This window comes from Vidua chalybeata, chromosome 6, assembly GCF_026979565.1.
Source record: "Vidua chalybeata isolate OUT-0048 chromosome 6, bVidCha1 merged haplotype, whole genome shotgun sequence".
Lineage (NCBI taxonomy): Eukaryota > Metazoa > Chordata > Aves > Passeriformes > Viduidae > Vidua > Vidua chalybeata.
In genome coordinates, this window is record NC_071535.1 from 26,776,589 (window position 1) to 26,912,867 (window position 136,279).

Below are 136,279 nucleotides of genomic sequence, written 5' to 3' on the forward strand. Positions count from 1 at the left end.
GTGTTTAATTTCTAGAGGTGAATTGGGTTCAACATCTTAACCATCCTGTTGCCTAGTGATTCCTGGTCCTAAGCCCACTGCTGCATGTTTCATAGAGAGAAATAGGAGCTAAAGAAAAGGGTTCACAGACATCAGCTGACAGTCCAAGCAAGAACCTCAGCTTTCCAACAAGAAACACTGCAAAGGCTGGAGCTTGAGAGCTTGAGTGCTCATGAGCTTTCTAAGCTGCCATAAAGACTCACATTTAGATCCTCTTCTAGATATCAGCATCCATGTCACATCACTCTGACCTGCAAAACACATCATAAAACTGGTCAGGCCTTCTGATATTTCACAGCATGGCTGAGCTCAGGTGAGCAGTCACCAATCCAGAAGAAGCCACCAAGGCAAGGGCCCTTGTTTTTCATTCTTCCCTCCACTACACACTATTCATATCAAGTTCTACCCAAACAGTAGACTGAGAAGGGAACAAAAAGCAGATGGAAAAAAAAAAAAAAGTAGGAGTAGCTTCCACCTACTTTTTGCTAGCACCGACACTAACTACCTTCTTCCTTCTCAAAGCCTTCTCTGGCTGTTTAGCAAAACTGTTTCCTGCTGCTAGAGGAGATTGAATGAAATAGTCTGAATAAAGCACTTAAATGTTCAGTGGGACAAAGAGCTTAAAAAACCAGTCTAATAGCCTTAGTAAAGACACATCCTGGGAAAAAATACGCTTCAGTTTCTCTTCCACTAGGGATATTTGTATGTACAAAAGCAATGTTCAAATGAAAGTTCAATAGGTCTGTCTTGGACTATAGATGTACAAACATGTTACATTCACTCCATGCCTCTTCACAAGCCAAAAGAAACCACAAAAATTAATGAACAGATTAAGCAACATCTTCAAGTTTTCCACATGGTGAAAGATTGCACTGAAACACTGTCAGAGATGTACAATATCCATTACAATCCCTTTGGAGCTTTTCCCTGCAGTGAGAACAGCTCATCCCGACCGCACTCGCAGGCTGTCATGTCGTGGCAGAGGTTCTTTTCCAAGGACATCCTTGCTGCCCCACAGTCCTTGCTCTATGCAGCACAGTGCCTTGCTCAAACAGCCAGAAGGGGACTGTCATACCTTGAGTGCTGGTGAGCAGCATCCTGCAGGAGAGCTCAGTGAGAGCCCACAGTGCTCATCAGATGAGCAGCCACTACTTTGGGGGAGGGGGAGTGGGGTGAAAATGACAAAAAAGGCTTCTTTGTTCCTCTTTCTTTATGACTGGGTTGAAATTATCCAGTAAAATACCTATAAAGGTGAATCTTGATCCACTAGAGAGGCGAAGATTTATTCACAGTATTAGATTTTGTTCCATGCTTCTCCCTTCGTTGTAGGGCAAAGAACCATTAGCACTCTTGCTAAATGATGGAATTTCCTGTTCTGGTTAGTACTACAGTTAAAGCTTTAAATTAACCCTCAGCTGAATGTTTTCCTGGTTTAATTGCCAGGCTTTGGAAAGAGGCCTAGCACCCAGGCCCTGACAGGAGTGCAGCTATGCAATATCCAGCTGGCTGCAGTCCCAAAGCAGTTAGAGCAGCCTCTGAGGAGACAGATTTACACCCCTGTGGGATGCAATACTTGTAACTTCTCTCGCAGAGCTCTACCATCCCCTGCTACTGTAACCCGCCCTTTCCAAGTGACCGGCTTTTTTTGTAAGTCTTGCCAAGCCTTGGGAGAGCTGGATAGGCAGCTGGCTGCTGTGTCAGTCTGCAAATGCTGCTGGGGGGATGCACAATGCTGGGTCTGCCCTACATGCAGCCTTGCCTCATGCTAGCTGAAAAAATCTTTGCAGCTGAGTTTCTTCATGAGGAAGGGTGCTATCCCTTCCTCAACAGAAACAACAGTTTCTGATTTTCTGTGGTTTAGTCACAGTATTTCCACTACTACTACTAATGCATAGAGTTCACTTCTTAATCTATATCCAAAAAAAAAAGAATTCACTTCTTATTAGCATCAATGTGATGGCTAATGTGCATTCATTCAACTTGATTATGATGATGGTACAAAGCCCCTGTTACCCTTTTCAACTGTTGCTTTTTAGGCATAGTGCTTAATTCTGTCCCCAGCTCATTTGATTACTGTTATTTTACTCATAAGCTGAGACTGAGGTAATTATTAGCCACTATCTTTTATTTTTGAAAAATGCTCAGTAATATTAGTATCCTTTGGCTTTTTCTGCTTCTCCTGGGTTAGAAGGGGTGACAGAGAGAATCAATTATTCACATGGAAAGGCTGTAGCAGACTCAGTTATTCCTCTGTAGTGCATCCAGGGGTGTTGTGCCAACATTACCCATGTCCTCCTGGCCATCATTGTACAACCCCACTTCCTGAGCACTCTCCTGAGGAGTTTTCAGGGAGCTACTGGCAAAAATCTGCTGTGAAAACTGTGCTGAGTACAGATCCCAGGTATACACCCAGTTCCTAGTGATGTACACCCATTCCCAACCACCCCATTGGTTTATGAGCAGACCTCTAGAAGGTTATGGCAGCAATCCATCAGGTACAGCAACAGCCACAGTTGTTCTGGGGCCAGTTCCATCATTTTCCTGGTGCTTGCACAGACTGTGACCATTTCCCAGAGCTGGTTTTACTAAAGAATCTGCTTGAATTTTATCATAGTGATAGGGCAAGAAGAGTCGATTTCAAGCGACTTAAGCCAGAAGCAACTCTGGTCTGCACATCAGTATTTAACACCTGGGATTGCGACCAGATCCTCAAAACACTACACCTGTTGTTCAGCCACGCAGCTAAGCCAGGATGCCTTTTCTCCAACAGACAACAAGGAAGTCTCTCATCCCTCAGAGGGCTAGAGGCCCTTATTAAGACAATCTGACCTTCTCTTCAAAGGCAATATGAATGGAAAAGTACAGGGGCGTCAGTGCCAAGCTCCTCAGTTTTCTTAGGAAACAGCTGTAGCAGTTCAAGAAGAAAATATGTCACAGCTGCTCCAGACTGTAAATTCCTAGTGTTTCAAAGTGATGAGAAGCAGAAGATGAATGCAAGGAAAACACTTTAATACATTTCACTACAAAGTTTAACCATTACCAAAATGACTTAACCTAATCTGTCTGACTTGGCATTGGAGGAGGCCAGGAGGACCAATCCAGTCAATCTGAAATGCTCTTCAGCTAAAGGCCAGGAACCAGTAGCTGAGTTCAAGGACACGGCTACGAGGTAACTGCAGTCCATACAATATGCCCAGAAGATTTTGAAATAGAAGCATGGCCCTGCCTTGGATTGTTTTTTAACCATATGTTGCTCAGACAGTGTGTTTCAAAGGATGATGGGAATGGATGCAGGGTGTTCAAAAGCTCACTTTGCCACAGCCCTAATCCCAGACCTATGGACATAATAATGTCTTTAGGTGTTGCAGATTTATGTCTTTTAAAGGCTCTTATCCAAGTGATTAATTAGCCTACAAGGTTAAAATATATTACAACTGAAGGTTAGGCTTTTAAAAGAAACATTTTGGGCTTAGGCATTTAAATTGCATTGAAGTTAACATCTTGGGCTTTATTAAACCAATTATCTGACATCCAGGCAAAATATGGACATGACTGAACTAGGCTTATGGCTATCTGCTGTTTGCTGCATTTGTCTTTTCTTATGAAAGGAGACAACCAGAGATTTCTTCAAAGAACATGGAGTGTGAATAAAATAGAGGAGATCTTGTTCACCTCAAGGTGTCTTAATCGTTGAAGACATTCTGGTGAATGTTGCCAAAGAAAATGGCACATAAGATTACATTGAGACACAAGATGTCCCAGAGAAAATACTGACAGATGGGAACTCAAAGTTTTAGATGCAGAGCAGAAGCAAGGCAGAGGAGCGTGACTTGCTATTTGTGCATTACTGATTTTGAAAAGCAACTTATTGACTTTTTTTTGCAGGCCACATTGTTGCAGGCTGTTACCCTGACCCTTGGAAACCCGGGTAACTCAATGAAATGCCACTGCAAATTATATTTTTGTCAGATCTCAAGAACACTGCATTCTTAAAACAGGAACTGGCAGAGTTCATGATGCAGTTAGTGTGGGGGAGGGCAGAAGCAGTGTCCAGAAGGGAAGCGTCTTGAGGCACTGGTTCCTGGGAAGAATCTGAAAGCAAAACAAAGTACACCAGAAGAGTAAAGCTCTAGGCAGTGCCTGCCCAGAGACAGATCTCTATTGCTGAAATACAGGCTCTTTGCACCACTGGAGGAAGATGCTCTTCATTTCATCCCCTGGCTGCTCTCTCAGAGAAATAGCAATAGATAGAACAACATACACGCATAGGAAGGAAAAACTTGGATTCCACCTTGGAATATTTCTCTTTCAGCTTTGATGCAAAGTCTTGTATTTGGCAGCAACACAACTGTGGTGCAGTATTTAAATCCATTGAGAAAAGGAAAACCTCTGGACAAAGTAACAATTTCAGAGAAATTTTACCCCTGTTGGCTGAGTTTACTGTTCCTCATCCACACATTAGAGGAACAAACAGTGTTCTACATTTTGCTTAGGTGGATTTAAAATGTGCATAGAGTAAATATATCCTGTATGTTCATTCCTGCTTCAGTACTGAAGCTGTGGGTCAAGTAACTGTTAGCTGAATTACTTAGGCTGCATCAGGAAAACAAGGGAAGGATAGAAGGTGAAGCTTAGAAAGAGAGAGGTCTGTGCCTGACGAAGTGGTGACCAAAATCCAACTGCATACAGAAAACACACTGAGGAAAATTTAAAGATCTACAGCTTTGGGAAAGGATGGGACAGGAGAAATGGGATAATATCATTGAAGATGTGGAGTGGGGATCCTTTTCTGATTGTGTTTGGCTTTCATGGAGAACAGTGACCAAAGATGTATGGTCAGGGAATCCTGTATTTCTTCCAGCTAAACAAGGTGATTAAGTATAATTAATACACCCATTAAGAACAAATACAGCTGACTATTCTGAGAAGTTATGAAAAGTAGGAGTGAATCAGGCAGCAACTAGAAGGCCGTTAATCTCATCCTTGCACAAGCCAAAATACATGACAAATGAGCCTCCATGAAAGGGAAGCAGCTGAGCAATATGTAGTGCAATATAGACTCTAATGTTCAGTGATAAGAAAGCACAAGCATGCAGGATATACACAACTCGTGGGGAATGTCTGTGATATGATAATATGTTTGGCAGCTCTGCACATCACTGAAAAAAAGAAGTTTCTCTTGTTTCTGTTACAGCTTGTGCAGTTAACACATTCCAGCACTGACAGTGTGCAATTCATTAGGGAAATGGATATTATTTGCACGCAGCCTTTGTGCCTCATCACTTCTGTTATTTATTTAACTCTGATCACTTCTGAAGTAGATGGCCAAAATTCCCCAGAAAGGCAGTTCCCAGGGACCCTACTGATTTGTGTGCTCACATACTCCTTCCCTTATACTGAAAAATGTTTCTTACTGTGACCTTTTGCTCTCCCTGTTACATCTAATGCAAATGAGGTCCAGAAGCTTGTACTATTAATGCAGCTCATCAAATCAGTTCAATCAAGTTAACATAACCTTGTTGTCATGTGTGGAGTCAATGCTTTGGCACCAAGGCCATTGCATCCCTCTTATAACTGAAATATGACGGGACACAGACCACGTGCACACATTTACCAGTCACAGGCTGTAATATTTCACATTGTTCTTTCCCTCACCTGCTGTAAGCAGTACAAGCATGCAAAAAGAAAAAGGGGCATGTAAAGCATTGTTCCAGAGGCAATCTGGATTAGAGGTTTGGCTTTAGCTTCTGCTCTTAACTTAAAGACAAGGTTTCATCTAGGAGATGGTTCTGAAGAAGATTAAGGAAAGTCTCTGTTAGCTCTGTGACTACTTCATTAGTGTATACCATTCTTTCATTGCATATTATTACAAAACAAAGTTTAAACCGGAATGTAAATATTTATATAAACAGAATTATATCTACAAAGAAAAATCATTTGAGTCTTTTCTATTCAGTGGCATCTACAATCACGGTCTGTAGGAAAACAATCTTGTGTTCATTTCACATTTATACAAGTTACACCTGCTTCAAGTTAGAAAAACAATTATGGGAATATATATTGGGCAAATGTACTGACCTTTAAAAAAGTATTTATATTACGTATTTCTAATCTTTAGTCAAAGTATTTCTGTGTGAGTTTCTCCTGAATTAAAAGGTTTTAATATTTTTTTATTCAAAGTCTATGAAAAAATATTTTTTGTTGATTACTTTTCATTATGTATAACAGTGGAGAACATTCTCTGCTCAGCTTTCTCAGATATCAAATGGTTGACAATTATGTTCTTGCAATGAACATAAAGTCTGCCAGTTTTGAGGCTGCCGTCACTGTGGGCAGGACAACATGTCTGAGCCTGTTTCCATGAGACAGTAGAGAAAACTTCCCTGAATTTTCATGGCAAAGAATGAAGACTTTTGAGGATGATCCACATTGCGTGGGTGTTAGATCTTTATTCAGAAGCCTCCAAGAGTTAGAAATGGACTGATTTGGCTTGAATCAATTCATTAGCACATTTTCCAGTCAGAAGTACATACCCATAGGTTTTTTAGGATAGGGTATCCACTAGGATGAGACATCTTGAAGGATGCCACCTTTTTCCAGTGACCAACTACTAGTTAACACTGCAAATATAATGCTTTAAAAAGCACATGATGCAAACATCTCATTAAGAGCACAGTGTGTGTAGCAGCTTTCTCATTTAGATCTTCTAATGGCAGCACATTATGGGGTTGTTTCCTTTGGGTTTTGTGTTTGTTTTCTAATTGCTGATGCAGGTACTAAGTCCTACTATTGGGCCAGTGTTTGAAGAACTGGTATGTCCAAGGGGAGAGAAATTGCTAATGAAAGAATAACAGATGAAGGGCACTTGGATTTGTGCCGTATTATTGTAGTGAATTCCAGTCTTAAAACACAGGTGACATCGCTTAATGATTGAAAGTGGAAAGAAGATAAGGAGTTTAAGTGCAAATACTACAGGAAACATTTGAAAAAGTACAAATATTAACATCTCTTGTGGAATTTAACACATGCTCTATCTGTTATCAGAACTTATTCCTGTTGATATGAGAAAGGAAAAACTCTTATTAAAATAATGAAAGTAAAAGTGAAAGCTTGGCATTGCCCACATCCAGTAATACCATCTGTGGCTCAGAAGGGAATTTTTCTGCTTATCTGGCAAAGAAACAATCAAAAGGATTTTTATTGATTAAAGCAAAGATGGTAGTAAAGTGGAAGTAGTGCAACTGTAAGGGAGAAACAATTCCTGTCACATACTAGCTCCTGCATGATGCAAAAACCAAGAATAAGTGAAATCTACTTACAGGCACCTTAAAATGTCTGCTTATAGACAGCTAATTAAAAGCAGATAGTTTAAGTAATCACAGCAACCAACCTAAAGAAATACAAGGTATGAAGGAAGCTGTAAGAACATACAAGAGCTGTGAGCCTTGGCAAATTTGGTAAAATCAGCTATTGACAGTAATTCATAATAAGGTAAAGAAAGCATCAATTCCAATGAGGAAGAAAATCTCTGTATTCCCTACTGGCTCTCAGCTTGCTGGTTATGGGTTGGCAGATCCTCACAGACAGGCCAGGACAAGCAAGTACAGATGACAACTTTCAAGTGCAGTAGTTGTTTTGGTTATTGTGTGTCTCTTTAAATGGAATCCAGTGGGTTTTTTTCATCAAGTGAACTTCTCGCTATCATCTCAACAGATTTGTAACTTGTCTAGTATATAAAAAGCGCTGCCATAAATAATCACAGAAAAGCAATTTTAATCCATATTCATTCCTAGAATCTCAGCTTGTGCAAATTTTCACTGAATTTACTAGGACTTTCCCCTAGGTAAAGGTGAAGGCACAAAAAGATCATCTATCTGCTTAATACCAAGTCATTTTTCTTCTGGCTTTAATGGAATGTCCATACCCCTGCAGGAGCTGGATACAAAAACGTGCCTGACACACCACAGACACAAAATTCCTGAACTGTTCCGTGGGGTTCAGGTGCCTGCAGCTGAAAGCCTGCCAACACACACCTCACAACACCTCAGGGCACAGCTGGGCCCAGGGGCAGAGGCTGCAGGACTACTGTGAAACTGGGCAATTGTCTTCTGCTGTATTGTGGTACCTTCTGAAGTTCTCTGGCTGCAGCTGCACAAACAGATCCCCTGCAGTGACCTGAAGGACCATGCCCTCACTCCAGTGAAAAACCTTCTTCTCTTTGCAACCATTTTTGTCTGCCCTCTCTATAGAGAGGAAACCAAGGAGACTTTCTGCACAGAACTGCCATCTTCCTCAGGTGTTGAGTAGGAACATGGTATTCAAATGTAACTGCTAGCCAGGCTGGTAGCACTCCTATTCTACCAGGAGGAAAAAACAAGAAAGTTTTTTTTCTGGCTCCTGCCAGAAGTCATGTTTGAAATAGTAATCATATCAGCATTGTATTTTTCTGTATTGCTCCTCATTGACTTCCAAGGTGGTTCTTTTTCCCCCAATCCTGGCACTACTGAAATTTTGTAGTATTCAAATAGAGTTCACAAAGGGCTTTTTTTTTTCCTCTGTGCACTTAATAATTTCCTGTTTGGGAACCTTGCTTACTTTTTCAGAAGTCCTAGAGGTTCTCCTGAATTTCCACATCTCTGATGTCAACTCTTAGCCCCGTGTCCTGGCTGTTTTTAGCAGAACAAAATATGTTGATGGTTCCTTAAGAGACTCAGAACTGAGCATCAGTCACTGCAAACAGCCACTCCTGAGCAGAGAAGGGCTCCATAGAAGAGCAACATAGAGTTTTCAAGGTTGTTGCAAACCTCCCAGGTTGGTGATGCTGCATAATATCATGCACTACATTTCCATTTACTGATGGCCAGGTGCAGCTTTGGGTGAACCAAGGGGGATTGCACCATTCCTTCTGCATTGGGAATGGCTGGAAATAGTTTCTTGCCCTTGTCCTGGATCCTTTATGTTTTCACCTTACAAGAACATGAGAATGAAGTCTCCAGACATGACAGTGGAAACAGAAACTGGGAAAAACAATAGTAGTGAAGAGAAACCTATTCAGACAGGGGGGTTGCACATATTAGCTTTAATGCAGAAGCCTAGAGCCGAGAGAACATATTGCATTGCCTCCTTCCCCTCTCAGTTTGTTCTTGGTTTGTTATTTTTCCTTACTGTTGCTGCATCAAAGCACTCACAGTGAAAAGGGCCTGGCATGACATGTCAGGAACAAGATTATGCTTAGGCATGAGGCTTTGATCTTGAAGATTCCTCAGCTGTGTACACTGCACAAAGGTGCAGCCTTGGTACACACTAGCAGAGGGAAAAAAATCCAGTGGGGAGTTTTGTCTGATGAGTGAAGAGTTAGTGCAGGTCAGTAGTAAAGGCTGTGTGTGCAGGTTTTTTGTTGCTGATGCAGTTTTAAAACACTGAGCATATGCAGAGGAAGTCCTCGCATGGTGGTAAGTTGCTGCATGCAGACTTTTTTTCTTATCTTTCTATGTATTTTTAGATATGTACAAGAAATTAAATCTTCAACCAGTAGGATGTGTGAAAAGAACTTTCAATGCAATATGTGTTTGTAAACCAAATATGTAGAGAAAAATAAATAGATAGGAGGTAAAGAAAAACGTTCATATTTTTTGCAGACTCTTACATGTGTATTAATATCCAGCTCACACTGAGGAAATTTTCTCTACTCACTGATTCAGTATGCTGTGCTTTCAATACTTCTTTGATCTCTTGATTTAGAGCCATGGGGATGAAAACCAAACAAATACTTTTCCTTTGTTTTCTAGAACTCCTTGTTTTGTTCCATTATAAAAACTAACCTAAGAGACTTTAATATCACAGAGATAAAAAAAGAGATACAGAATGTACTGTGTGAACTGTGAACTTCTATAAGGATAGGTGATACCTCTGTGAAGTAAACAAGCACATGTCCCCCAGGGAGGTGCAGTATACTTAGGAAAGGCTGGAATCTCACAGAGAATTTTTCAGTAGCATGAATGTGATGCTGTCTGTGAGCGAAATCTGGTATATATAATCCTTTTTTCTTCTGCTTTTTATCTTGTGGTCAAGACTGGACAGAACCTCAACAGGTTTTAGGCCATCATCAAGAAACCAAAGTAAAACAATAGCCACAAATGTTATTTGGCACATCACATCAGTATTTTTGACAAAAGAAGATGTGTACAGAGAACAATATAAGTTAAGCTTACAGTATGAGAAATTTGGTCCTGTGCACTTAATTCCATAAAGGCCACTACATGTATCTTAAGACTCAGAATAAGATTTTAAAAGGTAAGGCATCACTCTACTTTTGCATTGGACAACTTCCACCTCTACAGTTACAGTTATACGGTGACATTTTTTCTAGATTAGAAAACATTTTACAAGTTTGAAAAAAAGAAAGTATAGCTGCTAGAAGTGACAGTGTGTTAATGTCGACATCTGATGAATACAAAATGCAGGGGGAATAGTTTGTTGCTGAAATACATTAGATCACAGCAGCAGCAAAAAGTAGCAGTGAGACGCCACCATCATCATTTCAACGTCTGTTCCATATAATTGCAGAGTGACTGCGAGCTAGCAGGGAAAGCTATCTGTCTTTGGAGTCTTGTAAATGACATGCTATTTAAAACAAAACATCAAGACTCTGAAAAAAACATTCAAAGGCTCTTCAACATCTATTGAATTGTGCACAGTCTTCATGGAGCATCATAAATGCAGTTCTCAGAGGAAGTAAATGGTTGTCTGAAGACACATCACTACCAATGCCATTAGCACAACTCATCAGCTAACAAGAGCATACACATCTGTCTAGACACAAATGATATTAGAAGAGTAATCACTATAGATCATATTCATGTCCCAGTCCTGAAGGAGCTTTGTGTGGTTTCATTCTGTCCCTGCCCCAGCCCACAGTCCGAACGCAGCATCCTCACTCACAGGTAGTGTCAGCTACACAAGCTCTGCATGAGCAGCAGAGCTCCTGCTGTCCAGGCCTGATGAAGTATCTGTCTGGTGCAGATAGAGAGCTCTTTGCCAAACCAAAGCTTTAAAATGCTAAGGAAATAGCTCCTTGTCTCTCCTTCTCCCATGGCACTACACACAATGTTTAAAAGATTAGCTTAGATTAAATACACAGTTTTTTGAGAGGTAAAGAAAAAGGACACGATTTTCATTCAAGCTGTTAAAACTGTGGTCAAATACAGGAGCACAAATATTTGGTTTTATATATAAGGCTCTGTTACCATAATGCTCCATCAGTCAACATCATCAAGCAATGCATTCTGCTTGAAATTCATGTATATGTTTAATCCCCTTCTTAAAACTGTTTTGCCTAATTCTGCACTTTTTGTTAAGAGTCCCAAAATCACATGGCACCTTAGTGAAAAAGTATTTGATTTCATCTGTTATTTTGCCACTTTTTTTCCTTTCATCTCTGCTCTATTGTGAATGTGATCTCTATTTAGTGATCGTGAATATCATTTTGGCCAGTTTTCTTAATTTTGTTATGCAAGGGATATCATCCATACAGAGTACATTTGTCCTGCCTTGCCATTTAATGTAGCAGATTCAGAAGTGGAAATAATCCAAGTCTCTTATTGAAATTGAACCTCTAATATGGGCAGTGGGCACTACCTTTTTTTCCTGTCAAACGCATGTTACAGAAACAGCAAAGACTGAGAAAAATTCAAATTTATTGAGGAGCAGATTCATTGCCATTTTTTTTTATGACTGTGAGCTTAGCCTAAGGACAGGACCCCTGGAAGATTTAAAAGCAAAAACCTAGAGATAGAAATTATGGTACTTAAGCAGCTTTGTGTAACCATCAAGTTGAATGAAGACATATATTTCTTTTGCTCAGAAAAGAGAAATAATTGTCTCAGTATCTGAGACACTGTAATGGTTTTGGGATACTCAGTCTGTGAAATGTCTGTGACAAAGGCTGGTAAGACACATGTTCATCCCACTATAGCTTAGAAAAATACATTATATCATGTCTGTACACCTTCAAACACTGTGCCAAATATGTTAAAATGTAATAATGGTTCTAGTGATTATTTGAGCTTTGTACAACAGCAGGCTGAGGTAATGCCATGTGAATATAAAACATAAATCGTGCACATGTAGGGCCTTTTCCATTGCCAAGTCTTACGCTGTCCATGAATAGCTATGGTCAGAGTACATTTCATAATAGTCTTCTGTCAGTTTTGGTTTGAAAAGCATAAATACCATCTTATATATATATGGAATTCATTTAGCCTTTCTTTTTTAATTAGAACTCACCTTCCCCCCCCCCCCAGAAGTTTTTTCAATAGTATTTTGAGAGGTAAAATATTTACAGTTGAAAGACTTATTTTCATTTAAATCCTGCAGCTTTGTAAATAAATATGACATCATTTAGTAACATTTTCATAACAGGGCTGGAGCACAAGCAGATCATTTTGATACCTACCTTTTTAACATCCACAGGGTGAATATTTCAAGTAAGTTACAATAGAGAACAGTAGAGGGTAATAGAAGTTTCTAAACAAATTATGCTTGTTTATTCCAACTGTGGAAAGATACCCGTACAGTTCAAACACACCACAGTGCTTGAGGTGATTTTGTGTCTACTGAGTCACCGCAACAGAAGAAAAAATAAGAAAATGTTTGGAAAACAGACTGGTTCCTCAGAAAATTTCTTCATGCACAGCTGCTGACAGGTAACTGTATTTTGCTCTCAACTGAGACTAACAAAGATGGGTGGAAAAAATGTGCTCTTAAAATCTACATTATATAAAAGAGAGCAGTAAAAGGTTACTACAGACGACTAAACAAATCCAACTGAAATTAAAACATGTTAAATAACTTTTTCTTTGGGACAATTCAAGAACAATTTTCAAAATGCACCATTGCTGCATTATCCAGATCACAGCACCCCATTCAGAGGGAGATAAGCCAAGGTATCCAGTCCCATATGGAAGTCTGAGACCCGGGAGCAGAACTGATAAAAGCAGGAAGTACAGAGTCTACCCTCAGTGTATCTGCCATCACAGGGACCACTCTGTGGTGTCACTGGCCAAAGGACTCTGCCTTTAGGCAGGGAAGGAGGACCAAGACCCAGGACAGCCCTTCAGCTCAGCACTAGTGCAGGATGTTGCACAGCTCTAGTTAAGACCTCAGTAAAATACCAGTGCTATGACTCAGTCAGGATGCTCTCTCCAGCTCCATTCAGAACAGGTAAAAGCAACAGAGCTCTTGTGAGGACAGGAAGTTTAAAGAAATCAAACTTTGATACATTTCATATGCTTCTGAAAAGTGAACTCCACCTGTTCAAACGGTCAGCTACTAAACTTCTGTCATTTTAGGATATTATTCTTTTAATATCCTCATTACTACTTCAGAAAGAGACTGCACCTGTTCCCAGCTCTGAACTTAATGTATCCTACAGATTTTCCCTCTCCTGCATTTAAGAGTAGACAACTATGTATATATTCACCACCCAGAAGAGTATCTTCTTAAATCACTAGGATTTTTCCATAACAGGAGAGAAATTAACAATAAAAAAAAAAATAAAAAGGTTCCAGGCAGACAGACTTTGAGTACTGCAGTAATCTTTTATTGGCAGACAGCACAAAACATCATGCACTAAACTTGAGAGTGAGCACTATGTCTGCCCCCAATGGCATTGATCTCATTATCAAACACACAAAGCTGCTTCTGGTTCAGAGCCAGCACAAGCTGCACAACATGTTCCCAAAGTTATTTAGTACATCACAGACCAGAGAGTAGACAAAGATGGACAATGCTGTACTCGCCTTCACATCAAATACCAGATTTTCAGGCACCCCAGGTGAAAACAGCTTCATTATAGATCATTTATTTCCAACTAGCATAAGTATATCCACAGGTAAAGAAACTGATTCTTTTTGCAGTGCTGGTAAAGAGCTCACATGTTTGCCACCTTCAGAGATTTCAAGTAAACAGAAGCAACTGAGCTGCCAAAGCTCCTCTCCTCATTTGTGTCCTTAAAATTTAGTATAAGCATACAAGATTCTGGTGCTACATGATAGTCCTGCTGTGCTCCTGATAGCACACAAAATGCCAAGGAGGACTTCACAGCAGACCTCATCACTAGTGCAGCTTCCAGCCCTCTGGTAATTAGAATCCCAGCTCCAGTGCCACCTCAAAGGCAGTGGCTCACTCTCAGCCTACTAACAGACACCACAGCTGAGAACACCTGCTCTCAGTGACATCCTGACACTTTCTACCTTTGCCTGGACATGCTGGGCTTTCCCTGTTTCCACATGGATTTTCACAGTTTTCTGACATCTCAAGATAGACAAGAAAAGTGAAATGTGAGAAGAATGACAGAGAAAAATGAAGGCCGATACAAACATTCTGGAAGATAAAAGGTGCCTCCAAGTTTATCCTGCAGCTTTCCTGCACAGTGAGAGAGTCTTCTGTTCCATAGTGCTGCTGCCTGATCTCAGTTCCTAGAAATCTCCTTTGAAATGATAAATCACATCATCAGTCCCAAGTAACAACATGGAGCAAAACTGGACCTTAACCACTGCACAAAAAACACTGCTCCACTGCAGAGATCACATGTAGCTCAGTAACTCTGAGTTCTGGTTCAGAACTGTAACTCTGGTTCTGCCAAACCCGTGTCCACTTGTGCATTTGAATTCCTGTGTAGTCGTATATTTACACATCTCACATACCTGTGATCTCATGTATCTATTCAGAATACTTAAGTAAAAAGTGGTGCTTATCTCCTCATCTCTCTGTATCATAAGCTCTTCACTGTTCTCAAGACAAGAAGGAAACACACTCAAAAGTGTAAAGTTAGGGCACAGAAGAATGGATCTGAAATAAAGGTGGAGCAAAATCAGAAAAGGGCTGGATGAGATACAATTAGGAAGAAACATCCCAGGCAAGACGAGTGTATTTATATAAATAGGTTATTAGTAAAAAGAAGACCAAGACAAGAGTTGGTTTGCTGGTCACAGGGGACAAAGCTGCCAGTAGATATATAAGTGGCCAAAGAATTGAATTCATGTAATCAGTTTGCTAACACTAGTAGTACCAACAACAGATGGGTTAATAGAGCTGCCTGGAAGAGCAAAGAAGATAGCAGAGAGTAACTGGATGTTTTCAGTTCAGCTGGTCAAGCTAATTTTATCATGGGATACTCAAAGGAATAGGTGAAACAATGTCATGTGCATTAGCAGTTCTCTCTCAGAGCTCATGAATATCAAATTATGAGGTCTAGGAGAAGGGAAAAAGAGTGATATCATGCTCTTATTTAAAACAGGTGAATGGAGGGGCTAGGGAATTTAAGACCAGTCTGTGTAAGTACTGTAGCAGCAGCAGGGTTTTGTATCTTAGACACTGTAGAGATACTCACCAGAAAGGGTTGATAGGGAGATACAATGAATTTTATAAAGATAAAGGACGGAATATATAAAAAAATCTCAGAGATGGCTTCAGGAGGAAAATCTTTTTAAAGCAGTCAGGAAAAGCAGCAAATAAACAAACTACTTCAAAAATCTTAGAAGAAGAGGGAGCAGGAGAGAGAGAGAGATGAGTAAAAGCCAATAATGGATTTGTGAAGAACAAGTCATGTCAAGGTATTGTAATTTCCTTCTTTGTCAAAGAAGCAAGCATGGCAATAGAAAAGAATAAGAGCACATCATCTTGACTTATTAAGGCTTTTGACACTGTCTCTCATGATATTCCCTAGCACAAATAGGCTAGGGAAATACAGCCTAGATTATACTATTGGAAGATGGGTACAGAACTAGTTGAGAAAAAACCTATACATTCAAACCCAGCAGAATGTCAGAGTGAAGGACACAAAGACTGGGTAGTGAGATCTGCAACAATCTCGGGTCCTCTCCTGCTGAATAATTTTCTGGGCAGCCTGAACATGGGAATGTGAATTTATTGCACACACAAGTGACAGAACTCTAACAGGGCACAAACTGTTTGGGCAACAGAATTAATCAGGTCCAAACCACAGCCAGCCCACCTTGCTTGCATGTCTTCACCATCACTTCAAACACCAGGTCCTCCTTAAAGGGCTTAGCAAGGCCCTCTGAGCAAAAGGTGGGGAGGAATGGGGGGAACAAGAGAGTTGATTTATGTGTTTGAGGTTACTCTAGGTTCAAGGAAAACTGTAAAACATATGGAATGCATTTCAGAAAAGTAGATGTTGAGAAAAGAGATAGGAAAAGAAAATGAAAACGGAAAAATCAACCAAACTACTGAAATGACCACTGTTTATAGTGGTCATTTTTCCTGTTCTATCCCAGCCTAGAGGTATGATGGAGCTCTTCATTAGAAACTGAATAGCAGAGAATAGACTGCAGAGAAACACAGTTTATTTGCTCTTATCTATGCAAAATCATAGAGATATTATTTAAAAAATATTTTTATTTGTCTGGTAAAAGACAAAACCTAGCTTCTGTTTATTAAGCAAGCGAGCTTTGCTCATCAGTAGTTCAGCTAAATTTTAAAAGTGAAACAACACAGAAGGAATTTACTTCCACTTAAACTTGGGCAGGGATGCTTATCTTTACAGTACACATTCTTTTATTATGATTATTGAACTGGTGCTTTACCTGCAGCATTGACGATCCAGAAGCCATTGCCTCCCACAAATGGACAGTAAACATCAGTAACACCAACATGTGCATTTTGCACTGGATTTGGTGAAGCAAATGAAGGAAGCTAATCAAGTCTCCTGCCTCAAGACTGCTTTTAATGTTCACATCCAGCTGAGTTTACAGCACAGCAGCAAGCAAAGGACAAAAGACTTTCACATAGGCAATTTGAGTATGTAATTGGTTGAAGTCATTGTCAGTGCCAACAGGGGCACAAGTTTATGGGACAATTGGTAACAGAACACAAATACTACTTGTGTGAAAACTACTGTGTGTTTAACTACATGGAAATTAGCGTGTAGTGGCAGGCTGACAACACAGTGAGCACCATATCATTACAAGATTATAGCCTTCTGAACCACAAGGCAAGAATACAGGTTATATGCTAATTAGTTTTGGATCCTCTAAAGGTAATTACATGGTAATCTCCATGTAGTTACATGGTGTTTAATAGGAAACCCTATTAACTAATCATATAATTAAAGAGTAATTGCAAGATACTCCTTCCTTGTGACATCCATGGTGGCCAGATAAATTAAAAGTGATAGAACTTCGCAGCATAACCTGTTCCTGTTACCAGCCTCCAGGGCAACATCATGCCTCTCAAGACACTGAAGTAGATGGGAAAATGCACCAAAAGTCAGGGTGCTTATCATTTGCTCAATACACAGAAAATAGCACCTCACACCCAGAACCACTGTTTGTTTCCACAAAATTACTAGGAAGGGAACCTCACCATGTTCTTGTTTTTTTCCTTATGTGATTTTCTTCTTTCCTTTTTCTCCCCATTTTTGTCAATAATTTCAGTTTCTGTAGCTTCTCAGTCACACCCATCCCGTCTTTTCTCTCAGCATGTTTAAGAAACATGGAGTCAATTCTTTGCTCCATTACCTTCACTTTTTTCTCCTTTTCTTCCTCTTCAGTACTTTTGCTACTGCTTTTTTTAATGTGAAAACTCCATCAACTTTTAAATTCTTTTTTCTTTTCCCTCTTCTGCTTTCTTTTCCTAGGACTCTCATTGTTTCCTCTCCTTTTTGCAGAGGATACTGCCATGCAAATGATAAATAAAGTTACTGGAACTCTCCCCTCAGATTTTCTGAAGCCAGGACTGCAGCCAGAGAGGCTCCTCCATCTTTGTTCCATTATCCAGGCATCTTTTCTGCCTGCCTTCAGCAGAAGTTGCTCACTGCTGCCACAGTCTTTTCTTCAGACTGATACTTAGACAACCTTTCTAGTGCTTCCTGACAGGTCACGCCACTGACCACAGCAAAAGCTGCACAGCACAGCCAGCTGGAAAGAGGTGGACAAGCAGTGCAGACCAGCTCACGGTGCTGGCCAATTTCAAAATGCCTCTCACGTGAAATACTTAAGTTGCAAAAATGGCTTCATTCCAGAGTGGACTGAAAAATTGGAATTTCCCGCAAAAGAGCATTAAAAATCCAGTAAATCAAGACATTTCATTCTTGTTTCCACCTTTTTTTTTTTTTTTTGTTATTCTGCCTTTTATCTTGTACCAACTAAAATTCAAGCTATATAATAGCATAATCTACAGCAATGGATGCTGTTCCATCCTCAGTGGAGAACAAAATAAAGATGGGTATGAATTCCAAAGGGAAGGGAAGCTCCTGCAAGCTTCACAATGGTAGAACCCATTGTGTAGGTAGAAAACACATTGTAAGGTAAGAAAACTATGGATGAGTATAATGTTATAGGAATACTAAGAGACTAAAATTCTGTCCACAAAATCAGAGCAGGCAAAAGAGAGCAAAAGTGATGATTGGGTGTGATTCAATACAACAAATGCTCTACTCTCACCTTTCATTTTTTTGTGTCATATTTGTTCACTGCTTTTTATACAGGTCCAGAGCTGGATTTATGCAATAATAACCAAGGACCCTGGGGAATCTGCTGTTATCCTAGAACTGCCTGCTGCAGCCATAAGAGTGAGCTGTGCTGAGGGGGAAGAGAGACCAGGTAAGTGCACAGAAAATCCATCAATTTGGTCTTTTTACTATGCTGAGTTTCTCTGACACCTTGGTGGGAAGGTACATCTGCTTCTGTCCTCCAGCCTGAGGGGGTTTGAAGAAACATGACAGACTGGATCAAGTCCATTGTGTCAGTGATGCTAGGAAGTGCCATTCCTTTCACTAAACTTGTCCCACGACCTCTAACTGTAGCTCCTAGCAGGGAAAATGCAGGAGTGCCTGAAAAGTTTGAAGGTAGCGGTAACATCTCTTGATAGACCAACTGGTAGAGCTGGAAAGGCTGGACAAGCTTTTGGGTTTCCTCAGTTCTACAGCAACATCAGAATGGTGAGTTTGTACTTGAGCTTCTGTTTCTTGAATGGCTGTTCCTTGATCAGCTTTTACCAGCTGACACCCTGAGATACTCCCTCCACCTGCAAACCTCACATTGCTCATGCTGTTGGTCTACCACAAGTGCAACAATCTCAAGCAGAGGCAGCCTCACCTTGCACTGCCATCACCTACAGGCTGAGACAGCTGCATGTGCAGGTCAGTGAAACCCCTTGGGCACACCCCACTGTGAATTAGTCACAGGGCAAGGGCTGGATTTTATGTGAGGGTATCACACTCATGGCATTGCACTGTTAGCATGCCTAATTATATCACCTGCCCTAACTAAAGAATCTGGGGGGCTTGCATTTCTTTTTCAGCTAAATTTATCTATATTTCAGTCCTACATCTCCTAGTACAAATCCTTCAAAATACAGGTTCAGAGAGCATTGTGAAGCTAAAGGAAAGGGGAGGAAAGTGGGAAACTAACTGCTTTCATGGCCACTGCTACCTTGGCATTGGAAGGGAAGGGAGGCAGTGGGCAAACCATACAGAGCCCTCCCAAGTCTCACAGCAGATTTTACTTCCCAATCCCTGAGCACCTCGTGGTTGTTCAGAAAGAAGAAAACAAAAGCCTGTGTCAGGAGAGTTCCCTGAAAGGGACTGTGACACTGAAAAATTATGTCTGATTGTGAGGCATTTTGGCAGTGAAACAAGTCTGCTGGGCCAGCATATTCACACCACGGCCGTTCCCACGTGCTCAGCATTACATGGGCAGCTTGCTAACTAAGGGTCCCCTCAGAGCAGGGGATCCTATTAGCATATGGACTTGGCTTCAGGTTAGTCAGTGCTGACTCAAATGTCTGCACAATTAAGTAAAGCTAAGCAGGAAGCACAAGTAGCTCACAGTATTGCTTCAATTTGGAGATAACAAAGACTTATTAATAAAGAACAGCAATTACTCGAGTAAAAGAGGTTATGAACTCCTTTTTTCACTATAAAAGTCTGTGTACAAGTCTGCATGCTGTGCTGACATTGACACTTTCCAGAAAGGCAATTCCATTTTATTAGCATACAGAAATAAGCTTCCAAAGCAGATTGTGGCTTAGTAAAAGACACTGGAGTGCAGAGATTATTCTCTCCATCACTGCTTCTCTTTCCATGAGCATTGGGAGCATTATGACCCAGTCTCACAATACCCACTTCAGCCCCAAAGTTGTGACACTGGTACCTTCTATCTCATCACCCTGTGTAGCTCCGGGTCACTGCTTTAGAAGCTGTGGAGCTGTTGGAAAGCACCTCAGGCTATTATTCCAGATGCAACTTGGGAGGGAGCAGAAGAGAAGCATCACTGCTCCTCACAGGCAAAGAGCATGTCATTCTCTGAGCTCCCAAAACAACTTTTACTCACTGATCTGAATAATTTCAAATATCCATTATCTCATAATTTATTAAATAAATAAAATCTCCCGAAACCCTGGGGATACTGTGACTAAGGAGCAGCCAGCAGCTGGTGAAATGTAACAAGTAAGGTCAGAACCAGCATGAATGTCAAATGGAAAGCTGCTGGAGATTTGGAAAACTGGTGCTTTTCTAGTCTGTGTGAACAGTCAGTCACCCTGGGATCTCAGGCTGGAAGGGACATACATATGAAGGGTACAAGAACCTGAGGATGAACTTTAAGAACTGTACTGAACTTAAGATAACTCTGAGTCAATATTAGCTCTTGATTTTTTACTTTCACCTTCATTTGCCTAGAGAGGTAGACACACTAAGAAATACGCGTTTTAAAATATTCACCTTTTTGAGACACATATCTTGCTGCATTTTAGCCACTCTGACCTCTTTTTCCCCCCTAGAAATAAAGCCAGAAAAGGGCAGTGATTACTGAATTCTCTCTCTATAGCATGAGCTGGTGCCAGCTGAAGTCTGTGAAAGCTGTTTGAAAGGTGTCACAGGAGAGGAACCTTATGGTGTCTGAAGTCATCTGTTTTCAAGCTGTATAAAAGTGTTTTGCTCTTCACAGTCATTTCTCAATTCTTGCTTAGTTTTAATTACCCCAAACTGTGCAAATACACCAAGAACTCACGTGGTCAGTTCCTTTGTCACCCACTCAGATCCCTATTTTGATAATGCTCCCTCTGCAATGCTGTGTAAATTAGCAGGTTAGAGAAGAGACTTCAGGATTTAAAACTTTCCATTAATTCACACTGTGCAGAAGAACCAATACTCAGCAAATGTCCAGGTGCCCTGACAGGCCATATGCAGACTGTGACAACTTGATAATTATAACTTCTTTAGTAGATATGCCATGCATATAAGGAGGTATATCATGCATGAAAGCATATTGGAAACAAAGAGGCTGTAACTTCCCCATCAAAGCTCCAAGTCACAAGGAAGTAACCAAGAAACACAAATCCAGGAAGTGAAAATGTAAACTCTATGAAATGTAAGAAACCACATCTCAGCATGTAAAAGCAAAAAGTATTGCTAACAGACATCAGAAAAATCTGGATGACAGGACTGCAGGCTAAGGCCATCATTGTAATGCAAAATCATAAAGCAAATCTAGGTACTGATTTTGACTCTTTCAATTATTCACAGTCAATGGTGACCTTCCAGGACTGGGCTCCCTGTTCAGCATTTCATTGTCTCATTGTATTGAAGAGATATTTTCTGTGATCTTTGCAAAGTTTTGTCCACTACCTGGTATCTCGACAGAAAATATAGGTATCTACACAGCAGACACAAAGGGGAAAAAAATTCAAACTCAAAGGCATTGTCTCACTTCTCTGAAAAGAAATAAAAATATATCTCAAACAAATTCTTTTTTTTTAAATTATGTATTAAACAGTATGTTCTTATCAATAAGTTACAAGGCAAACAGATGTAGAAGTCACTTTCAATGTATTGTTGAAGTTATTAATGAGACAAGCAGAATTTGTGATTGTTTGCATGAGCTAAATACTAAAATAAGGGCATACTAAGCAACTTTGAAATAGAAGTGATGGATTGTTCCCTATTATTCTCAAAGAACATCTGGCAGTATTTGTTCATACACACTTAAGGTGACCTTTCCTCACTAGAAGTGATTTCCACTCCCAGTTTCCAAACTAATTGCTTGACAGCCCCCCTCTTCTATGAAAATTACATGAGTCATGCCTAGATAGCTGAATTGATACAAACAACATTTTAATAGAAGGAGTATCCTAATTGTTCTATGAAAACAATATTAAATCACAAACTTATTTCTTCTTTTACTATCTCTTGCATATCAGAAAGAGTGACTGAGCATTCAGCCCACAGGAGTCTACTGTCATAATGGTGGTGAGAAGAAAAGAACCCAAAGGAATAGAAAAAATAGAACTCTTCAAAAGTGGTGAGTTTGGGCCTTGATTTACTTATTTCAGCTGAAGAAGGTATCTCTGATCTTACAGCTCTTTTGGAAATACATTTTGTTCCCCAAGACAAACTCAGGGTTGTCAAGGGGGAGTGTGAGGGACAGCAGAAACTTGTGCCACATGTGGGGCAGGCAGTGACACCAGCGATGCCCAAGTGCTGGCAGTTAGCAGGGATGCACAGTCAGGCCTGTATGCAAAGTAAATATGACAGCACAGAGGCTTCAGGTGGAGCATTCCTAGGCACATACATAAATGAATGTACCAAGCATTGTGCCCTTATACAAAAGTGGCTCCATAAATGCTGTGTGTATGCTGGAATTACAGGCACAGAGCGATCCAGGCTGAAAAATCTTCCCGTTTTGGTAACAGGGTGTGCATTCCTTCTTACAGACAGCTTCACAACCCTTCACAGGCATTCAGTTAGTTCAGACCTGTTCGTTCCCTGGAGCAGAGATTCTTTTGTATGCCAAATTTGAGTACGTGGGTATTTTCGGCAGAAACATTATACCTGCAAGATATGCAAGCATCAAGTATTCAGGATTCAAATGAAGATTACATCTTTGTACAAACTGTATTCAAGGCAATCATACTGGAGACCAAGATAATTCCAGCCCTTTTGTGTATTTTTTTTAACATTATAAAATTGGGCTAAAGCCCAATTCTCCTCATCTGAATGCCAATTACCTGAGCCAAGTCGTGATCTGTGCCATCTCCTTGTATTTCATTTTAGCAACATAACAGAGAGGATTTCTCAGCCAGAAGTTTCCTTGCCTCTGCTGCAAACGTTTGTGACAAACCTCTTTGTTTTGTAGATCTCAGAGGAAGACCCCAGGGGCATCTGATCAAGCCACCTCCAAACTGGACAAGAACAGAGGTTGCAAGGCAGATCTCTTATTCAGTGCCTCACTGAGCCACACAAGGGAGTGTGCTTTACAAAGGGGGAGGAGGATTACTCTCCTCTCTTTTCCTTTGCAAAATCATATTATTAATATAAGCTGGGTCAAAATCATGTTATAAATGTACATTGTAGTGTTTCATGAAATGTAAAGTGCAAGCTTGTAGAAGAGAATGGTACATAAATATAGTCACAAACTGTTGGATTTAGAAACAACTATATATGTTATATATCCTGTTACTATACACTTAAAAAAAGATCTGAGGTAATTGCACATCTATTTACTTTTGTCACAGGATTTTAAATTGATGCACATAATTTTAACAATGGCCTGATATACAATATATCAAAATTTAGAATAAAAATCCTTGAGAAATAAGATACAATTCATTCCAGTTTGAAAATCAAAGCCTTCGTATTACCAATCCTGTTTTGAAAATGTAAAGAAAATGTATATATATTCTAAAAGAACACATAAATGTCTTGAAAAAAGCTTATTTAACATATTGTATGGGTAGGTATATAAATACGAAATTACCAAGGAACATAAGTTTCTTGACATCTGTCATGCAGATAAAGCCAAGAAAAATAAGGCTATTTTCTGGTAAAGAACTAAATTAATGGAATCTACCTCAAACGACTATACTGCTTGGGTTGGTACATTCTGAAAGTCTTCACTCAAATGCTGCCAGTTCCAAAACCTCCTGCTATTTAGAACTTAAGACCTAGCTCAATGTTCTCTGTTGAATAACTGAGGAATTTAAAGAAAACAGAAAAAGTAATAAACAGGGAGGTTTGGTTGGTGGTTTTTGTTTTGGGTTTTTTTTTATTAATGAAATTCAGAAGAAAAGTCAATGAGAAGGAAGCAATTGACCTTTCATGGGGAATATTTTTTATGAACAAAAGCATTCACGTCTCATGTACCTGCCTCTCTGTGAATGCAGTTTACATGTTTTGTGTGGTTAGCTACAAAAAAGCACTCCAGCAAATTTCTAATAAATATAATCTGATTTTTTAAATCTTATGCCTATCAAAGATTATCAAGAGATAAACTGCTATGTGTTACTTCATTCTGTTACAGCCACTTAAAGAAACAATCTCCTTGATGGAGCAGAAGAACCAGGCTATGGTACTCACACCCCCACAAAACTGTTTGGGCTGAAGAGTTTAGCACTGTGACTTTACTCTGATGTTAAAAAGGTGACTCTACATGACACAACACCTCAAAAGCATAACTCTGATTTCTAAGGGGCTTGCAATGCAGAATGAACCTTAGAGGTAAAATCCCTGCCCCCAAGTCACTTACTGCCTTTTTTATTAATAAAGGCTGTTCTTTCATCCCCTAATAGAATAGTGAGATTAAAGTTATGAAAGGGAACATCTAGTTTTGGGAAGTTATGTCAAGAAGGGATTCTCACAGTCATTGTGAGGAAAAAAAGTCACATTTCTCTTTGAAAGGGAATAACTAGGTCACATCCCTAACTCAGAGAATTACTGCATTAGTTACATGTGTGAGAGCTTCCCTGTACAACCACAACCTTGCACTTTTGCCCTCCCTCTTCCTTGCCTCCTAACGAAAAACATGCAGCTATTGGGACATTTTTCTTAAAAAAGCCCCAGCAGTTAGTTTGCAAACACATTCACAAACTTCTGGGTATCTCTGTCTTTCTGCATACTCCCAGTACCCAGCTTTGCATGCAGAACTTCATCCCCTGTTTAAATTGTCACCACATTCCACTTGGCTCCAGTGTGGCACCCGAACAGACCATACCTGACACATACACCTTGCACCACTCCAAGGAAGTGCTGGGCAGGACACAAAAGGAATCTGTGACACCTGGACTTGATTTACAACCTCCAGGGCACTAAATAGTGAAACCCATATGGAAGCAGCAGGGCTGGGCCATGCCCTCACCATAGGCTCTGGGAGATGAGCCTTGCACAGCCTCTCACTGAGCCCCAGCGCTGTGGCCCATTCCCACAATCTAATGTCTCCCAGGGGGGTCACTTGGTAAGGAAAATTTCTCACATCAAAGAAACACGAGGAAAAGCGCCTCCATTTTATTGCTCTTTCTCAGTGAATTAAGGAGGCTGTTTTTTCCCTTTCAAGAGGAGGTTTTGTGTTTTGAGCCCCTGTGACACAAGGAAAAGGACTGGTCAAAGCGTACACAGCAAACACCAAAAATGCAGACAATGTTTTGCAGCCCATATGAGCAACCCTTTAGTAGGACCACCCCAACCCCTGCCCCAAGCTGTGAGGAGCCAGCAGGGCCCAGGGCAGAGCAGCGCTGCCCACACATGCTTCGTGTGGAGCTAGAAATACATTTTAACTGCACACTTCTACATTTTAACTTCTGACTCTCTGAAGGCAGCGTGATCTTCTGTTGTCAGATCACTTGACATTGCTTACACCAAAACAACAGCAGAAGACAACAAAATGACAAATGCTGGTAATGAGCAGTTAATGCAAGCTCCTGGATGAAGGCTTTGACAGTATTTCTGCTCTCGTGGAACCTCTGCTTCACAAGACTATCTTCCAATGTAGCTCAATTAAAGAGCAAAAATGCTCAAAACTCCCTTCAAGGGAGCAAGGCTTCAAGTAGCCAGGCAGAGGTTTCCTGGGTGAGATGATGAATCAGTACAACTTGTGCAATGCATGCCTCCCCCATGTACACACAGAGCTGTGCACCTCAGGCTGGAGGTCAGTCAATGATCTTTGGACCATGTGCCAAAATAAACTCGCAAATGTCTTGTGGGAAAAAATCCCTGGAGGTTAAAATTCAGCAGTTTCAAGGGCTGAATCAAATAGTTTGTGTACAGTTATAACAAAAAATTTATCTTAATCAAAATGAAATAATCCTCTTGAAGAGTTTGGCATGTATTGCTAAGAAACTTCAATGCTACTGTCTTGTCGAGATGCTAACTGGCCCTGTGCAAAAATAGAGTGATCCAGTTCTCCCTAACACATCACAGGAGTGAAATGAAGACTTTTTTACAACTAGGGATTAGTAACAACTGTATTTCTAATTTGCAGAGATGCCATTACTAAGAGCTTGGCTCTGAGATACAGGCAATTTACCTTCTCTATGCAAACAACAAATTTACCTCTCTGCAATCTATTTGACCCCTTCTTCTCCGTGGATGCCAGGTTCTATTATTTTGTATTTTACTGGCACTAAGATAGACAGCAGAGGTTACAGAAAATATGCATTTCATATGGCCCATCAGAAAGTATGAAACTGTATCATAAACAATTTTCTGAGTTTTCCTTCTTAAGAAATTAAACACTGCTACTTTTTAAAAGAAAACAGTTCTTTTAAAGATTATGAATTCACTTTCAAAATAATTTGAAGATAACAGAAGCAATTGAAACATCTTCACATTTTGCTCCAAGCCAGGCTTGACAAGTGCACATTAGAATAGTAAAGGTTTATTCAAAACCTAAGAGTTACTTAAATAGAAACCAATCAAGTGTGTACTCCTTCTATTTTTGCAGTTGAACCCCAGTGGAAATCAGGAGAGGTGTCACAGAACATGTCACAGTTGAGACAGCCACGATACACAGAGTAACACTACACAATTTCAGAAGAAATGCTCAGAGTAGCCATAGGCATCTGCCCATACAGAGTAACATCACCTCACTTCAGAATGCTGTGAGTGTCTGCCCTTCTTGTTCTTTAGCCCAACCTTTTATACCCCTCATGTTCATGCATTGCACCTGTGTGCCCTCTGTTCCCTTCATCATCCCTAAAGATGTCCAATGTGCATGCCACTGTCTAAAACCCTTCAGTCTGCAGTGTTTGCTTCCTAGGGTGCAACATCAGTCCATTAAACTTTAGCCTGTAAGTAAAAGTTTTGATTATTGATTTCAAAAGAAACCATAGGAAATAACACTCTCTTAGCCACCACTCAGCTTTGAAAGAAAGAAGACTTTGATTCTTCCGATTAATGTGTCACAGTTGAGACAGCCACGATACACAGAGCATCATCATACAATTTCAGAACACTTCAACCCATACAGAGCAACATCACCTCACTTCAGAAGGCTGCAAGCATCCGCCCTTCTTGTTCTTCAGTCCAATCTTTTATGCCCCTCATGTTCATGCACTGCCCCTGTGTGCCCTCTGTTCCCTTTGGTGGTTGGTCAGTGCCTGGGCACTCCATGGCTCATTGCTCTCAATGCTGCTCACCTGCTTCTCACAGCTGAATCCATTGGGGAGAAGGCTCAACTCCAGCCCCACTCCCAATTACCACAAACTGTGTACCTACAGAGAGGTACTGATTCCAAGATTAACCTGCTTCTGGCCATTGCCAAGCTATCAGCAACAGTGCTAGCACCTCTGGGATGACGTATTTAAGAAGGGGGAAAAAAAGAATTATTGGGCAGAAGCCAATTGAAGCCAGAGAACAGAGAATATGTGAGACAAACAACCCTGCAGACACCAAGGCCAGTGAAGAAGGAGGGGCAGGAGATGCTCCAGACACCAATGCGAAGATTCCTCTGCAGCCCATGAGGAAGACCATGGTGAGGCATCTGTGACCCTGCAGCCCATGGGCATTGAGGGTGGAGCAGAGATCCACCTGCAACCTGTAGAGGCCCCCATGCAGGAGCAGGTGACCCTGTGGGAAGCCCATGCTGTAGGAGGCTCCTGGCAGGACCTGTGGTGCCATGGAGAACCCACACTGGAACAGTCTGCTCCTGTTGGACTACACCACATGGAAGGGACACTGCAGCAGTTCATGCAAAGTTGCAGTCTGAGGGAAGGACTCACTTTAGAGAAGTTTGTGGATGACTGACTGTCTCCTGCTGGAGCAGGTGAAGTGTGTGTGGAGTCCTCTCCCTTATGAGGAAAGAGCAACAGAGACAACGTGAGGAACTGACTGGAGCTCCCCACTCCCAGTCATCCTATGTGGCTGCTGGGGAGAAGGTAGAGAATTCAGGAGTGAAGTTGAAGAGGGGAAGGATGGATAAAAAGTGCTTTAAGATTTGGGTCTATTTCTCATCATCTTATGCTGATTTGATTGGTAATAAATTAAACTAATTTTGACAAGTTGAGTCTGTTCTGCCCACAACTGTAACCACCAAGTGATCTCTCCCTGTCCTTTTCTTGAGTCACAAGCCTTCCATTTTATTTTCTCTCCCATTTCATGTTCAAATATAGCATGGCAGGCAATTTCCTCATACTATTTTGTTGACCCTTAGCTGTCTCTGTGTCCCAAGAGGTCCAAGTAAGTCCTTAATGAGAGTGGACAGCTCTGCCACAGTCTCCCAGTGCCCATGCAGAGCTCCTTCTAAAGCAGTAGAGTCACAAGGGTAAGGTGTCATTTCCAGAGGTCATTCTCAGCGCAGGGTTTTATCTTGGGAACAGTAACACTTGAGAACTAGAGGGTCAGGCGTTGCCTACAAATAACACAGCATTACTCAAATGCAAAGCAAATCAAAGCAGAGATCAGAGCCTGTAACAACTGCAAGGTCTGCATCAGGTGCAGAACATGAACACAGTTCCTGAGTATTACACACAACTGTCCTCCTACAAACAGAACAGCAGCAACTAACAAACAGTGACCAGCACCAGCCCTGGCAGGGACATTGTACAGTCTGATAAGCAGCACCAACACACCATGGAGCAAACAGATCCCTGTTTTCCCAGGAAGAGTAGATAACAACATGAAGAACAAACATTTCAGTGAGTCACTTCCTGTGTTAGCAAACTTACAGTCTAAAGGTTCAATGCTGACACAGTTCAGGGTGTGACTTTTCTGAACTGCAAATCACAGAACGAGTTTTGAGTTCATTCAAGAGGCAAAAACTGCTATTTGCATGCTGCTGGCTCCTCCAGGGCCAAGAACAGCAAGAACATACTGCATCTAGAACCTGGGTTCAGCAAGTATATTTTCATGATCCTTAACCATGACCATTTACCCATGTGGTTTTCAATTCTAAGAATTGCATTTTATCTGCCATGGTTCTTTATTTTTTCCATGCCAATGACAGTAAAATTAAATAAAGAAATTCATATCCTCAAAGAAAAAGAGCTTCACGTTGCTTGTGGGTTTGATCAAGGTATGATTTGCAACTGGTTACAAGAGCTCCAATCTGACTATCCAAAATTATGTCCAATCGGTATCTTTCCTTTTGGTGACTGTAGTTCTTAAAAACTAAACAGAAAATAAAGATCAACCCTATCATTGACCATTTTGTTTTAAAGAAGATGATATAATCTCATGTCAAAACATGAAATTCCCTCTAAGAGCCCCTGTACATAAATCTTTTTATCTTTATCTGAGGAACCAACAACAGTGAAGTGCTGGCAATGGAAATGTGAAACCTTTCTTACAGAAAAAAAATCACTGGAATAGAACGAAACTCAAGTTACTGTCTCTTAAGCTTAGGTACAATAATTCAGCAAGGTACTCAAAATTTTCCTGACACTTGGTATCACCTAAGTGTAAGGCGAAGTGCTTTGCAGAGATTATGTATCTTGTTATTGCATTCAACTTCAGCTCCTGTGGTAAAGACAGCTAAAATGCTAACTTTAATAAACCATCTCCCTGGGATGGCACGTTATCTGATGTGAAACAGACTGACCAAGAACTGAGACATCCCATTTCTCAAGGAACATTCCGGATCAACTGTTTTCAACTATTCACTTTTGAATAAATTTTTCAGTTACCTCCCTAAATTACAGAAATAGTGTCCTGATGCTCTGCTGAGTCCTGTCACCTCTCTGAAGCACCAGGACCAACACAACCCCAGGGTGCCAGGCATCCCAGGTGAGAGGGTTGTATTTTTCTGGCAGAAGTCGGAAAGATACATTTCCTATTTTATTTCTGACCATATAATGTTTTATTTCCTTTCATATGCCACTCACATTTACCAGCTAGTAAGACATCCCCTGCTTTGCCCTGACCCATCTGCCTTTCCTAAAAATGCAACCCTGCTTATAATTTTTGCTGTGCCAAACAAATTCCTATTGCTTCCTGGCACGAGGTCATTCCAGGCAAATACTGGTACGTCATCTCTTTTCCCTCCTGTCACCTGCTACAGTAGATTCATACTTAGGATTCTGCAGACAGGCACTGATGGGGAATAATACATATCTCCTCTGAGTCATATTCTTTGTGAAAATGGCAGACCTTTCCAGGCAGTGGAAAGCAATCCATTTCAACAGTAAAGACCTTGTCCCAACATCTTAAATACCATTACTTTCTTAGAAAAATATATTTTTAAAAATCCATAAATTGAAGTATTTTAAATAAATTTTCCACTAGAGTGTGATGTTTTCAATGTTCATGAGCTGCAAGCTCTAAACAATTAACAGGCATTTTATCAGCAGTTTCATTTTGTTTTAAGGAAGATTTATATCCCATCAGGGTAACAAAATCAACAGTTCACTAAGAGAGCGACTATAATTTCCTATATTAACCCTACAGGGAAGAAAGTAATCAGAATCAAACAGCTCTGTCATTTCTTTCTCTAGAGGAGTAACTTTTTGGATGCATTACCAAGGAAAGGTAAACTCTTTATAAAAAGGATTTTATAAAACTCTTTATAAAAAGGATTTACACTGTCAAAAAATAGGACAAAAGTGAAGTAGCGCTGTCTGTGTTAATAAGAAATGCATTTTTTAAAAAGTGCTAACAAGCTACAACTCACAGGTTTTCTAAAAGCTTAGGATATTAATGAATTACAGAAGAGATGCCAGTAGTGCTGGCACTCCCGAACAAATGTGGGGCTGGTTTTCAAAGCCGAGGTGTGTTTTCCCAGCCTTTTAACACTTGTTTTAGAAACTAACTCTCCAAAATAGCCACTGGGCCCCATTACCCTGCAGAGGGAAGTGTGGAGTGCAAACCCAAAACCTCCTGACTCCATCTGTAATGTAATTAATTAGAGGCCTCAAGGTACCACAGACAAAAGCCCATTTATATGGAAATTCCTCCTCTAAAAACAGGCATGTAGAAACTTCCCAATTTAGCAAATAAGTCAGTGTGGAAACTCATCCTTGCCTGTTTGACCAGCTACAGACTCATCTCAAATCACCCTCAAATGCCTAGTGCTGGGCAAGAGAGTGTTCAGGCTCCTGAACTTCACTTATACAAATATATTTGCAACATTTACACACTGGACAAACATCCCAAAATTACATCTACCAAATGTGGGCTTCACTAAAAAAGATGGTTTCTCACCCTGTTTATTCTTCCTAAATTTGCAGCAAAACTGGGCTTGAAAAATACATTATAGCATGTCTTCCATAATTATTTGGGGGAAAAAGTTGTCCCTAAAAGTAAAAAGTGATAAGAATCATTAGAAAGTCATAAGCTAACTTTTCAGAAAAAGTAACCAGAAGTTTGTATTTTGAAAACAAACCTTGTTTAGTAACAGGATGCATACATAGGGTAGGCAAGTGTGGGGAGTCTCCTGCCTTTCTCTCAAAGAAAAGAGAAAACCTCTGGATCACAGGAAATAACACAAACTTTAGAAAATCCCAGTGGTATGAGGGAAAACACTTTAAATAAATCTGTAAGCCCTCAAAACAATGTTAAAGGACAGCAGATGTTCTTCCTCCCCACTTGCTTGTTCAGACTCACACTCCTTAGAAGTCCTTTATTTACATTGATTAAAGTGGGTATTCAGATCCAGACTCATACAAATGGACAAACTGAGACAAATAGGTGCATAAGGAAGGACAGGCTGTGCCCCTCCTCTTCTTGCTGAAAAACACCCACCCTCTCTGAATACACAAAGATAATGGAAAAATACAGACCTTTAAATACACTTTTTCTTCAGACTTTAATATCTTTATAATGTAAAACAGAGCCAAAAAAAAAAAATCTTAAATTTAGGCTGAAAACTACTTTGGGAATTCATTTTTTCTTTTGCTGCTTTGTGGTATGTGGCTGACAAACCAATGCCTTGGCTGAAATGCTGCCAAAATAAAATGCAATCATCACTGTAACTCCTGCCATTGTAAGTCAACTCTGAAATTAAATCAGGAATTCAGATTCATCTTATGGTCAGCTGTTCTTAAGTGGTCAACTGTTCTTAAGTGGGAGGCCTTCCCCCAGCCATCTCCACCAGGAAGCATTTCAGTTAAATAAAAGTGACAACCATATACATCCAGATGTGGCCATGAGAAAATAAAATGACGTGTGGGTATCAAAATCCAAATGCAAAACACCAGAGCTTTATCTCAAATTTGTAAGCATCTAAAATGCCAGGCATTAACCTAAAAATTGATAATTTCATTCATAGCCTCATTAGGTAAAAGCAATCAATAAGGCTGGGAACAAAGATCAAAGAAAGCCCAGCCAAAGCCATTAAGCAAAAAGAAAAAAAAAGGGAAAAAAAAAATCAGCTGTGTTTAGCACTATGTTCTTTACTTCCTCCACAAGCAATACAGATTTATCAGGAGTGATGAACATATGAACATTCCATGATGGTCCTGAGCAAAGACTAAGCCAGGTGGCTGAAGATCTCTCCTAAGTTTAGGAGCTATGGATTTGAATCTTCTTAACCAAAGCTGGGTGTAGAACAAATTTCTTGGACAACTACTGCAAACGATGTAGGAAAATAAGCATGGAGATCCTATCCCCACCAGTACCTGGAAGCACAAGAAGAGCTTCTGTGACTTGGGCAGTTGGGTACTGAGCTCACGTGTCAGTGTCAGGACTGGAGGAAGCTTTGCACGCAAGTACCAAAATCCCAAAATGTAAATGGTCACACAGCAGTTGGTCCAAGTAAAACCCACACTTATTATGGGAAAGATGTTAAAGGGAGTTTCACTTGCTGAACTGGATCTAAGTGAGTCCAACTGTTTGAAATAAATTCAGAATTACACGAGGTGTTCTGTTAATACACCTAAATTACCTGCTTCTGCCACTTCTCCTCTGCATTAATATTAGTTCATAACCACGATCAGAGCAACTAAAACAGGTGGTAGTTTGAACTCTAATTGAATTAGTAGGCAAAAACTAACCTGCAAACTACTTTTTTTCTCATAACTTCAAATAACAGGTTTTATTTGTTGTGAGGATCTAGCACCTAACTATTGCACAAACCATAGTCTCAAAGGCTGAATAATTCATTGGCTGAAAAAAGCAGTAAAAAATTTATAGCAAAATACTTCACTAGCACAAACAATTCTATACTTTCTTTCAGTTTCATTTTCATTAAAACGAAAAACTTCCAAAAGCCAAGAAATGCACCATGTCAAGACACAGCCCGTAAGCTCCTCACCCAAGAAACTGCAGGAATTATCTGCAAACACAAGAACTGAGGTCCCTATACAAAGGGTCATGTTGTGAACACAAAACTAAGTCTGACAGCAATGCAGAAGGATATTGGGAGCCTCGGGAATCTTGCTGCTAACCTACACAGGAGGTAAACTGGGACTGACAATTGCCTCTGTCCCCATACCTGCCTGTTTGGTCCTGTGCCTCCCTAGCTTTCCTATTTCTTTCTCTTTCCTCCTCTGTGGGATTTTCCAGTATGCAACTTAACTCACAGTGCTACAGACTTTAGTAATTCTGTGCTGGTAACCAGGAGCACAGTAACTCTCCCCTGCTGGTGAGCAAAGAGCATCTACCCATACAGCTTGGAAAAGCCAGGGCCTCCTGCTAGGATTAGTATTTTTAGAACAAAAACATATTAGTACACCATGGAATATCAATTAGAATAAAGTGAAATATTAGAGCTGAAAAGAGCATACAGCATTATGTGTCAAGTCTATAATTTATATTTATAAACTACAGTTAAATACCACCTTCTCCTGCTAAAACTCCAACTGATCCAACTCCCCTATTCAATAACTTACAACAATGATTTCATGAATACAACTTCAAATGTAGTATGTTGACTGGTATTCATTATTATGTATTTAATAAGTGTACTATATAATAAAAAGTACAAATATGTGTTTCTATAACATTAAGAAGCAATAACACTTTGCCAGTGCCCTTTATTTACTTTGCAGCAGAAGGCCTGGGAAACAGTTTTTCACTCATGAGAATGAGGGAAATCAAGCAATTATGTTCTCAATTTAAATTTGGGTTGACTGTTGGTATCCTTAAACACAGACATGTCCTACCAATTCTGTACTATTATATATATATATGTATATATTTAAAATTACTGACAATTTGCAATCAATAAATCAACTACATGGTGTAATCCTTCCACAAAACTGTTGACTAAATATGAATTCTCAGCCTGGCATAGAAACTATGCTTAATCATTATAACATAGTTTCTTGACAAAGGCATTCAAAATAATTCTGCAGCTGAAAGATTCAACAGAGGAAAACAACAGTATTTAATTAAAAGGGGAAAAAAAAGGTAAAAAGGAGTAAAAATAAAAGAAAACTTGAAAGCAAATTTCATCCTTCAACTAACCCAAGAAATAATGAGAAATAAACAAAAGGGGAGCTGAACAACCACTTATCTATATACTGATTGTTCACCCATTGCTAAAAATAGTCCGAAATCCCAGTTGTTCCACCACAGGATTATTTACAGACACATATATCAACAATTTTGTTATGTAAAGCTAATATAAATATGTAGAGACAAAACTTAATTTAAAAAAAATGTTATCAATAAAGTATCAAAAGGCAGAACATTAAGCCAGCTTTAATTTTTGTAAAATATATCAGACAACTGATAGGAACTGAGTATTTTGTCAATTCTACAGACCACAATAATATGCTACTGAAAAAGTTGACCACTGATATGAGATTTCATGGGGGAGGGTACAGGGAAGGAGGTTCAGAGATTGACTTGATGCAAAAAATCAACCATTTTGGACTATATAATTTACATATTTAGAAAATCACTTTATCTTGAAATTCAACTCATCAATAATGTCTAGATTTTTCATCTAAACTCTGGGTAAGCATATTACTTAAATATTCTTAATGTAAATGTACACCAATTTTTTATGTTGTATCACTTCAGTAAGAAAAAACTACATCCAAAATTCTGACTAAGTACTTGGAATACAGGGAAAAACTTGCTCCCTCAGAGGTGAATAGCAGGACTCCCTAGTATGGTTAAATTCACTCTATGGTAGGTAGGGTTATGATGTACATTCAAGATACCGATACCTGACTGTGTAGACGGAAAAGCCTAAATGTCAACTCAAAGATCTAATTGTAAATGAAAACTCATTCCCTGAAGGCATAATCATTCACTTCCACACACCAACACAAAGATCACAGGCAACAAAAAATAAACCAGAAGGCCACGCAGTTTGAAGACCAAATATTTCTTTACTTCAAAAATATATCTTTATATTCGAATTCCAAGTTGCTGCACTGTAGTAGTAATATGCAATCATAAATTTAATTTATCTTGATCATTTGCATTCCATGGCAAACTGAGCTCAGGAAAAACATCTGGTTTTCAGTGAAGACCTCTGTTACCTTGTCTTCTGTCTGGGTTCATTATTCTGTAAAACAGTGGAGAAATAAGCCTCAGGGTCACGTAATCCATTCTCCACTAAACTGTGAATTGCCTCACGATCGAACTTTATCCGATAATGAATGAATTTGCTCATCATCCATCACAAGAACTCTTCAGAGTATATGTGGATTTTTTAAATCTTCTTTTAAGATGAATACAGAAAAGTACAGCAGTTAAAGAACTGATTTTGCTTCTTAAAACCTTGCAGAACTTAAGGACAGTTTGACAGCTAACCATGTAAAAATCTGAACAAAACCTGAAGGAAATTAGAGTATTGAAAATCCTGCTTAAAAAATTAAATTTATGTCTTGGGATACCATCGTTATCCTTGCATGGAGAGGCTGTTTTCATTCTTGACTTTAAAATAGGGCACATGGAAAAAACGTACTTCATCCCTTCTTGCTTGATGATGTTACAATTCAGCAGTAAAATACTGTATCATCATTTGCATACTTGAATCCTTTTGGACATAGCCAAACAATGACGTGAAAAACCGTAAATATCACAATCATAATTTAACCTCTGGTTAATTAATTCCTAAAGAAGTTCTTAGAACTGACATATGGCCTCCATGTAATTAGGTAGCAGGACTCTTCTGCACTGGCTGCATCAAAGATCACTTTTTTGCTAAACTTCAGTGGTAAATGCTTCAAGCAGGAGGGACTGGTAGTCTTCTTAATATTTCCATAGCTATCTTTAGATAGGCTTTAGCCTGCAAAAACAGAAACATACATTGAGTTCTCCATTTTCTACAGAAAGGAATATTTTGTAACTAATTAGGTATTTGTTCTTTTACACACACAAGTGAAAATCAAAGATGTTTAAATAAATGGGTTAAATTTAGCCTGTGTTCAGTCAATGCATTAATACAAAGAATAAGCATATGCATTATAAAAAAATACTGGTGAGGAATTTAAATTTAACTGAACAATTTGTCTTTAACAACAACCGAAGTCAATAGTCTTCTGGAAGAGAAGTGATGAGGAAGACACAGACTCTTTAGTCCCACATGTACTATTAATTATAAACTTCCCTCATCCTGACAGCCAGAATGCACAGGATAGAGAATCAGAGTAAACAACAGCATTCAAAAAAAAAATTTTGAGACAATTAATTCATTACAGACTAGACTATCACCACGGAATTTCTGATTCAGATATTTAAAGTATTTTAAAAAAAGACACCTTTCCAAAAGACTGAAGTAGGTATTGGAAAGAACCAATTCCACATCACTAAAATCCACACAGTTAAAAGCTCTCTTTCACACCAGCCTGTGACATCTGGTCAGACACCTTGAGCTGGAGGGCACAATAGCACAGAACTGCAGGACTATGGAGAGCAACCCAAGTAAGCATACTTATGTTAATATTTCTAAAACCATGACACAGCTAGGACCATGATCAGTCTACCATCAATTATTAACAAATCTAATGTCAAGGGACTTTTATAAAAAAACTGTATAAAGTTCAACACAGAACAAACCCAGAAACTAAACCAAATTATTCCTGTACCAAGCTCAACAACTTGTAGTTGAAAGAGAAGATCTTTTAAAAATCTCAAAGACTGATATAAGAATGTGTAATTAAAATAGTATTTTTGTGTATATGTATATACATATTGCACATTGTTCTAGAGATTGATTACTTTCATTGTTAAAATGTACACCTTCTCTGTAATTTGAATTAATCATACTTCAGCTTCCAGCTGATGCATCAGATTCTGTGTCTGTTGAGTACACAGCCAAGTCCCCTAACTGAGCTTGTTCTTCTGCTCCTACTCTGTTCGATAGTGACCAACCTACTCCATCCTCTCCAGTAAGTCTGCAGAGACAACATCAAGAACCTTTGCTGCTTTCCTCAAACAAATCTCCACAGTAATCCCTACCACACTGATTTCTCCTGTCTCCTGCAGGATGGCTCTAATCATGAATTAGCCCTTGTATCCCTGACCAGCCTTTAAAGCAGCAAGCAAACTGACACATGCCAGAGGCCAGAGCTTGGGGGGCAGGAAGAGGAGGTCTGTCCGTCACACCAGGGCCACCAGTACTCACTGTCACTGCCCTGAAAAAGGTGCTAGCCTTTTGCAGGGCCATGCACTGCTCACATCTGTCTCCCCTTTTTTAGGGATTGCTCTTGGCTTGTAGGGTTTTGTTTTCCGGCACTCTCACCCTCTAGCCTCATAGTCTCAGTGCTCACATCCCCTTAAAACTAAAGCCACAAAATCTTCTGAGTTTGTAAGGAATGTAGACAGCAAGACAGAATTGTTTTCTCTCATGTACATGACTTTGTGGCAAGAATGACAGAATTAATTTAGAACTTAATTCACAATCAGGAATTTCAAACTTCTATGGCTACAGTCACAGTGCAGTTGGGTAACAGTCTGTGTGCAACACTCAGCTCGCTCAGCTATTAATGCCCTGGGTGGTCCAGCTACCCCCCACCTAACCACTCACCTAGACAAGACAATGGACTCACCTGAAGTAAGGTGACTGACTGAAGGCAAGCTGCCTTTCCAGTTAAGTACTTGACTAATTGGTGTAGGAGCACTCCAGGTGGAACAGTCCCGCAGGCAGTTCCCACTTTGCACAGATCAATTAATATATTTTAATGAGTCAATTAACAACCTGTACACAATACCTGGCCCCTTCTAAAGACTGCCCAAGCTGTTTGCCTGCTCCAGAGTTGACCAAATTGTACAAAGAACTATAAATTCTATAAGCATATTCTAAACTATATTCTAAAACTACGAGTAAGCAAACTCAACTGCTTGTACAAATGTAACCTTATGTCAAGAGCCCAATACATTTTAGATACTTTTCCCACAAAATGCTGTTAGTAAGTGTCTGAGCAACATTTCCCCAATGTACACTGATCTTCATTTGCCAAGCTGATCACCACTTTGCAACAGGAGGTTCCTGGTGCAGCTCTTTGTAGCCAGCATTCCAGCATTACCTAGACTGTGTTCTCACCAACAGGTCTTGCCTGCTGACCTTTGGGTTTTTGTTTTCCTGAACCACTACTTTGTCTGTTGAACAGACCAGTATCTCATACATGTCCTACAGAACTCTACCAGTCATCTGGCTTTGGCAAAAATCCACTGTCTTGAGCCTTGGTTTCCTGTCTTTGAACAAATCATTTAGCCATGAGTGAGGACTTGTCTATCAATCAATATACCTGAAAGATCTAAGCAGAATCTGGGTGACTGTGAATATGCACTACCTAAAAACAACCCTATGTATATTGAATAGCTTTTCCTACTCGTGATCTTTTCGATGTGGCATCCGTAGACAGAGAGCACAGCTCAGTTCAGCTGTTTAATCCATCATTACTAAGCAAAATAAGTTGGGTTGCAAATGAAAACAGACAGGGTTTACTATTTCCTCTCCAGGTGGAAAACCAGCAGAGAAAGAATAAAGGACAAGAAAGAATAAAGGATGAGTTCCACCCATAACCTTTTTTATTTTAATAGGATAAAAGCAAACTTCTCAGGTCAGTTATTCCCTTAATGTTTGAAAGCTCTACATGAATGGTTTATAGATTTTCTGAAAACCTTTTTTTTTTTTGCTGACAGACAACTTTATATTTAACAACAACATATCAGTTATCATTCCTCCCCCTTCATGAGGATGAAGAAGCACACAGAAGATAGAATGCCCTAAAACCAGACCAGACATGTTTATTATGAACACTGCCTAGATGGGGTTTGAGAGCAGCACTAGGACATACAGAGGTAGAGGTGGAATGCAATGTTCACAGAGTCAAAAAAAAAAAAAAAAACAAAAAACTGAAAAACAGCCACGTGAGAGACTGCTCACTTCACAAACAGTGGTACAGTGCCAGAAGGGCACAGTTCTTAAGACCTCAAGGGCACAGCTGATAATGAAGTGACTGATGACAGCATAGATGGTGGAGTAGGAAACAGAGACCTGTAAAGTTCACCAGGAAATGGAGTGAAAAGTCCTACTTAACATAAATAATCAGAACATCCTAATTCATCACTCTGTAATGGACCTCTAGTATCATGGCCTAATAGATGTTGGGTAGATTTAAACTGGACGACTTCTTACTAGCTCATCTAATTAAGCCCTACAATAATTCTAGGGAAATATGAGCCCTTCAGTAATGACATCTCATTCTCCCTAAAAATCTTACCCATGAGGGAAGTATGCATCATTGCTAAGATTACTGCAGACTGTATAGGTCACAGCTGACTCTGCCCTGTTGTCATGGATTGGATTGGTGTGGCCTGACCTGCTGGTTTGCTTTTCACTGGAGTGCAGATCTTAGCCTGCTAACAGTTCACTACAGTGCCTGCCAGTATCTGGTGCAACTGCCACATAAACCCAAAACCCAACTTATAATCAACAAAGTAAAAACAGGTAGGAGCTGATATCACATTTTCCTTCACCCAAATCACTGCATACAAACAACTTCAGACCAGAAACTCAGAAACACACACTGATCCCATCACTTGGTTATAGGCCTCATACACCATAGGATACAAATCCCAGTACTGACATGGTTTCTAATGTCTATTTCTGATTACAAGACTCCAAGACTATTAAGCTGCTTTATCCAGCCCAGCAATCCAAAGGAGAATCTGTGCAAGTCCTGACTGTCTGGAACATCAAATGCTGTGGATGCTAGTACACCTGTAAAGAAGGAAAAGAAGTTTAAATTTGTAAACCCTAACAGGTCAGTTGAGCAGTCTATTAATTGCTGAAGGAAACTAGCCACCATGAGCAATTAATCAAACAGTGACTATGACAAGGACAAATAGTAGTCTTAACTACCATCTACATGAAAATATGCATAGCCAGCAAGTCATTGACAACTTTCATTCTTAGCACTCTCTGCACAACTATGTTCCATCTGCCAGTTCAATCAGATTTTTAAATAGCTTTAATTTCCATGGAAATTGCTTGTTACTTTGACACAACTCCAGCCTTCAGTGCATGACTGGAGATGCCTTCAAATGTCTGTATTTTACCGTGGTTAACTCAGACGGCACTAAAAACATGATGACAAGCACAGCTTTAAATGAGTCTACTTCAGCTATAAGCTTCATGCCACCCAGAGAAATTCTTGGTTGCTACAAGAGGTCCAGAGACTATCCCACTCTGTTCCTCCTCTGGGCAGCTCCACCATAAGATTCTTCTTTGCATGCACTGGCAACTCTTGCCAAATTACAATGAAGCGTCAAGTCAGAAAGGCAAACTTACTGAGACAGTAAAAGTCAATCCACACATTATAACATGAAATAGAGGAGACAGGTAACTAAGCTGGATTTACAAAACTAAAATCTCAAAGAAAAATCCTCAGTGCTCATGGGAGACTTCCTATTAATCCTAACTATCAGCAGCTGTAACAACCAAACCATTCTTAGGGGCAGCCCCAGCTGGGTAATACTGCTAACCCAAGGTGCCCTTGCAGACATCTAAAAACACGTCCTGCTCAAAAAACACAGGTAAGTACAACAGTGCAAATCAAATGCAGTATAGTAACATCCTTCTAACAGACTATCCTACGCTCGGCATTTTCTTCAGCAGACAGAACCATCAATGAGGGTCTGATGATGCATTGTACTGTCTACACCCTGAATGAAGGATCTGAACCTACATATACCAAATGCTACTGTGATGATTCAAAGGAAGCCTTGATGATAAAGGCATATTATAAATCATACCATGCAGCCTTCTTTAGGGTTTGCTTTTCTTCTGAAAATTTCACTCCCTGGATTGACAACTCATTAAATGGAATTACTGATGACAACTAAACCACAAAAAAGGACTCTATGACTATTTGCTACCAGTACTTAGATTTTTCTCCAGCTACTTCTCGCAATCTTTAAAAGGCTGTATGTTTTTACCCTACTTATGTATCACCCTTTCACATGCATTCTACAGAAGAAATGTTTCTGAATACAAATTTGAGTTGTCTGATTGGGTGACACCACAGCAAGGTTTGTAATGTTCTGATTTAATTGAAAAGGGATTATTAACTAGACTTATTTTGCTTTATTCCATCAGACTGTTGATGCATTGTGCCCCTGCTTTCCACCTGACTGGACTTTTTCTCTTCCCTTATAAATCAGTGTGCAATTTATGGGACTCAAAATCCTTCACCTATATATATAGAGGATGTGAATGGACATACTGGTACACCAAATGTACTTTGCACTTGTTTGAGGTGGGAGGTGACAGGTGAGAGTTTGGTGCTCAACAATCACAGATGGCCTGTCTGTTCTGCTAAGGTATTGATAAATCCACTGTGCCATCCAGGCTGTGATATACCCAAAGTTTCTAGCAAGAATTCCTCACAAGATAGTCACCAATTGCTCCGTAAGTCTCTAGGCTTTATACTCACAGAAGGAAGAGCTCTCAGGAACCTCCACTTATCTTTCTCCCATTGTGATGGGGAGTTCACTGGGCATTTAAGCAGCTCCTCTGATGGAAGAATAACTCCACTGCAATTAATCATGTTTTATATCTCTTGCTGTGCCTCTAGTCTTCTTACCGGCAAGCTTCAGGAAGCCTCTTCCAAACAGAAGCTGCTGGCTCCTTTCCCATGGTCCATAGGAAGATTCAGTACATCTCAGTATGGTCAATTTCACCTAGTTTCAGTGATTCCTCATTAGTTTTCCCTATTCTACCTTTTTCCCCTGCCTTTTTTCCACAATTCTACCATTTTAGCAGCATTCCTGATTTTTGTTTACCAGCTTTTGCTGTCCAGTGACTCTTGCATCTGTTTGAGTGAGCAAAAAAATGGAGCCTTGGCCAGCTAATCCACCTCCACAGTGTGATGGAGGAGAAAAATGCTCAATTAATCTCCACAAGGGTCTCACTCCAGAAGGTAAGCCCTCACTATTGATTAAATGAAGCTTCTTGTAGAGGATCTTGGGTCACTCCCAGCTGCTGCATGAGCCTGATCATGCAAGTACAGCAATATTCCATTTCTACATCACAAAGTTTTATCAAAGAAGAATATTAAGAAAAAGTCACAATTTAAACAACTAAGCTAACAGAAACACTAACACAGACAATGTTATACCAAGAGCAAAATCATTTTAGCAGCACCGTTACTTCTCCCAGGGGACTGCCTCAAGCTTCACCAAAAGAGAACTCCAGTCATCAAGCCTTCCTATCCTTTAGCTATGTTGTCAATGCTTTCCGTAAGTAGATTAGTCTTGTGTATTCTGTGCCTTCCCTAAGGAAAAATTTTCTAAGTTCACACGTGTACCATTCTACAAGTAATTTCTTTTTTTAGTTCTTAGCAATTTCCTTGTCATTTCTGAAAAGGAAATCCCTTTTCCACCAACTATATTTAAGCTTTAAAATAACAAATTTAGACAAGTTTGCTTAGACATTTTGAAACTCTAGTGTAAAGTCAGAGATATACTTTTATATAAGTCAAGATGAACCCCATGGCATATGCATAAGCAAAAATGTATTAAGTGACATATTTTAGAAACCATTTTATTCTAGGCTCGAAAGAGCTCAAAAGGTGTGACAGCATGCTGGGTTTCTAAGCAGTCAATCACCATCCCTGCTCCCTACTGTTTGAATCTGCTAGGTATTATTTCAGATCTATGATTCTGTATTTGATTTGTAAGTGTGTTCTAACAAAATCAGCATAGAATTTTGTATGAAAATCCCCTGCACATTTAAGCGACGAGAGCAAAGAATTTCAGCAGACATTGTTCTCTATCTGAAAAGTTGTTAATGCATGAATAGCCACAATTTCAGTTTATTTGAGAAATATGGTGATGACTGTCATGTATTAAAGATTAGAATCTGACCTTATATGACCTCTCCCACTGTCAGTTATGTGCTAAGAATTTAATTTTTCTTTGAAAATAAGAGAATTATATTTTTTATATCTTTAAAATGAGAAGAAAACCAGGGATGAAGGAAAATTCTTTTTAATTCTATAGAGATTAGTGACATTTTAAAAAAACACATTCTCTGAGGAGAATTATTATCTCACGGACACAAAGGCAAAGAAGGATATTAAGAGTTTTCCCCAGAGTCACACATATTTGTCAATCTTTATTCCTCTGCATATTTAACTTAATTGCCACAAATGGTGATTATAACACACCCTTTTGTTATCAAGAACATAGTTCAAGGAGGAACAGATGGCAACACAACAGACTTTCTTGCCTTTTTATTTTCAGGTTGCTATCCCAAACATGTCTGAGTTCTTCACTCAATAGTTCAGCAGGCTACAGACTCTTGGTTATTACAGATTGCAGATACTGTGAGCCTTCCATCTCAGTTTCCCAGCTGTTTTATTTCAGCTTTGACCAAAGCCATACACCCATTCAAACCTTCACACTGCTGACCAAACTTCCCAGAGAGAAACTACGATATGGATTATAGGGATTCCATTTCAGATAGACCTGGACTCAAGATCACTACATTATTCCATACCATGGGCCTTGCCCAAACCTAGCAAAAACATGGCATTCAATTAGAAGTCAACACACCATAGTGCTGCTTCTTCTCTTTCAAAACAGAATTACAATTTTAAGACTGTCACTGCTCTTGCAGAATCCTGTTCAGTATGTTAATAACACTGGATTAACAATGTTAATGCTCTCCTCCTCCCTTTTTTTTTTCCTTCTAAAATACTGGGAAGGAAAAAACACACTTCAGCATGTGCCTAGCAATCATGAGAAAGCTACTAATATTCAAATGTTCCATAATATTCAAAGGTTCCATAGTCTACCTTATTGTGAATTGATTCTACCATCTGTAATCAGCATTAGTAATTTTTTTCATTATATATCTTTACATCTAAGCAGCAGTCAAGAGTGGGGCTGCATTATGCCATATACTGTGTACAGCACCCTGTCCTACAGAGCCTGGCAGACAAACTCTAGCAGAGAAAGAAAACAGCAGACAGGAAAATGTTACTCTATCAGCATTAATGAAATTCTATATGTGCAACTACTTTTCTTTACAGATTTGTGTATTTGACTCCCACCACCTCACCAACTTGCATTTTCCACTGACAATAGAAGGTTATGGTAAATACACTGAAAAAAATCCATTTCCTCTTGTGTGCAAATTGCTCCACTTCCTGCTGAAAACAACCCAGGTACTGACAATATGAAGTTTTGCTCCAAACATCTTTGGGTAAGACCCTTTGACACTTTCCAGGCTCAGCTGCCAAAGGCTTAACTGACAGTTTTAGAGGACCTACATTAGCTGCAAGGTCTCATGAGGCTTGACACTGACCTTCCTCCTCTTAACGTGCCAGGACCTGGATCAAATCTTCTCTATTCTGAATGATTCAGTCTAATTAAACAAAACCAAACCCACAGAAGCAGAACTGATGACCAGCATTCCAAAATCAAGGGCCTGAGTTACTTACTGGTACTACTTTCTTTATTTCCTTACTTCATTCAAAAACCCATTTCTTTCTAAACAGCAATAAGAAGCATCACTCTCCATTCACTTTCAGAGAGCTTTCTGTTGTTCTAAGTGCAGTGCACCAAACTTACAGCATCACTTTGAGGCTGAGAGATCACAACAGGCTGTCCTGAATCACACGTCTCTCGTATATTAATGTGCAGTGGAACGTCTCCTGCATCAAAAATACCAAGACACACATATGTGAACACCTAGTATTTCTTAAATGTTTCCTTAAAATAACCCTAAAGCAACTTGAAATCCAATTCCCATTCAGTATACTCTTTGAATTGCTTTATCTCCAAAAATAAGCATTTAAAATGAAAATTGGTTGCAGTATAGTTTCCTTACATCCATAATGAATAGTGCCAAACATATTTTGGATTTTTCATTCTCTGAATAGAAAGGACCTTGTTTTAGTCATTTGTTAGAGAAGGAAGGGTTTTTTTGCCTCAAACACAGAAAAATACAGGCTGAGATACAAATTATTTTGTTTATGTGAAATAAATTGCCTGAGTGTTAGGCAACTGTTCATCATGCAACTTCCTGTTCAGCCTATCTCCTCATTTTAAGTTATTTTCAGTGCTGTTTTAAAATTTAAATCACTGTTCAAAGACCTTTTTGAATGCTTAATTTCCAAATAATAGCATTTGTTATTGTCCTTATTAGGCCTTGGATCCAATTCAAAGGTGGACAACTATTCAGTTCATTCTTCTTTCCAACAGAAATCATCTTTATATTCTGCTTTTATAATGAGCAGGGAACTGCCAGAGAGGAAAGAAACATTTTAAAGGAGAATCAATTAGCAGCCCTATTCAATTCTGAGACATACTTTCTGAAACACAGATTTCACCACTACAAAAAACTTGGAGATTCCCGTGTTTACTGCTATATAAATAATTTTGAAGTGGACTGAAGACCAACTTTCTTTAACTGGAAGACATATCTACATTTTACATTATGGATAGATGAAGACAGAACAGCCTACCTTAGTTCAATCCTGACCCATCAGAAATCATTTAAGTTTAATTCATACACTTTAGCAACCTGATTTAACTCAAATCAAGGCCAGTGTAAATTACTGAGATTCAATGTATTCAGAAAAAGAAACAGTTAAAAAAACTGTATGAAAATTGACAAATTTTAAGAACTAAAAAAACCCAAACCCAAAGCAAATAGGAATACAAACAAAAACAAACAAATAGTAAACACAAAAGCTGTGGCTCCATGATTAGTGTGCTGAATCTTCAAAGAAACATATTATTATTATTATTATTTAGGATATTTACAGTACATTTCCTTCAATTTTTTTTCTTATTTATTTCAGTAATAAATAAATTTAGGTATAATAGTCTGTTCATGTATTCATTTTTGAAAAATTCAGGGAGTTCTCTGAAAGTTTTCTAACCATAATCGTTCTTAATTGAGTAACAGTAATTTGTATATCTCCCTGATATTCACTTCCTACTCTTATTTTACGTAAAGACTAATCTTCTCTTTTTTCCTAAGGATGTTTTGGTAATGAAAAAATACTTCTTCAGTATCAGTTTAATAACAATCTCCAATAATTACAAAATAGCAGCCCATCTCCTTTCCTCTTCAGACTTACAAACATGTGATGGTACTACAGGAGCATACAGGACTTGTAAGAACAGAAGTGAAGTCAGAAGATAAAGAAAAATGCATTATAATTTAAAAAAAATCGAAAATATATAATTTAAGCAGAAGACATCAAATCCATCTGCATAGCTGGGTGGTAAGAGTTTGAGGAAGATAAAACTTTTGCACTGTTCATGTCATGGGAACTCAACATCGTAAGTTTTTCTGATATTAACAACTACTACTGACTGCAAAGAAAGAGAATAATTTCAATTTACTGTAGGAAGAAAAATCAAAATTTTAAAAATCTGGCAGTTATTGCTGATGGTCAGGAACCACACAGTGTTAAAAAAAGTCAGGAATTGCAAAGGTTAAGATGGAACACACAGAAACCATTATCTCAGTATCATGTATACCAATAGCATAGTTTTCTGGTCACCATTACAGCCCTCAAACTTCAGGAAAATATTTTCATACACAGGGAGAGGAAAAATCAGCAGCAAAAAGTCTCTCACAAACCTTGTCACATATTTCTTTAGAGAACAGTAAAAATATAAGACAATCAGAAGTATACGAAATAACGGACTTCACTTGAAAGTCTCCTGGCAACTTCTAATTGTCTTCTGTCATAAACAAAAATTCAGTAATACTAATGACAGCCAACTCTGAGCAAGTGGAAGGACAATACTTTTCAATCCTGCACACTGTTAGCTTGCAGAATTTGTCAGATGTTGGGTGACAAACATCTTATTGGGTTTCCAAGAAGGACTAGCTGCTTACCTAAACAAACAGAACAGCCATAGGTGTCGGAAAATATCGGCAAAATAAATTCAGATTCACTAATTTTAAATATATGCACTTTACAGATATATATGTAAAAATATATTCTCAAGGTTTTTGGGCAGGATTCAAGTAATTCTGAGAAAAAACTTCCATTTGGGATGGATTAATGTAAAATCTGTAAGCAGCAATTCTTACAATACCATATGGTATGATTATGTAATGGTCATCCCTGGAAGGAGGAGCACACTAATCAGCTCAAGTACTGTAATACAAAATTTAGCCCTTGGACATTATTCTTAATCTTAGTCTGGCTTTGCATTGACAGTATGAAGCTAAACTTCACTCTGCTTTATTTTGTACATCTCATCTATCCCCTGCTAAATCTGTACATCTATCACATCACTACTAATTAAATCCAATCACCATCAGTTCTGCACTCTTAAGAAATAACAAAAACCACCTATGGGACCAATGCCATGGTACATCATTTGTGCCTGTGTATCTAAATGCATGTTTGATTCAACTGCTTGCAGAGCATTTGCATCCATCCACATAACCCAGGGCTGTGGAAGTCCCCTTGGGCTCTGATCACAACTCATTACATATTCAGAAAACTAAAAGATAGCCCAAAAGCATGCCATTAATTATGTGTTGCCTTGCTATCTTAAGTCTGTGTCAGACCTTGATGTTTTTGTGTTGATCTTTCTAAGTGAGCTTCCTGGTTCTTTTTAATGAATTAGCTATGGAAAATCATTGAGATAATTAGAGTAATACATGGAAACACATCATTAGCACATGCAATTACCCCATTTACCAACTTAATTACGCTGTGTTATATTCTTTACTTACAGCGCAGGTTGAACCATGCCTTTTTAAATCACTAATGTATACGTTAAAGATCCAGGTATATTTTAGCCTACAGGCATGACAGATAGCTTAATCATAGCTAATCATAGAATGGCTTAAGTTGGAAGGGACCTTAAAAATAATTTCGTTCCAAGTCCCCTTCTGTGGACAGGGATGCCTTCAAGTAGAGCAGATGGCTCAGGGCCCCATCTAAGCTGCCCTTGAATATTTTCAGGAATCGAGCACCCCTAACTCTGGACAACCTGTGCCAGTCCCTCACAGTAAAGAATTTCTTCCTAATATCTAATCTAAATCTACCCTACTTCAGTTTAAAATAATTCTCCATTGCCTTATCATTGCCTGTCTTTGTAAAAAGCCTCCAGCTTTCTTTTAAGACCTGTTTACATACCAGAAAGCTCCTATAAGGCCTCCACTGAGTCAATATGTAACAACTCATTTCATTTAAGTGAAATAAATGGGAAAACATTTATTGATATTAATAGACCGAGTTTAGGTCTGTCCTAAGACTAAACAGAATTCTTGGTTATTTGTAAAAATTGCTGTATAGTCAAGCACATAATGAATTTCAGGTAATATAGCACATTGATATCAAAATAATTCACGTTCTGGATTACTTGTAAATAGAAAGATTTAAGATGCAATTCAAGAATTTTCATATGCAGTCAACATCACCATTACAAAACTGACAAGGAACAGAGCATACTACTTGTTAGTTCCTTTATATCTGAAAACAGTCTGAATCCAAAGTAATCTAGGATTATACAGTTTCATCATTCAGTTAATGCTTCACACACACCATTACATATTTCCTCAAAAATAAAACCATTTCCATATTCTCACCCAAAATATCCAATCCAAGGGTTTTTGCCAGATCTCTTACGCCATCAGTTCCAAAAATATGTGTCTCATGCTTACATTTGGGACATTGGAAAACACTCATATTTTGAACCAGTCCTAAAACCTGTCAAAGGAAAGGAAAGGAAGTTGAAACCAAGCACTGGTATTTCCACTATTCATCTCTGATAATACAGAATAGATTATCTACTAAGAACCAACACAGAGTGGTTATTTAAAACAGGAATCAGACTCATTAATATCATTATCAGCTCTTATTAGTCATCTCAGTGGCACCATCATCTGTGCATTATTTCAATTTCTTCACATTTATACCTCTTGAAGACGAACAGCCTTATTTATAACGAAAAGTACTTGCACAAACCTAACTTGCCAAGAACTCTCCCTGCCAGTATTTAACTTTCAAACGCTGAATACTGGAAGAATTTTCATGCTGTGTTTTACAGTTTTGTACTTCACATTTTTCAGGAAAGACAAAATAAAAACATACCATTACAAGAAATTACAAATCAGACATGCTTTTAAGGTATTTTTATAAGTTATCCTGTAGGGAAATGTTTTCAAAAAGAACCAGATTTGTTATTCTTCTGAAGAGCAGTAACACATTTTAAAGACCAAACAATAGAAATAATTATCTGAAACTAAGTGGCAAAACCCATAGCATAAAAATCTAATACACATTCTGGGTACCTTTCCGTTGATGCCAGGTTTTCAACATCATCCTTCTACAATATGTCAAACAAAAATTTACCAAGTCATTCACACAAAAAAAAAATCTTCTTTCACGATGTGAAATAATGCTAATAATCTCCTTTTATTCACATAGTAAACAAAACTCTTCATTGAGGCAGAACAAAACTTCCAGACGTGATGAAAACAGTGTTCAAATGCTACAGGGTGGAAATTTCTATCCACCTGCTAAGGAACAGAATGTCTGCTTTAAGAGGTGCAATGTTACAACATTTCACTTTCAGATTTCTATATTACCTAGGTATGTCACATACACTATAGCTGAATTTTATAATACACCATTTTTATTGCCATTTACTTGGTAGCATTTTGTACTTCTACATTTTCCTGAACTTTTCTAGTTTTGTGCTTGAACAAGGTGGTCTCTAGTTATTAGAGAAGAAATATATCCACTATGCTAAGGAAGCATACCTAGGAGGAAACAGCAGTGTTCAGTGCAACCAACATATATATTTAATTAAAAGTGAATGTACAACTTCTGGCACTGAACTTAAAATAAAGAAGTATGTTCTTTACAATATCATAATAAAAGTTTCCTTAGCTATAAGTGGAAATTTATCAAGATGGTCACCTCTTTTTTTCTATACCACCAAAAAGTATATTTGCTACATCTTCCTTTACTTATGTAAAATTCTCAGATGGTTTAAAGCAAGGAACATTTTAAGAAATAGTATGTTTTAAAAAAATTTTACCTACTTCCACCTCAAACCTTTACCTACCTACACCTCAAACTGACTTTCCCCCTTTTCTACTCTCTTCCAGACACTGTCAGAGAAGCAAGAAGAACAAGATTCTATTTACTGGCACATTATTACAGGTAAATTTATCAGAGCACTCATACAACATTTACGATTCAGCAAATTTATCAAAGAAAAATTTATGTAGTCTACTATTGTTTTGTGAATAGTTAAGAATTATTACAGCTGTTCTGTTCATAGTGTAATAACCTAGTAACTAAGGAGTCCTTCAGCCAATACAAAAGCAAATGCTGAGACACAACTGTATCTCCAATACTAGACCAGTTTTAGAGGTCTTATATACTGTCCTTTTTTGTTTCCATTTAAATAAACCTTACTAACAGGAAATGACATTTCAGCATTACACAATAATTTTAATTTTTCCGTGTTAGTCCTGTTTGTCAGCCAATAAATAGTGCGTATTTAATAATATATAATTTATTCTTCTGGAATATGAAGATGCCATTTAAAAAAAGAAAGCATAATACAGAATATTTCCAAATACACAATTTTACTGCTGAAATGTCTTTCTACCACGCATATTTCTGCACATATATTTACAGAAGGGAGCTCCTTATGACCTTCAGAGCTTTTAAATCTACAAAGTAATAGGTCTTGCTAATGAAGTCAGTAATAACCCTCATTTTCCTGCTCAAATAATAGACTTGTAATAGCTTCAAAGCAGCTGTTACTGTCTACACAAACTATTTTGTAAGTATGGGTGAATTCTATTCTAGTTCTTGTTGAGCTTGGCAAACTTGGCTCAGGAATGGCATGAAAACTTCTCTGCACCACAATACAGGAGCTAACCTACAGCAGCAGCATGGAGCTGCATTCCATTTAGTCTAATTGTTATTTTAAACGGCAAAGAGGCATCTGGCAAGAAATAACAGGAAATGAAGAACCCTTTCATTATGAGTTATCTGCACACAGTTTCTGAATGTTTACATACTTCTTGTGCTCAGCTAACCTTTTGGTTACACAGTAAATCATGCTTAAATCCAAATATACAACCTTCTAAGTTAAAGAAAATACAGTGATGAAATGAAAGCTCTCTGTATTTACATTAGGAGACAATTCCTGAGAAACCAACTTCAGTCATTCACTCACTGTACTTAAGGACAGATGGTGCTGAGGTCTGACTTTAGTCTGATGGGGACTGAAGTGACCAGTGTTACAGTTCCTCTGCCATCAACTCCCTGTGTCAGTCAGTCACTTTGCATTGAAGTGCTTCAAGTAAACATGCACAATATTTCTGTCTTCCTACCTTTCATCTTATACTGAGCAATTTCTGTCTCTAATATCTGCTCCCAACATGAAGCCATAATTGTGGCTGGTTACTCTGAATGCTTCAGAAATACCAGTAAGAACAGAGCCAAATAAGCCATTTTAGTACAACTCAGAAGGAAACACATAGCTGAGTTTATTTAAGCAGTTTTTTGAAACCTGCAAAATCCATGACATAACCTTCCAATTCAAGGAAACTTCCAGTAAAGTTGCAGCTTTAACTAAAACCCTGATTTTTCTTTCAGGGATATGACTGATAAGATAAAGAATAATGAACTGAACTCAGTCTCAGCAGGTGGAAATGGGCAGGTTTTTTTTTCCTAAATACTCAAAAATATTCCCTTTGAGCCACCCTTGGGAACACAAGAAAACATTGGTCAAACTTGCAAAATAGACAAGAATCTTGAAACTTGTCATAGGAGTCAGCAATACTTTGCAAATTCCATCTTCACTGTAAGTGTAGGTGTGCTCCACTGCACAAGAGATGCCACTCCTCTTTTAGTGACTATGTCCTAAGACTGAAAATTTTAATTTTGCCCTGTAAACCTGGTTTTAATGCTGACTCTCCTTGCCACATTTTCATTAGTTCCTTCAGTCATTCTACTTCAATTTCAATAAAGGACAAACAACATTAACAACTGTGACTTTACTGTGGCAATACCGTATGTGTCACCTGAGTCTTTGATAACTAATAACAGTGGGTGCGAGGGGAAGGTGGAATACATAGGCCTGTATGTACATGGGAGAGACCACAGTTCATTAAATATAAGAAAGCATACTCAGAGTTCAGCAACCTACAGCCTCTCTGCTTCTTTGAAAAGTTAGCTCTTTGCAAGCACTTTCTGAAAGATTTTAGAGATTAGAAATTTGAAGATCAGTTAATTATGTAATCAGGGTATGTAATTTTAGCACAGACCTGCAGATTCCACCTCTTTGACATAAACCTCAGGTCTGAAGCTGTTCATGAAAAATTACATCACTACACTTTCTTTAGATCCTCATATTTAGTTGACATTTAGAAATGTAGTACATAGGCAGAAGCTGCTTTAAAACACAAGTAATTGACATATTTGTACACATGTACATACAGGCCAGAATAAAATGAAGCAGGGTAGAATAAAATAAAGCAGCTTAATGAAAAAGGTAAGGCCTGATACCTGGTTCAAGTGCATTCAAACTCAACATGTGGTGTAACAGCTCTATTTTGACTTCTCACTTGATTTGTCAAGATCTGATAATTCCAGTGAACCAGAACAGATCATAATTAATGTCTTATCTTCCACTAGTCAAATCAGTATTAGTCAAGCCCTTCCTAGAATGCACAATTTTCTTGGAGGCCATTCTCTTCAAAGGACATTGAACCAGACAGTTTTAGAAAGAAATCTGGGTAATTTCTTATTAAAACAAAAGGAAAATTCAATGAAGTACTAACTTGAACACAATTTAAATTGAAGAAAATAATTTTACATCATTTAAGCAAACCAAACATACAATCAAAACAGAAAGTTCTGTATGTTATTCCTCGTTTTCCTTATGGCAGCAAATTATAAATGTTACAATACTTCCATTTTGATGCAAATATGCTTAAAGAATAGTTAGTAATAAGGAATTCAAAGTATTTCTTTTGTTAAGCCATCCTATAAATTAAAAAAGGGAAACCATTCACATCAACTTTCTGTTGCATTTTTTAATTAGGAAAATACTAGCTATGAAAGAAACTTTCTTTCTTAAGAAAGAGTAAAAGTGACCTTCACATAGGTAGACAAGAAAGTATCTGTTTTTTCCCTTACAGTTTATGATAAGGAAGCATTTCAAATCATATTCTTTCACCAACTGCCCATTTCAAAGTAAAAATGAATCTCTACATAAACATATTCTAGAGTACTACATTCAGTTACTTAGCAACTTGTAGCACCCAGAGAAAATATCAAGTCAAGGACGTCAGCCTGTTTAATATTTTCTCCTAATTGTGGATATTGTTAAATTTCTCATTTCTTAAACAAGTAAGCTAAGATATAAGCTATAAACCTAATGAAAAACAGTGACTGGACAGTCTTCTACTTGTCATGATAGTTACAGAGCCCTTCAAATGGCAAAGTAAATAGATATAAGCATATTTCCACAAAATTTTGAGTTTGCTTCTTAAAAAATATCAATACATTATTTTTCTACATTTCATAAAATTTGAAACCTCAACATGGACAGTGCAGAGAAGAGGATATGTAATGTGGACATACAGTATAACTGAAAGGCATGCATTACTTCCTATGATATTTTGTTCAGCATTCTGATCCATTCCACATGATTAAACAAACAGATTTAAAACAAATAATTTTTTATTATGGCTTCAGCTGGAGAAAATTCTCTCTTTTCTGTTTAACCAAGTTCCTGTTACAGATGTAAGATGGATTCTAAGCCTATTAACAAGATTCTATTAAATTCAAGTGATTTATGAATGTTCACCTATTGCTGCATAGGGAACTATTTTTACATTTTGGAAAAAGAAAAACCTGGTATTTTTCATAGAGACTTACAGGTACATGGACTTTTCTAAACATTTCTGCTCCTTTGTGTGCATCCAGTAAAGCCACGTCTTGTGGAGTGGAGACAATCACAGCTCCTGGGAAAAGAAAACATGAAATCCTATTAAAATGTGTATTATTAATTATTCTGTTAAATATTTTAAATATTTAGTACATGCTACTAAATTCGCAGTAGTCACACAGTTATATGCTTTGAAGGAAGAAAATTATGCCAGGTTTTTTTATTATACAATGATCAAAATAACTGAGATATTATGTGAAGTGATAAAAATATTTTAGATACTTTCATCATAACTTTTTCTATGTAGAAACCATTTATACTTTCTAAATTATAAAAATTATCTAGTATCATACAACCATCCACATGCTGACAGATTGCAGAGGTGGTACTCTGCGAATATCTACAACAGTAACAATCCCATGCCATAATTATATTTGAATGCTTCTAATTTAACAATAAGCCTTGTTCTAAACCCAAGAGGCAAGCTGTTTGTAATCAGACTGTTGTTTTCCAGACCTGCTACACCTTCTTGAACCATGTCACGGTGCATTTGTATAAATGATACCACAAAGGAAGAGGCCAACTGCTGCACACTTGCACTAGGTTTGGATAAAGTGTTGCTCACTGTTCAGACATGGCTCCAGGTTATCTGATAATTAGTACTCCTGAGAGTTATCAAGCATACAAAACAGCCAGAGCTCCTTCTCAAAGTTAAGATTCTAAAGTAAAGTAAGCCTACAGGTTACTATCCTATACTGTTATTACTTCTTGATTAATACAGCATGAAAAACCAATACAGACATCAGAATATTCCACATCACTTAAAAAAAAAGAATCTTTTTCCAAATACTCAGGGGTTTCAAATGTTATTTCCTCAAAACTTGCAACAAAAAACTGTTCACATTTGTCCTATTTTAAAAAAAAAGTAATGTACAAGGAAGCATTACTGGTCAATTGATTAGCTTTGGTTTCACATTGATCATCTAGTATCAAAAGTCTCTATTACAAAAAGATTTCTGTAAAGTCACATTATGCCAACCACGTACAAGAAATTTATGTCAAACTTCACAGTAATAAGCAATTACAACAGAGAATTCCAGATACTTGGGACAGTTTCCTACTGGGCCTGCAGCTCCCAATCCTCAGTGTATATGGCAAAGGAAGAGGTGGGTAGATTTCCAGAGGCATGCAACCCTGGCATCCCTGGCAGGGACGGGAGCACCAGAAGCCCTGGCATTCTGAGAGCACTGGGACAACTACACCATCCTCCTACTGCTGGGTGGGAACCTGCCTGCTGACAGCCAGCCGTTTCCAAACACCGCCTGACAGCGTGTTTGAATGCTTTCAGCCAGCATTCTTAACCTCTAATTTGTGAAAGAAAAATACAATCTGGCAGCTCACTCCTGAAAAGCTGCCAATCTTTGCCTTACACAGTATTATACACAAATCCAAAAACTGAACAGCACGTGTAATGTACCAAGCAAATGCAATTTACCTATTTGCTCACATTCTGGCATCCAAATAATTTGCTGGTATTCCCAAACCAACCTGTCTCCAATGGCATCACAAAGAATAATGTGCAAGTTTTTTAATTACACTAAAATCACCTTAGCTCCTCATTTCACCAAATGCAGGGTTACTTTACAAGGAGCACTGAAATGTAGGGTCAATTCCACAAAATGAATGCACCTTTCCCTAAAAGCACAGGTCACAAGTAAATAATTTAGACTCAGTGTCCATGAGATTTTTGCATATTTGTAAAACAAAAATCTTTCAATACTTGAAAAATGCTTGTTACTGCTTTCTTTCCAAGCAAAATTGGAAGTAAGTGACTTGTGTGTATACACACTTATATTCACATTCTTCTCTGAAGATGCTGGCTCAGCATTCCCTGGATCTTCACACAGAACCTAATATGCAGTCAACAAGAATGAAGTCCACATTTTCTGGTTCATTACTGTTATAAGAATCTAGTAATTGGCATGGCATGAAGGACAAACTATGCACAATAAAAACACTCACTAGAACCACAAGCAGCTTAACAGAGAAATATTTTTCACTAACAAATTCTCATCCAAACGGAAAAATTCAAAAATGCCAAAAGGGCCCAATGGCACATTACAGAGTTTGGGCTGCCACAAGCACCAACTGTCTGTACAAAAAACCTCTGGCTCCTGAAATACATGAGTTAAAATTATGCTTGTGGACAATTTCCATGGCTTCTTCCATAGAATGGGAGCCAACATGCTCAAGAAGCTGCTGTTGAGGGTGTAATAGCTGTTTCTCTCCTATTTTCCTTTTTACTCTGAGCTAGTTACAGGCAAAATTTATTCACAGCCAGCTTGTACTGACTAACACCAACACACTATAAAACAAGTATCTTCTCTTTCTTTGGTACATCTGCTAGTCCAACAAACCCAACCTGAAGTTCAAGAATTCAAATTATTTGCAGCATTATTTCCTTTACTAGGAACCAAATATGGCAAATGAGACTTTTCATGGTGCTCTCCTCCCTGAATGTTTGCATATGTTTAATTCAGAAAATGATTCAAATGATAAACATGAAAGAACGCAGCCTACACTTTCCTTGCTATCTTGACTCTACACAGTTAATGGGAATATCAAATAGTAAAGAGCTATTTTGATCAATAAAGTAACAAAATATGATGGAATTCATGCACACAGTATGCCTCTTGAAGCAATACATGCAATGTTTACAAAAGTGTCTGAATGAAACAAACTGAGGCTGACAAACTGAACGGAGAAGCTGCAGAAACTGTAAGACTAAATCACATCGCACATTGAAACACATTAAAAATTCTGTGTTTGCAGTTGTGTGCAGAAAAATTATTTCTGTGCCTTGAGCACACTAAGGATATCTAAGTAGAGCACATTTATGTTTAACTGACTTACCTACTTACTCATGCATTCAATTTTTAAAAAAATTTCGATGTATTTCCTTTGACAAAAAGCTGATGCATGTTCACCAAATCACACAGAATCTGTGACTGGGTCAGGCTGGAAGGCACCACTGCAGATCACAACGTCCAATCTCCCTGCTCAAACAGGGTCCCTTAGAGTATATTACTAAGGATTCTAACCAGATGACTTCTGAGTATTTTCAGAGATGGAGGCTCCACAACCTCTCTGGGCAGCCTGTTCCAGGGTTCAATCACCTGCACATTAAAGTTCCTACTTACATTCAGGTGGAATTTCCTGTACATCAGTTTTTGCCCACTGCCTCTCTTCCTACTGCTCAGTAGCAGCAAGAAGAGCCCAGATCCTTCTTGACACTCTGCCTTCAGATACCCATATACATTGATAAGATCCCCTCTCAGTCTTCTCCAGGCTAAACAGGCCCTGGTCCCTCGTAAGTGATATGCCACCATACCCTACTCTTTGCCCTTTGCTGGTCTAGCTACAGCAGCTCCATGTATTGAGGGATCCAGAACTGGACTCAGCACTCCAAAGGAGATTGTATCAGTAAAAACTATGTTTACTGTATTTTTAATCCTTAGGACACATTATGTATAGAAACAGAACTAACAATACCCTGTAACACTGATGTTTGCCTTTCTGTTTCAACCGCAGGTCCTTAATCTTCAGTAAAACAAAGATGTGCCTACACAGCACATTGGTACCCTTCTAGTGGACTGGTGCTCAGCAAATTACAAGCACTCAAACAGCCTCTAACTTCTGGGTATAGAAAATATCACCTATATTTACTGCATCGTTAAGGCTTACATTAGATGCTTGGAGTTTAAAAGCGTAAGGTGAAATCTCACCAAACCTTAGCTATAGTCAATTTGTACCCAAGCAGAAAACACTGAGTTCTAAAAAGCAGCTCATCAGCAGCAGCGTAGAAGGTCTACCTTAGGATGAAAAGGATGCCCCTAATATATTCTTTTTCCCCTCCAGTGTCTTCACAGATAGATTTCAGAATTAGGCGATGTGTCTCTCATCCAAGATTAAGGATCCCACCACACACTATTAGACAATGTCTCACATCAGCCTCTTAGCAAACAGTGCTCAAAAGTTGTGAAGTATAACTGACCAGGGAGACTGACAGAGTTCTGGAGGATAAAGACACAGAATAATTTTATCTGCTGACTGACAGCCACTGAACACTCTTGGCAAGGAACCACATTCAGGCCTCAGTAAAGCTGTAGATGACCTGATCTGACCACACCACTCATGCACTTCTTGTAGCTTTTGCTACCTTTTCCACTGCATTAAACTCAGACTTTGAGATTACATCTTCCAGTCATAAATAGTTTGGTTAATCTCACTCTTTTCTACCATGGATCTCTTCAGAGCTCCTCTGACATTCTGTTAAATTTGTCCCTTCATAGATAAAATTTGCCTGCAATTAGAGATACATCTTTGCACTTGAAGATGCGGAAAAAAAATCTTGCAAGACCAAAGACTTCTGTCTTTGCTGTATTTTCAATTGGCAACGATTAGAGATAAACTAACAAACATTAGAAAATTGTTCATCTTCTAGGATAAACCTTATAAAGAAGTTCCTTTAGGGTTTGTGTGTGGCATCTCATTACAAAGAGCAACTTAAAAGAGCCACAAGTGTGATTTTGCATTACAGGATCCTCACTTGAACCTCATACTACAGCTCAGAACTGTCTGAAAGGCTGGATCCTGGCTGTACCACACTTCAGCCTGCTTGCTACCTTCTCCTTGGAGGAGTCACTGAACAACTGCTTGGACAGGGGATATTTCCAACAGCCACACATCCTCTTCTGCCCAAGAACTAAGCAGGTCATAAAAGATCAGGACACTACCAACTTGCCCACATGGAAAAGACAACAGAAATCTTACAGCAATATTCTTCCTCATGCTCAGTGGAACTGTCAGCTGGATAAAGCTGTCACCCTAGAGCTAAACTGCCCTCATCTAAACTGATCAGTAAGTATTATATCATCCATTACACAGCAGATCACATGGGGAAAGATGTGGAAGGACAACTCTCACTGTGGTGAAATGTTTGGTTTTGGTCATGGCAAACTGAACATGTGTCACACACATTTACAACAAAGTATTTATTTAGTGAAGTGAAAACTGAAAATATTCATATTAACATCTGTGAACAAGCACTATCTGCAAAGTATAGGCCTAAACCAAAAACCTAATTCCTCACAAACTGCCACGTTGCACTCTTTCTTGGCTATCTGAATAAGCATTTTTCTGCTCAACTCCATTCCACCTCCTGCTTTCAAGGGCACTTGCCAGCCATGTCTAGATTATTATGAGAATTGTACTAAGCAAGAGCAAAGTCTAAACAGTCTCTCTGACAAATGAATATGATTTTTTCTTTAAATGAGAGGTCCCAATTCAAAGAGGAGAACTGGGCAAAAGAGTGATTCTACTGGAGAAAAAAGAAAACAGTGAGATTACTTCAAAATCAGCTCCCCAAAACATTCTGCTGTTTAATTTTTTCTCCCTAGAGGTGGGGATGGTAAGGAGCAGATTTGAACATTTACTTTTTTCAGAAGAAATAGCTAGAGGGGAAAATGCAATACCATTATTCATATAAATTTCTCTCACTTTTAGCAATTGTCAACTGAACACTAGGCTAGTTTGCTCTTCCTATTCAGAATAATTGGTCTAAAAACTAACAAGGCAATTGCAGTTGATCTAGTACTCAGCATACACTTATCCACTGTTGCCAGACCTCAGAAAGACCAGTTTGCAAAGCCTCCATTCTTCACATATTTTTCCGGAATACCTGGAAACTATTTTTCCAGAAACAATAAAATTTAAAGAACTTGCACTGAATACTCTATCAATTCATCTTCAACAGGAAATGAGTGTTAAACTCCATGAGCCAAGAATAAAATTTGAATTTATACTGAAAGAGTGTGAGGTATTAATGTGTAAACTCATATTGTATTTTGGTCTCTAAATTAAGTTTATAGAGTCTGCTGAGTCTGACAGTTCATAATGAAGCACCAGGAGTGTCCAAAGCTAAGATAACCCTGACAATAATTTGCATTTATCAATTACATTTATTTTGACAACAGAAGCAGAGTATTTCAACATGCAAATTATATTTGGATAAATACAAAAAAACGGTTTTAAAATCCCCACTTGTGTGACTTGGGGTTTTTTCTGTTTTTCACTCTATCCTAAACCCACTTGCCTTTCCCTTCCTGCAGTTATCTAAACATCAAAATACAGCATGAAGAGTAAATCTACATCAAAATCTGAGATTAAAAATATTTGCCATTCAGAATTACATCAAGTAAAATTTACTAATACCCAAATGGCTCCCATAAAACAGCTTCAAAAACTTATTGCAGAAACTGATTATGTACCTTCACCACAGAAGAAGAAAACAAGCTCAGAAACAGAGAAAAACATTGTATATTACCATTAAAGCAAAAGGAAAGATCAGATGCCTTTCATCTGTGGTGTGCACCAAAGTAAGAGATGTGCAACAAGGGGTAAACAAACACTTATACAAAGAGCAATGACAGAATACAGATATACATCTTAATCTGTATGCTACACACAATTTGTACTGTAGCACTGGGCTTTTTTTGATCATTTCTCTTCAGAAAAGACAAGAGAACAGCACCATACCTACTCAGCTTTCAATTTCAGAAAACTTAAAAAGTCACCCTTATACAAGTCACAACTCTTTTCCATGCTAAATCATGCACAGTTTTATAAAACATCAACAGTATTTTTTTAAAGCTGATTTTAAATTCTCCATTTACTTTTTTTAATGTTCATTTATGAAGAGGCAGTTTACTCCTCACCTGGAACTCCCTGTTCTTGTATGTTATTATATATTGAGCCAAGATCTGGTTCTGTTCAGTCCCACACACTGCTATGAAATAGTTGTGCACAAGGCTACACCCTGGTCAACATGACACTGCCACAAATATGACTAAATAATTTGGCTTGCAAGTCTGGTGTGTCATATGACAAGGAATTGGAAAATGCCAAATGTCTTCAAGTTGGTGGCATCCCTTTACTTTCTCCTATTCAATGTACATTGAATAGAAATAAGATTTTTAATCTTTAACCAGTAGAGACAAAAATATGTTTTTTTGGTTTTATTCAAAATAATCTATCAAATAACTGCTGCCAAAATTAATCCTATTAATTACAATTCTTTAAAAATGCATATTTGAACTAACAAAAATTCCTTTAATAAATATTTCAGCCCTACCTGAAAAAGGCATTCAGGAGATAATTAAGACACACAAATTGCTGAAAGATGCAAATATTCAGAAAAGTTACACTATTTCTAGGATAAGGCAATTAAAAAATGGCACAAACTCTGTGTTATGTTGATTTTAAATCTGAGAGGTGACAAAAGTAATTTCCTGTATGACTAGCAATGGCAATGCTTTTGCTTTTGTAGAACTTAGAAATAAAATAGTATTCACATTGCTTTCACTTTGCTGATCTTAACTAATTGTCTTTCTGATTCCTATTACCAACCCTTCCAGAGCTTATTATTACAAAGATTATAATATGTGCTTTGTATGAGGAAAAAAGTTACTTTCAGAAGGTGGGAAAATTAAGAGCACTGAAATAACACCTGAAGCCTTTTACCTTTCTGACTCCTTTACAAACAGTCAGTTGAATACTCATTACTGTCATCATTAAAAGATTGCTCAGTAAGATGTGAAATTTTTTGTTAGTCTCAGTCAGCTTCCCACTGGGTGGATGTATACTTCTAATGGTTTTCACTGCTATGGCACCTCAATATCCAAAGAAAAGGGTGGTATGACAAACCTTTAGCAAATGGAACAATTCCAGTATTGACCTGGAGCTGGTTCTGCCAGCTGAGACAGGATCGGTCTCTAGAGCTGTCAAGCTGTCACACTTCACTAACACTGACTTCACTTAAACGTTAATAAGGAGAGGGCAGCAGACAGCCTAATTTAATGGTCAGCCCCTACAATGCAGCTGCTCCACGAGGCAGAAATGCTTGTGCAGAGCTCTGAGACTGCTTCTTCAACAGAGATGCTTTTGCCGCTTCCCACGCAGCCCTCCTGCTCCAAAGGGAGAGAATAATAAACTGCTCTCCCAGTCTTTACGGAGGCTAATTATCCATCTTCAATAATATTTATTAAATTTATGGCTCCTTCAGCTAAATGATCAAACAAATCCACAGAGTTCGATTTCTCAATTTAGCAACTAGATAATGCAAAGGAATCACAAGCCTTGTCTTTCATAATATCATTAGTTCACACTGTATCTTGATAGCAAACATCATAACGTCAGCTGAAACCCTCTGTTTTTAAAATATTTAAAAAGATGGAAAACGTGTAAGGATGTTTCTAACTATTCCAAGTATGCATACTCAATACGTGCTAAAGAAGCCATTTCTGGAAGTTATGTTCATGCAAAAAGATGGAACAGAAGAATAAAGTAGAAGTAAGGAAGTAGAATTCAATATGAATCAAATAACAGTGGACATGAACAAAGCCATTTTTTCCAGACTGACCCTGGATTTCTATTTAGAAAGCAAACTTGCATCTCAAGAAAGCAGTGGTGTTTATGCAGAAATAGGTATGACATTTTCACGGTATCGTAACATTCCTCATCTATGAGTTTGTTGAAGAATGACTGCAACATGAGCAAAGTTACAGATGATTAAAGAATAAGACACTAAATAAAAGTTTACTTGTAAGGCAACTAAGACTAATAAAACCAAAAGTCACAGCAGTTTCCTTTTCCACCTTCTCTTAAAGGAAAAGTGCCCACACAAAACTGCTGCTCCAGCCAAGGTTGTCTGAGGCTGACAGTCTCTTTAAAGACTCCTGGAATTGTAAGACTCCAGGAGTTGCTCTTACACCTGTTAAGTATTCCTCTAGCCTCCTTTTGACTCAAGAAAGCTATGAGACCTGTGATGCAGGAAAAGAAAACAGTTTGTCAAATTAAAACCCAGTATCATTTCAGATATCCTAGCAGTGTCTCTCTTACGCTCAGATGTTGTAAAGCTAGTTTTTCATGCCCCATCTGGGCAAACCTGCCACAAAGAAAACATCTCTACCAGTGCTCCTTCTCCCACTCACAGAAAATTCTCAAAGTGGCTGGCAATAATATGTGTGCAGGTTTTGTAAATTTATTTAGAGGCAAAATAAAAATATTCTACACTGTCTATCCTGAGGAAGCCACAGATTAATAATGAAAGAATTGTAATGCAAATACTGTATCTCACATATGCATGAATGTGAATCAAAGAACAACTTTCATGCAAATTAGATAATGCACTTTAAATTTACTAAACTAAGATACATATGTTGTCTCTGAGGAAAAATGGAGAAATTCTTCCACTAATACCATGACTGTTCAAGGCATCTTCAAAGGATAAAGAAAGAACAAGAAAACCAGAAAGGGAATAGAGTTGCACAACACCAAATACTTTCTGTAACAAAGTAAAAGATTAGAGCGCTTAGAAAATACAAATTGCAAAAACCAACAGAATTCTGTACACTGCTCCAAAGATATGATCAAGATCCGTAAGATTCTCTTCCACATCCTTGAAAGGAACCAAGTTGAAGAAAATAAAACCATGCTAAACAAGGCAATGGATTGTTTGAGAGAAGAGACAGAGAGCAAGTAATGAGCAAAATAAGAAAGAAGAAGAAAGAAGAAGAAAGAACTTGTTCAAGCTGTAACACAAAAAAATACATCCTTACAGTGCAGATGAAGAATAGCCACAATAAGCAAGAGAGAAAACTCTTCCTAAGTCACAAATTCATCAAGCCAGTAAGAACACAGGGAGTTACATCTCATCACTCTTTGTCTGCTGTGTTTGTCTTCATCAAAAGAAGAATGCATTACTTTCTTTAAACTGCAAGAGTCAACTTCAGCACAGTCAACAAAACCAACTAATGGGAAATACAAATGTAAAGTGATGCTATCACTCCTGATTTTATAAAGCTAGGATTAATGAAAAAATAAGCTGAACAACTATAGGAACAAAGTGAAGCCATTTCAGAAATTTAGAAGACATACAGGATTAAAGTAAATTTCCATCACCTCTCTGTCCCAGAGGACCTTGTGCACTACCATAACCACTCACATTCCTGAAAGCAGTGCAGAGTTCTGTGGGGAAAGGGCACAACAATCCCTTGAAAAATCAAGATTCTAATGACCATTTCTATGTTAAATCAGGACATTTACGTGCACTGTAGTAAAGAGAAATTATCAATTGCCATCATACCTTAAAAAGCCCCTAATAAAGTCACAACTCTTTAACTGCATAATTTTACTGCCCTTATGTACATTATTCAATGAAATTCTACCTTTCCAGAAACTTCTGTGCCACAGCCACATTTCACCTCATTGTTTAAAACCCTGGGAGTTAAAGGCCTTCCCACTTTGCTACTGACACAAGCAACCTACCAGTACTGTACCTAAGAAAACAGGTATGAATCACTCTTATTTCATTCTCTTTACTATGTAGTAGGTACAGAGAAGGAAATTTTCTACTACAAAACTTAGCAGGTTTTGGAAAGACTGTCTTTCTTTTAAGAGTTACAGCTGACTTCTCCATCTTTTCAAAACTTAGCTTAAGAGAAAGTAACACAACTGTAATGTCTACATGTTAAAAATCAATGATAATGTTTCCAACACCACACAACTGATAAAACAATTCCTCAGCATACTGGAAAGGAAAATAAAAGTAATTTTTGGCTAGTGTTTTAAAACAAGAATTTTCTAAAGCTACTGAATTTAATTAACTACAAATCTCTGAAACAGTCAAGCAATATACATACCTGCAATTGGAATATTCTGTGATACTGACAGCTGTACATCTCCAGTCCCAGGTGGCATGTCAATCACTAAATAGTCCAGTTGACCCCAGTCAACCTAGAAGACAACAATATAAACATATGTGGAGATTTACGTGTTTTTATTTAGGGCACTTTGTGTTTTAGTGAAGTCCTTGTTTCTTGTAATGTAAACAACTGAACCAAAGACCTCTAGAAGAATAATAACGAGATGCCCTCTTAGTCACACTTTCAGCACAGGATCAAGATATTATTTTCCTGAGACACAATCTTTCCTGATCACTCAAAACTGCAAGTGCAACTTTATCATTAACTTCACTGGCATAATTATTATTTAATTATTTCCCCCCCCAAAAAATAGCAGTAACTTAAGATGCTTACTTTAAGCTGCTTAATCATGGGTTAGAAGCAAATGTCAGGTAAAACTCAGGCTAAAAATGAGGGGTTTGTGCAACAAGTATCACTTAGGAGTTATTTCCATTAATTTAAGACTACTTTCCTTCCTTCTTATCACTTGTTGAAACTACATTGTTTATTTACTACATACATATTTAGCCTTTTTATTTCCTGTTTTGTTGTTATGAGGTTAGAGCTATCAGTACTGGATTTTTTTTCCTAGGATAAAGAGGTGTTGGGAGAAAAGAAAAATAAAGAAACGGAACACCCCGAATTTGTTAAATTAAAATCACCAGCTATAATTATACAGAGTGACAACATTCTTAACATTAAAAAAATTTAAAAGTTTAATTGTTGCTAGATATCAAATGAGAGCACCCATTAAAGATACTAGACTCCATTATGAGAATGCTGTGATTACTTACGTTTTTTTACTAGGACAGGTTTTCCAGGAGAGCCAAAAAACTTTCCCTAGAGCGTGGTGCAGCGAGATAAACATTCTCTTACTGAGAACAGAAATGATCCTAGGCCTACTCTATATAATGGAGCATTTGTGTACCTATATATAGTATATATACAGTAGTATATATAATGGAGTTCTCTATACTTTATCTAAACATTTCCCAACAGATATAATGGAATTATATGCTATGTTTCTGATTCATAAAACATATACAACTGTATGAACTGCTTTAAAACAGGAAAATGCCAAACTAGAGCTCTGTATTTTACAAATTTCCTCAAGTGTCTTTTTAACAGCAAAAAATAATCAACACTTTGCCAGTCCCCTAGTTATTGCATGGTATATTAGACCCTGTCAGGGCAACACTCATTCATTTTCATTCAGTTCTTATATGGATGATGTGCTTCTAGGGAAGCACATCCTGTGTGAAATCCAGATCACTAACCCACTAAGCACTCTGGTGAGAAATGGAATTTTTCAAGGCAGACTAAGGAAAAAGGAATACTTCAGAGCACTTATGAGAGAACAGGGATGGAAAAGGTTAGCTGAAAATTCTAACTTCAGGTGTCTAAATTAGAGACTCTCAGGCACACCTCCCTTTTCTCTTTTTCTATACAAAGGCTGCAGGAACACTAAACCATGCCCAAGACAGTCTGGCTAAACAGGAAATGCCACTTCTGTTAACCACAGTAAATGCTGCATTTTTTCACATTTGGTATTGATCTGTGTCATTTATAATAGCCACATTTTGTCCAAAAAAATGACATACATCTAGCAGACTTCTAAAATCAATTGCCATTCATAATCATATTGAGACTACATAACTCCAAAGAAAAACTACATATATGTGCAAAAATACACATACTGAAACAATCATGGGTAGAGAAGCTGTTTTATCTGAAAAAAAAAAAAAAGTTTGGTTTTCACTTTGGTTTTCTTAACTAATCTTGTTTAGTTATTCACCAGATAAATGCCAGTGCCAATAAATGCCTCCTTGTCCAGTAAAAACTACCTTGCTCACATGAAGGCAGGAACTTCAAATTTCTATGTTTCTTAATTAAAAGTCAACCATTATAAAGGTGAGAAATTTAAATTATATAGATGTAGTAGTTTACAACATGAATAAAGCCATATTCCTTGAAGATTTGCAACTAAACACACAGACCTTCTGTAAGTAGCATGCATACATCTCAATATGCAAAATCCAGATCTTTCATAATAATCAGAACCATTCTGAAATGCTAGGTAGGTATAGGCAGTTTTAGTTTTTAAAAAAGATTAATGGATTAATTCAAAATACCTCCTCCCCCCCCACCCCCGCATCTTCATGAAGCCTGATTCTGGCATCTTTTGTTCAGTACATATATATATATATATATATATATATATATATATAACCTATAATACAATTTCAATATTAATATTCTCCTTCCTTAAATGCTTCTACAAAATACAACCAATAAATCGGTTTTTTGCTTTCTACCTTGCAGCAAGATGCAGTCTGAAAACACATCTATGAATGGCATAGCACTACTATCATTCTAACACAGTTTCTAATCACTTTGTCTGCCAAAAGCACATGGTTCTTGGATATCTTCTTGGAAAAAAACCTTGGATATTTAGTAGTTTTCAGCCATTTTCTCCAGGAGCTCACATTCAAGTCCTTTTAGGTACAGCACTGCCTTATGGAATAGTACAAAACAATCTAAATCCCACCCTTATCAGTGGTAACTAGAATGAAAAATATTTTCTCCTCAAGCTAAAAGCTGTCTGGTTTTGCATATACTTGGAGACCCTAACTTTAAGCTAGCTCCTCCTGTGAAAAAAGTGACTTTCTGGGCTTGACCTAGAGCTTTTCTTTTCAGCCTTACCAAATGTTTTGCTCGTTCTCCAACCTCTTCAAGCATTAGTCTCCTTCATCAAGTTCCATGTGACCATCCAATGTACCAAGCATTACAGTTGTGCAACACTACTGGAGGTGAGAGCAAGCGCCAGCAGCTCAAAGCCTTTCCTAGACATTCAGATTTGTGGGGATACACAAAGTTTTGCTCAAGAACTTACTTTCAAAATTTACCCCGTATTGTAGTAGGTGAGAAAGGGTACAGAAGTCAGAGGGCACCAGAGCTTTCTACCTCAAACTACCTTAGTAAGTGATCCCATAACATCCAACATGCACTTTCTGGATTGTCCTACAAATGATTTTTTAATAAAGTGATAAACCTTTGAAAACTGAAGTTAATAAAGGAGTCTTAAGCACATGGTGAATCTCATGGTAAATCTCATTGCTAGGCAACAGGAAAAATACTCTGTTAACACATAGTGTAATTAAATTATAATGCTTCATTTAATTTATGGCAGTGTAAACATCTTATTTCACATATTTTCTTCAAATTCATGGATTGAAAAAGAAATTAGCTGCCTATCAAATTAAGTGTACTCTGTTTTAATAGTTTAAAATTTGAGCACAGAAAAATGGAGAAGCTACACCATTCCAGCAGGAGTGGAGAGGAATACTGCCACTGTGTAGAGTAAGAGGAAGACAGGATTTTGCCCCACAAATTCCAAAAAAGCCATTGTAAATATGCCAAGGTCCCTAAGTACTGAATATATAAGAACTACCCTCCACAAACCTCTCTGAGCCATGCCACTGCTGGTGAAAGTCAGGTGGCAAACTAGATTGGAAAACCACTTCCAATCAAAACTACTAACCTTGTTTTTTATCTTGAATGCAGTCAAGTAATTATCCTCAAAATTTCATTTTCCTCTCTTTCATTTGTAATTCAGGACAAGAAGGGAAAACTGCACCAAAATGATATAGCCAAAATTTCTGCAAAGAACTGAGCTAGTCTATTTGCCTAGTAGTGAGCAGTAGTGTCCAGACATATAGATTTGCTCAGACTTGGCTGGGGAATGCCGCACATAACCCCATTTCTCACTGTGGACTTCCTCTTATTTGCTTTTATTCTGCAAGGATTGGATGTCATTCAGTTGTTCCTCCATTACCCTCCCACAGGAATAGAGCACTATGAAAATCTTTTATTAAACACATTATTGAATTTGAATTGAAATTTGTACAATTTGTTATAGAAGTGTACACTTTATTTAAGGGAAGAAGAAATTCCAGGTCTGCTACTAAACTGCAGCATAGTAGAAATAAAGAGGGGAAAGACATTTTTAATTAAAATTTAGAACTGGAACATAAAATCAGGAGTAGCTTTTTGAAATCTACTTTTGCCATTAATTCAACATTATTAAAATGGACCACATAATCAGGCTGTGATATAAAACACTAATTTGAATGCAAATCCTATATCCTTTATATGCAACAATTTACCAAATCGGGACCACTGTTCTCATGTTCTCAATGACTTCCAAGAAGTATGTGTGCATGCAAATGTGGTTTCACACAGGAAAATGAGCTCAGATTAACAGCACATTACAGTAAACGAGTTCCCTTTGCAAGCAATAGGCAGACAGGGCTACAAAAGCCTGCCTTGTAGCATCTGAAATCTGTCAGCACCTTTGCATGTACAGAGGTGTTAATGTCTTTGCCCCTCTAATGTATACAGTGTGTAAAACATTTCAAAGCATAGAAATGTAATTGTGTTTTCCTTAAGCACAGCATTCATCTTTTTTTAAAATAGGTTTAACTTGACATTTATTGTTAAGCAAAGTAATTAAGTGCCATGTGCTTCTGTGTATTTTCCCTTGCTTAGAAACCCCACGAATGCTTCTATGTAAATTACTTTAATCAATCATTCTGTTTATGTGACAATCCATAATCAAAATACCAGATATGCATTTTGAGTAGGGGTTCTAAAGAGCAAGTTAAACCCAAGGTAGAACACAGAGATATAGATGACATTTCTGCTGAGGAATGAAGCCTGAGCATCCTCTGTGCATCAGGCAGAAATGATAAAGCATTAGAACAGAAGAGGGATTGCCACTTATGACTTTGAAGTAATCCTCATGTTTGGTTGTTTGGTAAATAACAGAAGATATTATTTATTTGTTCTTATTAAGAGGAATACATGCAGAGTTACAATCAAGCATTATGCAGGTGCAGACTTGGCAGCAGCCAGCCAAACTGAACACCAGTCTCAGAAAAACAGCAAGAGCTACACTGCAGGCAGCTTAACTTCTATTCCTGCCAGATTCATCCTCCTCTCCTAACTATTTCGTCTGTATGTTAATGATTTAATACAGGCAAACAGCTGAATAAAGTAAAGGTAAGAAATTGTGTTCCTAAATGAAGATTTATATAACTATTCACATGTACTTATGAGTTAAAATAAAACAATCCCTTGAAAATAATATGGTAAAATTATAATATGATAAAATAATTCATTGAAAAATTACTTACAAAGTGCTGCTTAGACACACACACAAACTTTAGGAATAAGTAAATAGTTTCACAGTATAAGCAAACAGATAATTTAGGAACAGCATAATGAAACATGGCACTTTAATCTAATTTTTAATGTACTTTCAGAAGTATTCGATAAAGAAAGGAGACATTCCCCAGACATAATCCAGAAGATTTTTAGTCCCTATGGAAACTTTCTCTTTGGTAGAATCGTAACAGGATATGCCGCAGTGCTTAACACAACTCGACACTTTCTGAACAAACACAACTGCCCCTTTGACTTGTCCTCTAATGCTCAACCAATCTCAAAGCCTTGCAATGTAACACCAGGAAAAACAGATGCACTGCAACAGTCCAAATTCCCTCTAAGGTATTTATGAGCAGTCTGCTGTGCCAAGTTCAGAGAGAAACTGAGGTGAACCATAAGAACAGTTTGCTACAATGACATCCACAAGGAGAAGGAAATTCTCCTACTCTTTCTCTATATAGGTTAAGAGTAACTTTTAGAAGTAAGTTTCTAGGAAGAATGCCAGTGTGCTGCTCAATTCAACAACTGAAATAGAAATTGGCCTCCTCCTCCTCTTCCTCCCTGTTGGCTTTTAATAATGTTAAGAACTGAACACAGTAACCTGAAACTTTCTGTCACCTTCATTTGTATAACCAACAAAGCTAAATACCTGCAGAAAGCAACAATAAAGAGGTTATTCTCTGTGTGTTGTTCCAGGAGACAGGAAGGCACTCAACACCAAGCTTCTTCAGGAAACCCAGTCAACATCATATCAGCTTGAAGGGAAGATGGAACCCAGCTGTGGGCAGTCTGGAAAGCCCACAAGAGCCTGGGATGATAATCTCTGGGGGGGATGGACAAAGAATAATTCTGATGAAGACTGTCTCATCACTACCACATATAAAAGGCTCTTCCTCTAGGTTCAAGCTGTTACTACAAAGAGCTTTTGTGAGCTGTGATTCCCACTTCCCAGAGTCTGTTCTCTAAAGATGACAGTTTGGAAAGCAAACTTCTATTATGCAGTCTTGAGATTGATCATTGGTCTGCTGCTCTCTCTACCCTTGAACAACAGTCTGCAATACATAATTTGCAGAAACCTTTCTTCAGAAATACACCATGGGGTTATTTTCCCAGGTTCTACAATACAAAACTGCCTGTAGTTCAGCTGCTGAATAATGACAACGGGAAAAGAAATACAGAATAAGCAAGTGTCTATTCCTATGTCTTTTTGCAATGAAACTAAGCACAAAAGTTAGGTAAAGGTAAACAAATCAGAAGAAACTGGGTTAGTATCTTCTAATTAAACTAATCACCAGGTTGATACAGCTATGTTAAAAACATCATCTAAGCCACAAATTCTCTTTGAGTTCTCCTTACTAATACACAAAGGCAAAATCATTGCTTAGCTATCAAACCCAAAGCCAAATAACACATTTTTAAGGCAGTATTATCAGGACCCAACTTAAGCTCATAAAATTTATGTAAGCTGTCTGAATCAGATTTTCCCTAAAACAACAACAGAAGGAAATATTATAAGTATTGGCAACAAATATAAAAAGGGAGAAGCTTAATAAGCTCACTCCCCATATGTATATATGCCTGTACTTCAGTAATGATGTTAAAAGCTGATATATAATTTAAGACTGAATACTTAAACTATGCAATGGAAAGCCATGTTCCTATATTACTTCATAAGTTATTTAACTTCCTTAAGTTGCTTGAGAAGTAAATAGAATTTTCTTCTTAAGTTCTGGTTCATTTTCTGGCATAAGAAAAAAAATTATAAATTCCTTACTGAGGTACCAACAGACTACTGTAGGTATCATTTAATGACCATCACTGAAACAATGATTTTAAATCGGCACTTAAACTAAAAATCATTAGATTAAAAATGTCAGAAAATTCTATTTCTCAACCACAATGTACAATGCTTTTCTTGTACAGAAAAGGGAACTTCTACAGAGGCCAGTCTAAGGCCTTCTGAAAAAGGATTACTGAAGAAAGTAACACGATAGGTGTTATTCAAGTAACTTAAAAATGCTGCCAAAGAAAACCCTCCAGTATTACCATAAATAGTGCAACAGAAAAACTGCAACAGAATCAATCAGATGTAGACCACTGAACAGAGGCCAAAAGACAGTAAATCTCAATATAGAACTTAATTTTATGCCTGGTGAGAAGTTATCAGATTTTAAAGTAACTAGTCTTAAGTTGAAACATGAATTTTAAATAATAAAATGCTCATTTTCTTTTCTTTAAACAACCTGTTTTTCACAAATATGGATTAAAATTTGTCCTCCAAAATTTCTGTACTTAAATTCACAAGTATATCTTCAGCAGTCACTGAATTCAAAAAAGTTACCCCTTGCAAATGAAGCCAGTGTTGGAGAGTCTGCTTGAATTACCTCAAAGCACAAAAATCAATACTTCCAACCAGAAGTAACAACAAGGTTGCACAAACTATAGAACCTTTCAACTCTACAGGAAGACTGAAGAAGGTGAAAGAGTGTGAGAAATGAATGTAAGCAAGAGTATGTATGAGGGCAAACAGAGAAGATTCATGACCAGGGGACTGAGACTCTGAAGTTGGTCTATGTTCTCTGTCAAAAAAACTGCCTTTAGGGCAGAAAGGTGCTAGACAAATTGCATATACATTGTCCTTACAAATAGCAGAACATAGAAAGAGCATTAATGACACAAACAAGATGTAAAAACAAATAAATTTTAAAACTATACACATTTTGCAGTCACACACATACCACGGCCACAATTTAAAGATGTGCTGAATGTCATATTCCTGGAGTAGTAAAAGCCTTTACAATTAATTAGACCACAGATAATTTATTAAAGTGTGAAATTATAGATTGCCAAAATAACTGCTATGCCCACAGAACCATGCTTTTGCATTTACTAGCGTCTTCAGTTATGAATCTGCAACAATAAAAGTGTTACTTGTATTCTACACCTAATTAAAATGATTTGAGAAGGTGCTGATACCATGAGTCTCAGGGACATCCAGAGATTAGTGCCAAGCAGTGGAGAGTCTTCCGGTTCTTATTCACTTCCTAGCTTTTTCTTTAGCTCCAGTTCTTTTTTAATAGTTTTTTATACAGAATAAAAAATCTAGCAAAAAAAGAATTTTGAATGGGTGCCCACTTTAGTTCCATAGTAAGAGCTTGATTCCAAAGGCAGCATTCTGCTAGGAGAATATAATCTTTCTTTTACAAGATACTATTGATGGAGCAAAACACAGAAGTGAAACATCCTCTACAGCTTCATGAATAGTACAGAAAAGCATTTTTTCCCTTTGTTAGGGAGGGGGAGGGGAAAAAAGCCCCATGACACTAATCTCTGGTACCTTAAGCACAATTACTTTACGTTTGTGTCAATCACTTGGGATGTGAGAAATAATCACTTTCTACAAAGAATACTGGTACAAAACCTGCTGCTATTCTTGGATATCTGCAGTTATTTTCTGTGAGCAAAAGAGATATGGGAGGATGGTTTGAGTGAAGGATCAGTCTGTCAGCTTCCAACAGACAGAATGCAAGCTGATTATTAAAAAGAAAAGAAACAACTCTGTGAAATCAGTTTAACATAAATTAATTCAATATTAATTTTTAAAATCTGTTTATATAGTTACATTCATCTTTATTAAATAAGTAAAATTGATGTGTAATGCTAAACAATGTGTCAAAGTTCAATCAATAGTCCAAAGTAGCGAAGTTCCACTCCTATTTTGATCAAAAAGATGAAAAAACAGCTGAAAAATGGGAAAAAAACATGCTCAAACAGTAGCTTTGGTGAGCTCCACCTACACATTCTCCCAAACATCTTGACTGCTCAGGAAAGGAAATAGAAAATCTCCATTGAGCATAAAATTTCAACCTGAAGCCAATTTGGGATCCATTAATTATACACACATTTGTGGGAAAGGAGAAAGTCTTACAAGCCCAATGTAGCAGTCTCTAAATGCATCTGCCACTGACAGCACTGAACCCAACACAAAGCTGAGCACACGTGGCCATTAAAAAACAGAAGAATCAAACCAAAAACAAAATTGCGAAGCCTGTGGTTCTGCTGTTATAGTAGCAACTGCTTAATATCACAATTAGACACATGAGAGAACCTACCTATGAATGGCAAGATGTCAGTTTTCACTTCCCAGGCAGGTGGTATTTAGCTGGATAAAACTGTGCACGCAAAAATGCAAAAGCCACAGAAGCCACCATGATCCTATATAAGGCTGGCAGCTAAGGTATTCACCTAGAAAGCTAAAGACAGATCCTGCACAGATCTGGTCATGCTCCCCCTTCACACATCTAGTCCTGCCCTCAGGAATCTTGCATCTCTAGCTGTAGTGCAGACGGTTATGACTGCTGCATGGGATTGCAGGGCATTCCCCAGGGTAGCAGGTAATACAGCCTTAAATGCTAAACTGCTAACATAACCGAACTTGCACCTCTCACCTCCAGGCTTCTGAGGCTGTTATTATGAACAGAGAATAAGTCTCTAAGTGAAGTTCAGCTGAAAGAAGGAAGTTCGCACATAACAGAAGATGTTCAGTTTTGGCTTTAAATCTTCACTCCACACAGATGTCCAACAAGGTTACATTAAGGTGCTGAAATCCAGGACAGAGACAGAAAGTGAGCCCACAGGCCTTTCCTTATAGCCCTCTCATTCAACATCTTCAGCACCGCTTCATTCCACTTGGCAAACTACTCCCACTGACTTACACCATTAAATTGCACTTATTCCACACCAAGCTCTCCAAGCACCCCAAGATATAGCACCTATTCTGCTACAGCACTGCCAAAGAGTCTGAAGGTACCTCCAGGTGGGCAAAGGAATCCCTCAGTACCAGAGAGAGTGATAAGTGATGTATTCCCAGCACTCCAGGTATGCAGTGGCTCCAGGCTAAGCTTTGGTTTAAGTTTTCATTCCTGCAGGCAGGGTACCAGCCTCTTAGGCACAGCACAGCCATGCTAACATCCCTTTTTGCATCTAACCTACAGCTAGAAACAAAGAACAAACCCTCTTATTAGTGGAGAACAGAGAAAGTAGAAGAGTAGCATTAGGTGCCTCCTGTTTTTTTTAAAGGTTTACATAAATAATGGAAGTTTCATTTAGAAAAGAAAACAAGCAGTGCCTTCTCTTTCCCTCGCTCTTCTACCACCACCATTCCTGTTTAGCAAACATTTCAAATCGTGCTTAAATCATTACCTCTTTCCAAGAATGATGCTGGATGCCACTTAGGCACAAAGTTCTGAACTTTGCTGCAGAGAAACCTTAAACCTCTTTCCCTTAAAACCTTGAGGGAAAAATTTTAAAAATCTAACCCCAGCACAGCCATTTTGAGATATTATGAGCTCTTGGACATTTCTTCCTATCTAGTCAACAAACCGAGCAAAACAGTTGCTGGGTTTTGCATTTGTTTTATGCAAAGGAGAGCAGACACATGCATACCTGTGTAATATGTGTGAGAGATGAGACTACTGGAAGCAGAGCAAAGAAAACACTCTCCCAGCCTGTTCCCACAGCAGCAGTAACTGCACAGTCATAACCATGACAGCTGAGGAACCAGGCCAAGAAATGTTTGCTGTAAATACATTCTCACTATGCTGTTAGGCTTTTTTTTTTTGCCTTTTTTTTTTTAATCCTCAAAGACATTTAAAGTACATTTACTGCAAATGCTTCCAGTTCAGCAGTAAGATGTTGGCTAATGTTTTCGGGTTTTTCTGGTTTTCTTAACACTTCTCTCTATGATTGTCAATTCCTTTCAGCAACTATAATCCCTTTTCATATCAGCTGCTAATGCAAGCCAATAAAGCAACAGGGAACTGTATGGATCCTGCTTTATTAAGGGAAGAAAGGCAAGAGAACAGGTTCTGTAGCTTCAGCTGGAAACAAAAAGAATCAAGCCCGTATTCGTTCAGTCACACCCAACCCAAAACACACAGGAACACGCAAGTCAAAGGGTGACAACAGAAGTACTCGAACTGAGAGACAGAGGAGGGAAAGAAAGAGCTTTCTGTCATCTCCCACACTTCTGGCTACAGTACATCTCTGCATCAACATTCAGCATCTGATGTCCCAGAAGTACATATTCTTTAAATATGTACATACTGATCCGGACTGGATAAGGCAGTTCTCTCTGAACAGACAGGACCTTTCAAGGTGATTATTAACATATGAGCAAATAAGTGATGATTATACAAATTCCTGTAGCAAGCTTTTCTAAACATCAACATTACAGCTGAACCATGGTGTAGAAATTAGTGTACAGACTTCCACTGATTTAAATCGGTTTGGAAGGAAAAGAAACTAGTTTATCTGTCCTTCAGTCTCAGCAAAATAAACGTAACAAAAAATGAGTATAAGAATTTTTAGAAACTTTTTTGTAAGGCATGAATGGGTCATTATCTTACCCTTGAAACAGTTTCCTTCATTTCAGTGATAAAACAAGTGAACAAAACTTGATCTTCCTTGATTTAAAGGAAAGCTTATTAAAGACTTAAGAAAAATCTCACACGCATTCAGAGTTATTGTTTACCATCTTTCAGCTGTAGATGCAGTCTTAGTGGCATATCCTAGTGCAGGTTTAGCACTGGCAGTTCAGTCACTATTTATTACTGAGTGTTGCTCCTCTTTTCAAAATACCTCCAATAGCAAAGGACCTTTCTAAATAGAACAAATACTTAATACCAATTACTTTGTTTAGGGATGAAATGTCCTTATCTTTTCATTCTCATACTCTAGATCACAAAAATAAAACCAGGAAAGCTTTCCAAATCCCTAAAGATGCAACTGCTCCTATTGCTTTGATTAATTTTTTCCTTTTGCCAAAACTATAAGGTGGTAGACTTTAGCATGAACTAACCATCTCCATGTCCACCTCAGGCTAGGGCATCTCAAAACAGAAGAAATAAACAGACTATCTTTGTAATTGTCAAAAAGCTAGCAAATTTTCCACTGTAGCAACACTCTAAGTAAGAGTACTGCATTTTAGAATTAGGCACTGCAAATATGCAAAAAACTACCATCTTTGTTGTTTATAATATAAGCATATACATATAGCAGCTTTGTTTAGATCTATGAAATGCAAACTGTAAATATCTGCTACTGACTATCTGCCTCAATTACTTGGAGATAAATTGGATAAACACATGAATATTGTGAAACACATGTCAGTTTTGAAATGACCAAGTATCCTAAGATGGATGGATATTTGCCAAAACACAAAACATAGAAAGAGGAATACAGTATTAATCTGCACTAAGCATATATATTTCTGCTACATATCTTCTGTTGATAAACAAGAGTGCATAGACTCTTACATTTGTACTAGAACACAAGAAGACTACAAAATTTTGAAAAACAAAGAGCTATTTATGCTTCTTACCCCTTTTGTTAAAATCTCCCATTGCACCATCTCACTCTTTTCCTGTCTTGAAAATTTAATGCCATAATACACGTTAAATGCCTTCAATGTTCATCTCTTCCTAAACCAAGAAGTGTTAAAAATAAAATCCACACAAAAAAAAAAAAAAAAAAAATCATCTAGTTTCACAGCAGTGCTCCTTCTTCACTTGCTCTTTACATTTACAATAAGAATAATTTTCAGCATTGATTCACTATTACTATTCTGGGCATCCTTTCAATTCGCTGAAAATATAGCTACAAAAAAATCAGAGCCATCAAATTGTTATTGTCTTCCTCCTGACCCAATATGTACCATTCTAATTCCCATTTCATTACTCCCTCCCATCCACCAATATTGTCTCACTAATTTTGTACTGATAAGACAGTTTTTTGCCCACACTATAATCATTTCATCTCTGACATTTACCGTGTAAGTGACGAAACACAGCAAAAGGGGTACTTTCTGCCAATTTGTTTAAGAAATGTATCTAAAGGATTACAAGTTTTTGCTATCCTTAAAATCCAAATTTGCACCTATTATCTTAAGACACTGCCAAAGAGTGTGGAGATAAACCCAGGAGAGGAAAATAATCTCTCAAATAATAACCACTGGAAATGACAAGTAATGTATTCCCACCACCCCAGGTATGCAGTAGCTCCAGGCTAGGCTTTGGTTTAAATTTACATTCCTGCAGGCAGGATTCACTGAGGCACTCCAATATTCAGTGCAGCAATACCATTGTTCTTTTTTGCATCTAACCTACAGCAGCTAGAAAGAAAGAACAGACCCCTCTGTCAGTAGAAAAAAAAAAGAAGAGTGGCATTAGGTTTCTCCTGTAGCCCACATTTTGAAACTTCCCATATAAATAAATATCACCAGTATTCCTGTTTAGAAAATATTTAAAAACATGGCAGCCTTCAGTTCATGTCTCCAGGGTCCACTCCTGCTCTCATTGCTGCTTGCCTTTCGTCTAAAAAAATCCAACATAAAAGATTTATTCTACTTGGTTTTTAAAGATGACTTTTCCTACCATCTTTGCATTTTTCTTTGTGCAATTAGACTTTAAATTACTCAGGGCTGACACTGACGGCAAGATTCAACAAAGAAAGAAACAAAATCAATGTATGCTTCTCCATGCACTACAGAGAATGCCCAGATCTCTTAGTCTGAGTTTCATAGGGGCCTGCATCCTAGAAAATAAACTACTAAAGCTAATGCAAAACAATTGCTAGAAGTCTTCAGCAAAACTTCTTTATGCCATCCCTGCTCCATTCTTAGTGCCTGAGAGCACATCAACGCATGCTTCAAACCTCTCCACGATCAAGGTACTTCTATAAAAACAAGAGGTATGATAGGAAAACAAAAGATTTATTTCTCCTATTTTTGTTCACAGTTCATATTAAGGATACTCATTCAAGAAATAAGGCCTATTTGGGTTTGACTTTTATGTCTCCACCTCAGCACCTCGACAGTCTAAAGAGACAAATGCTACTGAGGAAAGGATGATCTCAGTCATTATGTGGAAACATGCTCATTTGACTGCAACCTTAATGGTATGACTCCCTCGCTTAGTGATTAAGGCAGTCATATTAGAGAGACACCTACATTCAGTTTAGATTTTGACTGAGGGTTCTAACCAATGATTTCTGTGATAGGCAGAACCATTTTCTTCTCTCTGAGCTTTAATGGAGTTAAACAGACCAGCAATCAAATAGGCAGTGGAATGCCAATTCAGGAACTAATCCCAGATTCACAGAACAACTTAGGTTTGAAGGACCTCAGGGACCTCTGTCTGCACAAAGCAGAGCAGGTTACTCAGATTCTTGCCCAGCTGAGTTCTTAGTATCTTCCAAAAAAGTTTTGAGAATCTCTCCTGGCAACCTGTTCTGACATGCAATTGCTTCAACTGTAAAAAAACAAACCACCAACCCCCCCTCACATTTTTTACTATATATTGCAACACACATTCATTACATCTTGTGCTATTAATGTGCATGTCCAGAAAGAATCTACTTTCATCTTCTCTGTATGTATCCATTAGGTAGCTCAAGACAGCAGTTCATATCTCCCTTTAACTGTCTCAAAACAAAATAAACCCAGTTCCTCAGTGTCTCCTTGCACATTACACGCTTCATGGCCCAGTATCACCTTGATGCCTCTGCTGGAGAATATACAGGCAAGGTAGCATGTACAATCGAAAGCTAAGCAATTGCATATGTATCTGCAAAAGAGATTTAGGTTCTGAAGAATACCAGTCATGGTGAATGCCACTGATACATTTACAATGATCTCAGGCATTCTTAACAGATATACACCATTCATACAAACAGACAGTGAGAACCAGGAACACAAAATGTATTGTGTTCAAAAGAGAAAAGGTTTTATAAATACAAAGAAGCATCAAAGAAAAATACTTATATTTATTTGGAAGTTGTAAATACTAGTCTTTGTATGTCTCTGCATCTCTCACAAAAAATGATAACTTAGTATAGTGCTGAACACTGCATAAATACAGAACAAAATTTCCATGGTCCCAAAAATGTAAAGCAAAAGACAATACATGGTCACAAACAGAAGCCAAAGGACAACTCTTAGGAAACCATACTCATCAATCCGACAGATGGCTCAGCATGTAGTACTTAACTACTTCAGTGACTATGTTCTCATTGTTTACTGCTTCAAATCCAATCCACATTGTTCCTCCTAATGCAGAAAGCTTTCCCCTAGTGTTTCCATTGTTCCGCTTATAAGAAATGCATTTATACACACAGACACATAAGGCACTGCAAAGCTGAAAATTTACAGGCTGAAGAACTTCTGAGCTATAAGACAAGAGTGTTATGCACACACATGTCAAAGAAAATTGGACTGATGTCTACAGACACCATATTCAGAACATTCTGCTGCCTAGAATGTGGACAGTAAAACAGCCAATGGCAGCTTGGTAGCTATTTTACCAGGCATAAATACATTTGCTCTCAATACCTTGCCTATTTTTGTCTTCTCAAGTGCAGCATTAACTTATAGCTATATAAACCACCCCTAAAGAAATTCCAGCCCCAATCTATACCTGCTACCTCTCCAATGTAAATGGTGGAAAGGATGATACCAATAATTACATACACACTTCTCAAACAGCAGCAACTGCTTGTAGGAAAGTAAGGCCACTTAGTGGCCAAACAAAAATAGTACTGAGTATTTATAATCTCCTCTATAGAGATGAGTCACTTCAGACTGATCAGAAACCCAAAACAATATAGCCTCCATAGTACTTGCATTCCAAAAATTAAATACTACTTCTGTTTCAAAGTTACCTTAATCCCAGATCTTCAAACATGAGTTTTTACTGCTCTATTCACACAATGGTTGCTTTTATGGCAGCTTTCTCATATGGGCTCTGGAAATAACCCAGACCTCACAACTCATAGTATGCTCAATATTTTAAAGACTATTTATCCATTTGTAGGGAATCTTCCCTATTCCCTACAAAGTATGTGTGCAGGTTCTGGCTGCAGTAGAGTTAATTTTCTTCACAGTGACAACATGATATACTCTGCAACTACCTATGTATGATAACTAAGCATCAGAGAATTATGTTACAAAAACGGTCCAAGTACATATACATACTTTCATACACTCCACTATATAATTGCTACCATCACTATCTCTGGCAGGTGCTGGTTTTGAAAGTAAGTAGCACACACGGTCCTCATTGCTAGCCAAATTTCCAAAATTATCTACAGATTAAATAATCACATAAATTGATTTCAAGTTTTTTTGTAAAGGATAAGGCTGAATCTTTAGACTACAGTCCTATTCAGCTCTAGATTAGCTAATAAAATAACTTTGATCCTTCTGTTTTATTTATGGTTTTCAGCATGAATTTACAGGGAATAAATCTTGTCCAAGCATCAAAATTCAAGGTTCCACCTCCTTTTGCTGATAATGGCTCTGCATTGGAAGTTTTATTTAATTTGCTTTCTGCTAAATTCCCTGTATTCTTTCTTTCTAATTATATCCATCCCAGTGAAATTTTGTTTTATTTTGATTTTCTTTCATCACCTACCTTGACTAAAACAGAGACTAAAGTGGTGCTAAAATAAGCAGGAAGAAAGAGTTGGAGGAATTACAATTTGATGATAAGAACATTTTAGGGACTCATTAGAATTAAGCCATTGCAGGAAAAACTTCATCATCTTTCTGGGAACATGGCTTCATCCTTATCAAGTGCATCAAAGGAACCTTTAGGATTCACAAATACTTGGAAGCACTGAGGCTCTGCTTTATAGCCATAATATACCAAAGATGCAAAAAATATTCTGGATATTCTTGAGAACTATGATAAAGAAGACATACAATAGTCCTGCCTCTTAAGATCTGACTAGCCTGCAAAAACATAGGTTAAAATGTCATATCAGGGTAAGAAATCCTATTAAGGGTGTTTATCCATCTGAAATCCATGCCTTGAAAAAAGAGCAGACTTTCTAGGCTAGTTTCAGGGGGGCTGTTTACACAAAACAGAATTGTTGGTATCTATAATCCATGTTGTGTAGGCAACGCTTGCTTCCAGTAGTGATATAACTTTATCTATTGATAGGATAAAGATACAAGGAGAATATTACATAATAAAATATGCACTTGCATTTTATCTGTAGTCCCATTTTTTTTTAAAAGAGAAGCAGACTTTTGTACAGAATATTGATTTTTTTTTCCTTCTCTGCTGATAGTTCAACTAGGTAACACACACAGAATAAGACAGTGAGTCCAAGATCAGAGAAACCATCAACTGTTATCTTTTAATATTAAAAGTTTTACTGATTACTCTCTAAACAGGAAACCCCCTCCATTTGTATTGTTTCTATGACTATAGCAGATAGTAAATTGGCAGTCAGCACAGTGCCACTTCCTTTCTAAGAGCATTCTGGCAGAATAATTGCCACAGCACATTCCAAGACATACAGGAGGTTTGTATCTGCACCCTCCTAACTGTTCCTTTGCCATCAACTCTCAAGATGTCCTAAGTCAGAAAAGAGAATGGTGCTAGAAAACTTGCCATACGCAGTGTATAGGAGAGTGGTAATGGTATTTGAAATTCCTGCTGAAAAAGCAGTTCAAATCAGAGAGCAAGTTTTGCTTGCCGTCTCTTTTTTTTTTTTAATCATCTTTTTATGTCTAAGGTTCTTAGCTACCTACTTGATACTTACTTCAACAGCTTTTCAGACACATTACTGTTCGAGTACAGGCCTTAGGCAACTCTCAAAAAAAATTGTATCTTTACTGTGCTTAGCCTAAAGGTTCATCACAAGTCAGTCCCACAACAAATACAGCAAGATATGAGTTTTGAGGTAGGTTGTTTAATCTGAACCAAATACCATCACACTGAGTCAAGACACACAGTGTAAAGGAACAAAGTAAATGGGACCAGACAAAAAAGTAGGCAGCTTCACAAGTGAAGTGAAAACTGCATAGAAAAAGCCCAGTGCCATGGATGACACTAGAGAGCTATGAAAGCTTACTTACCTGGACTGTAATTATACCTTCAGAGAAAAGAGCGATCTTTTAAAACTTAAATTTAAAAAAAAAAATACTCTCTTCTATCTCACCTACAGGCAAGCAAGATTCAAGAGTGTTAACAGAGGTGAAAAACTTTTTACATGAAGATAATTGTGACAGGGAAATAAGAGTTAAAACCCAGATAAGTGATAGACCATCCTGAAGTGCAAATGAGCCTACAGTACATCTTATTATGTTATCAAAGAAGTCACTTCTCAACCACAACAAAATTTTGGGCAATTTCAAGATATATAAACTAGAGATATATTTAACAGAAAGAGTTATGCATACGTTTATAAAGATCAAATGTTCCATTACTGTTTGCAATTCTCTTTTGCTACAGGTGAAATATCATTTCCTTCTGTATTTCTTGTTCTTTCAATACCTTAAGAGCATCACTTTCCTTCTTTTCTATTGCTCGATTATTTTGTTATAGAATCAACATGCTATATATTTTCATTTATAAACTAATTCGATACACATACATCAATATATAGGTATTGTAAGTAATACAGCATCCTAAACTGTTTACTTTGTTTGGTATTATAAGGCATATTTCCTTCAAATTCTGCTAAAGGAGAACAATATGATCTGTTGCAGAAAACTATCCTTGCTCATGAGATATGCATTACCAGAGAAACACCAAGCACTCACTACTCACTACTTCACTATTATTGCCTGTTAGCTACCACTCTGACACTATTCAATAAACCTGTACTACAAAGCGCGAGATCGAGTATATACAAAAAGCATTATGTATGTATTTAACAAATACATTTAGCAAAGAAAGAATTTCATAAATTTTTAGAAGTTCCAAGTCTAAGAGAAGCATTGAAACATTCATTACTGGCACTCATATGAGTCAACAAGTGTCCATTACAGAATTTGGAAACTAAGCAATTCAAATGCTGTACTGCAGTATCAGAAGCATGATAGACTCTGAAAAGCATATTTAATCATATGGAAAAAACCAAAATGCATCCAAAATTATTCACAGAGTGAATGCATAGTCTTGATGCTATCAAACAACTATAAAACCTCTCCACCACCTAACAGTAAACACAAATATGAAATACCACCACTGCTTTTAGGGAAAACATCTGGGAACATCTATGTTTTCTATCAGGCTGAATTAACTATTTTAAGAACTTAGTATTTTACCAGCTTGTCTGAATGCACAGGAACTTCTTACACTTACATTATACTACAAATCTAGATTAGGGAGCTAATTTAAATGGTTTCTATGCAGCTAATGAGATAAGCTATTTCTTAAGAATATGGTTTTAGAAAGTTAAATACCAGCAGAAGTATTTCATTGTTGGAAGCAACTTTATCCTGTAAAACAAGAGGTAATAGCTAAGACCAACCAGAACAGATAAAGACAAAACAAAAATTTTTGAAGTCCCCAACAGAACACAAAACTATTTCTAATATACAATAGAACAATAATATCTTTAAAATGATCATCACATGCTGTGGTTCTCTCCATTTAGGTGTCCAAGGTTATTAAACTATTGGTCCTACAGTTAACCCATTTTTGAGAATGGCTGGTAACTGCAGAAGGGAGATTACAGTTTTTAAAAACAAAATAGCACGTCTCAGTCTGGAACATGCATTCTTTCCATTCTTAAAGCCACCTGGACATCAGACAGACCTGCTCATTTTCTCTTGTGATCTGTGAGCTTCTCTTCAAAGGAGGTGATGCAAACTTTTCCAGCTCACATTTAAGACTATCCTGGTCATCACGCAGAAGCAAAATGCACGTGAGCAGGAGAAATTCAGCCATAAAGCCTTCCTCCTTCACAGCCTAGGTTTCACTGCCAGGGAAATCAGTGATGCCCTGAGCATTAATGGACTTGTCTCGTTCCCACAGCATGGCTGGCCAGCATGTAACTGCACTGGTTGCTAGGGAGCAACGAGCTCATTACACAGCATCACCTGCACCCTGCAGAAAGATGCTGGCACACACTCCCCATCTGGGACACCACAGACTGAGGAGCAGCACTGCAGTGCCTGCCAGCCTCCAATCTCCCAGGGCAGAGCAGGCCAATACAGCAGGTGCTAACTTTAGTTCTACTTTCAAGGTTTTACATCCTAGTTTCCTGAGCCAGCCAGCACAACACAGCACACAAAGAGGTCAGAATGGTCTCCACAGCTATTGGCATGGATACCCCTTACTTTTAAAGATCAATTCTAGGCAAAGATGTTTTCCTGAAACTTTGGCAGACATACGGTTTCTGTCACCAGAGCAGTAAGTGCCACTATTCTAAAATCTGTGCTAAAGGAGAATTCGGTAAAAATGGAAAAAGGCTGAAAAAAATTATTCTTCTCAGTCAGTAAGGAAGCACAATATTTGGAAGCATTTAAAGAAGACAAACAGAAACCTTGTAATCTCCAGGCTGTACACAGTAGATCCCTAGAATGGATGTCAGCTGTGAAAAATGTGGGTCACTTCAAAGTCTAAACATGCAACCTTAATGCATTTTTTTCAGCTGTCTCATTAGCACTCCACAGATCTCTTCTAAATAAAAGGAAAAAAATCTGCCACAGAATAAAGAAGTAATCCCACTTCTACATGCCAGAAGATTTATTAACTAACAATCCATCTGCATTACACGGAGATTGTAGCTAATGATTTTCCTGTACCTGTCACTTCAAATGCCATCCAAAAATTCTTAGTGCTGGTGAATTAACAAGCACATAAGGAAATACAGCTGTAGATATGCATAGATACCTATACATTCAAATCCTTAGGCAAATACAAAATGCCTTTTTTTTTTAACAACTGCATAAAGAAACAAAAATAAATGAAATGGAAGGCAAATTGGGGTAATTAACTCATCAAACGCATAGAACAACAGCTCTGTTTGAGAGGGATAGGTAAACACAAAAGTATCAATTTTCCTCCCTTACCTGAACTTAAGAAGACCAAGACAAAAATGCTCACCACTGTGGATACTCATGTATCAGATAAATGTACTTCAAAATAAATTATTACTTTTGAAGCAGAAAAACATAACTAAGCCTTACCTGTCTCAACAATTTTTCAACAGCTGACATTACCATGAGCCCTCTCCACACAACTGGGGCAGTCTCTTCTATCAAGAAACCCATAGACATGCTGAAACAACAAATCAGTAACTTGAGCTTTACAGCACAATACCAAGTACATGTGAAAATAAGCTTGATTTAAATAAAAACATATGCTTACCATGCGATTCCATAGTTCTTAAGGGGCCTCATTAGATTTTCTAAAACAAAAGAAACAAGGGGTTTTTTTTTGGAGGGGAGATGGTTTTAGGGCATTTTGGGTTTTTTTAAAGAAATAAGCTTACACATTTTTTTATCTTTTAAGAGCAATTATCCCTCTCTATTTAAACAGTTGTTTATTTTTCCCCCCGTCATCTCTTCATTAAATGTATGGATTTACCTATTCTGCCCAAGAATCTGACTCCACTTTTCTTAGGTTGTTACATTTTACTAATACCATTCATCTTTTGCCAGAATAACAATGTATTTGTCCATAATATACTGTCACTTTGTGCTGCCAATATCAATCTATTTTTAGGAAATCCCTATGCTGAAAGGCATAGATTCCCTATCAGGAATCACTAAAAGCTGAGTCATTTATATTGGAACAAAACCAAAGTCATACAACATGATGGGATTTTAATTCTTATTTTTTAATCTACCCTATTCACTAATCTCATTAATCACAGGACAATTCCCATTAACATATCAGAGATTTGGGGAATTTGTCTCATGTTAAATCTGCTACAGAAACCCCAGAGCAGAGATACCAAATAAAGCCATCCCTAAACTATATGTTGTCAACAGCTCCAGGTAATTAGTCCCAGATTTCTTCAGGTTGATAGAAACCTGCAGGACATCTAAGATTTCTGTAGAAACAAAAGATGCTTATTTGAATATTGCAGATGTATTGTCCTTGTCACGCTTCTTATTCCTATACCCTCCAGTGTCAAGAATAAAAAGCAGGGAGGGAATATTGCAATTGTTCTGCCGGCAAAGGGGCATGCAGGCAGAAAGCAAACAAAACAATAAAAAAGAAGGCATTCAAAACAGAATCTCGCAAAAGCCAAAACTCTTCCTTGTGGTTTCTACCATCTAAATCCACACCTTATCTCAAAATGGCACACACACTCACAAAAAAAGAACAAATGGCATTTTATTTGGTTTAGCTGATATCTTGGAAGAGCATGCACAGGCAGGGACTAGCAGAAAATAGGAAGAATACTTTAAACAATAGAAAATATACTATAATATAGATTTTGACAGAAATCCTTAATGCACCCAAAGTAAAATACATAAAGAGAGTAAAATAAAAACAATGTGAGTAAAATAAAAACATTGTGCATTCAAAGCTGAACTCCAAATTCAAACAAAATAACAACGAAGAGCATACAAATTAAACAGCTGAACTCTACAGTTGAAAGCTTTCAAGCAATCAAGTAAGTGAGCATTCAAGCCATGTAATTTTGTAGAAATATGGTGGAGAATAAATTGGATGTTTTGGTCTACAAATCAAAAAGAACAAAACAGGAAGATAAACAAATCACTTATATGACTATTGCATTCAGGATGAGTTGGGAGCTATTACTGAAAAAGAGATTGGCTTGGACTGATACACTGTACCAGTGCATAGAGCTCTTCTTGACTTGTGCAGCTCTTCAGTGTTGACTCAGGACTTACTTTGGTGGCATTATACTGCCTAACCACATTTCTAGCAATCAGTCTTACTTCTCCCCCTGCAGTAGGACAGTTTAATTATAAAGAGGCTGATGACATTGGAACTTCAGCCTAGAGCCATCTCTAGGCACTGTTTTGGGGTCCTAGTAAACAAGACATACACCACCACAAGTTAAAATACTGTTAGAAGTATTGAGAGAAATTGCTACATATTTACCTACGAGAGTGGTTAAAAGAAGAAAAAATAGGAAAAAAGTTTTTGCAACAGTGTATACCACTACAGACTCAAGGTTTCCTTCATTTTTTTATCACTAAATAGGGACAATTTTAAGACAAAACAAAATGAAAAGGGGAGGCCAAGCTTTGACTGCCGATCATGAGTCTCAGGAACTGGAGAGTAAGATGAATGGAAAAGATGCATTATTCTGGGAAGTTCACCAAAATACGAAGTCACTTCTCAGTTCAGTCCAACTGCTCTACACTATGTGAGTCAGAGACTTCTCAACATCCACTACCTGCAGGGACAATTTCTTCTGCACAGAGACCAGATACACAGGCTAAGCTCACACACCTTCCAACATCTCCATTTCCTTAACAAAATAGGAGAGTTCCTGTGAGCAGATAAACACTGACCTACAGAGCAGAAAAAGGGGCCTCTGTATTTAAAAATATATGCATGGTTTATTTCTCAACAGCAGAATTTCGTTTTACTAAAACGGCATCTTATTTTCTTTGGTTAACAACAAGGACTATAAAATGCTCTGAGCAGCAAGATTTAATCAAATTTATACAATGCAGAGGAACAATTCACAACTTGATGCATATTCTGGCTATAATGTTCTGCATATTTTCAAAGTAATACATAATACTGCAGAGCTCCCCACTGTTTGCCTACTGCTAAAAATCATTCTTAAAACTAATCTCAAATCTAAAGTGCTTCAGTGGGCATTGGTAATCACCCTTGTCTCATCAAAAGCAACAGGCCTTCCTTCTCTTTCACTGTGGGTCTCATGAAGATTTTCTAAAACATAACATGTAAAGAAGACTTAGCTTAATGAGATCTCAGTAACATCTCTAATTCCCATTGCTTTTAGAGTACACTTTTCTGTTATCAGAAGCCTACCAGACAGCTCCAAAAATTCAACACACAACAAAACAGATTTTTTAAAATCACAACACACAGCAATACCATACCACCTATGCCAAGAAACAAATAAAATAGCCTAGTTTGCAATTTTCTAGTAGGCTTGATGGCCCTAAGTAAAAGACTGCTGTGTTTTCTCTGAACATACAATATCAGATCAGTAAGATCAATGTAGCACCAATGACATGTCAGTAAATGTCTTTTCTGATAGAATACAAGTAGGGCACTAGAAAAGGCAGATGTGCAAATTTATGACAGCATTATAGGAGATTGCTGATTAAAAGAGTTCTGGGACTGGTCTGAAGATTGAATTGTTACTCACATGGGGAAGAGTAACATTGATGTAATGAAGATGGATGTTCATTACATCGATGAAAATGCATTTTGTAATTGTTTTTTACTAAGCTTTTTCTTCCCAAACAAATCATGCCTTGCAAACAGACCATCCTAACAAGGTAACTGAGTTACTCCACGTTTTCTCTAAAAAAAATGACATAGCTGTTCAACAACGGCCAGGGTCACAGGGTCAGTAGAGCACAGAAGGTGTGTACAGAATTACATTACACATATATATGTATATGGTTTTGGCTGGAGTACAGTTATATTTCTTCACAGTAGCTTGCATGGTGAGATGTCTTGGATTTGTGATGAACACAGTGTTAAAACTGTTCTGCTTCTCGCACCAGCAAGCAGGCTGGGACTACACAAAAAACTGGGAGGGGACACAGCCTGAAGATATGACCATGACTGAGCAAAGGGATATCCCACACCATATGGCCTCATGCTCAGCATATAAAGCTGGGGAGACAAAAAAGAAACAGCACTACATTCAACATTACGGTTTCTGTCTTCCCAAATAACAGTTACACGTGATGGAGCCCAGGGTTAAGCCACAAGGAGCCATTCCAAGTCTTGGCTTAGTTTTTGGAAGTGGTCTGTTGAGAAATACGTTAGCACAAGCAAAAGTTTACATTCAGTCTTACCCCATCAGGTAAGTAAGAAGGTTATTCCACAAGATTGTGATATTATGCTATACCTCCTTAGAAGGCATTAAACTGTTTATGAAAATGAAAGGTAGCTTATAATTATTAAATAAAGTTTCTCTGAGTTTTCAAGTATTTGAACTAAGGAGAAGAGTGAGGGATGGAGGGATGGAGTGAGGGGACATTGGACAGGTAGAGTAAAAAAATAATTGGGCTTTACTTGTGTAAACATAGATGCCTCCTGCCACTCTGGATGCCTTAGGGAGCTGAGATTTGTACATGGCTAGCAGATTTGACAGAGGGCATAGGGAGAGACATATCTTCTGAAGGGGCAGCTAGAAGCCTGACACCATACTCCAGGCATGTTTAAAGTAGTACTGGTTTCCTAAGCAAAGGCAAGTGAATTCCACCCACAGAATGGTGAAGAGGAAAGAAATGCCACAGAGGGGAAAGGAATGAATAGCAATAGGGGCCCAAGGTACCTTGAAATAAAACAGTGACACCAATCTATGAAAGAGGGTAAAGGATGCTGTCATGATCAAAAGGTTAGTCAAAGTCATACATTTTAAATCCTTGCTTTAACTGTAATTATTGTTTTAGCTACTTATGCCAGAAGCCTAGAATATTCTATGGCAAGTGACAGACTAATTGAGACTTCAGGCTTGATTTTACACTGTGCTGTAAGTTTATTTGCAGGATTGCCCCAGAAATACTACAATTTGTATTTTAAGCTTGAAGAGCTCCACACAAGGAAGACTGTGATTGCCCATTACATCCTGCACTAATAGTATTATCTAACCACAAAGACTTCCCAAATACTTAACCAAAGCAAACTACTAATGAGACATAAAGAGCATAATTCCATGCTCACCGTTCAATTTCAAGAAATATATGCATAATGAAATGCAACTTTTCCCAAGAGATTTGATTCTCATATTTAGAGGGTCTACCAGTCCCATTACCTGAGAAGGTATTATACTTTTTTTCCTCCCAACAGACTGCAGAGGAAACAAAGCTCTGTAAAAGCTTTTTCATTAACAGAACAGTTTTGCAGATATGACTTCATCAGTCCTACCTAAAAGCAACAGAACTAATTGCTTGCTGGAAGACTTCAAAAGCAAATCTGGCACAAGTAAAGAGCACAGTGATTTAGAAACATCTTTATTACATTTTAAAGCAGCACTAACTTGTTAGGTTTAAAATAGGTTTAAAACAGGTTTAAAACACAGGACTAGTTTTAAGCATCATGCCATTACCTTCCATCACAAATGTCTTCCTCCCAATTGCTAAAATAACTCACATTTTGAAATGCCCTCAGATCCCCAAGGAGCCTAAAATTTTATTTGTAGTGGATCAAAAGCTTTATTAGACTAATTTAGTTTCTTTTAGTTCATTATATCCACAAGGAATGAAATAGACTAATCCAACATTCAGTTTAAGGCATCCGTCCTGACACACAAAAAACCTTTGGGAAAGCTCATGTCATTTGAAGCAAAGACTTTCTACTGTGATAGGGGGACTGCCCTGGTCACTCACATAACAGGGTGCTAGACAGCAGAGCAGAACAAGGAGTAGCAGAAACCCCAGGGGCAGAGATGCACTACACATCAGCTTTAATTTAAGACCCAACTTCAAAAAAAAAACATTCCAGTTAACTAGGGATTTCATTGCTTTCAAAGCAAAACTACAGAACTCAATGCATGTGTGTCAATTCAGCCTTTTTAAATTCAATACTGTAATCAAGATCCCCCTGCCAAAAAAAAAAGAGGGGGGGGCAGAAATTTAGGTGAAAAGACATAGGAGAAAAAAAACTGTTCAAATGATTATGTGTAATTGTGCTGATTTTGGCTAAAATAGAGTTATTCTTTTTCATAGAAGGTGGTACAGAGCTGTGTTTTGGATTTCTGACAAAAACAGTGTTAATAACAGAGGGATGTTTTTGTTATTGCTAGGCAGTGGCTACACAGTCCATGTCTTTCCTGCTTGTCACCCCACCAGCAAAGCAAGCTGGGGGTGCACAAGGAAATGGGAGGAGACACAATCAGAAAGCTGATCTCAAGTTACAAAAGGGATATCCCACACCATATGGCATCACACTCAGTATATAAATGATATGACCATCAACTAAAGCAAAGGGAAAGAGATGCTAGCTTTTAAACTTTTATGGTCACTTTTGGCCTCTGGGCTCTACAGGGAAACAATTAAACTACTTTTTTTCCTGTTTTTGATCTATTCTGCTTCATTTCTCTATTACAAAGAGCCACTACATTGTACTGCAGAGAAGGAGAAGGAAAGAGAATACAGCAAGAAGCCCACGAAAGAAAAAAAAGCACAAAGTGAAACTGCAAGGTAAAAATATTGAGAAAACTCAATTAGTTGCACTCCATTTTAGCAGAGAAACGGAAACATTTATTCCTCTGAAAAATAAGCAAAAAGGTAAATGCGTTCAGTCTACAAAAGTATGATTTTTTGTCTATGTATGTGTAATGAAGAAGGTATTTATCATGTTCCTATAACAAAGGCATTTTGCAATTTAATTCCAGTTTTTATACCAGTTGAACCAAAAAAACATTTGTATCTCTAAGAGTAAACTTTATAATATAGTATCTGCTAGCCACAATTCAAATCAAATAATTTGGAATTACTGCACTGCAGGATTAACAACATAAAGAATAATATAAATCTGCCTTCAAGTACTTCAAATTATTTCAGGTTACAGTGAATTTATACTGGAATGGCATTTAGTAAAATTTGATTGCCATTTATCCAAAAAGACTGCTCTCAGTAAGAGGCTTTAATTACTACACTACATTTCTCATCTTACACTGTTTGTAATTGTATGAATTTATGTATAATGAAGAATAAAATTTTAATAAATTAATTCCCTAGAGGTTTTTTTCCTTTTAAACAGCAGCTAACAACTGTATGCCTATAAATAATTACTTGCAGAATTGTGTATTCACCATCTCCTTTCCCTTCCAAAGTCTTTGATTTTCTCCACAAGTGAACTCAACAATAGCTGGACTAATTCACTTTGAGGTTTATTGTTACAGGTTTGAGGGCAATAGTCAAGGAAAATATTAAACACTCAAGTAGTCTTCCCGTTTTCAACAACTTGATCACATTTGAAAAAGCCACCAAAAGACAAACCACAATTAATTACGACACTCAATTATTATTTTGTCACATGTAAGACACATGGAACTACTGTACTTCCGCCATCCAGATAAACTGTGCTAAGACATCACCAAAATAAAACACAGGGGTTCAGTTCAGGCTACTTTCAAAACAGAATCAATGAAACATATCATTAGACTATACACAATATAAAAATTACTTGCTCACCAATCAAGAGCTGGTATCAGCAGCAAATCTTTCTTTTAAAGAATCAAATGTAGGGTTTTTTTTTTAATTAATCATGATGCAGTTCCACTGATCAAACATGATAAATACAACTTCAAGACTTCAAGCCTTACCTTTAAAGTTAAATCCTTAGCAAACAGCAAAAAATTTCTTCATGGTTACCAAAATAATTATGCTACATAACATTTTGTCTATTTAACTAGTCCACTCCAAATTTTCTATTTATGACCCTCAAATCAATGTGCCACAATCCCTTAATACTATTCCAGCAGACATCTTTAAACAGTCACAACTATTTCAAAATTTCACATTCTGTTATGAGAGTCTGCTATCACAGTCTTAAGATATGTAAATGTATCCCAGTGAAAAAAAATCAGGTGCCCATTTCTATAGTTCCTGCAATTTTATTCGTTTCAATGGGGCAGCCACAAACACTGTCGCTTTCTCTAAGAAATTACATTTTATTCTAAATTGTGAAAACAGATGTCTACTACTAATCTTTTGAATATACTATTTTATTAAGAAATTAAGGACACTGAAGCTATCATAAAATGGCAACAAAGTTTTGAAATAAGAAGAGCAGAGTCACCTGTCAAAGATTTACCCACCAAAACCTTCACAATCAAACTAAATAAAGAAACTTTATCTATCTGGCAAAATGGCAAGTGCTTTTGGCAATATAATAGTTTCTACTCTCTGCCACCTAGTTTAATGGCAGATATAAAAGGAAAAAAAATGAAATCATGCGATTCACTAAGCCAGAAAACTGCTTTTAAGTAAATTACTTGGGGAAAGAAGAGAAATAATATTTTCGTAACTTATGCTATTAGCATTGCCCTGCATATATATTGTAGCTGATGTTAATATTAATTCCATAGTTCGATAATCCTCCCTTTGCTAATTAAATTCAGTGGTGAATTTATTAACCAACATTTCCCTAACCATTTAGTTAAAGTATTTTGAATGACAGCCTATTAAATGTTAGCAGACTTTTCAACGTACTACAGTTTGCAAAATTAAATTAATGCAGTATCTTCCATTTATACAGATTCCTCACTAAGAACTCCCAATTCATTTTGAATGCTTAAATTAAAGCATAACCATAATAATTTCTATTCAGAAGTAATAACTCCTGTATGGACTTATTTTGTATGGTACCGGGCATCCTTAATCCCCTTTCATGTGAGAAAAGACACAGAAATCAAAGATTGCAAAAGTGCTCAGAACCTCCCAGGATTACTCTACAGATTCATTTCCAAATCCATGCCTCACACTGAAGAAAGCATTAAGACTTCAAACTTTTTTTTTGATTGTTATGTTATGAAAAATGTCTTTAATTGACTTATTGTTATGTAGACATAATTCATGCACTTCTGTAACACAGAACTGCCTGGGCTCTCCCAGTTGCTGTGCAGTATTTCTTCAGAGCTCATTTTACTCTTGAAAATATAGTAAGAAACCAGAAGACAACATGAAACCTCATTATACCAAAATACAAGAATCACACATGTTTTTATATCTATGTATTTATATACATCTCTATATGTACCATACATATATACACACACACCTATGATTGGTCATCTCTTTGCAAGCCTATCCCATCTGTCACTCATTAAAGGAATCCTTGATTAAACTTTAATTAAAGTTTCCTATGTCATTCCTACTTCACAATTAAACCACCTTTGACAATACTTCTCTTGCTGTTAGTCTTCAGTTTCATCAACTCAATAGTTAAAAATACACAGAGTAGCGAACAGAATCCCTGAAATACAAATTCTACCTTATTTTTCATACCAAATTAATGTCTTTCTCAGCAGACTTGTGTCATCTGTCAAGCTTTTAAAATATACAAATTCATTTTTCTGTCTGTTAAAAAAAAGGTATGTTCTTCAAATCCTGATATTTACTTGTGCATTCCACACAACTAGAAAGACTGTATTTCAGTGATCAAAACGTTAGCGCTTACAAAATGACAGCAGCAGTTTCAGTTCAGGGAAATCTTCAACTTTTTTTCTATTACACTGAATTCCGCATTTCTAACAATGCTTGAAACATGCTTGAAAGGCAAAGCTTACAGCTTCTATTCAGCTGTTGACCAGAAATATCTAGTCACTGAAACAAAAATGAGCTGCTCAATATCTGAATGAATACAGTGTTAAGTTCTTGCATTTCTAGCAAGTTGATTTGTACATAAGAAATAAACTGGGCATTTTGCTTTTTAATTTGCATCTCAAGACATGGATTTAAATTAGGTATGGGTTGACAGAATACATAGCAAAATGACCAAGGAATTCAAAATTATCTAATCAATTTTTCAGACAGTGAGGAAAAATTGAAGAAACAAAAGTCAACGTCACATAAAAATGAAAAGAGGAGATTTGAACACCACAACATAGTCCCTTTTGTGTTCATATTGCACAATGTACTTCAAATACAAAATTCATAGCAAAAAAATCTAGTATGGGAAAACACAGCCTGTATGACATATATCCTCAATGGAGTTCAAAGTACCAGTGAATGCAAGAATACTTCCATTTGTATCAGGAATTCAAATTCTACTGATGATACATTAAAAGGCTCAGTTATGTGTTTATCGCTCAGCAGCCTTTTGACTTCAAAAGATATAACAAAAATCCAACAAATAAAACTAAGTACTCTCCTCACTTAGGAACTTATCTAAATAAAACCTGCATTTGTAAGCTAGGTACTTAAATATCGGAAGTACTCAATTTGATAGCTGTCTGTATAAGCACATGCAGTACATCAGTACATGGAAAAACATTACTTTTTCTTTATCCAGAATATAGGGCATAACCATAAGGAGACAGAATTTTAATTATATAAGGAATTCTAAGTTTGCTACATTAAGGTTTCAGAAGCTGATACTGCAAGCTTCATAACAAACCTTTAAAGATACTGGCACTGTTTCATTCTGCATGCTTTACACTAGATGAGAACATAACAACCATAATAGCCATATACACACACAAATTAAGATGAGTTACAAACGAACATTCTACAACAATACTAGAGTAGATATAGAGGGATGGAACACGTCTCCTATGATGAAACACTGAGAGCATCATGGCTGTTCAGCCTAGACAAAGGAAGCCTCCAGGGAGACCTCAATGAAGCCTTTTAGTACTTAGAGAGAACTTGTAAGAAAGATGGGGACAAACATTTTAGAAGGGCCTGTTGCAATAGGACAAGAAGTAATGGTTTTAAATTAGAAGAGGGTAGGTTCAGAATAGATATAAGGTAGACATTTTTTACAAGGAAGCAAGTGAAATGCTGAAACAGGTTGCCAAGAGTGGTGGTAGACATGAAACACTCAAGACCAGGATGCCTGAGCAACCTGATCCAGCTGAAGATGTTCCAGCTCACTGCAGGAGGGTGGGACTAGATGACCTTCAAAGGCTCCTTTCAACCCAAACCTTTCTCTAATAAAAAAAGAGAGATCATGGCATGAAAAGCAGAAGGAATATTTAACTTTCCTTTTACCTATTGCTGCCCACAAACATTGCAGTTGATTACTTCACTGAAGCCCTTTCATGTCCTGCTTGAACTGGTAGATGTCCTTGATCTCTCCCTGACAACATGTATGGCCAGTCTGTACTTTCTTCAGAAGGATCCAAGCATGTTTTAATGTGTCGACCAGCTGCTACAGTGTGCTATTAGTTTTGTATGTGGTTAAGTGCAAAAAAAAGTATAAAAAAAGTATCACCCCAGGGTCCCTACCACCCTAAAAACCACGCTCCCTTACACTCAAACATCATACAAACAGGGTATCAAGATAAAGCCATTCTTCACTTTCATCCTTGGCTGGCCTGGGTGAAAGTTAAACAGACTTGATGGGATCTTTCTACTTTGGGTCACCTTATTTCTCTGAAGACTGCCCTACCTGAATTTATGTTTCCGCAGAATTCTTCCTAGCAGAAGAAAAATTAGGAGTTCTATCTACTGTCTTCCACCTTCTGGTAGGGAAGCGACCACCACTGTGTTCCTAAACACACAACTTCAAATACAAATGAGTGAAGTGATGTGGCACATTTGGCTTAAGAGAAATCAAACAGAATCATTTGAATGACAGTTCATACAAGCAACTATGAAATCACTGTGGTTACAGCCAGGGCAAATTGTTTACTGTGAGAATCTTTGGAGCCCCTTTCCAGATACTAATGACCTTTCTGTTCATCCAATAACATCAAAAAACCAGGGAGGCTGCCCACACCATTAAAGCAAATTGCCTCTCAAGTAATGATCCTTCTCTTACTGATTTTTCTTTTTAGTGTCTCTTTCCCTAGATTAATGGGCTTTGTTCTTCAACTGAAAGTCATCTACTGTAGGATACTATATAACAATTTTTAAACTACTGATAAATAACCTTCCCTTCCAGAGTATCTAGTAAAAATCCATGAGTTTGCACACACCAAAGATTAACAAAAAACAGGACTCTGAATATGCTCCTAGCTGTACAAGACAGCTTTGAAAGTAACCTCAATATTAGAAACAAATAAATACATACATACATTCAGTCTTTATCTTCTATTTGCATCCCTTCTGTGCCACACCAAGGAGGCACCCATGAGTGGACCATGCTCATCCCTGTACAGAAAAGACAGCAAGGAAAAAAAATCCCTTCCACTTACTTGGTGTTAATTCTGGGTTTCCTTTTAAGTTCATCATCTTTGGAATTGAAGGTCCATATATGTCTGCATCAAGTAAACCAACTTCTTTCACCTGTGAAAGTAAAAGTAAAAAAGAGAAGCGAAAAAAAGTAATTTTCAAAATGTCCTCCTTTCTGTATTATTAGCTGAACAAAATTCAATACTGTTTAAAGAAATAAAAATAAGACCTTGATTTGAGATATCAGTTATCACTGTTTCCTTTCTCTCTAAATAGCAATTGAAGAATGAATGAAATACAACAATGTCTACAAGTTGGGTCAGCTGCCTTGATAAGAGCTAGATTCTCCACAAAGAATTCTTACTTGTACAGTTTCTTACTTACACTGCAGACCACAGACTTTATATTAACCAGCATTATAACCAACATTCTGTCTATTCCATGTACTTTTATACAAAACTAACACCTTAACGTTTTAAACAAGGTATCAAATTTTATTGTTACAAAAAACCAAAAATGACAACAAAAAAAAAAAAAACAAACAAAAAAAAAAAAAACCAAAAAAGCAAAAAACAGGCGGTTTGTAATATATGCAAATGAATGCAACTTAAATCATACTAGTGATTACAAAGAATGTGAAAAACATAAAAACCGTTTTTGCCTTCCATTTAAGTGGCAGAGTACACTTTGCAGACATCTTGAAGTTACTGAAATGCATGTCTCTGAAGCTAGTTAAGCAGGCATAACATTTTAATCAAATACATTTACACAAAAGTATGCTAAAAATGGGTTTATTCAACTACATATGGTACATTAGGCAATAAACTTTAAATAAAAAATATTTCAGCTACGTAGTCTAGACTTACAAAACTCCTTTCTATATTCTTTTTTTAATAGATACACATACATATTTTGTGGAAAATAAACTCTTTTTCTACAGATGGCAAGACATAGTACCAATTTCTAAGTTCTGCAAATTAAGTAGTAAAGAGCACGCCCTTTAAAGTGCTGAATGTCAAGTTTCTCTAATATAGAAAGCTAACTGTATTCAACATTTTACAAAATTGCAAACAAGTATGTTTAAGAGCTTGTTTGAAAGGTTAAAGCAGCAAGAGGAGCTTTTCCAACAATGCCAAATCAGACTTCTTCTATCAGTGTTTTAAAGTGTGTACTTCATTTTTCAGATGATGCTTTCCTAATTTGGTATCTTATATTAAGCCATTTTGTTATCACAGTTTTGATGGGAAAGATAGGTAAGTTAAAAAAAAAAGCATTATCATATTTGACCTATTATGTACTTTAAAAAATTTTTACTGTAAAAAACCAAATTTGGATTTGGTTATTCGATATACTTTTTATTAGTAAAACAGAGCAAAGCATATATAACTATATGGATTATTTAACCTAGATTTTTTTAACACTTTTTCTTTATGATGCCTTGTGAAAACTATTAGACAAAAGTTCAGGAGTTACTGTAACAAATTCTTCTTCTTGCCTTGTTGAAAGCTGCAACTTCAAAAACATTTAAAAGACCCATATTTATGTTAGACTCTAAAGACATGGAAAACAAACTAGTAAAGCTTCTTTGTTCTTGTACAAAATGCATATTTTAACAGGTCAGAAACATTCATGACTCAGTCCCTTTAGCTGTGTCTGCAGCTAATCAAACTTATCAAGACATCATCTGCAGGCTGTTCCATCTAATTCCTTCCCAAATGAAAGCAAGTAATTACTAAAAAACCTACATATGTTTTAAACCTGATGGCATACTTCCCCTGATTTTCTTGAGGATTTTCCCCCTCGTGCAAGGACTGTGACTATTGATTGACTGCAATGATCTCACAACTCAAAGACTTTCACTTTCAGACCAAAGGGACTAAAGATTTAAAATGACCTAAATTAATTAGAATGACTTTATGACCTCCTGGACATATCATCAGGTATTCACCACTACAGGCCACTGATTCTTGAGGGTCAGCAGCACTGCATCTACTGTGTCAATATTATCCAACCTAAGTGTCCAAAATTTCCTGAACTAAAGAATAAATAGATCCACACTGGAGAAGAACATCCTAGAGGACTTTACAAATTCAGCTATTATTTTAAACTACCAAACTAATACAATGAACCTGACCATTTCTCCAAAAAACTTACACACTTCTTCAAAAGTAAGAAAAGTGCCTATTTCTGGCACTTTTCTGCACTGCTTTTCATGGATATGGTTCAATAAAATTGTTGTCTTCAAACAGAAAAATAATTAACAGATTCTCAAGTTTCTACGATTCATGTTAACAAAAGCACAACTGTTTCTGTAAGCCTAGTGCTTTCTACAGGATTATAGGAAAAAAGTCTTTCAGAAATCTTTACATCACTGACAGAACCTCACTTAAGATAGCCTAAGGCAGGGTTTTTTTTCTTTACCAAGCAATTCAACATGTTAGGCAAGTAGAGTTCACACTGCCTAGAAGTAGCAGCTTACACAGAGAGCATCAGCCCAATAAGCTATGGTTTTCTTTCTCCCAAATATCCCTCCTTTTGCAGCATGTAAACATCCCCAGAATGCCAATAACCCTTTACTCAAGGTTTAATTATCTCAGAAAAGTATTATGGCAGCTACCAAGGGATTTTTTAAGACATGCACAGTACAGTACAGATCATTTCTTCCAGCATTTACAATGCTCTAAATCCCCAAGAGAAGAAATAATATGCACACACCTGGATGCTACCACATGAAACTGTTAATCAGAATTACCAGATACTTCTCATACTGAGTGAAATATAATCCAGATGCATGAGTTACAGTAATTAAAAAATTAAATTCGATTTTAATAAATCGTTTTTTCTCCCCATACAACCTAACCTCATACAAACCAGCACATCTTTCAAAGCATTGTACTAAATCAAATCCTAATAAAACATACATAACATCACACAAGCTAAAGCAAAACATCTGGGCAGAAGGAATAGATTATGGAGAATCAAAAGCACAACCAAAAAGGCAACTTAGGAATAAAAGGAGGAGGGAAAAAAGATTGCTCTTATGTCCTCTGACATTATTTTGATATACATATACTTCTCATGCCAATGGTGCATCTTTTTTTTTCTTAAGTAATACTCATTACACAAACAGAAATGCAGTTCTTAAAGCACACCCAAGCACACAGAAGTCCCCCTGCTACCATGCGTTTTTCAGAGTGCAGCACATGTCACTGCTACAGCCTCCCTTGGCACTCTGGCAGGACAAGGCCTCAGAAAATACAACTCCACCATCTCCTTATGGCTGGTTTTTTTCCTTATAAGCATATTTCTCTCCTGTGCTATTAAACAAACAGCATTCCATCTCTCCAGGTGGCATAGCAATAGCCAAGTTCAAAACAGCTGTTCTCAAGTTAACATTTGTCCTTTTCACCTGCCCAGCTGTGAAAGAAAGTTTGAATCAATCTTCAAGTTGACTACACTTGGAAAATATTTTCTAGAGACCTTATTTTTGCTTGCCTGACTGCAAGTTCTGCAGCTGAAGCTCTAAAGATGCAAGTGACAATGTAACCATTCCCATATGATTTAATCGCAGTCACTGGAAGCTACTTGGAAAAATATACAAACTCATGCAGTATCACTGGCCTCTACATGCAGTGTAGGATCCTTATCAAAATTCCATCAGGCAGAGACCATGAAATTAGAAATAAATATACTGTCAGCACATGAAAATACAAAAGTATTCCTATGTCAGCAAAAGCTCTACTTAAAACTTTGCAAACGTTCACATTTACCTTCTTAACAAGGCTTTTAAGGTTCCCTCACCATAGGTAAACAGTCTCTAGCACAGGCTAACTACTGCTAGGACTTGCTATTTCTGCAGTACTGGTACTGTCATGGTCTCATCTGATCACTGATGACCTCAAGAACATAAAAAAAATTTACAGAATAAAGAACTATAACTCCATCTTCTACTTCTATATCATTGACTAAGTAATTCTTTCTACTTCACTGTCATTAATCTTCTCAGCAAAGTTTTCATTTGCCCATTAGACCGCTCTAAAGATTTCTGACAAACATTCTTTGTGATGTACTATAATAAGTTACATAATCACTGCAGCTCTTAACCCATTAAAAATACAGTGAAGTCTTCATTCTGATTTAGAAACTTCTCTCAACCACATGAAAAATCAAAAACTAGTTTTCACAGTCACCAGGAACAGATTCTCTATTTACAAGAAAACCAAATGCTACATCAATAGACAAAGAAGATATTCTTACAGATATCCCCGAGAGATGAGAATTCTACAGCTTCATTTATGCAGCGTACAAATTACAGGCACAGATAACCTCACTAAAAAGATCCTTTCCTTTACCTTCTCTGGCAAGATTGTCTACATAATTAAATTTCAGCTTAGTCCTTGAACCTGGCCACTGCCTTGTGAATAATAGAGATTTGGAAGACAGCAGTATTCTAAATTAATGATTTTCAAGCTCTGAACTTAATTGTAATTCTTTTGGGGGAAAAAGCTAAAACGAAGTTGATGATGGCCGAAGCCCTGACAGACAGAGGTCATGTAAAAAAGCCAATAAATTTTGCCTCTTCCTCTTTTCCTTTTGCAGATTAGAAAGTATTCAATTGCTATTTTGTTTGTTCTCTTAGGCAGGCAAATGTTACTGTACATAGTCCTTGTTCAGGTGGCATAAATTAATGCTAATGACAAATTACCCATATCTTTCCCCCTCTTAGCTCTTTCAGCAGATCCTTAAGAACTGTTTCATCCCTCCCTATACTTTCTCTGTGTAGGTTCCCTTTTCTGCTTTTCAGGGAATATTGACTATGAAATCAATTAGATTTTCCAGTAACAAATTTTCAACCAAATGCAACCCGTTTCATTCACATATCACAAAGGATCCCCACGGAGAATTCAGTTATACTACTTTTTTCCATGTTGCCAAATGTTTTACTGGGGAACAGACCTGATTAAAGACTCCATATCAACAGAGAGAAAAAAAAATGGAAAAAAAAAAAAAAACAATAAAAAGAAGAGTTCACAAAAAGCTTCTATAAATAGCTGTTAATCAACACAGCCCGTGTTACTGCTAAACATCCAAAGACTCTTTGGATGACAGCATTAATTTCATTTTTGGTCATATTTTCTGAGACTTTTTCCCATACTTGATAAGGTCTATGTATCCCCCCTGGATGCTAGTAGATAGTATTTTACTTTGAAGTCAACTCTGCCAACCACCAGAGTTCCCTGGTGTTTAGCCTGGGAGGGATAAAGGCACATGTTAATGAGCTGTTATTGTTCTATACAGTGAAGAATTTCCTACACTGGAAGTGCTCCCAATATTCAGTAGCTGCAGTCCATTCCAAAGACAGAAATTCCAGCTTTGCTAAGTGAAGGTGCCAGTTACTTTAAAGCTGGTTCTCTTAATCCACCACTAGGACTCTCAATTTACCCTTTCAATGTCATTAAAGACTTAAACCTAATCCTAAAGTGCAAGCAGCAACACACAGGACAAAAAGGAACTTTAAAATCAGGATAGGCTATGGATTCCTCATTTGACATACTGACACAATGAATAGCCATCTTTTAATCCTTAATTCTCTAACTCTTTCAGCTGCACACTATTTAAGTGCCTAGCTGTAAATTGGATTAAAGCCAAAAACGTACCACTGCAGTTTCTTCCCTCTATCCTAGAAATGCAAACTTGTTTAAGCACTCAGTCTGCTACTGGTTTAAAAGCCCTTTTCCTTTTTATGAAGTGTTTTCAATTTTCTGTCAGCCACAGGACTTCTCCAGCACTTCTTTTCCATAACAGGCTGCACTAGCTCCTACTCAATGTTCTTAACAATTGTGTACCGGTAATTCAGCCTTGTTTGGCCTTTCTGCACATTCTCCATCTGGCTGAAAAAAATTCATTACAGTAATTTGGAAAATAAATTACCAAAACAGAATCCCCAGCATTACCACATCTCTACAAGATGCCTCTCCACTTCCACAGCATGTCAAATTATTACAAAAAAGGCTCCACCTTTCACATCAGTCTCTCTGGTATCGGCACTTGGCTTTCAATGACTTGAAGATTAAGGATACAGGTATTTAACTTCAAAACAGACCAAAAAAAAAAAGGAAATTTTCTTCAAATTAAGCATATAGTTATCTGATTTAAATAATATATTTTAGGAGGTCTATGTTAAACTATATTTTTATTCATTTTTTATTTGAAAAGCAGCACAATTTTTTAAAGCTCTATTATGCCATTTTTTTCAATTGATCTAGAAGCTAAGCTATCATTTCAAATAAAGCAAATCAATTCTAACTGGCATCTCCAGCTTTATCGAAACTTTTCAGCATTAAGAAACAAGCATGAAGACCTTAGCTACAGTGATTAAAGTCTTCTGATTCTCTATGTAATAGAGTTAAAGATGCCTAAAAATCAAACCCAAACAACTAGAAAAGCTGCATAGGAAGAGAACAAAACAAGTTAAAACTTGCCTTCATACTATGGTTACTCAGTGAAGGACCCCATTATTGTCTAAATTCTTCTAGATTTGTTTTCCCACATGGAATTTTTTCCTTACCAGGAAGAAATATATAAGCATTGTAAAGTCATCTATGAATGTAGCAGTCAGATACTTACTGTCCTGTGGACAAATAGTTTAATTACACAAGCCAAATATTAAAAAAAAAGATGGAATGTAAAAAAAGTAACCTGGATGGCTTTTGAGTAGTTTCAAAATGTGTGGGTTTTGATTAAATACACGGTTTGAAGAAATTAAAATTAATTTTATTACCACAGTAGTAAGTTGACATGAACAGTTGGCTCCTACCTTTACCATCACTATGCTGTAACTTACTATATAGGCATGAGAAATAAACCTCTTCCCCACCTGTGCTGATGTGGGTCAGATACCCAGGCGAGATTTCTGGCTCAAGAGAAGAACAGGCGCGGTGGCGGGGACAAGCCGGCAGCCGCGGGGGACACGGCGCGACCCCAGCGCGGCTCCCCGCGGAGCACCGCGCCCGCGGCCCGCGCGCCCCCTGCCGGCCCGCAGCCGCCATCCCCGCCCTGCCAGCAACCGGGGCTTGGCTGGGGCAAACAGGGAAACCCGCTCCCCCGCAAAAAGTCACCCTTCGGCCATTTCCCATTTTGGTCCTGGTCTGCACCACCACCCAGTAACCCCCTGGCGCTACGCTAGAACACCGAAACCCGCTGCCCTTCACCACGTGCGCCCAGTACTGCAGGCAGAAGCCACTGACTTATGCCTACATGCTGACTTGATCCATATGGTTTTGCTTCCTCCTCTGTCCTTCACAACACAAAAAACAGTTCATCCTATAGTGAAAATGTAAATCTTCCCGAACAAAAAGGCGAGCCAAAGGAAATCTGACTGGGGAGCTTGCCTCATAGTGACAGCACAAGCATGCAGCCTCCCAACTGGATTTGTGCCATCCTTAGTCATGCACAGCTGGTGTTTGCTCACTAAAATACTCTGTTCATAAACAAGCAATCCCTACCCTATTATTGCTGCCATCTATTAATTCAACTTGTTTCTACTACAATAAATTGTCTCTGGCCAGGCAGCTTTCATAAATAGTCATTCTAGTCTGAATATGAATTGTCCTGGCACAAAACCCAAAAATTCTTCCGAAGTGCTCCTAGGGGAGCACAACTGACTGCTGGTACATCAAAAGAATGAAAAGAATCAGCTGTCAAACCAAGCAATTAACAACAGAACACAAGGGTAAAAGTTTAAGTTATTTCTTAACACAAAAAGAACACTGTATAGATTTATAGGCCTTGGTACAGGCCCAAGAGCTTATATATTTCTTAAATAATCCATCTGCAACAGGTAACCCAGGGTACCAAAAAACTATTATTTCTAGAAAAGCATAAGAGGCTGCCCTGCTTGTCTTCCCTGGCTCTGAATCAAAAAACAAAACCAACCAACCAAAAAAACAAAACAAAAAAACCAAACAAACAAACAAAAAAAAACCACCAAAACTACTCTGTCTTGGACATGGTATCTAGGCATCTAAATGAACTTCTGTCTTTAATTATTTACTCTGTAACCATGAGGTAAAAAATATGCAAAGCTGACTGAGCACCAGCATGCAAGACTTTGAACTCTCAAATTCTAATCCCGGCTCTGCCAACAACACTGTGCGACCATGACAATGTCCAAAGCTCTGCTGATGCCTTTGTATTTCAGGCCACCACTACAATAACTGAAAAAGCTTCCATGTTAAAAAAAAATTAAAATACATATATCAGTAGAAACAGTGGGGTTTTCATTTAGTTTTTTAACTACAGAAAGTAAATTTTTAAAAGACAAAAGGATTTTTTTTAATCAAGAGGATAAAAAATCCTGTACGCTTTGACCAGTAATCTTCTAACTTATGATACACCAAACAACAATAAGATGTCACAGCTGTTACTGAAAGCAGCAAGAATATTCTCTAATCCAATCTCCTCTTAGTGGAGAGCATCTTTCACAGATCTCACTCACCAGAAAACAGTTGTTTTCAACAGTCTGTACTGTGCTTTATTTTAGAAAAAGAACACCAGTTACAAGCATAGAACTTTTAACATAGACTAATGAAGGAAGCACAGACCTTTATCGTCATGGTGACCTATTTTCCTCCACAAGTCCTTTCTTTCCTCCTTTAAGGAGTACATAAAGTTCAAGATCAGTTTCTATCAATTTGTGTTTTGTTTATAAGAGAATAAGGACAGTTAATGAAGTTGCAGGGACCTCCTGAAGCTCTGGTTTACTAACAATGATTACTGCTTCTTCTAAAAGAGACTAACTTACAATAGCAATGAAGAAACAAAAACCATGGCAAGGTGAGGCACAATCAATAGTTACTAAATGAAAAATAAAGGCATCCATTGCTGCATAGCTGAGGACAAAGAAATTCACTATAAAATACAGGCAGGAGGCACCAATGGATTCTGAAAAGCAACCTCCTTATTTCATTCACCATTACAAAACTGAAAATTGCAGTGATTTCTAGAATTCATAGCACTGGACAGTTCCACCCTGGAAAAAGGTCACAGAGATTATTATTTTAAAACCTTATCTCACAAAATTAATGAACTGAAATCAATGTGAGTACACAAATGAACAAACCAGCAACCTCAAGCCCAAAAGTTAAACATAAACATGATGCATGCCGTAATTATCTTAAGGACAATAAACGACAGAAGAAAAAATATATTAATGCATGAACCAACAAGACAATGGTTTATTTAATCCACCTTAATTTCATACTTTCTAACATGTAAATACATCAAAGGACCATTTCACCACAGTAACAGCTTGCTAACCTGTGACCACCAGTTCACACAGTTCACAGCTATTTCATCAATTTCAGCTGCTCTTCATTGATTAACATCCACCAGATGCTGGCCTCCAACTTCACACACCACCACATAACATCAAAGGTCTAAATAAAAGGCATAATCACAAAACTTGTGTATGTCAGGTTTACTAAGAGATACTTTATCTAAATATATTTTTAAAATGCATAAAACTGCATGTTTGAGAAGTATCAGACACCATCTTAAAAACACATAAGCTGGTACAGAAAGTGATGTGCAGCTGGTTGACATAGTTTCCATGGAGCTACTCAAAGCACAACACTGAGCACATTGCAGACTGATTTTTTTTTTTTTTTTTGCAAAAGTGTTAGAGCAAATGCCATGTTTTAAAGTTGATTGGAAGGAACCATTTAACCAGTTCTGCTTTTCAAGATGACAGATTTTTCTCTGAGATCCAATTATTCCAACAGCATATTTAAAACACAGAATTAAAGACAGTGAAATAACAAGATCAGATGCCATCACAAGGAGTACATATTTCATATAACAGCTTTAAACACTCTTCTTATTAAGTGTGACTGAGTTTATGGAAATATTTTTAAATCTTTTACAAAATTCCTCCAGGAAGCTTGCAGATTGCATGTAGTCCTCACTCCTATGTGTTGTTTTTTGTTTTACTTGTCTTTTACAAGAAGAAGATACTACATTTGCCTGACTGAGGTATTTGAGGATATTTTGTATTTAATGTTTTATGAGTACAAAGCCTGCATCAGACACCCTCCCATTGCAAAGGAAGTTTGCTTCTGAGTTTTTCTGTGTGGCAATAATGTGCACAATGGAACCACTCCCGGTCTACAGCAGCATGTGGACATAACAAACACCTGTAGTTTTTACTCTTGAATGGTTCCTACCATCTATTTATAGTCCAAGCAACAATTCTAGTAATACCAAGCTGGAAAATCACTCAAAAAATTGTATTTCCAAGCTTTAGGCAAGATATATAGTTTTTGGGGTTTTTTGCCTTAGCTGTTTAAAAATTATTTTTACATATAGTTTCTCCAGAAATAGTCAGTCTGTGGAGCTATTAAAAAAGTGATTTGGACACTATTCAGCACTAACTCCTATTTTTTTTCAAGTCAGTGTTCTGAAATGATAGAATTATTTATTAAGTGTCTCCAACCTGTAGAAGCATTCTCTACAACATCTACACATCCTTCCAGAATTGCAGTTCAACTCAGTGACACACCAGGGAAAGGACAGAGCCAAACCCAGAAGCAGGATGAGATCTACTAAGTTATTCATGGTACTGATAAAATATAAACAAACTGACAGAAACTCAAAAGCCCACTAAAAACAAGTAAAAAATTAACTAAATAAAAACATTAATTACATTAAATGTATGTGACTGCCCTCAGCAGTAACCATTTTATTTATGGCACACATTTCACATTAAAGTTTATAATTAAATGTTCACCTACCGAATCATTTGCTGCTAGGGCGAGGGCTATATTTACTGTAAGAAAGAAGAAGAGGAAAAACAAAAAGATTAAGTGCAGGAAAACTTAATTCCTAAATATTGAGAATGTTATCACTGCTAACACAAGAAAATATCAATACATCACATTTATTTAATAATTACATAATCTCTCAGTTCTCAGCTTCTTGCATCTCTACAACATTGGCAGTTTAAGTGACAGCAGCACCTACACTTCAGTCCATATATGTTAACCAGCAAACAAACTCAAGCTAATCTGCAAAAACTTGCAGCTTCTAGAGGACACTGCAAAATAATAATACAGTCCCAGTACTTTGCCAAAGAAAAACATTACAAAAAACTTTTTGAAGTACCCACTTTTGAAACTGGACACCATACTATAAAATCAAATTACTACCAGCCGTAACCTTCACCACACACTCTAGTGAACTTTCATAGAACTAGAAAGTAGGTAAGCCCTGACATAAACTATTAAAACAAGTGACCAAAAAGATGATCATATCCCTTTTTCTGATTTCTTCTGATATATTGAATAGAGATGTTTTCTGGAAGAAGGTGTAATGCATGCTTTCCACTTGATTTTTATGTCAGAAAACAAAGTCACATCTACCTGAAAGCATCTGTAACTAAAAAGAAAAAAAAAAAAAAGACAAAGAAAGATGAAGCAACTAAAAAGACCATTTATTTAAAGCTTTTAAATTTCCATCATTACTTAACCCTCATAACTAAACAGCATTTGCAAATGGTATCTTTAATGGCTCACCAGCTTCAGTTATGTTGGGAGACCTCCTAGAGTAATAAAAACAAGTAATTTTTATAACCCAAAAAGTTACGAGTTTTAGAAGAAAAAAAAAAAACATGGCAAAAAATCCAACACACACAACTCTTTCTTGGGTAACATCTTCTGTTTTCCTTACATGTTGCTGTATGTCACTCTTTCAAGAAAGGTAAACTGCAATCAGCCTTGTTGTGCTGGAAGAGTACAAAAATTCTGAGAAGAGGCTGGGGAGCCAGATTCCTGTTTTGAAATACTTAACACCAAGAAAGCTAAGTTCCTTCAAACAAAATAGTCAAGGGTTAACACAGACAACTGTACTGTTTCTCAAAGAAGGCACACAGCCTCTTTCCTCCTAAGCTAACTAAGAACATAGATTTTGTTCTTCAGTTTGGTATTTAAATAGATGGTCAATTAACCATTCCCCGAATCAGAGGAAAATTCACCCTCTGAAATCTGAAGAAAGGAGACAAAGACTTTCTTAAAATCACAATACACATCTATCTTCTTAAACAGCTTTCATGTGTGAAAATTAAAGCATGATCCATAATGCTTCTTCAATAAAGGATATTTGACTACTGAAGGGAAAGAAGGGAGACGGCAGAACAACAGAGCATGTAAACCTAAGGTTTTGAGATGGATATCTAGCTGAACACTTCATTTTGAATTCCAGCTGAATCTTGCATTCCCCTATTTTTGAATTACCATCAGTTCCAAGAGGGCAAAAACATGCAGAATAGGACCTAACCTGAGCCTGAACATTCATACCGGCCCTAATTAGGTTCCCATAACCAGGAATGCAGGACATCAAGGCAATACATGCCAGAAATTCTATACAACCTCACAGCAGGCTCCAAGAAAAGCCACTAAGATCTCTCCATCCACACTAAACCTGAATCAGTATAAGGAATGATGCACAGCAATATCAGAGTTCATCTAATCCAACCTAAACCTCTAGATAGTCTTATCTAAACTAAACCTCCCCTGACACAGCTTCAATGGCATGAAGCCTAAGAGGGTGGTTGGGCACTGGAACAGGATTCCCAGGGAATTTGTCACAGCACCATCCTGACAGAGTTCAAGAAGCATTTGGACAAAACTCTCAGGCACAGGGTGTGACACGTGGGGATGTTCCTGTGCAGGGCCAGGAGTTGGGATTTGATGATCCTTGTGGGTCCCTTCCAACTCAGTATATTCTGTGATTCTGTGACTCTAGAAGGACTCTGTCCTCTTGAAATTAGTACAAGTCTGGGAAGGTTTATTAGCTTGTAATGTCCAACTTTCTGATTTCCAAATCTGAAGTGGCCCTAGGAATAGCACAGTTGAACTCTCCAAACACTCAGCTAACAATACAAATAAAACTTCTTGGTCCAGAAGCAGACAAGCACAGAGCTAGTTTTGTGTCTGTATCTGATATGGTTAATACACATCATCAATAAAGTACCTATAGATAATTTAGATGAACTTTGGAAAGATACTTTCGATACCTATATATCAATATAAGTGCCATTTAGAAATAGAGTTTATGAGAATATTTTAACATATAAAGGAGGCCCAAAATCAGAAAGTTTCAATAATAGTACATCCTACATCCAGAATAAAAGTATGCAAGAGGGAAAAAAATGCAATTAATATGACTGAGATGTAGTCAACACATGGTCAAATATATCAGTTTCCCTGAACAATAATGAAAACTCAGCCTCTTAGTCTCCGTTAAAAATGTCTGAAGGTCCATGTACTCAGTTTTTGTATTTTCCTCAAATATCAGGATTAGCAGAATGTGAGCAAGAACACCAGCCTTTAATCTTGTTCTACTTGCACAACTGAAAATATTAAGACTTGCACTAAATTAGAAATTTCCCATCTTGCAAGACCGCTCTTTGACTTCTTTTCATGCCAGGACCAATTTTCTTCAGTACTGTCATCTTTAGAGTAGTGCAAAAAGGGAACAGATGAGCAAGAACTAAGAAACAAACAAATAAATAAAAAAAGCAAAAAAACCCAGACATTGGTCAGATGTGGTAAATATAGAAGAATGTCATTAAAAGACAAACTTGACAGGAAAGTGACAGAGAACATAGCAAACAAATAAACCAACAAATTAGACAAATAGAAACAACAAAAAACAATCAAAGTATTTAAACATGCATTGAAAAATATTGTTCCAGTATCATAATTTCTTCTAATCAGTGACTACACTGATTTCAGAAGACCAAAAAGTACTGGAAGCAACAGAGACTGTTCCACTTTTTCTTCATAAAACACCTGCATAAGTAGTTGAGAAAATTATACAGAGTCCTGATCTGGAAACTTTCTAAATATTAGTGTCCTCTACAGAGAAAAGCACTGTATAGGCACAACCTGAAAGCCGTATGTAATAAACAGAATGAGTTATTCAACAGGTTAGGGAATGACCCTGACAAACTTGACCAGAATAGAGAAGCTCTTTTCCTGAAATGGAGATCCAGAGCAACTGAAACACAACTATACTGAACAAAAAAAAAAAAAAAAAAGCCCTGACAGGCCTTCTGACATACACAGGACTGATGATATTTCCTGTGGTGCTTTAGGAATTAGAGGTGCTTAATAGTCTCCTTTCTTTTCAACTCCTGCTCTCAAAATGCACCAGAGCAGAATTGTCACCAAACACGTTCTCCATAAACCCTGAGTAAGAACATCATTTTAAATACACAATTCAGTAATGATGCCATGCAATACTTTTGTTTATACAACTTATCTGAAATTCAATTGTTCATCTGATCCATGAAATTTATCCTCATTGTAATACAGAAGAATATAGATTTCCTTCTCAATATTACAAATTAAAATATTCATTTAAAAAGGCTGTCCATTACAGATATACGTAAATGCTTCATTTACATTTCCAATATCTTATTTAATGCTTGTTGAACCCTGATTTTATATTTTTAAATACATAGGAATGAACTCACAGCTCTAAGTATTATTCATACATGTGTTATATTTTATGTAGAAATTGCACACAGATGCCAGTTACAAGAACTTAAATTCAGATATTTGTTTGCAGACATGAGCAGAATAATCTGAATTTACTTTTCAAAATATGTTCATTATGTAAACTGTCAATTGATGAACAGGTATTTGGTATTTTTAGTAACCTGCAACAACCAGTCTATGTATCATAATGCTATATCTTCTGATGGTTAAGAAACACAAGTTTTAACTGTTTTGCATGTCTTTGTACAGGTATGTGTATCCTACATATAGGATAGATAATAGATAAAAAGAAAAAAAAAGACCTTTTTTTTTAAGAACAGTTACTTTTAGTACAGATATCGTATTACTCTATTCTAGAAATTATTAGACACTTAGTCTGTTCAAACATGGCTGAAATACAAACCCCAAAATTATAAATTAAGAGCTACATCCATGTGTTATTCACAATACATGGAAATGAATAGCAGACATGCTTCAACTAAAGGATGACTCTTCTCCAGCCTAGATGCTAAGAAAGATATCTTAAACATATTTCTAACACTTTACAGAAGAAATATGTTCCAAGAAGTTTACTTTCAGTGTCATAGTATCCTAGGATGGTTTGGGTTGGAAGGGACCCTAAAGATGACCCAGCTCCAAACCCCTGCCATGGACAGGGCCACCTTCCACTAGACAAGGTTGTGCAAAATCCCATCTAACCTGGCTTTGAATATTTGCAGGGATGGGACAACCACCGCTTGTCTGGGCAATCTGTTCCAGTGCCTCACCACCATAACAGTATAGAATTTCTTCCTAGCAGCTAATCTACATCTCTCCACTTCTGGTTTAGAACTATTCACCCTTGCCCTATCTGCCCACATAAAAAGCCACACTCCTTCCTTTCTTTAAGCCCCCTTTAATTACTGGAAGGTTCTCTGAGAGTCTCCTCGAAACCTTCTCTTCTCCAGGCTAAACAACTCCAACTCTCTCAGCCTGTCTTCACAGCAGAGGTGCTCTAGCCCTCTGATCCTCTTTGTGGTACTTGTTGGACACACTCTCACAGGTCCTTCTTATGCTGGGGGACCCAGACCCGGATGCAATGCAGCCATCTACCCAATTCCTAATCCACCAAGTGGTCCATCCATAAACTCCCAGTCTCTCCAGTTCAGAGACAAGGATGTCATGCAGGACAGTGACAAATGTTCTGCAGAAGTCCAGGCTGATGACACCAGTCACTCTTCTCTCTGTAAGAAGGCCACCACATTTGTTGGCACAACAACTATTTTTCCATTCAGTCATCTGTTTAAGTTCAAGTCAATTTCTGCAGTACTGGTAACCCATGTACTATCTCATTTTACCATCTAGGAACAAGTGGTAGAGAAAAAAATTAGAGGAAAAATTAATTCAAAACCTAATGGTGGAGTTGAGAGAAGAGTTCAAGGTGCTTCTCAAGGATCTGATCAATTTGTGTTGTTTGTAAGTACTGTTCCACTTTTTCTTCATAAAACACCTGCAATAAGTAGTTGAGAAAATTATACAGAGTCCTGATCTGGAAACTTTCTAAATATTAGTGTCCTCTACAGAGAAAAGCACTGTATAGGCACACCTAAGCAGCCAGGGAAGGAGGAACAGTGTCACTGCACTAGCATACGATCCCTTTCACCTCAGCCTACATCACCTCTTAAGATGCCCCGATGTCTCAGGACAGCACTGCACTATTACAAAGATAGGATTTGAAAGCTAAATTCACACCTAAGTTAAAGCCAAGATTTCTGTATCCAAGTAGATTCTCAATGGCTGCAACAGGACTTGTCAGAGGTGAAATGTTATGGAACCCAATCACAAGGTAATGACAGAAGCACCTAAATATTCCATACAAAACACTAGAAAATGTGCAAAGGAAATTATTTAAAAAAATACCTTACCTGCTGTTGTTGATTTTCCAACTCCCCCTTTTCCAGAAGCCACAACCACCACCTGCTTAACTCCTTCTATGGGCTTCTGCTTTGGCAGTCCCCGTGATAGGATCCGAGCACGTTTGTCCCTCAGAGCCTCATCCCCAGAGCTTGAGGACTAACAAAAACCAAAAACCAAGTGAATGCATGTGCACCAACCTGCCGTTCTCACAAAGAAAGCTGACAGGACAGAACGTACATACACACTGAGAAATTTTCACCACTTGTCTAAAAAACATTCTGCACAGGGGCTCTCCCAAAGGGAAGCTGCTTCACAGGCAGGCAAGGACTCGGCCAACTTAAAATAACACCAGCCACGTTTTTTTTTTCACAAACACTTCAATATTATTGATATTAACAGCCAAAGGAAAAAAAAAAAAGCGTTGAAATAAACCAAAACACTGCTTACAGGTCGGAGCTGTATGAAACAGACTAGACTTGGCGGTCCTTTCGGTACAGTTGTTTCAGGCACAACAAATGCAGCAGCAGCGAAGGAGGAGGAACGCGAGGTGCTGAGGGCAGGCGGTGCCGGACAGGCGCTGCCCGAGAGCTGTCCCTGCCCTGAGCCGTGCCACAGGCACCGCACGTGTGCGGGCGCTGGAGCGCGCCCCGCTCCGCTGCTCCTGCCGCACCAGAGCCACACGCGGGGCCCCCACGGCTGGACGGACGGAGCAGCCGAGCCGAGCATCCCCGCAGGCAGAGTCCCACCTGCTCCCGGCTGGCACAGTGGTACCGCCACGGGTGCTTGGCGCCGCGCATTGCTCCCACCAAGTTCACGGCAGTCCGGGTAAAAAGTGTGCAGAGCTCGTCCATCTTCCTCTCCCGGCCCGGCGCTGCCCCCGACCGCACCCCGCAGGGACGCTGCTGCTGAACCGGCTGCCGCAGGACACGGCCGCTCAGGGCACCCGCGCACGGACAGACGGTCCCGCCTGCCGCCCCTACGGCACCCCCGCAAGCACAGGGACAGCCCAACCCACCCCGGCCCGGCCCTCACCCGCCCCATTCCGCTCCCGCCCCGGCAGCCGTGACGCACGGCGCAGCTCCCGCCTCACTCACCGCGGAGCCGGCGGACGGAGTGGCGCAAGCGGCAGGCGCGCAGCCCGGGCCGCCCCGCCGCGCCGCCGGAGCCCTCCCGCCGCCGGCGCCGGGCAGGAGGCGGGCGGCGCGCAGTGCCCAGCGCCAAGCAACACCTCCCATGGCCGGGCGCGCTGAGATGGCGCCGTGCGGCCGCGCCTCGGCCCGCCCCCCGCGCCGCGCCGCGCTCCGCCCGCTGCCCGCCCGCGGGGCTGGCGCTGGGTGGGCCCGGCAGCCCCGGGGGCAGCGTGCGGCTTGCCGGAGCTGAGGGCGTGGTGCCGAGAGGTGCCGCTGCTCCGGAGCTGCGGGAGTTCCCCGCGGCCTCCCGCCGACCAGCGGCACTGGGAAGCGGCAGCACGGAAAGCAGATCCCTACCGCTGTCTCTAAGGAAAACGGGGCCAAGGGATCACCCCGAGTGACCGCATGCATTGCAAAGTGCTTCGGGCTAGTTCCTCATTATGCTGCAGTTGTCTTCGCAGAGGCTCGTTCTGGCGCTGTCGGCAGTGCTCCTTCGGCTCGTCGGTGCCTTCTGAATTCTCATCTCGGCCCGCAAAATGGTTGGGCAAGAGCTCGGTCCCGTCTTGGTTTGTGTCCTTTACAAATATAATATATCCCATTTCCTCCTTTGGATCGTTACGGAAAAGAACAAAGAGACCTGTAGCCGAGACAGATGCCACCTGTTTGGATTTGGGTTTTTTTGTTGTTGTTGTTTTTTGTTTTGTTTGTTTGTGGTGTTTTTTTGTTTGTTTGGGTTTTTTGTTTGGGTTTTTTTGTTGGTTTTTTTTTTTTTTTTTTTTTTTTGCTTATTTTGATTTTTTTTATTGTTTGGGTTTTAAGAATCACAGAATTAGTCAAGTTGGAAGGCCACCACCGCGGATCATCTTGTCCAACCTCCTTGCTCAAACAAGGAGTACAATGGCACAATCTTGTGCCATTCTAGAGGACATGCACAAGATTCCATCCAGATAGACTTAAATATTAATTATTTAATATTATAATTAAGTATTTCCAGTGAGGGAGACTCTACAGCCTCTTTTAGCAATCTGTTCCAGGGCTAGATCACCTGCACAATAAAGTTGTTCTTCCTCAAATTCAGGAGGAACTTCCTGTGCATCAATTTCTGCCTATTGCCTCTTGTGCTATTGTTTGGCACTGATCATTGTTCTGATGATAGTTTTGATGTTCCATCCCGTTTACCCTCACTCAGTAAAAGTTCATCGAAACCCATTTCTGTTCCTGAGATTTGCTTAAAGCTTTAGGACATACATAATCTCCCATTTCTCTCCCACCTACAAGCCTTGTAACAACCTTGTAGAAGGAAATTAGATTGGTTTGACATGATCTGTTCATAAAATTCCATGAACAGTCCTTATTCAGCTAAGTGATATTATAGAAATAATTCAGATCTTATCAATTTCAGGTCATTAGTCTGCCGATATAAAATATAGTATAGACAGTGTCTATTGTTGTTATTGGCCGTAATATGTAATGCATCAGAGGATTTTACATCAATTTAAAGTGTTATTATAATGAACATTTCCTCTCTTTCATAGTGAGCAGAATTTTCACCATTTTAAATGTTGCTTTTAAAATTATATTATTAAAAGTTCTAATCAAGCATTTTGCTAAACCCCGTCATTTCCAAATGCATGTTCCAGTACTCAGCTACAACACAAAGTACAATGCTGAAAATTATTTTTTTCCAGTCCTTGAAGTGATTCTCATTCAACCTACATTTCTGATATACCCAGATGAGCATATTTTGCATATCTACAGACAGCTGTATTTTGCATGTCCACAGACACCTGAAGAGGTCACATCATTTTGCAATAATTTACCCTACTGTCAAACCAAACTGAAAAAGAATACTGAAAACTAGCAAGCCACTGCATTTTGAAACTGTGATATAGACACCAGGGCTTTTTTTCACTGCTTCTGGAAATCATGTTACCTTTTGCATTGCAGGAAATTTGCATAATTGTTTTTCCTACCTGGAGCAGTTGGAGGCAGTGTTAAAGTGCAAGATACCGTGCATGTCGCATCAATGGAGTCGGTACTGCAGGATCACAGCAAGGCACACGCTTGAGATATGGGTCACTTCAAGGCCTTTACAGGGAAAAGAGCATGGCACAAACGTATGATACACTTACTTATTTTGAGAGCAGCTCCAACACCAACAACAATAATACACAAATATTTTTGTGAGGTTTTGTAAAGCTGATCTAGCACAAAGTAAAATTTAGCTAACAATCCTCAATATTTTTAGTTTTAATAATTTATTCTAGCACTAGTTTGTTAACTACCCTGTTATCAGGGTAGCTAACATGGCAGTAGGTTGTATTGAATACAGATGTGAAATGTTGTGTTGGGCCATTAGAAAGGGAATCAATTTGCTCAGCAACACAGCAGACATTTTCTAAATGCCTTGACTCTAGTGGAATAGAGGAGTGGATAGGGTAGTGTTTCTATCTCTACTCATTGTGAAAACAATTTTATGGATTGTACACTTCTCACAATTGCTCTTGGCTTCCTATTTAAATTTTAACATTTGAAAATATTGTTCTACATTGTTTGACTGATACATTATTGCACAATACAAAGTGGTAAAATATGAGTCTAGGAAAATGCAACGAAAACTAACAAGATTTTTACTTCCAGACTTAAGTCTTGATGAAAACTACAGGTTATCTTAGCATCTTGCAGAAAATTCCACTTCAGACTTTTAAAAAGTGTAACAAAATTAAAGACACAATATTTTATTTTAATGCAAACTGATAGTGTTTTCTCTAAGTAAATGTAGGAAAATGTTTCATAGGCTCTAAATTGCTATTTAACCTGAACAATAACATAACAAAAATAGAACTGATTTTTGTGTGAAATTAGATTGTCTTGTGTTTAAATATATTCTTTCTCTAGCCAAGATCAATTAAGGGTATTCAGGTATGTCAAGATCCATCCCCGTATGGGCCACCAATTGTTGGCGTTGGTGCTTGGCACCAACTGATGGTGGATGGGAACTGACTGTCACCGTTTATTATCTTACTGTAAGACTTTCATATCTTCTCTCTGTGAGCTTTCACAGGCAGCTCCTCACAACACTGACTCCTTTCTTTCTTCCACACAGCTGGCTGACTCCTGCCTGTCCCTATCATGACCACCTGACCCTTTCTGTCCCTAATAGCACAACCACCTGACTCCAGCTTTCCTCTCAACCAGCTAACCCACTCTTTTACAACACCCATCCTTATTGGACCATCCTTATTGGACATTGCTGTGACCTATTAAAGGCAAGGCTGTTCCTACTCTTTGATAATTAGCACAGCTGCAATTCCTCAGGGGTAAGATTGCCTTCAGCACTATCTCTAGTCTCCTACAATCCATCCTCCCACAAGGTATAGCTAGGAAAGATTTCTTGTCAAAATAACTCCAAAATTTAAAAATGAAATAACATTTGAAAAATTACTTGGCAGATAATTAGGTTGGTTTGTGTGCAGTAGGATGTCACTTTAAAAAAAAAAAGTAGCATAGTACCACATTAATAATATAGTAACTGCAAACTCTTTCTCATATAAGCCATTTATTTCAGACACAATTTGAACTAGAAATTATATTAAAGAATGGCAGAAGAAAGATTCTTCAGAACCAAGGAATCATTTTAGCTTCATGACCAGGCCTGCAACCTTTGGCCACAGAGGTATACCACTGCATACTAGGATAAGTGAGTATGGGAGTCCCAGATTCTGGGTTTTTTCCCCTCCTGGCTGGTTGGCCAGCCCTGGTACTTTTAAGATAAATAATGTAAAAATGATGTTTTTTATCTTTTTTTGTCACATGGTGACAATTACTTAGTTGAGGGCTCTGCCCTGGCTAATGAGCCTTGGGCATTACCTCTTGTCTCACTGTGTCTCAGGATAGCTGCCACCTCCTCCCTTTGGCAGCTCTGAGACCATCTAGAGCAAGCTCTTGCCAAAAGAGCATTCTCCTGTGGGGTTGACAAACTGTATCAGGCTGCTGAATAATCCAAGCCAAAATGCCTACTGGTGTGAGTTCTTTGTTTTATCTTTGCTGTTCTCCTCATGGAAGTTAAAGCAACTTCCATGTTGCTTTACTTAATGCTGAAACACTGATCTGGTCCTACACAGACCAGCATCAGCTTGGCAGAGCTTGTGCACAGGGGCACGGTAGCATACTTGGGATGACAGGCTCTAGATACATCAATAAGGCACATCTCAAAAATGTGTAAATAGGGAATTTCAGGCATTCGAGGAGAAAACAACTGCAGGCATTTATGAGGAGAACCCTGTGTTGTGATATTACCGCTCTGTCATTCACTGGAATTTTTCTTCTAAAGTCTTTTTCCTGCTAGGCTTAGACACCAAGGTCAATGTCACTGACGTCACTGCATGGAGGCAGTTATGCCCACTTGTTGCATAGTAAATTTGGCTCAAGGGGTTTTAATAGATTCTGATTTCAAATACCCATTCAAAACAAGGCAGGTTTACCTGCATTTTTATGTAAAATATTACCTAGTTTAAGAAGAAATTTCTGTTTATTATATATGGCAGTACTTGAAAATGCAACACCTTTAACAAGCACAAAGAAAACACACAACACTAACAATTTAATAATTTCTCTTTATCATGTGTAATAGTATTGCCAATAAATATACGACCACATAAGTAGCTTCATCCAATGTAAAAGCTTTGCCAAATCTAAAACTGAAAAGAAATTGTTTGCTTTCATTCAGTTTCTATAATGGAGGAAGAAGGTCTTGAAGAACAGATACCAATTTAGTTTATATATTGCTTTCCTGTAGAATTTTAAACAATGCAGTCTTTCACAGTCAAGAAGAGATGAAAACCTTATTTAAATTGTTACTAGACTCTTCTGAAGTCAGTCATCAAGTTCTTCAGGTTAATATTGCTTTCTATAGTAACAGTCACATCACAGTGAAGATGTAGCTTATATTACAGCAATTTTTCCAACCTTTAGGAAGTGATGCAGAAAATGAAACTATTCATTTGGTTGAATATGCCCTTCTGTAACAAAGCCACATAATTTTTCTTAGGTACTTTACATATATAGATATTCCCTGCATGAATGGAATTAACACACATTAACAGTATTTCCACACCTGAAGGGAAAAACAAATGTTTTGAAACTATTCCTAATGTTTGCCATATATTTTACAAACATTGAAGGAAGACTGGCATTTTCTTCTTTTCTTCTTTCCTATATTTTTTTTTAGTAATGGAGATAATTTGCTGTTATAAGAGTCTCAGGGGCAGAAAGAGTCCTGTTGCTTTAGACAGTGTACAAATACAGAATAAAAAAATGGTGACTTTCGTAAAAGCTTCAGTAAACCATTTGACACTACAGATCTGAGTCACAATGACATTCACAGTTTCAGTTTCTGCTTTTCATTCATTTTTCTCAGTAATGAGCTTGTTTTACAGGAAGCATTTTTGTTAACATCAGAACCCTGAGCCTAAACAAGTTTTATGTAGCAAATCAATCTTATTTGATCAATGAGGCTGATCAAAACATTACCTCAATTTTTACTGGTTTTTGTGTAATTATTTTTAAAATCTGGTTAATGTTCTAAACCAGTTCAGTTTTGCTCCATGCAATACTTATCTCATAAATCCCTACAGTAGCAGTGCAATTTCAGAAGGCATCAATAAACTTTGAGTGTGTATGGACCACTTACACAATTATGACAACCTTACACAATTATAGCAGCCTGCTGCAGAGGTTCATGTGCCAGGACCAATCTCAGCTGAAAATAACTGTTACCCAAGAACACTTCTCATTGTCAGTGCCCCCTCTATGAGGCACTGTCGTGTAGAACTGTGGGGCAATCTATCCTCTGAAGCCGGGGCACTGATTCTTGGAACACACTCCTCTGGTTCATCCTCAGCTGTGAATGTCAGTAGCTCTTCAAGGTTTTACACTGAGCCAGAGGTTCTTAACTGGTTCTTAACTGCTGAACCAGAAACAGAATATTTTTCTTAGTGAGCAAGCCCTGGCTAAAACTACGTCAGGAGTAAAGTTGAGTTGCAATGGACAAGAGTATTTCCTGCTGTTGATTCTTAGTACAGATGTAGCCTAGAGGTTCGCCTGAAACTGAGCTGAATCATTCTCCAAGCTCCAGAGTGCATTATTTAGATCAATGTTTTCTGTAACAGGAGCTGAAATTTGTCATATTTGTGGTGGAATTTATCTGTGGGCACCAAAATTAAGTATTTTTTAAATCTGGATGTGGTCCTCACTGGGACTGTTACTATGAAGACATGATTATTTTTCGTCCTATGAGAAACAGAGTATCCAAGGAAAGATTAAACATCTGTAATTGATATTAAAATATCCCAAGTTACAGAGTAATTGTTTTATTCTGTTAATCATAAAAATGTAAGCCTCCAGCACTTCCAAGAATTATCTGTGAAATAAAAAGCTCTGTAAGAAAAAGTTATACAAAATACTATTTTTCTATTCTTTTATAACTTCAAATATTAAAGTGTTTCACTTCCACTCTCTAGCAGCAATTTAGCATCTTTTGTAAAAGAAAGAAGCCATGACTTAAAAAAAATAAACCAATCAAAGAATATGTGAAAAATCCTATCATTGCAATGCTTCTGAGCTATCTAGTAATACATTAGTACTAACATCCTAAATGAATTCAGAAAGATGCATTTAAAAATTTGGTGCTTTGAGAAAGTGTGAAAATTAAAAAACAATTTTTGACACTACTCTTTGAAACATGTTAATCTACACTGGAAGTCATAGCAGGAAGCCACATCATTTCTTGACACGTTTATTATCTTATTTGACTCCATGAATATTCATTAGAATTTGCAATCTTTTTATTATTTAGCTCACTGTATTAAACATTTGCTTTTTCCTCCCAAGATCACATTTTATGTATGTGGGTTAAAATAATGAAAGGTATATAAAATAATGAAAGGTATATATATATATATATATAAAATGAAAATATTTTTTTAAACTATTGTATTACTGAAACAAACAATCAAAAACCAAAGGCTGATGGTAAATGAAAGTCTTACAGTTGCCATTTGTTCTAAGGGAAATGAGTGCCCAAAGTATAATTTTAAGAAAAGCCCATAGATCAACATCACTCTATCAGTATATGATTTTGCACTAAGGCAAAGTGAGGTATCAATTTGTGTTGCAATGCAATATTTTTTCATTGAAGGGAATAAAATGCCAAAATCTGTCAACCCCTGCTTGGCTCACTGTGCTCTGGCAATCTTGCTGAACTATGCTGAGAAAGAGGTTGCTGTGTTCTGGAAACAACAGCTCCAAGAACTCATAAAGGGCAGACCAAGCATATAATTAGTGCCTCCTCAAACTCACAAATTTTATCATGATGCATGGCAAATAGCACTTGGGCTGACTTCAGAGGTTTGCCATTCAGAGAATTTCCTAATGACCTATCATTTGTGTGCATGCTTCCCTGACTAGCTACGGATCAGTGTGCCCAAGGGGAAAAAATTATAGGAGCTGTGACTCAAGGAGAAAGCTTTTGGCCTGAAGCTGTGGTGAGGTTTACTTTGAAAGCCATCCATATAAATGAAAAAAAATGACATGCAGCTTTATTATGCCTGCATACTTAACAGTAACTGGAGGCAAGGAGTCCTCCAGGTACAGAGAGAATAATAAATTACTCTCATAGTGTTTGTGAAAGGAACAGAAAAAGCCACATCTCATTTCATGTCCATTTTTAATAATGCGAGGCTTTATGTCAATACTCTGATGTTACATATGGCATCTATTGAAAATGTGGAAGCTCAAGTTTCAGATCCTAGAAGACACTGACGCATCTTTGTCTATAGCAACATCCTCATATTATCATCAAAATTTCTCACTGAAGAGGAAAAAAAAGGGATTAAGTAACACAACCACATTCTGTATTACTAATTGCTATTGCAAAAGTGTTTATAAGGTGAAGAGAGCAGTGATGCAGCAATACTTGGGTAGAACAGACTTTAATTCCTTTATATGGCAGGGGTGGAGGAGTCCCCACATTGGATACAGCAGACCAACCTTGATGATAGGAAAATAAAGAATGTAGGAGCTGTGCTCTATTGTGCCTGTTTTAAATACCTCCTCCATCAGGAGGAACCCAGTTGGCAACACCCATCTACATCAGCCAGGCATGGGTTAGCTCAGGGGCTTGAAGAAAACCAGACCCCCAACTGCCAGAGCAGTGCCAGGCTCTGAACTCCTGCAGTCAGCAGCTCCATACAGAGCACAGGAAGCTGAAGCTGTCTTTGACTGGTCAAGGGTGGCCTGGGTGGCCCTACCAAGCTTGCTCAGGGATGGCAAACAGCCTGTACAGCTGTTGACTGTCACTGAGCTCTATTACTCCCGCCCTGTTTGCTCCAGGCCCTCTAACCATAAGGTTACCCTTTTCTCACTCAGTGCTGGTTGCTGCTTCCCTCACCATTGAGTCAGTACTGTCCTACACCCAAGTTGTTCTCATGTGCTCCTGCTGTGTAGAACCCAGATCCCAAACTCAGGAGACCAGGGAAGCATGTACATTTGGATACACCTGCAGGGATCAACCTGGATCTGGCAATACCATTCCTAATGGTAAAGCAGAAAACTGCTGACCTTTGAGGGACTCCTCATGGAGTCAGCTTCACGACTCCGTTCAGCCTTCCTCTGAATTCCAGAATTAAGAGTGAGGTGTTGAAACTCAAGATTTGCTCTGCACAAGAAAGAGCATATGGGCGTATGGCATCAGCTTAGTTCTGTGAAAACAAAGAATAAACATACTGGTTCTAACCAGTCCACCGTGTTACAGTCAGACCCCATGGTACGTACTGCAGGTGCCCATCCCTACTGCTCTGTTGATTCCACTGGAGTCACAGAAGTCCTTTTAATATTAATGCCTGTTAATCATACAGACAAAGATTTCGTTCAGGAGACACCCAACAGGAAAAAATAGAGTAGCTAAATCTCACTGGCCCAATGAGAAAGAAACTAACACTGTTCTTACTTCCTTTAGGCAATTGCAGTAAGCAAGCAGATTGTGTGTCTTTTATCTGGCTACATTTTTCCCCTAATAGATGCAAATTTCTGTTTGTTGCAATAAAAACAGTAATTGTATCTGACACAGCTTTCACATTGAATCTGTTATTTTTTTCAGAAGTTTAATTAACTTTTGATTGCTATAACACATTTCAGTGTCTGTTTTGTAATTGTATGAAGGACTAAACAAAACACTAATCTATTTTTAATCATGTATTAAATTTTTGTTGCTTTCTTTAAACACAACTAGCAGATAAAATCAACTGCTCAAATCACAGAACTGTACTTCCACAACAGGACTACCAGCCTTCACTGCAAACAATTCTGACATTTGTGTGGACACTAAGTTGGCTCTGCTGGAAGAGCTAAAGAGGTGGACCAACCCTGATGCTACAGAACTGGAGCTGAAGAAGCCATGACCTTCCTCAGAGGTACGGTGCAAAGCACAAAAAAACACAGCACCATCTTCCTCTCAATCAACTTCCCCCAGAAGTCTGCAATGATTCTTTCAAAAGGTAAACAGACCTGGGGGGTAGTTTGGAAGGGAAAGTGGATGATAGTCTTCACTCCATCTCTTCTGTTTCTGGTAGCTCTGCATAAGCATTGTGCCATACTTGTGTTCTTTAACAGGACTGCTCATTTCTGCTATCTGACTTGTACTAGGGAAATTCTTCATGCCCTCTTTCCTTTTCTTATTTAAATATCTCTGGAGGAAGGAGAATGATGGCTGGGAGGCAGACATACTCCTGACCTCTGGACAGTACTTTGAACAAGTCAGTACTAAATACAGTCATCATAACATGTCTTAGTAAAATTATTCTGACACCACCAGCTAATCCTCTCTGCACCCACACCGCTGTTGGGCATTGTCTCTTCCAGCTAATCAGCGTTTCAGCTAACATTTCTGAGGCTGCAGTAGGCTTAACTGAATCTTGAACTAGACTGAGAAATAGGCTACAAATAATAATCACCAAATACAGGAGCCAGAGAACCTATTTGTGCTATTTTTGATAAGGCAAGTAGTTCAAAAAGAGAAACAAAATAAGTAAACTGGAAGAAAAGAAAAAGAGGTCACCCTCCAACAGAAAGTGAAGGACTTGACTCAGTTCAAGATGTATGATCATAAACATCAGTTCAGAAACAAATCACACTAACACTCTGAGCTGTCTTGTGGCAGTTTAAACAACTTGGACCAAAGATATGCAATATCTTTTTTATTTCTTTGATGATAGACCTGTTGTTTCAACATGAATCCCAGTTTACAAATTATTTTATGGAAATATCTTTACCTTGTGATGAAAATTTGCAATTCTTTGTTGCAAATTCTACTTTCCAGGCCATTCTCTGATGATGAGTCTTTTAACAGCAATCTTTAACAGCTGGCACATTCTGTCTCACCCTTCACACCAGTAGTGGCTGCCACCCAGGATTCTTTACTAAATTATTCTAAGTGATTGAATTTTTTTGGTTTGTTGTGTAAGGGAAGAGTTCCAAATTTGGCAGTGTAGAAAATGAAATGTTGAAATCTAATTATTCCCTTGACACTCTGGAGCCTTTCAGCTCCATCTGTCCCAAAGGAGGTTGTTCTACCAAGATATAACCCTTGCCAGCAACCTACTTTGTATCTTTGCTATCTAAGTGCTGCTGCAGCTTTGTATAGTTTCTCTTCAAAATAGATAGGGGCAACTCTGTTGATGTGATAACTGTGTCGCCCTGTTCTTTTAAAAGTTTTAAAGTTATTTTAAAAGTTTTCTATGCCTTCTGATGTTTACATATTTCTACTAGAGTTTCTCACACCCTTTCATGTAAATAATGATTGTTTTATATTCTTCTTTGTGGGAGGAGAGAATTTATAGACTTAGTTTAACCAGTGTGGTTGGAGAAGTAGTAATTTCATCCTCCAGTCCACTGTCACTTTTAGAATTCTATATATTTCGAGCTCAGAAATAGTTTCCTTTTACTCTTTTGATCTTAGTGTAAATGCGTGAGTTATTTCGTGTCATAGTGCAACAATAACTGCGTGGAAGACCAATGATCATGTTTCAGACACCATAGACAAAGGAAAAACAGCCCAGATACATCTTGTCCCTTCAAAGGTCCAGTCAATTCCTGCCGCTGCCAAATGGTATGGAACACCAAACTTAATAGTAACAACAAAAACCCCCAAAAAACATCTCCAGGGAAGAATTCAACCACTTGAGATCATTTTGGTACTGAAAGACAAGGAGAAAGCCAAGTCCCCACACAGGCAGAACTTCCTTCCAGCATCCACCCACCTCTTGACAAAAGGATTTGTTCCAAAGATGCCTAGAATCACAGTATATCCTGAGTTGGAAGGGACCCATCAGGACCTTCAAGTCCAACTCCTGGCCCTGCACAGGACACCTCAGAAATCACACCATGTGCCTGAGAGTGTTGTCGAAACACTTCCTGAACTTAGACATTTAACCATTCCCACAAAGGGTAAGGAAAAACACACCTCCGCTGCAATTTGTGGGACTGCCATCTGCCCCTCTGAAAGAGAAATGATCTGAAAATAACCAGAAATGTCTTCTGGGTACCATTCTCAAAATACCTACTTTCAGATACAGTGACAAGAAGCAGAGAGGATACAGGAAATATTCTGGGACAACTGTCAAATCCAAAACATGCAGAAAAATGTCTTTATATAGTACCTGATAAAAATACCAATATATTTTATGCATGGATATATTCTTTAGATGTCAGGAGGTGTTTTTTTTAATATAAAATCCTCAGTCAAATCCAAATCCACGCCTACAATTTATCCAACAAATTTACTATCATTCCTTGGCCTAAAAAGTGTGGCCCTTAATCTAACAATAAGCCAGTAAGAGTCAAGAAATTCAAGGTGCAACAGAATTACTTGACTTCCCAAGGAAAAAATGACATAATTCCACCAAGAATCCATACATAAACAATTATGTCATACCCATTTTTTCTATGCAATGTTTCACAGGCATTTGTATTGTAACTTGCACATGAATAAATGTTCTCCATCATACCCTGGTGTAAATAATGGCACAGCACCAAATAACAATCAATATTCTTATAGCCCTCTATAATCTGCTTAGTATAATTTGCTCAGACTGTAGAAAAATCTATTTTCCTTAACAATCAATTTATATCGCAAATATATATGGAAAACCCTCTCATTTTAAATGGATTTCTACCTCATTAAACTCTTCTTAATGAGTCTGGGGATACAGCTTTCAAGTAAATGAACAGAAGGTACTTAAAATTAGCTGAGTTTGAATAAGAACATATTATACAGCTAACAGAAAATGAGCTACTTCATACAGTAACCACCTAGTGCAATTTCCCATTCTTCCAGGAAAGTTTGCTTTGGGAAGAACAACCTCGTTGAACACACATCAAGAATCTTCTTTTAAAATGACAGACAGAAGTTGGATATACCCCTATGTGTAACATTGATTATTCAGAAGTGCATATTGGCCTTTGCTGTTCAATAGGGATATTTGGTAATCTTACTCTACGATTGACTCCAAGTACTAAAAGTCAGCTTCTTACTCACACTGCTATATATTAACTTTTTTATTTGTAAAAAACACAATATTTTTAAACACTGTTAAAATGAAATCTCCAGTCATAAAATGAATTTGGAGAGAGATACTGAATTCCACATAATTCTATCCTGACTTGAATGAAGGCAGTATTGTTCAAAACTTGTCTCTGTCAGAATTCCTGTATGGGAGAAAGACACAACTCTTCCAGTTTTGGAGCTGTTCAAGGAGTATCAGGGTATCAAGGAGTATCAGGGTAGCCAAAAACCTGGAAGATAATAAAAGAACCACTTGCAATATTTTAACCTTTCCCATTAGCAGTGGGAGCTAATTTCAAAACTATGCACTTCTTTTAGCCAGATGATTTGGATCACTAGATACCCAGATCCCTTTTAACTGCATTTTCTGTTCCCTCTGTTCCAATGCAGTATCATTGAAGAGAAATACGCCAACTTCATAGACTGATCTCAGCCACCTGAAACACAAACAAGCAATGAACAAAAGAAATAACAAACAATATTCAGATTTTCCTTTCCATGCATAAACTATACAGCATGCTGCTCTTATCACAAGCATGTAACATTTCCCCATCGGAAGACAATGAAATCTTTCATTTCTCATCAAAATAAGAAACCAAAGCCCGCTTCCTGCTAGCTACTGGGGCATCGGTAAGTAGAGCTGTAGAAATACTTCGTTTAATCCTGTTCTAAAGCTTGTATTCAGCCTCCTCCATAGAGAGGGCAGATCAGAAACCCCCGTTTAACCATCCACACAAGGTGCCGCGTTACGCTCTCCGCCGCCCGTGATCCGCGGGCTCCAGCCGGGGCCGGGGCCGGGGCCGGGGCCGGGGCCGGAAAGGCGTGAGCCGGCCCCGCCCTCAGCGCTGCGGGCTCGCCATGGCGGCGGCGCGGCCGGCACGGGCCCGGGCCCTGCTGCAGCAGAGCGTCTCCGCCCGCCTGCAGGTGCAGCCGCCCGAGCGGGGCTCCGAGGCCCAGTGGGTGGAGGTAACGTGGGCCGTGGGCCGCCCCCCACCGCCGGTATTGCTCCTTCTCCCCGCGGAGCGTGGCTGACCGGGGCGGCCCGCGGGAAAGCGCTCCGTCCCCTCCGCGCGTGTGCCGGCGAGCAGAGGGTGGGCGTTTAGGCACTTGAGGGGAACACCCTCTGCTCCTTTTCCGGGCTGGGCTGCGATTCGGGCAGTTTTCCAGCCTCGTCTCATTTCCCTTCCCGAGCACTCTCCTCGCCCCCTGTTATCAGCAAAGGTTACGGTCAGTCCCTCCGGTAAAGGGACGAGCAGCAGGAGGCGCACAGCGGTTTCTCTCTGCTGCTCTTTCTCCCTGTGGTCCACAGAGTCCTCCGCAGGCAGAAGTCTCTTCAGGAGCTTGACTGCTCCACGGGCACACACTTCCCTTCCAACTGTGTTGTTCCTTCTTTTCTTGGATACACTTTCACAGAAACACTACAGCCTTGGCTGGTGGGCTCAGCTGTTGGTTTTGTTTTTTGTGTGGTAGTGTTAAGTTGGAGAAGAAAGGCCAGGTAGGGCAATGAGACTATGGCAGCAACAGTTCTGATGTTTGGGGATTTTTTTTTCCAGGACGCTAACTAAAAATGAAATTTAGTACATAGACCACCACACAGGAAGAAAAGCGTTGTATTTTCCCCCTTTTTCTCCCACAGTCTTCTGCTGGGGGAGATAGGTATGTCTGCAGTCTTTGGTCGATGTGCTGTGCATGCAGCCCAGGGCTCTTTACCAAAGCGTGAAGGCTGTGCTTTAGAATGCACTGACTTGCTGTAGTTGTCATCGCTTGTAAGTTACCTACAGTAGAATAACTAATTTCTGCATTGTCAACTATTTAGCCCATGGGTTTTTTTTTTTTTTTGTTTTTGTCTTTTTGTCCTTTTTAAAGACTATTACAATGGAAGGGGCTCAATACAGTCACTTGAATAAATTTTAAAAAGTAAAAGTTCTAGCATGGTTAAAGGGTTTATGCATTCATTCAGCACATCTGAAGAGAGTTCATGCTTTGCCTTTCACGTTAGCCTTAAAACATTTCTCTCCTTGTTCAGAAGGGGCAGGTGGATCCAGCAGAACTAGTGTCTGCAGTATGGTTTGGGAAGCCAGAATGTTTCACTAGGAGGAAATAGGTGTCATCTAACAGATACTGTGTTTCACAGATGTAGTGTATCTGTGTATACTGCACTATTAGCCTCTCCAGTGTAAGGTTAATTACAATAAAATTCACTTAGCCCAGTGTAAATTAACTATAGGAGAAATAATCTATTTCTAGTTTGCTAATCACAGAAGTAATTGTGACCTAGTAACGAAAAGCAGAAATGTAATTTTGCTGTCTTTCTTTTAAACTATCTTAAAAGGTATATCTTGTGGTTGAGAGATATGAATAACTTTGCTGCAAGGAGGTTATGTACTTTATCTCTCTAATTTGTGAGATCACTAGGAAAAGTAATAGATATCACTAAAGGAATCTGAAAGAGATCTGGGTCGTCTCCAGCAGATATTTTTCAGATGAACCTTACTTATATTTGTCATGGGTACCTGGGGCTTTTTAAGTGAGGTCTGTTTTAACAAGAACTAGTCTCCATGCAGAAAGAAAGCCAATTGGAAGTTCATTTTTTCTCTAGTATGACTACTTTAGAGTTCTTTGGAAGGAAATTTTGCTGCTAACATTTTCTGGTAGGGTAATTTTACTCCCTATTTTTGCATGTCAGTGCAAAAACACAAAAATTAAAAAGTACAGACATCATCAACTATTATTTACATCAACCAGTGTGTTCCTGATGTTTTATGACCAATTAAAAGCGGGACCTCACCTTGAGACATTGCTAGCATACTCTAAGGGGCATATTATGTAGGTGGCTTTGAATAGCTTCTGAGATGTAAGAGACTCCTGTAGGTACTTTAGGAACTTCAGAGCAGATGTTCTTTATCTTCAGAAAGGTTAGGAATGTACTTTATACATGAATCTCTGCCTTCATTGTGCTTTCATGATTGAGTTTTTTGGCCTGTTGAGGGTTACTGTGCACAGGATGTCTTGTTTATGGAGAATTTTGGTTATATACCCTCCATAAAAGGTTTAGGTATGCAGCAAAATAGGAATAAAAAAAAGGAATTCTTCTTTGTAAAGCTAGGAGTGAAATAAGGTAAGGTTTAATGTCTTTCATAACTGTGGGAGAAAAGAAACATAAAATGAATATTCAGCTAAAAAGTATAAGTGCCTATATTTATATATTATATATTTTATAATGCAAGGAAAATTGTCTTTTCCTTATCTTATTTCCCTTGACTTGTTTTCTGGTTGCTATTGCAAAAAGAGGTGCAAAATACTAGGCACAGACTTGTTCTGTGACCTGTGGCAGGTGATGTCATCTCTCTCTGCTGCACTGAATGTAAGAACTATGAAGAAATCTTCCCAGAGGGTAGTAAATCTGAACTTGAAATGGAAATGTCACAGAATAATTTATGTAAGGTAGTTTCACAAACTGACTTTCTAAGAATTACAAAGTATCTCTGTTTTATTACCCATTGCATTTTCTTGGAGGAAAAAGTAGTAAAAGGTAGAGATAATATTTTGCAGAATATATTTCCGTTTTGCAATGAAATCCTGAAAAATACAAATTAATGTATTTAGTAAGGAGGGTGAGGAAGGAGTCAGTTACTTGTTTATTTCTTGCAAAAGAGCTAAAAAGCAGCATTTGGAGGCAGCATTGCTAAGGCTGTCTATATGGCATTGGGGCTGGGTACTTCAGCCCTTCATGATCTGGTTCAGCAGGTTGCCTGATCTGATGATTACTTAAGACACTGTATAATAAATGCCAGTGTTACACAGTATCTTGCTTTGCTGGTTTATTTATGTAGGCATTTTACTGCTCACAGTAGATCCACATAGAGCACAGCTTTCCTATCTGGTCACTGTGTAGGTTCCTTGCAGTGGCTGTTTGCATGCGCACCAGCATGTTGAGTTTCTGATCTTCTTATTTGTGTTATTTTGCTCAAATTTTTGTGCATTAAATATAGGTCTGAGGAACAGTCAACTAGGCTTTGATAGCTTACAGAGGACCTGCAGCAGTGGCAATGGTATTGCTTTGGTTCAGAAAGTTTACATGTTACATTGACAACGAACACAGGACATCTGGGACACTGATGTAAGGTCAGACTGACACAGGTTGTTATTATTAGGTTGGGTCTTGTAATTGCATTCAATTTTACATCTTCTATTCAATTAAGAAAACTAAAGAATAAAGTAAGACTTTATTAACATGGCTGTACATGTTGAACCACAGTTTTCAGTCATAGTTGAAACCATAAGTTTCAGCTTACAAGTAGTTGCATAATTTTCAATTTTGTCGTGGTTGTAAAGTGTTCTGGAAGATCATAAACGTGCAGTATAAAAAGAAGCATCCTCTATCAGCTTCAACTTGTCTCTGAATTGTTTTCTGATTTAACCTTCTGTCCCTCTAATTTTCTTCAATATGTATGTCTCATCTTGTGATAAATTGTTTATTCAAAACCAAATATCAAATAAGGGCAGAGGTTGGAAAAATCATGATTTCTTTTAATTAATCTTTATCTGTCTGGCCTTAGGACTTGCAGGGGTCACTTTACTTACTTTTTTGTGTCTTTAAAATGAGCTGCTTGCAGAATATTGTTACTGCAATTGTTACTGTGAGACTGTACAAAAATAGTTTTGAAAGGAGCCATTTAAAGCTTTTTAAAGTTTTCAGCATGTGACATTTTGGCTACAAAGAACATTCTCTTTTTTCAGAAGTTAGTCACTAGAAAAATAGTTGAGAAGGCATAGCTTCTCTCAGTCATTGCCTTGAGCATTTTGTTTAATCTCTGCAATAACAAAAGGACAGAATCTCATGTGTATAGCTAAAATTTCTTCACCAAAAACCTTTATCATTTGGGGAAAAACAAATAGAGGATTTTTTTTAAAAGTATTTTTTGTTAACTACTCACATTTTCTACCCTTTTGCTTTGATAGCATTGGTATTAATAACTCCTTCCTGTCCCAATCTATTTAACATCTCTTTGGTGGTATTTCACGAGTTGATGTTTATGTTTCCTCCAATAAAATTTAAAAGATACTTATTCTTGACAAAGCATCAGGGAGGTTTCTTTATATACTGTCTGTCTGTGGATGCTTTGGGTTTTTTCCCAGAGAAGTTAAGCCATGCAGGTATACTTGTGTGTGAGACATAGTTGCTGCTGGCTCCAGAGCCTATCAGTTTGGCTTAATAAAGCATGGGTTGTTGCACATGCATTCCTTATGGACTAACCAAGTGAGCAGAAAAGCTACAAAAGACTTTTCTTGTGCTTTCTCCTCTGTAGAGGCCTAATTCTTCCCTCAAATACATAGTTCTTAGATGTAGTTGCTCTGGATGCAAAATATGTGGCATATCCTTTATACCAATCAGCTGAAAGGTTCCATTTTGCCAGTTAGATTTTACCAATGCTTATATATACTATTTTGAACAACTTTATAATATTCTGAACAACTTCACAGTTGTTGGTCATAATATTTAAATATTTAATTAACAGACTGTGTTTTTTTCAGGATTATATTGTACTAGATTACTTTCAACATCAAAATAAAATTCAGTTCTTTGACAAATCCTGTGGTGTTTTTCATGTTTTATAATTTGAAATAATATCATAGTTCATACTGAAAATTATTTTAGCTGTACGTTTGATAGGAAAAAAGCTTAAATTATTTCTTATGCTGGATTTAAGTATACTAATTCATCTTGTCACCTTTTCTGTGTTAATACTGTACACTCTACATTCCAACTAAATTTGGCTTCATATGGAGCTAATAAATTGTCTTAATTGTATGTAGAAGCATTTTGCAGATAATCAGTATATATCTTATCTTCCACAGTGTGGTGTGTAAACTCAATGTCTGAAGCTATACTAAATAACTAAAACTACTCTTTGTTATGTGGTTTTGTTTTTGATACTGTTTTAATGATAGGCATGCAACATAGATAATGAGAAACATTGACATAGTTTTCTGTAATCTTTTGTAGATCCAGAGAGGGCTTGTTATCTACATATGCTTCTTCAAAGGTGCTGATGAGGATCTTGTCCCAAAAATTGGTATGATATAATCCATACACATTATTGTATTGTTTGAAAAGGGAGAAAAGCAGTTGAGGCAGAGAAGGTAGCAACAATTTGGATAAGCCCTGAGATGGCATTATTCTAACTCAATTACCTGGCTGAAAGAACAGTTTGGTCTGTCTGGTTTCTTTTGACAGTTTTCCATGTCTCTATGTTTGTCTGTTCATGACCAAACTAGAAAACAAATTCCCTGATAACATTCTGTCAAAGAAAATGCTGCACCTGCTGTTTAACACATGTCATGTGTCGAGCAATAAGTTCAGTCCAGGACAGAACTGAATTTCAAATAGTTCATGGCTTGATTTGATAAGTATTTTACCACTGATCTCACTGTATGTGCAGGATATTTAAAATTATAGCCAGTAGAGGGAGTTGTGTGAATAATGAAACGGTGTCTTTCCCATCTCACTCCAGTGGTGCTTACATACACTCTTAGCGTGTGCAGATTTCTGGTTCAGAAGCAAGAACTGGTTCAGAAGCAATGTCTGCAATTCTTGTCTTCTTCTCCACATGCACTTTAGCATTTCCATTGAAGCAGAGAAGATGCTGTGGATAAGGTCAAATAGTGGCAATTTCAGTACCCAGTGCTGTTTTGACTTGATTTTTTTTGTTCTGTTTTTTTTTGGGGGGGGGGAAATTTTTTTTTACTTTTATGTAATTTCTTCTCCCTCCTTTCTTCCATCAGTAGCACTGGTTCCCTTGGGAAATTCTGTGATGCTGTATGTTCCAGATAAAAGTGCTCCTTTTCTGTGGCTGGCTTATACTAGTGATTTGGCTAAAGATTGTGTAACAATATTTCACTATTTCAGATTATTTCAGGCTACTGGCTGGGACCAGCAGTGCACAAGTACAAGTGCTATTAAAAATGCTGAGAGCAACTCCTGGGGGGGGGTTCTCTCTTGGTCTTGGAGGGCACAGTCCTTTTGTGATGCTAAATATTTATGATATAAAAATTTATTTTGTGCTAGTGAGAGTTCCATGAGAATGTTGCTTGAGAATAATTGAGAATAGTGGGGCAGCTAAAACAGGACAGAAAGAGAAAGTTCTGTTTCCTATCAGGAGATTCATCTAGGACCATCCTCAGTGCCTGTCTTAGAGAATATTGTTTCCTAAATATATTTTGAATCTGTTTAAGTGTGTGGGTTTGGTTCCTGAATCACAACTCAGCTGTTTTTGCTTTTAACAACATTAAGCATTTATGTTTAGGGTTTGGAGGCATGTCTAGTATCCTCCCAGCTTTTACAGAGTTGGGGTAATGATTTGATTTGTTATAGAAACATCAGAAAATCTCAAATTAGTAAATGCATTGATTTTATTTGCAAGTTTATATGCTCTGGCTTATAAACCAAATTGCATCTGACCTTCCTGCCACCCTCCTGTCTCAAGTGAGAAACTGGTCTTGAAGTGGAGCACTGAAGGACGCTTGCTCTACTTGAGACCAAACCGTGGAGCTGTGCCTTCAGCTCACATCAGTGCTGGCTCCTGCTGCAAACTGCAGCATTCAGAATGAAAATAGAGTCAGGGCAGAACACTCTCCAAAGTGCACTGAGGATGGTGTGTCCTACAATGTGGAGTGTTGTGCAAAAGCTACC

At 38.0% G+C, this 136,279-nt stretch overlaps 2 protein-coding genes and 2 long non-coding RNA genes across 5 annotated transcripts in view; 2 read left to right on the forward strand and 2 right to left on the reverse strand.

The window, feature by feature from the left end:
• Nucleotides 1–35,539: 35,539 nt before the first annotated feature.
• NUBPL (NUBP iron-sulfur cluster assembly factor, mitochondrial) lies at nt 35,540–116,072 on the reverse strand. Its single transcript, XM_053946814.1, has 11 exons — nt 115,932–116,072; nt 114,846–114,993; nt 109,174–109,208; nt 98,407–98,497; nt 86,769–86,808; nt 86,588–86,678; nt 65,335–65,428; nt 54,565–54,650; nt 49,242–49,362; nt 45,245–45,327; nt 35,540–36,449 (listed from the first exon to the last, which is right to left on the reverse strand). Exons 1-11 carry the CDS (start codon nt 116,070–116,072, stop codon nt 36,387–36,389), a joined length of 993 nt encoding a protein of 330 aa, XP_053802789.1. The 3' UTR covers nt 35,540–36,386.
• Nucleotides 116,073–116,157: 85 nt separating this feature from the next.
• On the forward strand, nt 116,158–118,714 carry LOC128789615 (uncharacterized). Its single transcript, XR_008431469.1, has 2 exons — nt 116,158–116,533; nt 117,915–118,714. It is a non-coding gene; the product is annotated as an uncharacterized LOC128789615 (long non-coding RNA).
• An 8,941-nt stretch (nt 118,715–127,655) lies between these two features.
• LOC128790214 (uncharacterized) lies at nt 127,656–129,612 on the reverse strand. Its single transcript, XR_008431665.1, has 2 exons — nt 128,930–129,612; nt 127,656–128,816 (listed from the first exon to the last, which is right to left on the reverse strand). It is a non-coding gene; the product is annotated as an uncharacterized LOC128790214 (long non-coding RNA).
• The window catches only part of DTD2 (D-aminoacyl-tRNA deacylase 2), a 7,531-nt gene continuing 682 nt past the window's right edge, over nt 129,431–136,279 (forward strand). The window contains exons 1-2 of one of the 2 annotated variants that reach the window (XM_053946782.1): nt 129,431–129,510; nt 134,594–134,663. In XM_053946782.1, the coding sequence (XP_053802757.1) occupies nt 129,445–129,510; nt 134,594–134,663 (136 nt within the window). In that variant the 5' untranslated portion in view covers nt 129,431–129,444. Of the gene's footprint in view, nt 129,553–134,593; nt 134,664–136,279 lie in introns of both variants that reach the window. The other variant, XM_053946781.1, reaches the window with a different exon arrangement.

Excerpts from the sequence above, each read along its gene's own strand:
- NUBPL (XM_053946814.1), bottom strand. The coding sequence starts at position 116,072 with ATGGGAGGTGTTGCTTGGCGCTGGGCACTGCGCGCCGCCCGCCTCCTG. Across the intron at positions 109,209-114,845 it reads TGGAAAATCAACAACAGCAG|TAAATATAGCCCTCGCCCTA; the intron begins GTAAGGTATTTT and ends TCTTTCTTACAG. Across the intron at positions 36,450-45,244 it reads CTCAGCCTCAAAGTGATGCT|GCTAAAGCCTATCTAAAGAT; the intron begins GTAAGTTTGGTG and ends CTGTTTTTGCAG.